General features: G+C 39.2%; 4 protein-coding genes, 1 long non-coding RNA gene and 1 pseudogene across 6 annotated transcripts; 3 read left to right on the top strand and 3 right to left on the bottom strand.

Annotated features, from left to right (window-relative positions):
* The first annotated feature begins 3,936 nt into the window (after positions 1 to 3,936).
* Positions 3,937 to 10,122, top strand: LOC137078341 (uncharacterized). The gene is made up of 5 exons (XM_067445536.1): positions 3,937 to 4,311; positions 5,541 to 5,873; positions 6,026 to 6,085; positions 7,488 to 7,580; positions 7,713 to 10,122. Exons 1-5 carry the CDS (start codon positions 4,263 to 4,265, stop codon positions 7,850 to 7,852), a joined length of 675 nt encoding a protein of 224 aa, XP_067301637.1. The 5' UTR covers positions 3,937 to 4,262; the 3' UTR covers positions 7,853 to 10,122.
* Positions 10,123 to 20,216: 10,094 nt separating this feature from the next.
* LOC137079201 (cytochrome P450 2C23-like) lies at positions 20,217 to 48,359 on the top strand (annotated as a pseudogene).
* LOC137079200 (uncharacterized) lies at positions 32,863 to 36,229 on the bottom strand. Of its 2 annotated transcripts, XR_010905427.1 has the most exons (4): positions 36,172 to 36,229; positions 35,036 to 35,071; positions 34,187 to 34,293; positions 32,863 to 33,014 (listed from the first exon to the last, which is right to left on the bottom strand). It is a non-coding gene; the product is annotated as an uncharacterized lncRNA (long non-coding RNA). The 2 variants fall into 2 exon arrangements; XR_010905426.1 differs by lacking the exon at positions 32,863 to 33,014 and having other exon boundaries at positions 33,605 to 34,293.
* A 6,744-nt stretch (positions 48,360 to 55,103) lies between the features above and the next one.
* Positions 55,104 to 75,303, top strand: LOC137078329 (cytochrome P450 2B4-like). The gene is made up of 9 exons (XM_067445521.1): positions 55,104 to 55,338; positions 55,478 to 55,637; positions 63,127 to 63,279; positions 63,561 to 63,721; positions 66,684 to 66,857; positions 69,546 to 69,687; positions 71,943 to 72,130; positions 72,202 to 72,343; positions 72,432 to 75,303. Exons 1-9 carry the CDS (start codon positions 55,144 to 55,146, stop codon positions 72,614 to 72,616), a joined length of 1,500 nt encoding a protein of 499 aa, XP_067301622.1. The 5' UTR covers positions 55,104 to 55,143; the 3' UTR covers positions 72,617 to 75,303.
* Positions 75,304 to 98,512: 23,209 nt separating this feature from the next.
* Positions 98,513 to 121,038, bottom strand: LOC137079141 (uncharacterized). Its single transcript, XM_067447105.1, has 5 exons — positions 121,024 to 121,038; positions 120,197 to 120,494; positions 104,154 to 104,501; positions 102,562 to 102,653; positions 98,513 to 98,627 (listed from the first exon to the last, which is right to left on the bottom strand). The coding sequence occupies exons 1-5, from the start codon at positions 121,036 to 121,038 to the stop codon at positions 98,562 to 98,564; spliced, it is 819 nt and encodes a 272-aa protein (XP_067303206.1). The 3' UTR covers positions 98,513 to 98,561.
* On the bottom strand, positions 108,505 to 110,430 carry LOC137079110 (E3 SUMO-protein ligase ZBED1-like). The gene is made up of 2 exons (XM_067447072.1): positions 109,905 to 110,430; positions 108,505 to 109,371 (listed from the first exon to the last, which is right to left on the bottom strand). The coding sequence occupies exons 1-2, from the start codon at positions 110,340 to 110,342 to the stop codon at positions 108,505 to 108,507; spliced, it is 1,305 nt and encodes a 434-aa protein (XP_067303173.1). The 5' UTR covers positions 110,343 to 110,430.
* Positions 121,039 to 124,403: the final 3,365 nt, after the last annotated feature.

Raw genomic sequence — 124,403 nt, 5'->3', positions numbered from 1 at the left:
AGTGAATATATTGGTAAAAGGATGCTGAGGTTAGAGCTGCCAAGCAGGAGGTCAAGAGGAAGACCAAAGAGGAGGTTTATGAATGTAGTGAAGAAAGACATGAAGGTAGTCGGTCTGAGAGAAGAGGATGCAGAGGATAGGAAAAGATGGAGGCAGATGATTCGCTGTGGCGACCCCTGAAGGGATCAGCCGAAAGAACATTGGTTATTATTTGCATGTCCACGACAGCACACATAGCCAAACGAAATTTGAATATCAAAGCACAAACTATCCTTACTACAGTAAACCAAAAGAATATACAACTTTGTATATATGCATGCGTGTATTAAGTTTTATTTAAGCCCTACACTGAAAAAATAAGTTGGATCAAAGTTTAAAAAATAAAATAAAATACTTGCTTGTTACAAGTAATAGGTTTATTTTTGCTCAGCTTATTTTAATTTTTTTTATTTACAAATTTGAGAAAAAGTAAATTAAAAGTATATACTTCCTTTTTTTAGTTTAAAAGAAGTATACCAATGGAACACTATATATATATATAGTGTTCCATTGGTATGCTGTATATGTTTTATTACCTTCACAGTGTAAAACTCCAGATCCCATCCACAGCAAGAGACAAAATAGCAGTTGCAGTGGTTGTGCTTTCCCTCTTGTATAGGTCTCTGCAGGTTACTAATAGGAGTTACTACATCAGTGGGCGTGGCCATAAACAGAGGGACGTTTTACACTCCGGTTCCTGAGTGTGTGTGTGTGTGTGTGTGTGTGTGTGTGTGTGTGTGTGTGTGTGTGTGTGTGTGTGTGTGCGTGCACGTGTGTGCGTGCGTGAGAGAGAGAGGAGTGTGTGGGGGCATGTTTTTGTGAAATATCAGGACACAAGTGTGTATAATGACATGAGTATGACAGGTATTGCAAGGAGAGGGTGAAATATGAGGATATTACCCATGTCCCCACAAAAGCCTTATAAATCATACAGGATGAGTTTGTTTTGAGAAAGTAAAAATGCAGAATGTTTCCTGTGATGGGTAGGTTTAGGGGCAGTGTAGGGGGATAGAAAATGCGCGTTGTACGGTATAAAAACCATTACACCTATAATATGTCCCCACATTTCACAAAAACAAACAAACGTGTGTTTGTGTGTGCCTGAGTGAGTGACTGTAGGTGCGCATTTCATATGTATTTGTTTGAGCGTTCAGTAGTATACATATGTGAGACTAACGTTATGTATGCATGTGTTTTATTTAAGCCCCAGCCTAGATGATGCCTCATACGTGCCTGTAGGTTATGTGTCATATTCTGTGGGTGTTCTCTCTAAAATACTCTCCACTCATCTCATTGATCTTGATTACTTAAATTATGTTTTGTCTGATCATCAGTGGTGGAATGTAACGAAGTACAAATACTTTGTTACTTTACTAAAGTACATTTTTCAAGTATCTGTACTTTACTTAAGTAGAATAAATAGTGCATACTTTTTACTTTTACTTCGTTACATTTTGCAGAAATTATTATACTTTCTACTCCACTACATTTCTTTGTAACGTTTCGTTACATTTTCGTTACATTTTCTGATCAGTTTCAGGGCTCGAGATTAAGGCTTGCCCGGATAATAATATATAATGTACGTTATAGGCTAACGTTAATGAATTGACGACGGTTGCGCTGTTGAGGCTCGCGCAGCCTCGAGGAGAAATGGAAACAAATCAGCCCCGCTCACACAAAGAAACTCAGTAACACTGCATTAAAAATTCAAAATGTTTAGTTTTTATATTTTATAACAGTTAAAAAAACATCACATTACACAACCAACGAGTGTTTTCCTGAATACCATCACGACAGAAAATGTGACACTGATTTCATTTGACAGTTCCATAAACAATTAATTAACATTAAGTCACTTACTGATTGCTTTATTGCTTTTGTTCTATTTCAGCAGCGAAAATATTTCCACATCCGAACCATAACGTATTGCACAGCAACAGTGCGTTACTGAATCAAAGATTCAATGCCCTATTCATAAACGACTGCCTCATTTATGAACGAATCAGCCGTTTGAACGAATCGACTCAATGACTCTCTCATAAGGATTCACCTGCCGCCATCTACTGGTGGTTTAGTTAACTTTCTTTAGTAAAAACTATCTCATAGCATTATTTAGTGCAGTTGTAATTTTTCAGTGTTAATTATTTAATTTGATTGGTAACAACCCTATTGAATCTTATTCTAATTTAATTTAATAATCAAATTTAAGAATATAAAGGGAAAGCTGAAGCAAAGCCTGTATTTAATAAGATTAGGGGAAAATGTCCTTTATAAAAGGTAAAAATATCATAAATATGAAGATTTAAATACATCAAAGCTGATGAGAATGTTGCTTCAGAAAAATGACATTTAACTTTGCAGTCAAGCAGAATTGTAAGTCAGAGTGTAAACTAGGCAACAGATGGTTATACACTTATATTAACCCAAAACTAACTAAATTAAAATGCCACCGCTCATACTGTTTTCTTCTTTTTAATTATTAGAATTAGACATTAAGAGAATACATTTTTATGCAAGTACTTTTACTTTTAATACTTAAAGTACATTTAAAATCAGGTACTTTTTACTATTTACTTAAGTAGGGTTGTCGTTGTAGTACTTCTACTTTTACTAAAGTAAATATATTTCTGGTTACTTGTACTTTTACTTAAGTACTGAGATTCAGCACTTCCTCCACCACTGATGATCATACAGATCACTTCTACGACAGTACCGATAACTTTATAAATCTTTTACATCATTACGCTGTAGTTATCTTCCAATGGAGCATGATATTTCCCAATGTTTTATATTAATATAGGTTTATTCTATGTATAACTGCCATCTGGTTTTGAAAAACCTGCTAACATTAGCCCAAACCACCAGCACGGTATCAATAGCTTAATTGCGTTCTTTTACTTCCTTCTTTTAGGTTAGATGTGTTTTGAAGCATGGCATCTGGTTTGAGCTTGTCCTAAGATGACCAGCACTTGACCAGCTCAAACCTTCTGCCATGCTTTAAAACATACCTTACCAGCATATGCCGTTTTTTTCAACAGGATATTGTAATGTTATGTGCTTTGAGACATGAGGTAGTTTAACGCTGACTCTCGTCTCGTGATGCTCGTGATGGTTTCATGTATTTGTTCTTGTTAATAACACCTGAAAAACGATCTCTCTAGCAGACATTGTGTTTCTTCATAGATGTTACAATGGATTTCAAGATTATCTGAATTAGCATGACCAAGGTTGCCTATAAAACATGGAATGAAATCTTAAAATTGCTTGAAACTGAGAAGCAAATCCAAGGGAAACAAAGACCGGGAAACGCTTTATTTTAAAGTGTCCTGGTTACCATTCCACCTGGTTACATGTTACCATAGTAATAACAGTAACAAATACATAATTACATGCAACTTACCCTCAACCAAACCCTAACTCTATTGTAAGTACATGCTGTTAATTAATTACTCAGTCCAAGTAACACTATTATAATGACACCTTAAAATAAAGTGTAACCAAATACTGCAATTAAATACAACTTTATTGAGCAAGAGAAAACGTCCAGCTACTAACATAACCTCAGTTTCCTGCCATTGTTTTGATGCATATGGGGGAAACAATTTGGTTTATCGATGCCAGAGGCATGGGAGAGCTGAGGTTTTGTGAGCTTCCCCTGAGTGCCCTCTGCACAATGGAAGGGACCAGAAAGGACCCATGTTGGGGTGCTTAACTAATGCATTACTTTTCAAAGTAACTTTCCCCAACACTGGAGATAACTGGCTATAACCAGTGTTAGTTTACCTGCATATGTAACATGTTTCAGTGGGTGGAGAAGATGATGGCATTGAAAGAGTTAAAGTGAAAGTAAAAGGTTTCCTTCATTTGTATTCTGCAGTCGCTGACCTGGAGGTTCAGATGAAAGTGGCAGACAGAGTACTCGTGTCGCACAGATGCATTAAGGGAATATTTACTCTCATTATGACGAGAAAATCACTTGGACCAAGAAATGGACATTTTAACAACCACAGACATCAGGACTAATTAATTGTTACTCTTAATTTCCATCTGTCATGGCAAGGGTCGCTTGATGACCATTTTCTGCAAAATCGTATGTTATATGATACTGGGACAGGCTTTTGGAAGTAAGGTTTCAGATGAACACCCATACCATCTCATGACTGAAGTTAATGCTGCTCAGTTGAGCTCCAGTTCCAGCTTTAAATATTTGATACTCCTTAAAAATGTCCATCAGTATTCGGGCTCTTGTCTTGGTTTTCATCAGTGTGCAGGGTACGTGACTTTTTTTTTTCATAATGATGTTCTAAATTGTTGACGTATTCTCTCATCTAGTAAGTTACTGGAACATAATGGTGTATGTTGTGAATAGTTTCCAATATACCAACATACATAGTCTCCACACAATTCTCACATTAAATGTTGAATAAAACTTAAGTTGTGGTTCATCTCATATGGGCACAAGCGAACAAATATCTGACTATGACACTGAGCTTAGCTGATATTAACAAAAAACTTAGGATGCCAGATTTATATTAATATTTCATGTGTCATGTGAATTTTAAAGAACACCATTTAAAAGAAACACTTTCTGGTGCAGGTGACTTCCAACCATCATTGTCTAAACTCTCAAAATTACCTACTTCCTTTTCTACTCTTCTTACCGCTTTCAGTCAAACCACAGACTCCACCTGCTAGTGCTGCAAGAAATATGTATTGTGATCTTCCTTTCTGGGAAAATCAGTGAGTCTACGAATATACTGTCATAAGTTCCGTTCCAAAATTCTGTTTATTCTAACCAAGAACTGCCCACTAGCCATCTGACGAGTAATGCAATCATTCACAGTTCTTTAAACTTGCTGTTTAGTGCCGGGGTTATACGAGATATGTATATTATGCATGAGTTACAAAATTATTATTTTTTTTTATATTTCTCACTCACAGCATTACACATTGTATAGTTTGTTCAATTTTTGTTTAAAATTTTCATTAGATCTTAAGCCTCTCTGATAAATATCTTATTGTATTTTACACTCTTAAACCAATGCACTGACGCAGTCACCAAAAGAACAACTTTCTCTGCATTTCTCATCTTCTCTAGCTCACTTTCTAGTTGTCAAATAAACCTGGCATTGTATATTATAAATGAGTTGCTTTTATTTTTGACTAACAGCATCTGCTAAACGCATACATGTAAATGAAAGTTAAACACAGTTATTGTTTTGATATTGCTTTATATTTGACATTCAAATTATCAAGACTTTTCTTGTATAGTAGCCTGGCCATTTGTTGGAAGTAACAGGGCTCATTCTAGGTCAGGGGTGTCCAACCCTGGTCCTGGAGGGCTACCACCCTGAATCAAACACACCTGAACCAGCTAATCATGGTGTTCAGGGCTGCTTGATAATTACAGACAGGTGTGTTGGAGCAGGTTTGGAACTGAAATCTGCAGGTTGGTAGCCCTCCTAGGCCTGTATATTTAACCTGTTTTTGTATTGTTTCAGTGGGTGGAGAGGTTGATGACGTTGAAACGAAGGAAGTTGTAGTGAAGGAAGGAGGTTTCCTCAATCTGGATCCAGGACTTCGGGATCTAAGTGGAGACGTTCAGATACTGTGGACGTTTGAAAGTGGCACTCAAAGCACGCGTGTGGCACAGATGTATCAAGGGAAAGTTTACACTCATTATGACAAGAGACTCACAGGCAGAGTGCAGCTAGACCGAGAAACAGGCATTTTAACCATCACAGCCATCAGGACGGATGAATCAGGACTGTATAAAGCAGTAATCATTGTCAATAAAAAGGTCACAGTGCAGAAATACAAAGTGGATGTCTATGGTAAGTTGCAGCTGCAGTCAGTATGGAAAAGTAACTACTAATATGTGACCAAAGCAATAAGATTCACGATAATTACTGACAGGATCTCAAATGGCCTCATGATATGTTTCTCTGTTAAACTGATGATGTACATATTTCCTCTCGTCCTAAAGCACCTGTCTCTGAACCGGCCACCAGGAGCAGCTCAGCAGTTACTGTGCACCGATCAACAGGTGCGTCTTTATATTGAACATACAAATATCATCTGAAATTGTCATCAGGAGTAGTTCAGGGCACCAAGAATGTGTTTTTTTTTAACATCCTGCACTGATGAATCACAATAATGCCAGGGACATTTAAATAAGTACAATTTAAAAAATGACTTCAATAAAGGTATTTTTCTGATTATTTCAACATTAAACATTTAATATTGTGATGTGTCTGGCTCTCAGTGGGAATAGAGAAATTATATCATGCATACTTGACATATTGCACCTGGTTAGGACTAGTGATGGGAAAACTAAGCTTTTCGAAGCTCTGAATCAATTGCTTCATAAAATGATTTACTGTTTCAAAACTGGCAGCACCTGATGGTCAAAATTGTGTTAATGCAACACAACTGACAAATGTTTAATGAATTAGTTTTTATTACATTTAATCTACAAATAATTAGCATAAAAAAATTAAATATTAAGACTCTGTCAAATGTGTTTTATTAGCCTAATTTGTAGTGATTGGTTTGTATGTTATTAGGCAGAGCTTGGTAAACTTGATCAATTAGGGGCAATTAAGTGTCAGTTTGTTTTTTAAGTATTCAATTAATTGATCAAATTATTAAAAAATAAAAATTACCTACATTATAAAACTAACCCGACACTCATTTATGGGTTCATCACATTCACACCATCTTTTGGCAAACTCTCAGAATTTTAAAGTGCTTCGAAACAAATGTGAAGTAATGAACCCTTGTTTGCTGAAATGGCATGACTCTGGAGTTTGATACAAGCACCGAATCACTAATTTGAAACAAAAGATCTGCTTTGAAGCTTCATGAAGCAGTGTTTCGAAAGCTCCCATCAAGGTTAGGACGAGGTGACTATGGCAAGCCGTTTTAACATTTAATCATTTAACATTTAAACTTAAAACATACTAGTACATATTTCCATGCTACTTGTACTTATTTTTAGATTCTAGTATCTATTCTATTAAGTACTAGTACTTATTCTTTAGTTAGGTCTACTAGTGCTTATTCTATACATACTAAAACATTTTTAGAAGATACTATAGTTATTCATTAAATACAACTTCTTATTTTTAGATACTGGTACTCATTCATTAGATTCTAGTAATTTTCAAGCCTGCTGGAGACACCCCAGCCCTGCACATTTGTCTCCCTTATCAGACACACACAGTTTAGTTCTTGCAGTCTCTACTAATGAGCTGATGAGTTGAATCAGAGCATATGCCTGAAAATACGGGACAGACTGTGTATGGTCTATGTTCCGTATGGCTTTTATACGTAATGCTTCATTGATGCCTTAAATATGGGACGATTGGCAACCCTAGTCAGACTGCAAACTGCCTTTACTTTTAAAACACTCAAATAAATGAACCTTACCAAGTATAACTGTCCAGCACCAGGTACACCACAAGGAACACCACAGGGAACAGAAGCGAGAAATAGCACCAGCCATCCACAAACAAGAGAGTTCGGCCCTAATAATCAAGGTACAATCAACGTTTTGCCTCTTTCTGCCACAATGATGTTTGTCTGGGTTTCCACAAAGACAAATCTACTTGTTTGGACTAAAATTATGAATATCATCACCCTGCCTGTATCCGTCTCTCTTGACTCTTCAGACTCTGTGGAGAGTTGCGGTGAGGGCGAGGCTCTGATCCGGCTGGTTCTGTCTGGTCTGCTGAGCATTGCCACTGTCGTGATTCTGGTTGAGCACATAAGATGCTGCAAAGCTCGAAGAGGAGCTCAATCATCTGTGTGATGATGATACAAATCTATGGGAAATCACATGGTCTTATTTTAAGCTATGCATATTCTTAGAGTCACTTCTACGAAGATCTTCTTTATGCACAAAATACATCATTATAATATTAATCATCATAATATTTCTGTTTCTTCCAGTCTGACATATATAAAATGCATACTGCAAGTACAAATAAAGAAAACATTGTTTATTATGCATTGAAAACAAACAAGTGGTGTAGAAATGGTTTCAGAAATTGTTGAATACCTCAGAAATACTGAATTAACATGACATTTTGAAGAAAAATTACAGCGCACGTCTCCCCACTCTCACCAGAGTACAAAAATACAAATGTTTAAAATGATGTGCCCGTTCATTTAATAAACAGTTATTTGACAAATGCACTAAAATATATTTTCACATTTATTAAATAATAAGCTTCAAAAAACAAAATGAATGCAATACAATACATTAAAATGCATTAAATATTTTAATGCTTTGGTAGAAAAAAATGGCTAATTTTGTATAAAGCAGCACCAATTTCAAGGCAGTCCTCTCTTGATATGAAATTGTAGAGTGTAAAAGTACTTGGTCATTTAAATATTTCATTGTTTTAAAAAAATACTTAAAATATTAATAAAAACATAATACTACAAAAATACAGGATAATGTGACTTTCAAAGGGTCATATCACAACAAATTATTAGAGATCCACTGTGTAATGGCTAACATTCAGGCACTCGGGCAGCTTTGTTGCTGACCAAAGCTTATGGTTGCTCAGCAACATTATTGCAACTTGGCACATGAAATCAACTGATATGTAGTGGCATATCCGCTATTTAACTTCAAATGTAGTTCAACCAACCAGAATTTAGACTCTGAACAACTTTACGGGAATATTTTGTTTGTACTTCAAATGATAATGTGGACATGATAATGTATGCATTCAAGATTAATATCATCTTTGGTTTAAATGAGTTGTTCCAACAAACAAAACAAAGAAAAAAAGGAAATGAAATGAAATGTCTTTCACTTGTAAAGTTTCAAACTCTGTAATTGAATTTCTAGAGAGAGAGAGAGAGAGAGAGAGAGAGAGAGAGAGAGAGAGAGAGAGAGAGAGAGAGAGAGAGAGAGAGAGGCTTTGTCATCAGTAAGGGTACGTTTTACATCAACACTTTCCCAAAAGTTTTCCCTTTGTTTTTGTTTTTGTTTTGTTTGTTTGTTTGTTTTTGTTTGTTTTAGCACAGATGTCCCATTATCCTAATGATCCCCATTCACACAGATCTGTAAAATCTTGAAAACGCATAATTTTCCTCTATACGTTTGGGCCTTCTGTCAACACTAAGACAGTGTTTTTATGAAGACGGAGCTTTTTGAAAATGCAGTTTTTGCATTGTAGTGTGGACTGTGAAAATGCGCTGTTGCCGTGCAGATGAGCGGCCAGAACGCATTAGAAGGTTTCTATTTTAGTTGAAAATGGTGTCGTGTAAGTGAATAACTAATGACTTTTTACAACAGAAATGAAAACTTACTTTAGCTGGACAATAACTTTATTCTAAAGCTGATGTAGAGTCAAAACAATCTCTCTTCCATTTGTTTCCTATCATCACTTTAAAGCTGCTTTAAAACAATCAATATTGTAAAAAGTGCTGTATAAATGTAGGTGACTTGATCTTTTTCCTGAAGAACCTACTGTGGTTTGATTATGGGAGGCACTTCAGGTTTGGGGAACTTCCATTCTAAAAGACTAAAATAAAGAATTTCAAACGATATGGTTGTGCTACAAATAATCCTTAACCTTCAGTTGGACTGAATGAGCTGTAAATTGTGCCTGCTATTTACTTTCATAGTGTTTAAGATCGCAATTGCTGTCCTGTGGCAAAACATGATGACAATTGTGTTTTAGACCATACAATTTTGAGTGTGACCTGGACTCAACAGGAAGTGGTGGGATATTTTGCTAATAAAAGCGTTTTTTTAAATGAAAATGCTATTTTCAAATGTATCCAAATGAATGTAAGGCAAGGCAAGTTTATTTATATAGCACATTTCATACACAATGGCAATTCAAAGTGCTTTACATAGAAATGATTTAAAATAGGGATTAAAAATGCATAAGAAAAAGAAAACAATGTAAAGAGAATTAAAAATAATAAAATGTTGAGACAAGATTTTGATCATAAGGCCCATATGGTTGTAACAAGTGCATGGATTTAAATGCGACTGAATTTAATTTGGATGATAGTGTGTAGAAACACTAACATGACAAACAAAAAAATTATCTATTTGAATACAGGTCCTTCTCAAAATAACAATTGTCCATCTTAAGATTGTGTGCCTTGATGAGACAGGATGTGGAACCTTTCACTTAAAGCTGAGTGTGAAGTTCTACATCCAGTGCAGTTTCTGTTCTCTGAAAACCGGAAACAGAGTTCTGTAAAACAATACCACAATTACCTAATGCAAACCTACATAATGTAACCTTGCTAAGAATAGATGTAAGTGCAGTTCGCCACAAAACAAACAACAGTCTGCCATCACCTGGATGATGGATGTAACTGCACACCATAAACAATTTGAGCACTACATGTGGAGCTTTTGAAGTTACATATTAAATTATTATACTGCACCAATAAGACAGGGTATTCTTGTGATAAGTGTGTGGTTTGTTTTTATTTAAATAAAATATATTTATAGTTGTCAAACTTTTTACTCCAGTGAATGCCTATTCAGGAATATTTTCCCTCATTTGTTTATTATTACAAAATTAAAATTAATTCATTAAATCTTTCATTAAAGTTCTTCTAAGTGTGATTGGTGAGTGGACTGATTTTGATTAAATTCTTTGTGCATAGATAAAGTGCCTCTATTATGATGTAATTTAGTTTTGGAGGTCTCCAACAACAGGTTTACATGCAACAAATAGTTTCATTTTCTCATAATATACATTGCACATCACCACAGTGTTCGGTGATTCTCAAACGACTCAACTGATGAATCAGTCTCTAAATCCCTCTGTGGCAAGGGGGGCGTGGTTCAGCGAGGTCTGCAGCGGGAGAGAGAGCCGCGGGACGAGCGGTAAGTGAGTGGGTTGGACGCAGACTGATAACACCTGTTTCTGATTCCAGTAATGGGTGTGGAGAGAGCTTAAAAGGCTGGCAGAATCGGAAGCATGGGAGAGAGAGACGGACTGCTGACGTTCCCCACAGAGACATTGAGCTTGCCGGAACCCGGAAGTGGAACGACCCGGAAGCGAAACCGTAACTGAGCAAAGGAAAAGTCACACGCTGAAGTGTGCACGTTGTTGATTTTGAGTGATTAAATAAAAGAGACGTCAGCAGTCCAAGCCGACCCCTTGTCCTCTTCCTTCCTTATCTACGAACTCTTTACACTGGTGCCGAAACCCGGGAAGGAAGCAGGACCAAGCCGCCGCCATGCAAACACCGTCCTCCACCCCACTTGTGGAGATCATCTCATCCCTCGCGGACCAACATCCGCAAGCAACATCAGGCCCTGCTGGACCTTAGGACGGATCAAGAACGAAGATTCGCAGCGATCGTCCAAGGCCAGCAGGAGGACCGCGAGAGGTTCCGGAGCTGGCTCGACCGGGAGGCTCGCGCTGAGGCCGCCGGGAAGACCGGCGCACCGGTTCACGTGCCAATGTACAAGATGGGGCCACAGGACGATCCCGAGGCCTTCCTGGATCTATTCCAATGAACGGCGGAGGCCTGCGGGTGGCCCCGTACACAGTGGCCGGTGCGCCTCATCCCCCTTCTATCTGGAGAAGCCCAGGCGGCCGCCCAACAACTACCGGTGGCGAACCTCCTGGTCTATGAAGATCTGAAGAGGGCCATTATCCAGCGGGTCGGCCGGTCGCCCGAACAACATCGTCAACGTTTCCGTTCCCCGGACTGGGGCGAGGCCGGCCGGCCCTTCGCAATGGCCCAGCAGCTCCGGGACTCCTGCCGCAAGTGGCTATTGGTCGGCGGAAGCGACGTGGACCATGTTATCGATCGGGTGGTGCTGGAGCAGTTCATCACTCGGCTCCCCAAGCGAACCGCCGAGTGGGTCCAGTGCCACCGGCCCACGTCGCTGGAGACGGCCATCAACCTGGCGGAGGACCACATGGTGGCGTGCCCTGGGGTCGGCGAACCCCCTCTAACATCTACGTCTCTCTCTCTCTCCCTGTCCCTCTCCCTAGGTCCCGCCCACCGGGCCCCCCTCGTATTCCCCCCCGAGGCCGGGGCGGGATGGGCCCGGGGCAGTTCGGGAATTCGAGGGCCCCGCCCAGGGGGGCGGGGCTGATAGGGGAGGGAGGGAATCATGCTTCCGGTTCCTCCCTCTCTCCACGCCCATTGTCCAACCCACTCCCCGCCACTGGGGCGGCAGGTAGGCCTGGGCTGGCCTGTTGGCGTTGCGGGGACCCGGATCATTTTGTGGACCGATGTCCCATGATGGACGTCGGGACAATGATCCGGGTTCCGGACGTCCCGCAGGCCACCCCCGATCAGGCAGGAGAGTACCAAATACCCGTGAGTATCAAGGGGGGTACATATCAGGCCTTGGTGGATTCAGGATGTAACCAAACCTCTATCCATCAAAGCCTGATGCAGCCGGGGGCATTGGATACAAGCCGCGTGGTTAAGGTGCGGTGTGTGCACGGGGATGTGGTGGAGTATCCGGTCGTCCCAATCACGATTCAGTTTAGGGGAGAAAAGCATAGCGTAAAGGTGGCGGTTAGTCCTCACCTCCGGCATCCGCTAATTTTGGGGACAAATTGGCCCGCCTTTTCGGCTTTATTGGGGTCGTTATGTGCGGATGCCGCTTGGGGGAAGAAGGCTCGGATGGGGCGGCGCGAGTACAGGTTGGGGAGACTGAACCGGGACCACTGGAGACGGCTCCAGAGGAACTGAGCGGGATCGAGAAACTGATTCTCTCGGACCGCGATGACTTTCCTCTGGAGCAGTCACAGGATGAGACCCTTAAGCACGCCTTCCAACAGGTTCGATCCATCGACGGCCAGTCTCTCCAGCCCGCCTTGCCCGTCACCTATCCCTATTTTGCCATAGTAAAAGACCGGTTGTATCGAGTGACCCAAGACACTCAGACAAAGGTAGATACAACCCAGTTATTAGTACCAAAGAGCCGCCGGGAAATGCTTTTCCAAGTGGCTCACTCTAACCCGATGGCGGGCCACCTGGGACAGGCGGCCACACTGAATCGCTTAATGACCCGATTTTTTTGGCCAGGCATTCATGACAACGTGCGCAGGTGGTGCGCGTCTTGTCCGGAATGTCAGTTGGTGAATCCACTGGCCTCCCCAAAAGCGCCGTTGCGCCCACTTCCATTAATGCAGGTCCCCTTCGAAAGAATTGCGATGGACCTCATCGGGCCATTAGAGCGATCCGCACGCGGCCATCGTTTTGCGCTAGTTATCGTGGACTACGCAACACGATATCCGGAAGCAGTTGCCCTCCGCAACATCTCAGCGAAGAGTGTTGCGGACGCACTGTTTCGACTAATCTCCCGGGTGGGGATTCCGAAAGAGATCCTCACTGATCAAGGCACGGCGTTTATGTCACGTACATTAAGCGAACTATACGGGTTATTGGGCATTAAGTCCATTCGAACAAGCGTCTATCACCCACAAACGGACGGCTTGGTCGAACGGTTTAATCGCACACTTAAATCCATGATCCGTAAGTTCGTACAGGAAGACGCCAAAAATTGGGATAAGTGGTTAGAACCCCTTTTATTCGCCGTGCGGGAGGTTCCGCAAGCCTCCACGGGGTTTTCCCCCTTCGAGCTTCTCTACGGACGCCAGCCTCGGGGGGTGCTGGATGTCCTACGAGAGACTTGGGAGGAGGGACCTTCTTTGGCGAAAAACGAAATTCAGTATGTGCTGGACTTGCGAACAAAACTCCACACACTGGGGCGGCTATCCAGAGAGAATTTGTTGCAAGCCCAGGACCGCCAGAGCCGGTCGTATAACAGGGGTACTAAACTACGCAAATTCACACCGGGAGAGAAAGTGCTTGTATTACTCCCTACGTCAAGCTCCAAGTTAATGTCAAAGTGGCAGGGGCCGTTTGAGGTCGCACGACAAATTGGGGATCTCGATTATGAGGTGAAAAATGGAATGAGGTGGAATCAGTGTTGTTGGCAACGGTGATCGGGGGAGAGGATGATCTCGGGCCAGAGGCGAGCATCAAAGCACAATCAGTCGCGCTGGCCCCTGGTGGAGATCACCTCTCACCGTACCAACTCGCTGATTTATCTAAATTACAGGCGGAGTTTGCCGACGTGTTCTCGCCCCTACCGGGACGTACTGACCTGATTCAGCACCATATCGAGATCGAGCCGGGCGTGGTAGTTCGTAGCCGGCCGTATAGATTACCTGAACACAAGCCGCGGGTTGACGAGTTGCTTGATCGGCTGGGCACGGCTCGATTTTATTCGACATTGGACTTAACGAAGGGCTATTGGCAGATCCCCTTGTCTCCATTGTCCAAAGAAAAAACAGCTTTCACCACGCCGTTTGGATTGCACCAATTTGTCACACTTCCATTCGGGTTGTTCGGGGCTCCCGCCACCTTTCAGCGACTCATGGACAGGATTTTGCGTCCCCATGCCGCATATGCTGCTGCTTATCTGGATGATATCGTGATTTACAGTCACGATTGGCAGCGGCATATGCAGCATGTCAGGGCGGTCCTGAGGTCGCTGAGAGGAGCGGGGCTCACGGCCAACCCGAAGAAGTGTGCAATTGGGCGGGTGGAAGTAAGGTATCTGGGCTTCCACTTGGGCCATGGACAGGTGCGTCCCCAAATTGACAAGACCGCAGCAATTGCGACCTGCCCGAGGCCCAAGACCAAAAAGGAGGTGAGGCAGTTCCTAGGGCTGGCGGGATATTATAGGCGGTTTATACCCAATTATTCTGACCTCACCAGCCCTCTGACTGGCCTCACTAGAAAGGGGCTACCAGATACGGTCCAGTGGACGGAGCAGTGCCAGCAGGCCTTCACCCAAGTTAAGGCTGCTCTGTGTGGCGGGCCGCTTTTACACTCCCCTGACTTCTCTCTCCCTTTTGTGTTGCAGACTGACGCGTCGGACAGAGGGTTGGGCGCAGTACTGACCCAGGAGGTGGAGGGGGGAGAGCGGCCGGTGCTGTACATTAGCCGCAAGCTCTCCAAGAGAGAGGCTAAGTACAGCACCATAGAAAAAGAATGCCTTGCCATCAGGTTGGCCGTTCTCACCCTCCGGTACTACCTCCTGGGGAGGGAGTTCACCCTTTGTTCGGACCACGCTCCTCTCCAATGGCTCCACCGCATGAAAGATACCAACGCGCGGATCACCCGTTGGTATCTAGCTTTACAGCCTTTTAAATTCAAGGTGGTCCACAGGCCGGGTGCTCAGATGGCTGTGGCCGACTTCCTCCAGAAATGGGGGGGGGGGGGGGGGGGCTTCAGGCCGGACGGCTCCCCGGCCTGAGTCGGGCGGTGGGGGTATGTGGCAAGGGGGGCGTGGTTCAGCGAGGTCTGCAGCGGGAGAGAGAGCCGCGGGACGAGCGGTAAGTGAGTGGGTTGGACGCAGATTGATAACACCTGTTTCTGATTCCAGTAATGGGTGTGGAGAGAGCTTAAAACGCTGGCAGAATCGGAAGCATGGGAGAGAGAGACGGACTGCTGACGTTCCCCACAGAGACATTGAGCTTGCCGGAACCCGGAAGTGGAACGTCCCGGAAGCGAAACCGAAACTGAGCAAAGGAAAAGTCACACGCTGAAGTGTGCACGTTGTTGATTTTGAGTGATTAAATAAAAGAGACGTCAGCAGTCCAAGCCGACCCCTTGTCCTCTTCCTTCCTTATCTACGAACTCTTTACACCCTCCTTTCCAAGAGCCTGCTCTGATTGGTCTACTGTGCTCTGATTGGTCAGACGGCCCAGTGTGTTGTGACTGGTCTATCGTGTACAGCGCATATTTCGGCAACAAGCGGCAATTACCATAACTGATCTCCAGCTCCGTCAGGAGTCTTCCTAAAGCTCAGTGTACAGTAACAGTACAGTGACATTGTGAAGACAGCAACGCTGGACACAAATGTGTTTAATGGCATGGCTTTGACAAAGGTATTAAAAGGAGAGGGTGAAATATAAGGATATTGGCCATGTCCCCACTTTTCAAAATTCTTGTAAATCATACAGGATTAGGGTTTTTTTTAGAAAGTGAAAATGCAGAATGTTTACATTTACATTTAATCATTTAACAGACGCTTTTATCCAAAGCAACTTACAAAAAAGGGGAGAGCAATAGAAGCAACTAAACAAACAAGGCCAACAACCTGTAAAAGCTGTAAGAAGTCTCAGTTAATTGAGCACAGTTCACAAACATTTTGTTATTTTTTTTATTTTGGACAAGCAAAACAAATTTAAATGGATAGTTAAGTGCTATTTTTTATTGGTCAGGTGCAATCGGAAAAGATGTGTCTTAAGATGTGTTTTAAAAATGCTGGCTAGAGAGGAGCAATTCAATTGACTGATAGACAACTACTCTGTAAGTGTTTGTAACTTTTCTCATTTGATTGTTTGTTAATGTGTTGTTGGATAAGTGTGTCTGTGTAGTGCTGAGGTGTGTATTATTAGTTTTGGTATATTCTCTCGGTGTGTGTGGGAGTTAGCATTTGTTGAGTTAGCATTTGTTTGGTCAGTGCCACGTTGGGAAGCGAGTTTGTTGGGGGCGTTCCCAGCTGCTTTCAATAACGATACTCAAGTGAGTATAAATAGCGTGATAGTCCGCGGCAGCGGAAGCGGCAGTGTGAAGCCCTCCTTGTGTGAAGACCGACGAGTGTAAAGACTTCAACTCTTCCCAGTGCAACTCCTCCCGAGCAAGGACCCCGGCAAGGCACTTGAGTATCATCTTCCTTTTCATTATTTGTGTTCGGCTCTAATTCCTATCTGGCCTTTTCACCATGTGCTTTCAAATCTCAACTATAACTACTAGCACTCGTAAATCACGCTCCGTACGCACGAGACGCCGTAATCCTAATAATTTGCGCTATATCCTAACATCCTCTGCTACTTTACTCTTTATTCCAATTGGTCTCTGGAATTGCCAGTCGGCTGTAAACAAAGCAGACTTTATTTCATCTATTGGGACTCATTCTCAGCTTAGCCTCATGGCCCTAACTGAGACCTGGATCAAACCAGAGGACACTGCCACTCCTGCAGCCCTCTCAAGCAATTATACTTTTTCACACACTCCTCGGCCTATTGGGAGGGGTGGGGGTACTGGTTTGCTTATCTCAAATGATTGGAAATTTGATCCATTACCGTCTCTACCGGCCAATTCATTTGAATCGCACTCAATCACTATTACTCACCCTGTTAAAATCCATGTGGTAGTGGTCTATCGTCCTCCAGGTCACCTCGGTAACTTTGTGGAGGAGTTGGATGTGTTACTTTCTAGCTTCCCTGAGGATGGCACTCCACTGATTCTGCTTGGCGACTTCAACATCCATCTTGATAAACACCTAGCTGCAGACTTCAACACTCTACTGACTTCATTTGACCTTAAGTTAGTATCTACTACGGCTACTCACAGATCAGGTAACCAATTAGACCTGGTCTACACACGCAACTGCTCCACAGACAACACTTTAGTTACTCCATTACACACCTCAGACCACTTTCTCATCACTCTTAACCTCATACTGACTCCTGATACAAAACGTACTCCTACACAGATTACCTTTCGGCGTAATCTACGCTCACTCTCTCCCTCTCGCCTATCCACTATGGTTTCATCTTCACTCCCTCAACCTGCTCAGTTCTCAGCACTGGACACTAACAGTGCTACCGACACTCTTTGCTCCACTCTAACATCCTCCTTAGACAGTTTTTGCCCCCTTTCATCCAGACCAGCCCGCCCCACCCCATCTGCCCCCTGGCTGTCTGAAGTTCTCCGTGAACATCGCTCTGGACTCAGGGCGGCAGAGAGGAAATGGCATAAATCTAAAAACAATACTGACCTTGCCTTTTATCAGTCTCTTCTCTCTTCTTTCTCTACAAATGTCTCCACTGCTAAAACAACATACTACCACAACAAAATCAACAATTGCTCTGACTCTCGCCAACTCTTTAAAACATTCTCCTCTCTCCTTTGTCCACCTCCTCCCCCTCCTTCCTCAACTCTTACAGCTGATGACTTTGCATCATTTTTCACCAACAAAACAGCTCTCATTAGCAAACAGTTCTCCTCATCACTAACTGACACGCACATCTCAACAACTAACACGAACACGCTTCCATCCTTCTCTCCACTCTCCGAGGCAGATATTTCTAAACTCATCCTTTCCAATCACCCTACTACCTGTCCACTTGATCCTATTCCCACTCACCTCCTTCAGGCTATTTCTTCTTCAATCACTCCTGCACTCACTCACATTGTCAACACTTCTCTTCACACGGGCACCTTTCCCACAGCATTTAAGCAGGCTCGGGTAACCCCACTGCTTAAGAAACCCTCTCTGAATCCAGCACTTTTAGAAAACTACCGACCGGTATCCCTTCTGCCTTTCATTGCAAAGACCCTTGAGCGAGTTGTGTTCAATCAACTCTCTATGTTTCTTGAACGGGACAACCTCCTAGACAACAACCAATCCGGCTTCAAAAGCGGCCATTCGACTGAGACTGCCTTGCTCTCGGTAACTGAGGCACTGAGACTGGCAAAAGCAGCTTCCAAATCCTCAGTGCTCATTCTGCTGGATCTGTCTGCTGCTCGTTTAAATGGGCGAACGAAATTATGTTTATTTATTACTATAAAATAATCAAAACGATATCGATGCCTGTTTATGATTTCATACAGCTATATATCTATAACTCTTGACAGTCTTCACATATCCAGGAGAGCTCAGTAAATTCGAGTAAAATCACAGGCTTTGCTTATCCCTTGCGAAAGCGCCACGCAAAACTCAGATGTGGGGGAGTCATTTCTAAATCACAGAATTCACTCCCTAGGTAATACTAACCCCTTGCAAATAGTGCTTTTTGTATACGTAAGAAAGTGTGGTGAGGTTCACAGATGAGTCATATATTTCAGAAGGACATCTTCTCATCTAGAGACATCACGTGTCTCTAATAATAATAAACAACTGCTGCCAGCACAATTAGATAAGAGTTACTGTGAGGGCTTCACTGGAGCAGAACATGAAAACTACATCCACACAGAGGACTGATATGAACTTTGCACATATAGAGTTATTAATGGTGCTATAAAGCCGAAAATAAATTGCACATGCTGAGTGTGTGTTGGTTAGTGGAGACAGTGTAGTGTGTTATTGAAAACTATTTGAATGTGAAGATCAAGGTCAATTGTACTTTACATTGTCTTCCGGGAAACATGTAAGTATATTCTGTTGCTTCTGAAGGGCAATACTAAATGAAAAAATACACATTTAAACAAGATAATTAGGGATTTTAACAAACAATTATCGACGATACCAACATTTTGTCATTAAAATAGATTGTGTTTTGATCATGTTTTAAAAAAAAGTAAAAGAGCATAAGTAAAAAAGCAAAGTAAAAAAACATAAATGAACGTATAGCCTACTAACTAGTTTATTGCTGCATTATCAAATCATTTTTAATGAACATTTAATGAACCACAGACTGGATCCATTTAACCTTCAGCAGGCCAACATAAATACAGAAGAAGACGCATATGAGGTTGGTTTAACAGTTTCCAGGTACAGAAATAAAGTAAAAAAAATTAAATAACACTGCATATTCTTCACTGTATAAATGAAATACATATATTATAATTACATTGAGATGTAGCTAAACACACTAAATAGACACTAGTGTATATCGCAATTTGATTTAAGTGTATTTATTAATCAAAAACTTTGACAAATTCCGTGACATTCCGTGCTTTTAAAAATTCAGTTTTTATGGCTGAATTGCAGAAATTAATTCTTATGACTGTCAAGAAGACTAGTGAGGAATATTACATTATAATCTTGGATTATGCAGCAGACATTACACAGCTCAGTGCCTTCATGCTTCACTGCGGCAATGCGGCATGGCATGGAGTCGATCAGTCTGTGGCTCTGCTGAGGCGTTATGAGAGCCCAGGCTGCTCTGATAGTGGCCTTCAGCTCTTCTGCATTGTTGGGTCTGTCATATCACATCTTTCTCTTCACAATACCCTATAGATTTTCTATGGGGTTAAGGCCAGACAAGTTTTCTGGCCAATTAAGAACAGTGAAACCATGGTCCTTAAACCAGGTACTGGTTGCTTTGGCACTGTGTGCAGGTTCAGTGTTGATTACATTAATCTCTGTTATTACAGAGCCATTTGTTCATGGTTCTCTCTCCCCATCTCAGATGCTAATTTCCCATCTCAGTTTGGGGGTGTGAGTCCGGGCTCTCGATCCTGGGAGCATGGCGGTGCTGCTTCGTATTCCCTGCCTCCATCCTTCATGCCCTACCGTCTGCCACCCTACCTGCAGCAGCCCAACAAACCCTTCATCTCACAAGGTAGCAGGTCTCGTTTGGATAAAACATTCAAACTTTACACAGGAAAAAGTATTTCAATGTCCAAAGTAACTTGGACATTTCAATTACTGTCAACATGAAACATGTTTGCTATATATATATATATATATATATATATATATATATATATATATATATATATATATATATATATATATATATATATATATATATATATATATATATATGTATGTATGTATGTATGTATGTGTGTATATATATATATATATATATATATATGTATGTATGTATGTATGTGTGTATATATATATATATATATATATATATATATATATATATATATATATATATATATATATATATATATATATATATACATACATACATACATACATACATACATACATACATACATACATACATACATATATATATTAAACAAAAATTATTAAACAAAATCTCAAAGTGCTACAGAATTAAAAAACAATCAACAACAATAAATAAATAAGTAAATTAATAAAATAAAATAAATAAAACTGAAAAATAAAATGAAGTAACAAGTCAATTAAAAGCTCCGCTAAAAAGGTGGGTTTTAAGACCACGCATAAAAGCATCTATAGTCTGTGGAGTCCGCAGGTGGTCAGGGAGAGCATTCCACAGATTGGGGGCTGCCGAGCAGAAGGCCCGATCCCCCATAGTACGGAGATTGGCTGTGGGAGTTTTAAGGCGATACAGCGAAACAGAGCGGAGGTTACGAGTGGCTGTTTGTGTGGTGAGGAGTTCCTTAAGATAGGAGGGAGCATCACCATGGATGCACTGGTGGGTAAGGAGAGAAATCTTGTACTCGATCCTGAACGACACAGGAAGCCAGTGGAGTGATTTTAGAATGGGGGTGATGTGGTCGTGTTTGCGCACCCTCATGAGGATCCTAGCAGCGCTGTTCTGAATACACTTATATATATATTTCTCAAAAAATTAGCATATTGTGATAAAGTATGTATGTATGTATGTATGTGTGTATATATATATATATATATATATATATGTATGTATGTATGTATGTGTGTATATATATATATATATATATATATATATATATATATATATATATATATATATATATATATATATATATATATATATATATACATACATACATACATACATACATACATACATACATACATACATATATATATTAAACAAAAATTATTAAACAAAATCTCAAAGTGCTACAGAATTAAAAAACAATCAACAACAATAAATAAATAAGTAAATTAATAAAATAAAATAAATAAAACTGAAAAATAAAATGAAGTAACAAGTCAATTAAAAGCTCCGCTAAAAAGGTGGGTTTTAAGACCACGCATAAAAGCATCTATAGTCTGTGGAGTCCGCAGGTGGTCAGGGAGAGCATTCCACAGATTGGGGGCTGCCGAGCAGAAGGCCCGATCCCCCATAGTACGGAGATTGGCTGTGGGAGTTTTAAGGCGATACAGCGAAACAGAGCGGAGGTTACGAGTGGCTGTTTGTGTGGTGAGGAGTTCCTTAAGATAGGAGGGAGCATCACCATGGATGCACTGGTGGGTAAGGAGAGAAATCTTGTACTCGATCCTGAACGACACAGGAAGCCAGTGGAGTGATTTTAGAATGGGGGTGATGTGGTCGTGTTTGCGCACCCTCATGAGGATCCTAGCAGCGCTGTTCTGAATACACTTATATATATATTTCTCAAAAAATTAGCATATTGTGATAAAGTTCATTATTTTCCATAATGTAATGATAAAAATTACATTTTCATATATTCAGGTCTTTTATTGTTTTAATACTGATGATTTTGGCATACAGCTCATGAAAACCCAAAATTCCTTTCTCAAAAAAATTAGCATATCTCATCTGACCAATAAAAGAAAAGTGTTTTTAATACAAAAAAAAAAAGTCAACCTTCAAATTATTATGTTCAGTTATGCACTCAATACTTGTTCGGAATCCTTTTGCAGAAATGACTGCTTCAATGCGGCGTGGCATGGAGGCGATCAGCCTGTGGCACTGCTGAGGTGTCATGGAGGCCCAGGATGCTTCGATAGCGGCCTTAAGCTCATCCAGAGTGTTGGGTCTTGCGTCTCTCAACTTTCTCTTCACAATATCCCACAGATTCTCTATGGGGTTCAGGTCAGGAGAGTTGGCAGGCCAATTGAGCACAGTAATACCATGGTCAGTAAACCATTTACCAGTGGTTTTGGCACTGTGAGCAGGTGAAAAACCAAATCTTCATCTCCATAAAGCTTTCCAGCAGATGGAAGCATGAAGTGCTCCAAAATCTCCTGATAGCTAGCTGCATTGACCCTGCCCTTGATAAAACACAGTGGACCAACACCAGCAGCTGACATGGCACCCCAGACCATCACTGACTGTGGGTACTTGACACTGGACTTCAGGCATTTTAGCATTTCCTTCTCCTCAGTCTTCCTCCAGACTCTGGCACCTTGATTTCCGAATGACATGCAAAATTTGCTTTCATCCGAAAAAAGTACTTTGGACCACTGAGCAACAGTCCAGTGCTGCTTCTCTGTAGCCCAAAAGTGTCTTGACCTGGGGACTGCGGCACCTGTAGCCCATTTCCTGCACACGTCTGTGCACGGTGGCTCTGGATGTTTCTACTCCAGACTCAGTCCACTGCTTCCGCAGGTCCCCCAAGGTCTGGAATCGGTCCTTCTCCACAATCTTCCTCAGGGTCCGGTCACCTCTTCTCGTTGTGCAGCGTTTTTTGCCACACTTTTTCCTTCCCACAGACTTCCCACTGAGGTGCCTTGATAAAGCACTCTGGGAACAGCCTATTCGTTCAGAAACTTCTTTCTGTGTCTTACCCTCTCGCTTGAGGGTGTCAATGATGGCCTTCTGGACAGCAGTCAGGTCGGCAGTCTTACCCATGATTGCGGTTTTGAGTAATGAACCAGGCTGGGAGTTTTTAAAAGCCTCAGGAATCTTTTGCAGGTGTTTAGAGTTCATTAGTTGATTCAGATGATTAGGTTAATAGCTCGTTTAGGGAACCTTTTCATGATATGCATATCATGCATATCATCTAATTTTTGAGATAGGAATTTTGGGTTTTCATGAACAGTATGCCAAAATAATCAGTATTAAAACAATAAAAGATAGATTGATATTCTGAGAGAGATATTTGAGTTTTTTGTCCATTTTTACTTTTTGTGATAATTGAATAAATTAACTTATAGGTAATAGTATACACTGTCGTATTTTGAGTTTTTCATCAATTTTGAATTTTTTTGATAATTGAATAAGTAAAATAAGTAAAAATGGATTACTTATTACTTGAATAAGTAATAAGTAAAAATGGACAAAAAACTCAAAATACGACAGTGTATACTATTACGTAAAAGTGAATTTATTCAATTATCACAAAAATTCAAAATTGACGAAAAACTCAAAATACGACAGTTTATACTATTACGTAAAAGTGAATTGAATAATATCTTTCACAGATTTCTGCTCGTTCTGAATAAGATACAGATAAAGTAGCACAATAAAGATTACATGTATATGAATGCATTAGTAATTGTGTGTGAAATAATTCTACCTGGCACGGCTGGCAGCGTCTCTCTAATAATAGTGAAGCTGTGAGTTTTAGTTATCAAGAAATATATGCTAGAACTTTTCAGTTTCTAAGCTATTTTATTGATAAATCCCAGTTCCCTATCTGGGAACTCGAGCTGCGTCGAAACGCTGTGAGAACGCCTCTGCGTGATTGCGTCGTGAAGCGCGTGTAGAACCAGTCCATTCAGGAGATCGAACGTCATTGATGTGGTGACGTCATCGACCGGAAACTATAAAGCATCCGCGAACACAAACAGAAACTGTGCGCTACTGAATGGTTTTGTGTGAGCCTCGCGATCTCCGCGTGATCAGGCTATGTGTGTGCATTGCAATGCAGTACGCAGTTTAGCTCGATGATTAACTTACGTGTACAATAAGCGTGCATTCTCCCAATCAATTCTGAGCATCCAGATGGTAATCAAACATGTCTTGTGGAGAGCTCTTGAAGTATGCATTTATCTGTCATTTTTAACTGTTCAAAACAGTGTCAGGGAATTGTTTATCCTGTTGCGCCCTCTATAGGCCAGCGACTAGTCGACGTCAAGCTTAAAGCATCATGACAGAGCATTAAGGTTGACTAGTCGATTAGTCGACTAGTTGGTGCAACCCCTATAAGATAAAGAGTAGGGGTGTAACCCCGGCATCCTGGCCAGATTTGCCCATTGGCCCCTGTCCATCGTGGCCTCCTAATAATCCCCCTATAATGATTGACGTAATCACTCTCCACCAATCAGCTGGTGTGTCGTGAGCGTTCTGGCGCAATATGGCTGCCATCGCATCATCCAGGTGGATGCTGCACATTGGTGGTGGCTGAGGAGATTCCCCTCTTCTATATGTAAAGCGCTTTGGGTGTCTAGAAAAACGCTATATAAATGTAATGAATTATTAAATTCAAAAACTTATATTTAAAACATTCATACAACATTATTTACCCAATAGCTGCATTAAACACTATGTGTTTGTATGCCTCTTATAATGGTAAAAATGCCCCTGGACATTAATTTAAAGGGACAAATATCGTCCTGTAATGAGAGCGTTCTTTTTGGAATGTGTGTTATTGATCAGAAAGTACTCCTAAATTTTTGACTGTGCTCCTAATTTTTTTTATTAGGAGCACAAGTTCTCCTCAAGAAAAATGTTAGCGTAGAGCCCTGATATATATATTAGGGGTGTAACGGTTCACAAAATTCACGGTTCGGTTCGGTACGGTTTGGTATGTTTTAGATACAGCAAAAAGAAAAAAAATTTTTTTTACATTGAACAATGATGGAGCTATACTTACCCATCTTCTATGTAGTTGCAGGAATAAGACATTAGCTCTTTACATTAGTGTGTGCGGCGTGTTGCGTTGCGTGTGCATTGCAGGAGCCCCACACCCTGTAGTGCTTTCACATATGCTGCGTTTGCAGTCCGCAACTGATCCGCTGTTGCATACCACAAACACAGCATTTATTCATTATTTTTTATTTTAAATCCAAAAGTTTTTACTGAACATGCCTCGTCAGAATTCCAATTCTCTTTGTTTAGCCTATTCTATCATAGAAGTCAGGTTACGTAGCCTACTACATTTAAACAACATTTTATTAAATTCATGTATTCATATTTATATACTTTAGATTTAGCTCACACAAGTGGCAAAACATTTAAACATAGGTTATAGCCTTAAATCACAAACATTTTAAATTAGAAACTTACAATAGTCTATTCAAAAACAGCCGACTCTCTTCTCATCTTTCGTTTTTACACCCTTTTAAAAGAAATCCTGCAGGTCAAAAAGAACTTGCTTTTCACCTCAAAGAAAGTATACGAGTGCTATCCATTATGGCACTTTTTTTTTTAACCTAAATGCCAGGAAAGGTGTTGTTTGGTTGCTTTACTTGAGAAAAAAAAGCCATGTGTTGACTTTGAAACAAGACTAGGCCTATAGTTTAGATTATTTGCATCTGTGGTAAAATTTGTAGATTTTCGCGTCAGTACATGTTTATTTTAATGCGAACAATGTTCTATCACTTTAACGCAGCAATGCAGCGCAGCAAAAAATAGACTCGGTACGAAAACGATCAGTGCACTGCTGCAGACGCAACGCTCCTGGAACGGACTGACGGACAACATCCGCGTGCAGTGTGAAAGCTGTCATCCGTTAACATCGGTACGGAAAAAGATTTGCACCGCACACGCACTGCAGACGGAGTATGTGTGAAACGGGCGTTAGGTCTCATATCCGCGGCTATAAATGGACCATTCGCCGCGGTGATGTCTTTTGCCATTTGAATAAGTTGGAAATGTCTGTCTAAATGTTGCGGGGATAGTTTGTGGGATAGTTTGTGGCTGTTTCTCCTTTTTATTGTCTTGTTGTCGGCGTAAATGAGTTGATTGACATGACAAGAATTATTCCCGCTGCTGTATAATCAGCAAATGCGACATACCGTTGTTTTTTAATCCATCACACTTGCCAACACCATCATAGCTTACAGAGAATCCAAAGTTCACCCAAACACCAGACCTGTTGGTTATTGGAGGATCTTCTATTTCTGGTTTGTTAAACGCAATAGCCATTTTGCCACGAGCATTCAGCGCGTAGCCTACTGAGTAAGCGAGCACCTGACTGAGCAGCCTAAAACATATTTGGTGGTTTTTTTTTCTTTCACTTCGGCGGTGTCTGGGGCATTGCCTGTTATGTCGTTTTGGTTATTGGGCTACCTTGTTGAACGCATATTATTATATTTCACACACTTTTTTATTTTCCAAATCTAATTAATTAGTCCAAGAACCGTTCGGTACATAATGCGTACCGCGTACCGAACCGAAAGCCTCGTACCGAACGATTCAATACGAATACGCGTATCGTTACACCCCCAATATATATATATATATATATATATATATATATATATATATATATATATATATATATATATATATATATATATATATATATATATATATTCCTGATATTTTCTAAAGTCACAAAGGCAATACCCTAACCCTATTGTGACATTAAGACATTGTTCCTCTAAAATTATAAAATAAAATAAAAGGGAACACATGTTGGTTTGATTTTTCTTGATTTTTTTTTTCCTGCTCTTTCCTTGGTTTGCTATAGGAAAGTTTTTGACTTTTGTTTAATTTTCTAAAGTCATAAAGGCTCTTTCTGTCTATATGTCTATCTCCATCTCTTTCTCTCTCTCTATGTATATATATATATATATATATATAAATATATATATAATACCATACCATACCACTGTGCAGGCTGGTGGTGGTGGTGTAATGGTGTGGGGGATGTTTTCTTGGCACACTTTAGGGCCCTTAGTGCCAATTAGGCATCGTTTAAATGCCACGGACTACCTGAGCATTGTGTCTGACCATGTCCATCCCTTTATGACCACCATGTACCCATCCTCTGATGTCTATTCCAGCAGGATAATGCACCATGTCACAAAGCTCGAATCATTTCAAATTTGTTTGAACATGACAATGAGTTGACTGTGCTAAAATGGCCCCCACAGTCACCAGATCTCAACCCAATAGAGCATCTTTGGGATGTGGTGGAACGGGAGCTTCGTGTCCTGGATGTGCATCCCACAAATCTCCATCAACTGCAAGATGCTATCCTATCAATATGGGCCAACATTTCTAAAGAATTCAGCTTTCAGCACCTTGTTGAATCAATGCCACATAGAATTAAGGCAGTTCTGAAGGTGAAAGGGGGTCAAACACAGTATTAGTATGGTGTTTCTAATAATAATTTAGCTGAGTGTATATATTTTTAGTAGTACCTTTTTTATTTTAATTGTTACAAAATGTATAAAATATGTATGATAATGCAACAATCTGAACTGTAAGCTTTACCTTTGCTTTAGTTGTGTTTAGCTGTCACCTATTCCCCCTTTTCCAGACCTCTTGCCTAATCTCAATAACAAAAACAAGATTAAGGTGTAGGCAGTTTCCACTGGTGTGTAGTAGAGAGCTTTGAGCTTGTCAGTCATTTACTAAACTTGCCCCACTTTGCAGTGAAAGAACATCTTCTCTTGGATCTAGCTAGTTTATAAAGGTAAAATTACTGTTTTGCAAAAATGTAATCTTTTTCATGTCTTGAATGTTTCGAAGCATGCAGCATTAGCAGTCAACACTAGTATAACTCTTACATAAGCATGAACTGGCATGTCAAGCTTACTCTCTTCCTGTCTCCTCCCCCTTTGGCTCTGTTTATAAAGCCCACAGTCGTCCACTGCTCTTCAAAGGAATCATGTGGGCGACTCTCATGAAGTTAGATCTGGCCTCTGCAGGCCTGGCTCTGTTTCTTGGCCTGATCATTCTGGTTCTGTTCGAGATCTTCAGGATTAATTCCTCCAGAGGTCGAACTCCTCCTGGTCCCAGACCTCTGCCCTTTGTGGGTACCATACCACATTTTTTTAAAGAACCCAATCGAGTTTCAGAGATCACTCTTTGCTTTCAGTTTATTGTATAGAGGCTTTTTTTGTGCAAATGTGTCTTATGTTCTCCTTGTGTTTAGTGAGATGATGTCTAAACCGCTTTAGTTTTGTTGAAGTGCTGTGAAATCTTCTCCGAGTAGATGCCTCAGTATGGAGAGATGAGCACTTTGTTTCTTGGGTGGAAGCCGACGATAATGCTCAATACAATCCAGGTCACAAAGGAAGCCCTGGTCCAAAATGGATCATCTTTTTCAGGAAGGCCACCTGTACCACTTAATAAACTGGATCAGTAATGGATATGGTCAGTTAAATTTATTAATTAGAAGATTAGAAGATTCCAACCACCGTGTCTTTGTGTGATGCAGAAAAGGTAAATGGATGGACTCTACATGCCTGGTTCCCACCTTGAAGCATGGAGGAGGAGGTGCGATCGTGTGTGGGTGCTTTTCTGGTGACACTGTTGGGGATTTATTAAAAATTGAAGGCATACTGAACCAGCATGGCTACCACAGCATCTTGCAGCGGCATGCTATTCCACCAGGTTTGCGTTTAGTTGGACCCCCATTTAATTTTCAACAGGACAATGACCTCAAACACACCACCAGGCTGTGTAAGGGCTATTTGACCAAGGAGAGTGATGGGGTGCTGCGCCAGATGACCTGGCCTCCAGTCACTGGACCTGATCCCAATCGAGATGGTTTGGGGAGAGCTGGACCGCAGAGTGAAGGCAAAAGAGCCAACAAGTGCTAAGCATCTCTGAGAACTTCTTCAAGACTGTTGGAAGACCATTTCAGGTGACTACTTCTTGAAGCTCATCAAGAGAATACCAAGAGTGTGCAAAGCAGTAATCAAAGCAAAAAGTTGGCTACTTTGAAGAACCTAGAATGACATTTGTGACCAGTCACGGAAAGTAGGGACACAAGTTGGTTCTGCGGCATTTTGAGTTATTCACAGATTTTGAAAGTGTAGTCTCCAAGCTTTCCAACGATGTGTAACACATGGAAATCTGATAATATTTGAAGAAGTTGTTGCCATCTGAATGTAGGCCTTTAGAAAAGTTTAAACGGGTGAAAACAGCCTCTAAAGTTTTGCAGTTCTCACCTGTTCTCACCTGCTGGGAGTGACAATAGGGCTCATTTACATCTCATTTAGATAAGCCATACCCCCTGTAAAGCTGCATGGTTGCTAGTATTGACAGACGCAACGGGAAAAATCGGACCGCATACTACTAATAATAAAGATGATAACATTACCATCTAAAAGCCCATTATAGTAATGGGGTTTTTTGGCAAGTGATACGATGCTAACGATTACAATTAAAACGACAGTTAAGAACAATAGGTAGGTATGGGAAAGTCTAAACATGAGATAATGTGTGTTTTCTTAGAATGAACACAAAACAACCAACGTTGGTGTTTATGGAAACACACCCCATAAGAAACAGAAAAAGTATTATGGCAAATCTTGTTGCCTCCAATGAAATCGAAGTCGTTCGGGCACACTTTCTGTTTGCCGGGGTCTACTTAGTGGATGTACTGTGCGTCTGTTTGAAGGGGATAACGACAGAGAATGTGTAAAGTCAGTAACCGTGGCTGTAGTGTAGGGGTAAGGCGCATGTCATTAAGTTTTGACGCAACTCGATCAGAGGTTCGAATCCACCTTTTGCCACACTCTCTAACTGAGAAACACTTATTAATAAACACGTTCGATGCTTTATTTCCACTTTTCTAATATTTTCTCAATTCTTTTTGAAAATAAATGCCTTTCCGATTTGATATGTGATGGGAAAAGCCCAGCCAACATTTGTACGTGGGGCCCATATGGGTATGAAATGGGCTGAAAAATGGGCCCCATATAGGATTGTCCGCGGGTTCCATAATGGCCCCATGTCAACTGCCCACATAGATTTTATGTTGGATTGCACTCGCCTCTAGGTGGGACCCAAATGGGCAACATGCACAAGACCCATCTTGGTCCCAGCTTTAACCCTGACAACATTTGTATGTGGGGCCCACGTGGGTTTGAAATGGGCTGAAAAATGGGCTCTGTATGGGATTGTCCACGGGTTCCATAATGGCCCCATGTCAACTGCCCACATAGATTTTATGTTGGATTGCACTCGCCTCCAGGTGGGACCCAAATGGGCAACATGCACAAGACCCATCTTGGTCCCAGCTTTAACCCTGACAACATTTGTATGTGGGGCCCAAGTGGGTTTGAAATGGGCTGAAAAATGGGCTCTGTATGGGATTGTCCACGGGTTCCATAATGGCCCCATGTCAACTGCCCACATAGATTTTATGTTGGATTGCACTCGCCTCTAGGTGGGACCCAAATGGGCAACATGCACAAGACCCATCTTGGTCCCAGCTTTAACCCTGACAACATTTGTATGTGGGGCCCACGTGGGTTTGAAATGGGCTGAAAAATGGGCTCTGTATGGGATTGTCCACGGGTTCCATAATGGCCCCATGTCAACTGCCCACATAGATTTCATGTTGGATTGCACTCGCCTCTAGGTGGGACCCAAATGGGCAACATGCACAAGACCCATCTTGGTCCCAGCTTTAACCCTGACAACATTTGTATGTGGGGCCCACGTGGGTTTGAAATGGGCTGAAAAATGGGCTCTGTATGGGATTGTCCACGGGTTCCATAATGGCCCCATGTCAACTGCCCACATAGATTTTATGTTGGATTGCACTCGCCTCCAGGTGGGACCCAAATGGGCAACATGCACAAGACCCATCTTGGTCCCAGCTTTAACCCTGACAACATTTGTATGTGGGGCCCAAGTGGGTTTGAAATGGGCTGAAAAATGGGCTCTGTATGGGATTGTCCACGGGTTCCATAATGGCCCCATGTCAACTGCCCACATAGATTTCATATAGGATAGCTCTTGTGAACAGATGGGCCCCAAGTGGGCAACATGTACAAGGTCATCTCTGTCCAGTTTTAAATTATTTGTGAGTACTACAAGGTTACTATATGGGCTGAAATATAGGCTTTAAGTAGGTTTGTCCACGGGTTCCATATTGGCCCTGGCAATTTACTCACATAGGTTTTATGCAGGATTTCACATTGTTTTAGGTGGGGCCCAACTAGAGGTCTAGTAATCTGGATTACATCTAAATGAGTAGCAATACCACACAAAAGAGCATTCATTTTAAAGCATTAGAGCACAGTTGGATTGTAATCTGTTATACCAGAATAAAGGGCTTTGAACAATTTAAAATAAGATAAATGCCTTCCTTATTAAGTCATTTATAGGCAATAGAAGCTTGTTTCTACGGAATAAAAAATAAAAAGGTAATTACAACTTGTTGTCTCACAATTCACAATCACAAAAGAAAAATGTTGAATTGTGAGATTGTGAGAGAAAGTCCCAAATGCCTTTTATTTTTGTATTCCATAGCAAGACAATCTTCCATATTAGAATGAAAAATCTGAAAATAACAAATAGCAAATCTGAATAAGAAAACCACACATAAAATTGCAAACAATTACCATGGCAGAAAGCAGTAGAGAACACAGTGAGAATTAAATAGTTTCAAATTCAAATTTTATTGAACAAAATCATTAAATTTCTTCGTCACAAATAATACAAAAGCTACAAGTTGTACAAGCTTTTTAAAACAAGCAACGTTTAACACTTTTCGTACACCTAAATTTGTAGCCTTGTTTTGGAGCATTCTTGACGCCCTCTGTCCTCCTCGGGCTCTTGCTCCCGTAAACCATTTTGAGTGCCCTCTCAGCTTCTTGCTGGTTGATTTTGGATGTCAGGGGGTTGTTCTTAAAGGGATACTTCACCGCTTTTTCATATTAAACTTTGTTTTTCCCTTAACTAAAACGAGTTGATACATACCTCTCTCGTCTCAGTGTGTGCTCTTAATCTCTCTGACGCACGGTGATGATCTGATAGCATTTAGCTTAGCCCACTAAGCCCAATTCATTCCCTATGGTACCAAACAGAGATCAAGTTAGTACCAAACACCTCCATCTTTTCCCCTATTTAAATACAGTTACACGAATAGTTGAATGATCAAGTATTGTGACAAAATAAAACGATGTAATTCTCTAATCTGATTAAAAAGGAGAACTATAATGCATGGCGGATTAGCACTTCTGAGAGTACTTCGGCTCGGCGCAGTAAAAAGTCCCGGCCAAAACATCTTCCCTCACATCTCCCTATTGACAGAAATGAGCGAGTGAGGGGGAGGTGTAAGGGAAGATGTTTCGGCCGGGACTTTTTACTGCGCCGAGCCGAAGTACTCTCAGAAGTGCTATTCCGCCATACATTATAGTTATCCTTTTTAATCCGATTAGAAACACGCCACGTTTTATTTTGTCACCATACTTGATCGTTCAACTACTCGTGTAACTGTATTTAAATAGGGGAAACGTGGAGGTGTTTGGCACTTCTAACTTGATCTCTGTTTGGTACCATAGTGAATGAACTGGGCTTAGGGAGCTAAGCTAAATGCTATCAGATCATCACCGCGCGTCAGAGAGATTAAGTGCACACACTGAGACGAGAGAGGTGTGTATCAACTCGTTTAAGTTAAGGGAATAACATAGTTTAATATGAAAAGGCAGTGAAGTATCCCTTTAAGAGCCTCTGCAAAAACAAATACATTTTTAAGATACGTTTAACATGAAGAAATTGACAGAATCTATTAGGTTACTGTTGTACAGTAGATTTAGCTCTATGTAATAATACGTCTCTAATATTAATAATTATGCCTAGATTTTTGCTTATTTTTCACTTGATCTATTTTTTATAAACAATGTTTACTTTTAAACAGCATACAGCCTTTAAATGTTAATGTATTATTTACTTATAATGATAATCATCATAAATAATAAACTCACTGAATGTAATTAAATAAATAAAAAATTGTTTAATAAAATAAAAACATTTAGCTGTGGTACCAAAATTGGCAGAGTACCATAAAACGTTTTATGGTATTGGTACCGACTACTGGAATTTTGGTACCGTGACATCCCTACAGGCTAATTATTATTATAAATAATTTGACAATTTGACTACAGATCAGTATCAAAATTTAATCTGTATGAATCTATTGGTAGGGATGGACATTTTTCCAAAATATTGTATTTGAATATTTGGGCTCATAAAAATCGAATATTCAAATATAATTAAATGTATTATTTACTATTAATTAATTATTTACTATTTAAATGACTATTTTAAGAAAATGCATAATTTTTTTATTCATCAAGTTGTCAGCATTTCTGAACAAACGTATAATTAGTTAATATACACAACAAGCTTACGTTATATCAAGGTTTTCATTCAGTTCAAAACATTAAACAATATGTGTAAACAAAGCATAAAGGCAGCGCCCGCTGACAGACATGAGACACAATAACGGTGTGAAGTTTTTTAACGCCACTTTGTGTTTTCTGTTCTTAAACCCTTGACAAAACTTAAAGGAAGCATTTGTCTCAAGATCATTTTGCTATTATATACGTTATCTCACTCTCACTCTGTGAACATCTGCGATTACCTGCACTCATGAATGCAGTGATGGCTGTCTTTCCTAATTTGACTGATAATTTCTCATTGTGGTTGTGATAATATGATAACTCAGTTTTATTAATGTGTTTTATCGAAATTTAGTCTTTGTAACATTTTGTAAGATTTTCAATTTTCATCTAATTAATTCCTCATCGTGAGACAGACAATGACATTATGTGATTAAATACACTCAACTTATTAAAGGGATAGTTCACTTTGAAATTCATTTTTGATATGTTTTAGCTTACCTCATGGGCATCTGAGATGTAGGAGTCCCCAGTAGTTTCAATTTTGATCATTTTAGGTCAAACCGTTCTACTCTGTGCCTCACATAATGCAGGTCTATGGTCACCACCTCAAAGAGCATACACAGAGAAGTCCAAATTAAAGAATTCCCCATCGGAAGTACACACTGATGGCCTAAGACACGAAACGAGCGGTTTGTGTGAGAAAACCAACTGTATTTATATCGTTTTTACCTCTTGTACACCACAGGAAACACGCACGCGCGCCCTCGGATCAGTCGGACGTAGTGGTGTAGAGGTAAAAACGATATAAATACTGATGCCTATCATCGTAACAACTAATCACTGCAGACCTAAACTCCAGCAGATAAAGTGTAAAAACGATTGGCAGCGCTGGCAGACTGATCCAAACGCCATGAGAAAAAAAACTATTGTAAATATTATATACATTTAGAAATTCTTAATATTATATTTAGAAAATGAAATGGGGACAATAGTCTGGAAACACAATATTTTTCATATTATTTTTAATATCAAATTCCATACTTTTCCAAACCCTGTAGAAACCCTGTTACTTTCTCTGGACAAACGGTGTATCATTAGAAAGATTAAAGACTCCAGCTTTGATATTTAAGTACTGTTTGCAAGGCTTGAAATAGGCCCAGAAATTTAATCTGTGTGACCACAAAATATATTTGGGAGCACTTCTGTGAACACTTTGAGATATGTTTTCATTTCTCTACAAAACGTTCGTTAATTACTAAACGGTATGTGACCGTTGTGAGCTGATCCACCGTTCTACCAATTAGCAAAACTCTCTATATGGTAAAATAATAAATTAAAATTGCTTACATGGTATATTGAAGAACACTCACCACTATTCAGGATCTGAAAAAAAAAATCCAGATAAGTATGTGCATATAATAGTGCTCATAGTAGAAAAGAACTCTTGCCACCTTCAGTGTGGTAAAATATGCAATACGCATTTATGCCCCTCAAAAAACTCAAAACAATTCTGCATGAGGTGAATTTTTAATCTTTAATTAATTTACTTAAATTAGGATTATACACAAGCATTTGTCCCATTTTTAACTGTAAATTAACTCTTTTTAATTTCATATGACAAGATTATTATGTAGCCTATGATCATAAAGTATTAAACATTATTTATAATTTTACACATGACTTATTCAAAGCCGTAACCAGGTCAAACAGAACAGTGAACAGAATTCTAGGTCTAATTATTGTTGGGAAATAATCTATTTGGGAATATTTGCAAACAATATTTGGACCATTTGCATCAAATATATTAACTTATTAGTCCCGAGATTCTTAGCATGAGTGATTAAATACGAAGATCGGCTTTAAACATATGAATTATCTGGTGGTAGAATTTTAGTAAGCCATCTTAAAGGTTCCATCTTTTAATCCACTCTCATATAGTTTTTGTTCTTCTTCTTTAAAATTTGAAAGATTACATCAAAGATTTTCATCAATGATTGTATAATAAGAACTTGGACACGTTGCATTTTGTGTCTAAAAATATAATAGGTTTGAGGCTCTGATAATGTAAAGAATAATATATAATACTAATATTTGTCCACCGCGACTTTTTTTTGAACTGCAGTTTGCCTTCATGTATAGCATTACTTACACATGAGCAAAAAGGGTAACGTTAACGTTAAAAACAAAAGAAGAAGCGCGGGTTTACGAGGCGTTATTGACAGATAGCTTTGGAAACAAAGACATTAAAATGCATGAGCTCGTAATCACGAATTTAACGTTAGTGTTTTGTTTTTTTAAAATCAAATTTCCGATAGCACGTGAAGGCAGTAGACGTTAGGCATTGGTGTGTAAAAAAGGGGATTGATGCGGGACTCATTTGACATGGCTATGATCCCGTATTTTATCCGTTATGGAATGATATACAGTCCATTAAAAAAACTTTTACATCATCGAAGCATATAATCAAAATATAAGTTACTCACCGTCCACAGATCAGGCAGCTCGCTGCGGCGCACTCTTCTCTAGAAAAAGACCGCCAAGTGGTTGCAAAATGGCGCAATAGCTTACGTATGACTATTTGATTTTTTTTTATTAATTTATTTTTTAAATAATGCTTTTATCAAACATCATATTTATAGTATTTTAGAAGGTTGTACATTATAAATTTTTATTGAATGCTACAGAACAAATTAATTTACCTTTTTCACAGACGTGATGACGCTTTTCTATACAGTCTATCTATGGTTTTAACGTTTTGTATATATATATATATATATATATATATATATATATATATATATATATGAAACACACACAAAACTTACATTTACAATGCAGATTATTATTAATAATACATTATCTACTTTATATTATTACCTCTGTATCATAAAAACAAAACAAAACAAAAACCTTAATGCTGTTATGAGGGTGTTTCTAATACAGCGACTGTGGAAGGAAGTATATTCTCATTATCAGTCTCTCTCAAATTGTCCCCCTCTTTTTTAAGCTCTTTTTCCTCCTTTGTGAAAACACTATTATGGAGTTGTTCTTCTGCTTCTGCTATATATATATAGTTTAATAAACTAGTTTATTAAATAGTTTAATAAGTTTAAAGTTTAAAATAGGTTTAAAGTTTGAAATAGTTTGATTAGGCCAGATAGATAGATAGATAGATAGATAGATAGATAGATAGATAGATAGATAGATAGATAGATAGATAGATAGATAGATAGATAGATAGATAGATAGATAGATAGATAGATAGATAGATAGATAGATAGATAGATAGATAGATAGATAGATAGATAGATAGATAGATAGATAGATAGATAGATAGATTCTATCTGCGCTATGTAGTTGGAACCCCTAAAAAGTTCACTGCTAAAAAGGCTTTTCTTACTTAGTATTTTTGTCTTGTTTCTAGTCCAAACATCTAAAAATTCTTAAAACAAGAAGTATTTACTACAAGCAAAAGTAATTGTCTTATTTTGGGGGAAAATAACTCAAAATTAAGAGAGTTTTTGCTAAGATAAAAGAAAAAACTTTTTTTCTTTGAAAAGAAATGCATTTTTTGCAGTGTTTTATATAAGTTCCAAAAGGGTTCTTTCTGGTCATTATAGAACCCTTTTAGCATAAAAGGGTCTTTGGAGTATACTCAACTATACTATAACCTTAAGGGTTCCAAATACGTAGTGCTGATAGAACCTTTTCTTCTAAGACATTGGGACTGATTGTGTTTGCCCATATCTGACCCTTATGGTTTGCTCAAACTGGCCCCATTTGTATTACCCCAACTAGAACCCATATAGAGGTTACCTATGTGGGTACTACGTTGGGTCTATGTAGGCAGCCTATATGGGACTGATTGTGTTTGCCCATATCTGACCCATATGGTTTGCCCAAACTGGTCCCATTTGTATTTCCCCAACTAGAACCCATATAGAGGTTACCTATGTGGGTTCTATGTTGGGTCTATGTAGGCAGCCTATATGGGACTGATTGTGTTTGCCCATGTCTGACCCATATGGTTTGCTCAAACTGGCCCCATTTATATTTCCCCAATTATAACCCATATAGAGGTTACCTATGCAGGTACTATGTTGGGTCTATGTAGGCAGCCTATATGGGACTGATTGTGTTTGCCCATATCTGACCCATATGGTTTGCTCAAACTGGCCCCATTTGCATTACCCCAACTATAACCCATATAGAGGTTACCTATGTGGGTTCTACGTTGGTTCTATGTAGGCAGCCTATATGGGACTGATTGTGTTTGCCCATGTCTGACCCATATGGTTTGCTCAAACTGGCCCCATTTGCATTACCCCAACTATAACCCATATAGAGGTTACCTATGTGGGTACTACCTTGGGTCTATGTAGGCAGCCTATATGGGACTGATTGTATTTGCCCATGTCTGACCCATAGGGTTTGCTCAAACTGGCCCCATTTGTATTACCCCAACTAGAACCCATATAGAGGTTACCTATGTGGGTACTACCTTGGGTCTATGTAGGCAGCCTACATGGGACTGATTGTGTTTGGCCATGTCTGACCCATATGGTTTGCTCAAACCGGCCCCATTTGTATTTCCCCAATTAGAACCCATATAGAGGTTACCTATGCAGGTACTACATTGGGTCTATGTAGGCAGCCTATATGGGACTGATTGTGTTTGCCCATATCTGACCCATATGGTTTGCTCAAACTGGCCCCATTTGTATTTCCCCAATTAGAACCCATATATAGAGGTTACCTATGCAGGTACTACGTTGGGTCTATGTAGGCAGCCTATATGGGACTGATTGTGTTTGCCCATGTCTGACCCATATGGTTTGCTCAAACTGGCCCCATTTGTATTTCCCCAACTAGAACCCATATAGAGGTTACCTATGTGGGTACTACGTTGGTTCTATGTAGGCAGCCTATATGGGACTGATTGTGTTTGCCCATGTCTGACCCATATGGTTTGCTCAAACTGGCCCCATTTATATTTCCCCAATTATAACCCATATAGAGGTTACCTATGCAGGTACTATGTTGGGTCTATGTAGGCAGCCTATATGGGACTGATTGTGTTTGCCCATGTCTGACCCATATGGTTTGCTCAAACTGGCCCCATTTGTATTACCCCAACTATAACCCATATAGAGGTTACCTATGTGGGTACTACCTTGGGTCTATGTAGGCAGCCTATATGGGACTGATTGTGTTTGCCCATGTCTGACCCATAGGGTTTGCTCAAACTGGCCCCATTTGTATTTCCCCAATTAGAACCCATATAGAGGTTACTTATGTGGGTTCTACGTTGGGTCTATGTAGGCAGCCTATATGGGACTGATTGCGTTTGCCCATGTCTGACCCATATGGTTTGCTCAAACTGGCCCCATTTGTATTACCCCAACTAGAACCCATATAGAGGTTACCTATGTGGGTTCTACGTTGGTTCTATGTAGGCAGACTATATGGGACTGATTGTGTTTGCCCATGTCTGACCCATATGGTTTGCTCAAACTGGCCCCATTTGTATTTCCCCAACTAGAACCCATATAGAGGTTACCTATGTGGGTACTACGTTGGTTCTATGTAGGCAGCCTATATGGGACTGATTGTGTTTGCCCATGTCTGACCCATATGGTTTGCTCAAACTGGCCCCATTTATATTTCCCCAATTATAACCCATATAGAGGTTACCTATGCAGGTACTATGTTGGGTCTATGTAGGCAGCCTATATGGGACTGATTGTGTTTGCCCATGTCTGACCCATATGGTTTGCTCAAACTGGCCCCATTTGTATTACCCCAACTATAACCCATATAGAGGTTACTTATGTGGGTACTACCTTGGGTCTATGTAGGCAGCCTATATGGGACTGATTGTGTTTGCCCATATCTGACCCATAGGGTTTGCCCAAACTGGCCCCATTTGTATTTCCCCAATTAGAACCCATATAGAGGTTACCTATGCAGGTGCTACGTTGGGCCCATGTAGGCAGCCTATATGGGACTGATTGTGTTTGCCCATATCTGACCTATTTGGTAAACCCATATGGGGCCCATTTGTATTTCCCCAATTAGAACCCATATAGAGGTTACCTATGCAGGTGCTACGTTGGGCCCATGTAGGCAGCCTATATGGGACTGATTGTGTTTGCCCATATCTGACCTATTTGTTAAACCCATATGGGGCCCATTTGTGTTGCCCATTTTGAGCCTGTGCGCTCATTTCCCATTAGTGACCCGGCTAGGACCCATATAGGTAGCCCACCTGTTTTCTCCCATATGGGACCGACTTAGCTGACCCAAGTTGGCCCCAGAAAGGATGCCCGTTTTGGGACCATGCCCACTTGGTTCCCATGTAGCCCAAGCATAACCCATGTGGGGCCCACATATGCATGTTGGCTGGGAAGGGAGTAGAGAGAGTGTGGCAAAAGGCAGATTCGAACCTCTGATCGAGTTGCATCAAAACTTGATGACATGCGCCTTACCACTACACTATAGCCACGGTTAAAGATTTGACCCATTTGATTAGGGTATTATCCAGTCTTATTATGGCGTTTTCATCGTCGCTTAGATCATCTCTACAGCCGGCCAGAGCACTGCATAAATAATTAGCCACGCGTCCCTTGGAGGGCGGGGCAATAACAAAAGCCAGTATGAAAATACACACAGACAAAACAAGGCGATTTCAACCTCAAAATAGACGCTTTTAAATGTACCATTAATGCCATCTCAAATACGGAGAGGCTTCTTTGTGATTTCAACTAAAAGATTCTACAAAAAAACGAAAATCACATAATTTGAAAAAAAAAAACGCTTCTTTTTCATTTGCTCGAAAGTAGAGCTGCCGACTTGTGTCCCTGGTTTCCGTGACGGGTCACATTTTCAGTTGTTTCACACTTTTTTGTTATGTATATAATTCCACATGTGTTAATTCATAGTTGTGATGCCTTCAGTGTGAATCGACAATTTTCATAGTCATGAAAATGAAAACTCTTTGAATAAGAAGGTGTGTTCAAACATTTGGTCTGTACTGTATGTCTTGTCATGGTAACTCCTTCACCACTAACAGAGCGAACTGGAAAATCAAACTTTTACCAAACCCCATGGTGAGGAGAGCCACCCCTTACGCAACAAAAATATATTTCTCAATATATTAGTTGACAATATATTTCTCAATATATTAGTTGACAATATATTTCATGTGTCTCCATATATTGTGAAATTTACATGGTAATATATCATATGATATATTATATAATAATATATTATATATGCAAGTCATATATTGCAATATATGGGACAATACTGCAATTATTGCCGTTTTCATATATTGACTAAATACATATCATTATACTATTCAATATATTGCTATGTATATTGAAATATATCCTACAATATATGAAATTATATATTGGAAGAGTCATTGTATATGTAAATATATATGTAAAAATATATGAGATAATATACCTCAATGTACTGGATAATATAATCAGATTTATATGGGAACATATGTCTTAAATATATTGATTTATATTACATAGTATATAATTATCATATATATTGTATACATGGTAAATATGAAATAATCTAATGTACACTGTCTGTCATATATTTTAAAATATAACAGATTAAAATATAATATAGAAATTAGGGCCGCGACTCGATTAAAAAAATTAATCTAATTAATTAGAGGCTTTGTAATTAATTAATCGCATTTTAATTGCATATAAATATTTGACCTGAGAACAATGAGAAGTAATTTTTCACATGTATTTTTAGTATACCATTGAATAATGACTGAATACATAAGCTTAATCAACAAAATATTGTTTATTTATTTCAGTCCAGCAGACCAGTGCATGTTTGCCAGTTTAGCAAAAGCATTTTTGTGATATCTGAGGCTCGATGTGCTGCGGTGATACGCGAATTCCTTGTTGTACAGCTTGCACACAACCATGCTCTTGACGACGCTTCCATTCTTTCGTTTTTTAAAACAAAATTTCCCATCCACGGGGCCAAGCAAAGCGGTCTCATCAGCTTGTTCCATAGCTTCGTTCATGTTCACATGGTTCGTTGTTGTCGTGACTCCGGAGCGCTAGTTGGTGTTCCAGTATAATTGGTCCGTCGAAACTCATTCATTGAAAAACGTTCCGCGGTGCAAAAATAAGTGTGGTAAAATTTTTTTTTTTTTTTTTGCGTAATTAATTAACGCGTTAAAGTCCCGGCCCTAATAGAAATATTTTCTAAATATAGAAAATATATTGAATGTCATGCACCATCATATTTTCTAAATATAGAAAATATATTGAATGTCATGCACCATCTGATTTGGGCTATTGTTAATCAACCTCTGTAAACATATGCAGGAGCTTGCTTAACTCACAAAAAATACTTTGTTTCAATAAACATACATGAAATAATTCAGTTTTGTTTGTATATCAATGTATTTTAATATATGAATCAATATATAGCAATAGGCTGTCCATCCATATATTGCTATATATTTTTAAATATATGAGGAAGTTTCTGATACATTGAAATATATTTTCTAATGTATTGCAATATAAATTCTAGTATATTGCAATATATTTTTGTTTCGTAAGGGACAACATCATGGCCATTAACAAAACTCAGCAAAGAATGTTCATGCTCTGGCTTTAACTTCTTGCAGAAGCATTGCCACAACAGAACAAATGGCTTAACTTTTTTTTTTCTCTGCTACCATTACTGAACCGTGGATTGTAAAAAAAAAAAAAAAAAATATGGCATAGTGTCCGTGACATCACCCATAGGATTCTGAAGAGCAGTTTTGAAGCGCAGAGACGATCTGCGTCACACCCGGATAACAGAAAATGGGCAAAGAGGCGGGACGTGGGCGGAGCTGAGGTGATGCGATGACTAACAGACATCGCTGTTAGTCTATCAGCGTCTGTTAGTATTATAAATGGCTATCCACCGGTCAGTCAAAGTGGCCATGCCCTTAATTATGCTTAACTTTAAGGCTTTATATAATGTAAAGAATTAGTTATTTATAAAAAAAAATCACCCACTCACAATTGTCTTAAAGGGCAAAATTAACTGTATACACCAAAACCACTTTTTTGTAGCATGCTGTAAACATGTTTTTCACTGTAACGCTGGGAATTTTAATATGGAGCTCAATAAGATTCTGTTCCTTCTGGAGCCTGTCCCTAGTGGCAAGTCGATGAATTGTAGTTTAAGTCACTTCCGTATTGCTTCAACAAAAACTGGGGGATGATGCTGCTTGACCACGAATCAAAATAGGCATGACATCAGCGCCACCGTTCTCAGTCACTCCCTTTGTTCGCTGATTGGACCGGTTAAAATTTGGCCGGTGAAAACCAAAGGATATATCTCACACCCAGAAAATGTGCAGAAGACAACACGTTTTACTCTTATTTTTCACTCCCTATTATTGTGGTTGTAGTAATGAAATTTAAAAATCTAGACCCTGAATATAAGATGACTCCAGTCTAAGTTTTCTGACTGTCTCTGTTCAACTTTGTCCAAAGGTCTGTTCTCTTTCCATCAGGTATAATAATAGTCACGTTTGGTCACACCTGGAGGCAGCAGAGACGGTTTGCTCTGCACACACTCGGGAATTTTGGCCTGGGAAAGAAATCTTTGGAGGAACGGGTGACAGAGGAAAGCTGTTACCTACTTTCTGAAATGCTCAAATCAGAAGGTGAGGATTTTAGTCTGTAAATATGTTTTCAGTGTTTAGAGGTGCTGTACTCTGTCATGCCCTAACTTGTCTTTGTTTAGTCAAACTTCTAAACAAACTTTAAACATGCTACTTTACATAAGTATGTAGACGTGAGTACATATTCTACAATGATTACACAATGAGTCCCATTCGGTTAGCTTCAAATGCCATTAATCCAATGCCTATTAATGAACTCCTTTCCATGGTTTTCCTTGTTGAAGGCAAGCCTTTGCAATACAACATGCAATACACAATGCTGTTTCCAACATTATATGTTCAATCATCTTGGGGGATCGGTTCGACTATGATGACAAGGACTTTGGATACCTTTTGGAAATACTGAAGGAGAACATCAATAATATAGGGTCACTTGTTGGGCAGGTATGAACAAGTGTTAAAAAAGTTTTCAGCTAAACGCTGTCCTAGTATCCAACTGGATCTCGCTCTACTGTCTGCATTCCCATAAGTTGTCGACACAATGCATTGTTACTCTTTGGCAAAAAGTTAACAAACCTCACCAGCGTTCACTCGTGCAGCATCAAAACCTCAGCCTTCTAAATGTTTGTGTTCCTGTTGCTTTTTTGCTGTAAATTGCTGTCATTTTCATCACTAACCTACAATGTCTCCCAGTGTGTGTATTTGCTTGTTAAAGTCATCAACAAACAATCAGATAAGGCTGTATGCCACAAAGTAAACTACTTGTCCAATCCTGATCTGGAGGATCAACTTTCTACAGAGTTTAGCTCAAACACTTCTTAAACTCACCTAAAAAAGCTAATAAACAGCTGCATCAAATATTGTTTACTGTATAGTAGGTGAAAAAAACAGTATGTCTTATTTACAGTATTCATAGAACAGTAGGCAAAAAGTACCTGGATGAACTTCTGAAGTGTGCATCCAATGGACACTGTACTATCCCAAGAGGTTTTTTTTAAAGAGGTTATGAATTGAGAAATCAACTTTTCCTTGAGCTTTTGATATATTAAAGATCATGGTTATATAAGAATATCCTCTACGTTTCAGAGCTGAAAACATCTTTGTGAGTCAAAGAAAAGCTTTTAATGACAGCTGGCTCAGCAAACGAGAGATCTGTGAATGAGCTTCCCCGTGATGTCAGAGTACAGTAAAACAGAAAAACACCTAATTCTTTAGCCCCGCCCACCGATTTGCACATGGCATATAATAGATAAATAACATAGGCCTACGTGACGCTAAACCAGGTTGAACTACTAAGCAATAAACGGGCCGTTGAAGATTACAAAATATTGTGCAGTTCGTAGTTGTGGAAGAACAGTTCGCTGCATAAGCTTCCTTCAAATTTCAATATAGAAATACGGTTAAACTTTATTTTTAATGTTCCAGCTCACGTGGGTGAAACATTGAGCATTTTTTCGATTAATTTTACAGGGGATTCTTTTGTTAACAAGACAGGTTGTGACTGGTTTGCAGACAGAATTAGATTAAAAAAACATGCTGTGCCCTCTATATTGGATCTGACAAGAATGGTGCAACACACAAAAAGGTTTTATATGTGATATTGCATTATTACAGCTCGTCTGATATCTATTGATTATGTGTATGTGTCTAGCTAAACAAAATTAGCGATGACTTACCATGGCGTCACAGGCTGGAGTATCCAGTATTGGGTGGTTCATTGTCCTGCGATTCGGGATCAGACTCTGGGTCGAACATATATGGACGAATCTTTCCAGTTGTCATTTTTCCACATTGAAAGCTGTGGGAGAAATGTACAGTGTGCTGCGGAGCTTACAGAGACTTCCACCATCAGCTATGTTTTCTGTTCACCATCAGCTGTTTCTGTTCAGTTTTCTGTGTTGGTTGATTGTTTGTAGTATTGTACATTTTTACTTGCTATTGTTTTTTTGTTTGTTTTTTTACCTTTGTTGCACTTTGCGATTCTTCGGAATGAAAAGTGTGGTATAAATAAAATCTATTACTATTATTACTATTATTATTATTATTATACAGCGATAATGGGATTAGCTATATTTCGCTCACAAACGTGTGATATGGCAGACGAGATATGCACGTTTTAAAAGACAAACTATGATCAAATATAAACAACATAATCAAAAAACAAACGTAATCTTTGATGCACGCACACATGATAAGTTATTGCTGCATAGCGGATGAACGGGCATTATCTTCGCGTTCATCTCACACTAGTAATAATAATGCCGATGAAAACTGAAACTAATCTGCGTCAGCGTCTGGGTCCTTTCCTCTTCTGGGTCCTAACAATAGGCGAGTGACTGCCGCCTGACTAAATAATAACAGCAAATGAACTATTGCTCATCTAAAATAACTGCATGTATATGACTGTAAAGGACTGGACCTCAGTTTAGTACAGTTGGGCTTTGCGAGCCCTGGCCCATACATGTCTGAGTCCGGCTTGCTAAAGGTATGTTCTGTTAGACACACATAACGATCTATAACAATGCAATACTATTACATATATAAAATAAAAAAAACATGTTTTACTCACATAAGTGTGTTGCACCATTCCTCCAATATAGAAGAATAGCTGTGGCAAGGGGGGCGTGGTTCAGCGAGGTCTGCAGCGGGAGAGAGAGCCTCGGGACCAGCGGTAAGTGAGTGGGTTGGACGCAGATTAATAACACCTGTATCTTGTTCCAGTGATGGGCGTGGGGAGAGTATAAAACGCCTGTGGAACCGGAAGCCTGGAAGGAAGAGGACATGGGGGTCGGCTAGACGGTTGATGCTTCTATTTATTTTCGTATCTCAAAACTCAGTACCACACTCAGGCGTGTGTGTTCAGTCAAACTCATAAACAATAATCGTTTCCGGTTCACAGCACTTAGGGGTCTTATGTGTTGCATCAACCGTCCGTCTCTCTCTCTTCCAGGCTTCCGGTTCCACGGGCGTTTTATCCTCTCCCCACGCCCATCACTGGAACAAGATACAGGTGTTATTAATCTGCGTCCAATCCACTCACTTACCGCTCGTCCCGAGGCTCTCTCTCCCGCTGCAGACCTCGCTGAACCACGCCCCCCTTGCCACAATAGCATTGTGAGATTTGTTTACATACGATCCTGCAGTTAAATTAAGTGAACACTATCTTTCCCACTTCAGCTGGAACTTCATTAAAAATAAAATTCAACCACACATTCCTAATATTAGGATCCGAAGGAAGCTTATGCAGTGACTGTGTTCTTCCCATAGACTGTAGGTTCTTCCACAACCAGGAAAAGCGCAATATCTTGCTATATACTTCAGCATGTTTATTGCTGCTGGCTAGCGTGATCCGATGAGTCGGTGGGGAGGGTTAGTGAATTACACACGCTTATTATTCTGTACAGGCGGTGTTTCGTCAGTCGATGACGACAAGATGCAAACAAGATCCTTTTCTGGGCCTGTTGTCTATAAAAGCATTTCTTTGGATAACAAGGATGTTTTCATATGTTAACCTCTAGTAAAAACCATGCAAACGCCAAAGTTGACCTCAGACAACATTTGAAAATTAAAAAAACAGTTTATGACTCCTTCCATGCTCATGAGTTTCTCAAAATAAGTACCTACTCTGTGAGTATGTGATTTAGGATGCAGGTGTTTTGGAGCGGGTTAAAATGAAAATTCTGCTGTTGGTGCTGCGTAGTTATCTGTAGCCTTTTTCTTTTCCAGGTGTTTAACTTACTTCCCATCATTAAATATTTCCCAGTGCCCCAATCTATCAGAATGGCGAAAAGGTGAAGAATTTCTTCAGGAAAGCAATCAAAGCACACCAAGAAACTCTTAATCGAGACAGTCCATGGGACTACATTGATGCCTACCTCCTAGAGATTGAGAAAGTGAGATCATGGCCAACCCTTCTAGAAACTGTTTAATCCATTCTTTGGTAGTTATTATTTGGAAAGGTGGCAGCGATTGTGCCAATTAAAACATGTTCTTAAATTAACATGTTTTGTTACGAGCTACCCCTAAAATGTGTAGTTACTTCAAACCTCCAATTTAATTTCTAACTCTTATAGGAAATTTGTTCTAGGACCAACAATATCCTACAAGGTGAAATCACGGTAGGTTACTAGATAACCAAACATGCATGGAATAATTAAAATACTTTCTGTTTTCCTTGGAGCAGCAAAAGTAAAATGGACTCCACGTTTTATGAGGATAACATGATTGTCAGCTGCTGATTTGTTCGCGGCTGGAACCGACACCACATCGACCACCATCAGATGGGGGCTCATCTACTTACCCAGATACCCAGATGTACAAGGTACTTAGGCTTAAACGGTTCGTTTGCTTGATGTCAAACCTTGTTGCGTTAGCAAGACAACCATGCAATGTTTCTTGTATTCGCAAAAAATATGCTTTTTACCATTTGTAAGAGCTGGTTTTTGCCACAATGAGTTCTGCCCTTTAATATTGTCTTTTTATTTTGTATCAGAATCAGAAAGAGCTTTATTGAGACATTTTACCAATCACACTCAGACCTTTAAAAAGACACCAGACATGAAAGGGATAAAACAATAGATTCACACGAAGCATCATCTGTAGTATATCTGCATTCTGTGACTTGAATCAGGGAGGAAGTAGAGAGGGGGAGAAGGTTTTGGGCAGGGCGGTGTCCTACAGTCTCTCTGTGAGATCTTCTCTCCAGATTAGTGAGTTTTATTGTTTTATTGCAAGGCATTGGATCTCAGCTTTTGTCTTAGCAATAAAAACACTCCTTACATGAGTTTCCTACATCTCACTAGCTGATGCCGGTCTGTCAGGAGATCAGGCATGATGGTATTAAAGGCTGAACTGAAGTCTGTCGAGATGTTGATGCATGTCCCATGTTGACTGCATCATCCTCAGACCTGTTTGTTCTGTAGGCAAATTGAAGAGGATCCACCAAGGGTCCAGTGATATCTTTAAGGTGGAGCAACACCAGTCTTTCAAACGACTTCATGACCATAGACGTGCGAGTGACAGGTCCTTTAGTCCAGTGATTTGAATAATAAATAATAATAATAATTCATTACATTTATATAGCGCTTTTCTCTGCACTCAAAGCGCTTTACATAGAAGGGGGAATCTCCTCAACCACCACCAATGTGCAGCATCCACTTGGATGATGCGACGGCAGCCATATTGTGCCAGACGCCCACCACACACCAGCTGATTGGTGGAGAGGAGACAGAGTGATGAAGCCAATCAGGATATGGGGATAATTAGGAGGCCATGATGGACAGAAGCCAGTGGGCAAATTTGGCCAGGATGCCGGGGTTACACCCCTACTCTTTGTCGAAGGACATCCTTTTATTTTTAACGACCACAGAGAGTCGGGACCTCGGTTTAACATCTCATCTGAAAGACGGTGCTCTTTGTCAGTATAGTGTCCCCATCACTATACTGGGGCGTTAGGACCCACAGAGACCACAGGGTGAGCACCCCCTGCTGGCCTCACTAACACCTCTACCAGCAGCTCCTGGTTTTCCCATTTGGTCTCCCATCCAGGTACTGACCAGGCTCAGCCCTGCTTAACTTCAGTGGGAAACCAGTCTTGGGCTACAGGGTGATATGGCTGCTGGCTATTTGAAGCAGCAGGTAACTTCACACTGCAGGTAAGTCCAATGATGGACTTTTTTATGGATATTTTTATATAGCGCTTTCAACAGACCCTATAGCCATTCAAAGCGCTTTACATTTTGCCTCGCATTCACCCATTCATACACTGACGGCGATGTCAGCCATTTAAGACACCATCCAGCTCGTCGGGAGCAGCTGGGGTTAGGTGTCTTGCTCATGGACACCTCAACACTTGGTCAGCCTGGGGATTGAACCACCAACCTTCCGGTTTGTAGACAATCTATATGAACCACTACTGTCCCCAATGATCTGCGTGAAGACTGGGGCCAGTTGGACAGCCCAGGCTTTCAAACAAGAAAAGTTTTTTTGAAGACTCTGCTCACGTCCTCCACACTGACCTTAAGCTCAGGTTGGATGGCAGGAGGAGTGAGGAGAAGGGGTGCTGGAGGTAATGGTGAGGGTGTGAAGGGCAGATTAGAGTGGGTGTGTGGTGTGAGACTGGGCTTTCCAAACCTGCAGTAGAATGCATTCAGATCCTCAACCAGTTGTTGATTCTCTACGGATCAGGGGGATGGTGACTTGTAGTTGGTGATGATCCTCAGGCCTGTCCAGACAGATGCCGGGTCGTTGCCTGATAACTGGTTTTGAAAAAAACTCTTGAAACTCTTTCCTCCCTTTCTCCTTGGGTGAGTCACCTCAACGACGACAACAACAACATCAGTAGACCAAGAGCGAACCCAACTAGATTTGAAACTGTGTTTTATATCCAATTATCAGGTCCGAGGGTATGTCCCGGTGAGACTCTAGCTAAGATGGAGCTCTTCCAAGAGCTGACACTTGGTGTTAATATTTTTAGAGAAGGAATTATATTCTGGTTTAATAGTTATGTTTTTGAAAAAAAGATGCTGTACTATTTGCTGTGAAGTTCCTCTTTATGTATGTAATACTGTTCGTAGATGGGAAGGAAGGAGGCGGGAACCGGCGAACATTCAACATTTATTAATTCAAAATAAATAAACAAAACGAAAGTAAAACCGCGGGCAGCCCCTCACGGACGACTGCCCGCAAACACACAAAATAACAGGTAAAACAAAACTAAACATAAACTCCAGGCCTGGTCCTCTCTCATCTTCTGCAGCCCTTTTCTCCTCCTTTTATGCTCCCGTCACATGGCCGCGAGACGAGACCGGTGTGCCACGCAGCTGGCACTCGTCATGATTAATCACCGGCCCGCTCTCGCGGTCCCTCGCCCCGCTGCCTGTCACACCACAATGTAATATTACAAAAAAATGACGACAGTGCTGTAATACCACTGTAAAGTTTTGTTTTTCTCATGATGAAATCTCTCATGTGACAGCTTATATCGTTACAGACAAGCCTGTACAGGTCTAAAAAAAAAAAGCTCTAACCATTTATTTCTCATTTGTCTTTTGTTGGCATTCCTGTCATGTAGCACATATATATTCTGTTATAAGTTTATTTGTTTCTTTGTTATCCCTAGACTTCTGTTTATTCTGACTTTTGTTATTTGTTGTGTTATTATTTCAATTTAATAAACTAATTTTCATTCACTAGACTTTGTTGTCGACCCATCCGTGATGTTTGGAGGAGAAAGAAGGCTGAGTTGAACCATGCCTGGTTCGAATCCGCCTTTTGTTGAACTCGGTGTACTTTTCTCATCATAATTCAGATCAGAAAGGTGTTTATTTTCAAGAAAAATAAAGAACATATTTGAAAAGTGGAAATAAAGTGTCTAACATTGTACCCGCTACTTTGTATGTGGACAGATTGTAGCTACAGTTTTTGGTTTATGTAGACCTATAATGAAAATTACAGGCCTCTCTCGTCTTTTTAAGTGGGAGAACTTGCACAATTGTTAGCTAACTACTAAATACTTTTTTGCCCCACTGTATAGCCTACTAGCTAGTTTGCTGCATTATCAAATAATTTCTAATAAACAAAGACTGGATCCATTTAACATTCAGCATGCCAACATAAATGCATAAATACAGAACAAGGGGCAAATGAGGTTGTTTTAACGGTTTCCAGGTACAGAAATAGTAAATGTTAAATAAAACTGCATATTCTTTATTGTATAAATAAAATACACACCTTCACGCAGTTCATCAATAAACCAGCGGTTTGTAAGATCTGCCTTTTTCATGCTACAGCCGATGGTTGTAAATTGATCAAAAATCAGCGGCAAACACATCAGTGCATCTCTAAAAATAATTTTAAAAAATCTTCATTCTGTTCAAAAGTCACCCCCCAACAAAACCTCTGCCCGCCCACCCCCAGCAACCACCCCTGACCTCGGCCTCCTGGCCCATCCACAGCCCTCACATCCAGGGCTCCGGCCACCCGTCCTCCCCGGGTCTGAAGTTTGCCGTCCAAGGTCGAGGTGGAAGCGGAGACGGGCAGTTCTCACAGTATGTGTCGGCAGTACAAATAGAAAAATGCTAATTTTTAAAATAACAGAATGAATGATGCAAACTTTATATGAGACAAATTCTGTTGTAAAAAGACAAATGTCATTACACAGCTCAAGTCAGCTCAATAACACTGTAAAGATCATCAGTTAAGAAAAGAGTTCACGCTATTAGAAGCTTTAAGCTGACAATATGATTATCCAATAATCAAAATAAATAGCACACAATATTGGGTAAATAATCTATTTTTAATGCAATTGCTATAATTTATAGCTATAATAATTGTAAGCACTTTTCAGTATCTGCTTTGATTTAAAATAAAAATACTCAGCATAGGTAATGCTAGTTTATTTTTATATCACATTTCATACACAATGGTAATTTAAAGTGGTTTACATAAAAAAAAACATTTAAAATAATCATGTGCATAGTTATTTCATAGTGTAGTCTGAGAATTTTAAATATACAATGTGATTAAATAATTTTAGTAATGCCTTAAATCCTTGTAGGCAGCTGGCTAGGTTTTGCAATAAAACTGCTGTCTGTGTGTTCATTTTCCCCCATTTTTTTCCTCTGAAAGTTGTATGAAATTTAAGAGACATGACCCTATTTACTTTATTAGCATGTCTGTGGTATAATTTTACACAGTGAGTGCAAATTATTCTGAAGAAATAAATTATTTCTTTTTTCTAATCTGTCATCAAAATGTCATGTCATGGTGAAATGTAATATTTCATCCTCACAATCAAAAGGACAAAAACGCCTATTTTTTGGACCCTTTTGACATTGTCATGTGAATAATCATATATTTTATTCAGAATACATAGATGACATATCTAATGTATAAAACAAGAAAATGTATAATTTTAAGGGGAAAATAAGTTAATTTTTACGGAGCCCCGCACATGACATGCAGTAAAAAACTAGTAGGCTAAATCGTGCGCACAATTTACTATTTTGTACCCTTGATTTATAAATTGTGCGCACGTATTACTGTTTCATTCCCTTGATTTATAAATCTTGTGCACGTTTAACTAATTCGTTCCCCCGATTTGCTAAATCGTGTGCACATTTTTAAAAATGTGTTCCCTCGATTAGCTAAATCATGTGCACGATTTATAAATTGAGGGAACGAAATAGTAAAACGCGCGCAAAATTTATAAATCGAGGGAACTAAATAGTAAATCGTTTGCACAGTTTACCTTTTTTTTCTTGCATGTCATGTGCGGGGCTCCGTAGATTTTAAATTTCATGGCATCAACACATTTCAAAAAAGTTGGGACAAGGCCATGTTTACCACTGTGTGGCATCCCCTCTTTCTATAACAGTCTGCAAACGTCTGGGGAAGAGGAGACAAGTTGCTCAAGTTTAGGAATAGGAATGTTGTCCCATTCTTGTCGAATACAGGCGTCCAGTTGCTCAACTGTCTTAGTTCTTCTTTGTCGCATCTTCCTCTTTATGATGCGCCAAATGTTTTCTATGGGCACCCTGGAGTCCTGGAGGATCGTGGCAGGGAAGTCTCCAGGGTGGATTAGGGGCCGTAGGCGGCCATCGGGGGTCAGGAGCCCTACACACTTGTGTCCCACCCACAGGTACATGAGCCTGTCTCTTTATCTATTTATTTTCTGTTATGTGATAGAAAGTCTAAGGCCTTCTCAGGCCATACAGTAAACCTATCCAATCTGCTGCCTGTTATTTGTCAAACTAAGATTACTGTGGGCGAAAAATAATACTGTTAAGTTAGCAATTTTAAACATCCGTTCACTTAAGAACAAATAATTTCTAGCCAGCGACTTAATAAACACAAAACAACCTAGATTTTTTGCTTCTAAATGAAACATGGCTAGAAAAAAACTGCAGTGCAACAGTCCTCAATGAAACAGCCTCTCCTAACTTCTACTTCTATGAGTGTCTGCAGAGCGGTTTGGAGAGGTGGGGGTGTTGCTGCTATTTTTAAAGATGACTATCAATGTAAGCAAGTAAAAGGTGCTCCACACATCCTGCTGATCATTATTTACAGGCATCAGAAATAATCTCCAGCCTTTATTGAGGACTTAACAGAAATGTGATCAACTATTTCCTCAGAGTATGAATGTTTTGCTATTTCTGGAGATTTTAACATTCACATAGACAGTGCTGAATCCAGTACAACAGAAGAGCTAATGACTATTCTTAACACTTTTGATTTGACACAGCATGTACATGTACCCACACACAATATATACATATATATATACAATAACATACTCTTGTGTAATTGACGCACCATCCTAAATAAACCTTTCTCTTGCTTGATACCCTGAAATTTTATGTAATATGATTTCTAATATGATTTCTGACCTGTAAGGTTGCCAGAATAATAATCATACACGGTGTGTTAATAGGCCAGAGGAGAACTGGCACCCCGACCGAGTCTGGTTTCTCCCAAGGTTTATTTTTCTCCATCCTGCCCTGATGGAGTTTTGGTTCCTTGCCACTGTCGTCTTTGGTTTGACTTGCTCCGTTGGGGACACTAAAATTATGATTAAAGTTATTCAACTAAATATACAAATACAATTTATGAATTAGCTTTTATTTAATTCTATAAACTTTAATACTGATCTGCCAACATTGTCACTATATGATAAATTAAAATAAGCTGATAACATCACTGTTTTCTCCAGAACGACTGTATAGCCAAATCTAATTTTGTTGCAATATTATCCTGTTTGACACTGTGAAGCTGCTTTGACACAATTGCGATTGTAAAAGCGCTATATAAATAAAGTTGAATGATTGATTGACAATCATCGACATACTATAGATTTACTTATCAGTAAGGGTCTAAACATTTCATCGATTGTTATTAAGGGTGTGGCACTGTCTGATCATTTCTGTATTTTCTTTGATATGTCAATTTCTCCTGCCATTGAAGCTAGATCTGTCTCTGTCAAAAAGAGATGCTTAAATGAGGACACTAATGTTTATGAAGCCTATATCTCTAACACCAAGCATATCTGCAGACTTTTTGAGGGACCCAAAAAAAAAATTATTTTATGTGTAAAAAAAGGATTTTAAATGTATTCACTTTATTTTTATTAGCCGTATTCCTATTTTGCTTGCATAAGGACAAAGGCTTTAGATAGGAAAATCCAACATAACAACCCAATAAGACAATTATGTAGTGCCAAAATCTTCCCTATAGCAAACCAAGAAAACAGACAAAAAGAGTAGAAAAAATAAAGAAAAAGCAAACCAACATGCTGCGGTTGCATTTTATTTTCTATATATTGTTAGTAGTATCTTTTTTATTTTAATTGTTGCAAAATGTATAAATATGCATGGCAATGCAAAAATCTGAACTGTAAACTCATGCTTTAACTTTGCTTTAGTTTTGCTGTCTTCTACCCCCCTTTCCCAGACCTCTTGCCTAATCTCAATAACAAAGACAAAATTAGAGTGTAGGCAGTTTTCATGTGTGTAGTTGAGCTTGTCAGTCATTTACTAAACTTGCCCCACTTTGCAGTGAAAGAACATCTTCTCTTGGATCTAGCTAGTTTATAAAGGTAAAATTACTGTTTTGCAGAAATGTAATCTTTTTCATGTCTTGAATGTTTCGAAGCATGCAGCATTAGCAGTCAACACTAGTATAACTCTTACATAAGTATGAACTGGCGTGTCAAGCTTACTCTCTTCCTGTCTCCTCCCTCTTTGGCTCTGTTTATAAAGCCCACAGTCGTCCACTGCTCTTCAAAGGAATCATGTGGGCGACTCTCATGAAGTTAGATCTGGCCTCTGCAGGCCTGGCTCTGTTTCTGGGCCTGATCATTCTGGTTCTGTTCGAGATCTTTAGGATTAATTCCTCCAGAGGTCGAACTCCTCCTGGTCCCAGACCTCTGCCGTTTGTGGGATCCTTACCACAGTTTTTGAAGAACCCATTGGAGTTTGTGAGATCAGTGAGTCTTTGCTCTCTGTTTATTGTATAGAGGATTTCTTTTTTTGTGCAAATGTGTCTTATGTTCTCCTTGTGTTTAGTGCGATGATGTCTAAACCACTTTAGTTGTGTTGAAGTGCTGTGAAATCTTCTCCGAGTAGATGCCTCAGTATGGAGAGATGAGCACTTTGTATCTTGGGAGGAAGCCTACGATAATGCTCAATACAATCCAGGTCACAAAGGAAGCCCTGGTCCAAAATGGATCATCTTTTTCAGGAAGGCCACCTATACCACTTCTAAACTGGATCACTAGTGGATATGGTCAGTAAAACGTATTAATTTAAAGATGTTGGTGCTGTAATGTACTAATACATCCGAGTTTTGATTAAATCGAAAAAGGGTATTGTATTGTTCCGAATATAAGACAACCCTGATTAGAAGATGTGTCCGTGACATCACCCATAGGATTCTGAAGAGCAGTTTTGAAGCATACAGACGAGCTGCGTCATACCCGGATAACATTTACATTTACATTTATGCATTTTGCAGACGCTTTTATCCAAAGCGACTTACATTGCATTCATTTTTGTCAATTCTTGCTTTCCCTGGGAATCGAACCCATGACTTTGGCGTTGCTAGCACCATGCTCTACTCATTGAGCTACAGGAAAGACAGAAAATGGTCAAAGCGGTGGGATGTGGGCGGAGCTGAGGTGATGCGATGACTAACAGACAGCAGATATATGGCTATCCACCTGTCACTCAAAGTGGCCACGCCCTTAATTAATGCAGAACTTTAAGGCTTTATATAATGTACACAAATGAGTTATAAAAAAAACACCCACTCACAATTGTCATGAAGGTTAAAATTAGCCGCACAGACCAAAACCGAAATTTGTACCAAGCTGTAAGCATGTTTTTTTTCTGCTATAAAGTTGGGAATTTTAACATGGGGCTCAATGAGATTCTGCCCCCTTTTGGAGCATGTCTAGTGGCCGGTCGATTAATTGCAGTTTAAGTCACTTCCGTATTGGCTTATACTAACAGAAACTGGGGGAGGTTGCCACTTGAACACAAATCAAACTAGAGTACGACATCAGGGTCATCATTCTCAGCCATTCCCTCTTTCCGCTGATTAGACCGGTTAAAGGGTTATTTCACACAAAAATGAAATTTATGTCATTAATGACTCACCTTAATGTCGTTCCACACCTGTAAGACCGCCGCTCATCTTCGGAACACAGTTTAAGATATTTTATATTTAGTCCGAGAGCTTTTCTGTTTCATCAATGCAAGCGTATGCACACTATACTGTCCCTGTCCAGAAAGTATGGAGCTAGAAATATGACAAAATTATCTGAATTTGAATGGTATAAATCTGAATTTTTGACAAGTGTAATCTAACAAAATTGAATATTTATGTTGCATTTTACATAGTTCTGAATTTGAATTTTTAAATGTTGAATATAGAACATTTGAAATTGAACACATCTGTTTGAACACAAATGAAAACAAAATGTTTTTATGTCGAAATTGTATAGACATGTATTTTCAAACAGCAGATATTTTGTTCTTAATTAATAGACTGCAAAAATTGTTAGAAAAGATTCAAGATTTCAGATGAAGAAGAAATTCAGAACATCAAATTCAATCCGCAGATATGATGTTATTGAACTCTGAAGCCAGGACAAATAATAATTATTTTTTTAATGATCTGACATTCGTTCTCGGCCACGTCAAACCGCGACTGGCTGCATGTTCAATGCTTACGTTAAAATTGTTGCTGACCAAACATTTTACTGTTCCAATCTTTTTTTGTGGATAGTAAAATGTTGCATACAGGACAATTGAGCTGTTCTGTGTCCATGCCCATGAGCTTTGTCATGAAGGCAGTTACATACAGTTCTGTCAGACAAACTGTCACGTTTGTTATCTTTTGATTAATATTTTCTAATTTAGTAATAGTCCTATTACACTCAAAAAAATGACTTTGTGGCACTGTTCCTTTTACCCAAATATTTTTTGTTAAAATAACACATATATATTTATTTTGCCACCAAAACACTATTGTATTGCGTTAAATTAACTTAACCTGCATCACTTTACACTATACTTAATTATCAATCGTTAAAGTAATGTAAACGGTTTCATTTCGCAATTCAAAAAAAAAAAAAAAAAACCCGGATGTGACGATTTCCAACGTATTGGATGAACTTGAAGACGACGCGCAGCACGAAGGTGGCAAGGTAAGAAAATATAAAGTTTATCTAAAGGCAAAGTCTTTTATTTCTGTTAATATTTCGTTAAGTCTGTTCTGGGATGTCTGTTGTTTAACTATCAAGTATTGTGGGAAATAATGTGCCATTTTTGGGAGTTCATTCATGCGATTGAAAGGTGAGTTTAATGTGCATGTGATTCTCTGTAACGTATATTAACGTTAGTGTATAACACTTATATATGTAACGTTATGTATGGACGTGGAAAAAATGTTTGGGCAACATACTAAAATTCTTAAATAGTTTTCAGTTAACCTAGTTTTAAGTTAATGAAACGAGCAGTTAAGTTATCAGGCATTCAAAAACGCTTGAAGTGAAAAACATTTAAAGTGGCTTAATGTACTAAGACTGTAATACTATAAAAATCAAACTCCGGGAAAACATACAAATAAAGCATAGAAATATGAATGCAACGCGTTTAGTTACAGGCATTTTCACGTGGCATGCATGCTGCCTTCACGTGCTATCGTAAATGTATTATGTTACGTTAATTCCCATTTCTGATGTCGTGGTTATTAGCTATTTACGTTGAAATAAGCGACTTCGAAGGACGTGTGTGTGAAGTTTATAACTATGAAGTTAGTGTACACCTTATTAATAAACCGTACTACATGCAGATAAGCAGATTAAGCCTGCTAGTGAATGCATTGCAACACATTCAGTTTACTTAACATTAACGTTACACATCATGTTAAGAGTTCATTTTCTGGTTAATCTGTTTATCTGCACACAGCCTGTGGTTTATTAATAAGAATTTGATCTTGTAATATTACCCTCTCAGTATTATTAGCCACCTTAAGCATTTATGGGAGGAAAATGCTTAGAAATTACACATTATATATATATATATATATATATATATATATATATATATATATATATATATATATATATATATATATATATATATATATATATATATATATATATATATATATATATATATATAAAATGTGTAATTTCTAAGCATTTTCCTCCCATAAATATGTATTATATATCATATATATATATGAATGAATGACAGTATGTTTTTCATCATGGCTTTTCCAGTTCATCCGTACCTATGGTGAAATAAAGAAATGTCACTACTTCATTGATAGAGAGCTACGTTTTTTGGCTAAGGTAAGTGAAGCACTCTATTGCTTTTTAAGATTTTTAAAAAGTAGTAATATTTTTGCTGACTTTTGTTACAATCTATGGTTTGGCTCAATGATAGTATTTAGCCTAAATTTTATGAATTCTGCTACAGTACGTATTGCACTGATATAGTATTAGCTGTGAGCAGACTGTATCAATTAGTGCATTAGAAAAATTGTTAATTACAGATCAATTATTTTGCACTCCTTACATAAATTAGGAAATTAATTTCACTACAACCAAGTTTTATCAAACTGTGGTCAAATATTACTTTAATCTGTCTAATGAGTGCGTTTTAACGAGCAGTGAATGTTGATTAACCATCTGGGGTCATACTTGACAACGATACTTGACAGTAAATGGGTTAATATATATATATATATATATATATATATATATATATATATATATATATATATATATATATATATATATATATATGGGTGTGTGTGTGTGTTTGTGTGTGTGTGTGTGTGTGTGTGTGTAAAATTTGGTGCAAAATGCAGTTTCATCAGTTTTCCTAAATTAGATCGTTCGAATGTTTTACACAATTACATGTGGTAGAGAGCTGAATGTAAAGGCTATATTTTGTTAATGTTCTTATTTGTATCTTTAGACTGATGACATTGAAGTGAAGAGACAATGCATAATTGAATCTCTCGGTGTCTACCTGAATGAAGACCCTAGCAGTCTGATATGGGAGTATATTGTGAGTATATGTGCTTTTAAAATGTTTTCTGCATTTTTCAGGATGCTAAATGCTTTGTTAAAGTTAATACACAAGAATTTAAGAGTATTGTATTCTTTTTAAATGTCCCCTCTAGGATGCAGACATTGCCAGCACTGAGGAGGCGATCCAGAAGACAGTGATGGGAATTTATGTAATAAGACTTGAAGGTGCAATACATAGAAGACAGCCCAGCAGATGTGGGAGTGGTGTTAGAGGGTCAACATTTCTTCAGGATCTTAGCAGTGTCCCATATGCAACAGCCATGACTGATATATGGACTGAACTTGAGCTACCCTCCTGAACTCAGGTACACATTCAATGTACTGCAAAAGTTAGTTCTGGAGCTGGATGTCAACAAGTTATCCAATAAAGTGCAACACTGAAGACCAAGCTGTTAAACACTGAAGACCAAGCTCTTCTCTGATATGTTTGCGTAAGGACTTCCTGGAATGCCAAAATGTTAATGTAACTGTCTAAATTTTGTAAAAATCATTAAAAGGGTTAGTTCACCCAAAAATGAAAATAATGTAATTTAATTACTTACCCTTATGATGTTCCAGACCCGTAAGACCTCTGTTCATCATTGAACACAAATGAAGATATTTTTGTTGAAATCCAATGGCTCAGAAAGGCTTCCACTGGAAGCAATGACATTTCCTCTCTCAAAACCCATAAAAGTTACTAAAGACGTCAGCGATTTTAAAACCCCGCGATCCGAACCGCTGAATCGATCCGCTAATTCATAACACTCCGAAGCTTCAGGAAGAAATGTTTTCGGCCGTCACGTAGTTATTTAGGGTTTTTTTTTGCGCACAAAAACTCTTCTCGTTGCTTCATAAAATTATTGTAGAGCCACTGTAGTGATATGGGCGTTGTAAAGACATATTTAGTGCCTTTTATGGGTCTTGAGAGAGGAAATGACATTGTGGCCAATGGAGGCCTTTCTGAGCCATCGGATTTCAACACTAATATTTTCATTTGTGTCTGAAGAGGAACAAAGTTCTTAGAGGTCTGGAACGGCATCAGGGTGAGTAATAAATTACATTATTTTCATATTTGGGTGAACTAACCCTTTAATTTAATTGTATTTATCCTTTACCAAGTTTTATAGAGGTTATTATTTTTATTTTTTAACTTTCAGTGACTTTGCTGAAGAATTACTCTACTCTTAACAGTATGACGTTGTAAAAGTCATTTAGCTAATGTTAATGCATTTCCACAGGTGTCTTGAATGTACTTGCAACCCTGTAACAAATACAGTTTGATTCTTTGTTACGCATCTTGACTTTTTTATGACTCTAGAAGACAAACACACACAAACAAAATGCTGATTTGAATGGCATAACTTTAAATAGAAAACATTGAGTTAAAGTAACAAAAACTAATTGGATGGAACCACTGTCCATAATTTAAATGAGTTATTTGAGACAAATCTCCTTGTGTTGGTTGAATGAAACATATTTAGCCAGTTTTAAATGAACTAAAGCAAGTTCACTGAACTTAAAAGGTTTAAGTTACATGGAAGCAATACCATTGATTTGGTTGGACAGTACAATTTCACTTAGATTCTCTCTCATTCAATTGTGTTGTCACAACACAAGGAGCTTGCATAGATTCAAAAAAATCTATTAATGTTAATAAAACATAATTAGCTTGTGTGGAACCACTGTCCATAATTATATTAAGTAAGTTTAAAGAGAATTTTTTTTGAGTGTATTGTGAAGTGGAACTGAACATTGGTCTGTGCTTTAGCCTGCTCTTTGCTGTTCAGTGCAGCCTCACCACACAGATTTTATTTCGCACAATTAAATAAAACAGGCCGGGTGCTGATTAATATTTCATATGGGATACACATTTTTTTCTGTAAAACGCGTTAAGTTGCACAGAAGATAGCCCGATCTAGGACCTGTCTTGTACAGTTGGCTAGGCAACGTGGGGGAGAGGACGCTGGCGTCGTCTGTTCGCCGCTTCTCCGCCCACAAATCATGTTACTGTACTATTAGATTTAGATTTTATTTTATTTCCTTATGTTTGTGACTAGTCTAACAGTCAGAGCTACAATTGGGGCTGTTGCTGATTGCTGGCAGCCACTGAGAGGACGTTGTTCCTCGTTTCGCCGTTTTCCACCGCTTCTAATGTTTACGTTTGAATTGCTGCGGTTGGTTGGTTCTGGTTTGGTGGACATTTGATGTTTCTCGCCGCGACTGCTCACTGGTGGTCTCCCTTGGGCTTAAGCTGCATGGTGGCTGAAGTTTGCACCGGGCTAGCGTCATCTGGGCCATCGTAATCGGCGTCCGGCATGATGTTGGGATGTTCCGCTTCTCGGCTGCGCCGCTGTTCCGTCCTGCATTGCGGCCGTGGAGCGGCTTGGACTTCTGCGCCGACCCCGGTGTGTCCACAGAAGTCCCCGGAAAAATGTTCTGCCTCCTGCATGGTGCTGCGGCGATCCCCATCGTTTGAATCGTCACGAAGACCCATCATCTGGTCTTCAGCTGTCCTGCCTCGGCAATATCATCAGGACACACTGCCGCTGGGAGAAATTTAAAACATTGAGTGGACCACAGTGTGCTGCGGAGCTAACAGAGACTTCCACCATCAGCTGTTTTCTGTTCACCATCAGCTCTGTTTCTGTTCACCATCAGCTCTGTTTCTGTTCTGTTTTCTGTGTTGGTTGATTGTTTGTAGTATTCTATATTTTTACTTTTTATTCATTTTTTGTGTTATCCCCCCCCCCCCCTTTGTTGCACTTTGAGATTCTTCGGAATGAAAAGTGCATTATAAATAAAATCTATTATTATTATTATTATTACAGTTTAAGAAGCGGTAGCCTACTGCTATAAGACTATTATTTTGTTGAACAGACCTGGGCTGAATCCGAGATCGCCCCCTATACTCTCAAATAGGGCATTATTTGAGGGGACAGCCATTGTCCGAAACCATAGTGGACATGTTCGAGTGATTTATACCATTCAAATTAAGATCATTTTGTCATATTTCTAGTTCCATAGTATGAAAGGTAATAAAAACATCATCAAAGTAGTCCATATGTGTATTCAAATGGTTTTGAATCAATGCGCTGATTCATAACCGTTTGAATCTTTATTTGGGGATTGAAAACAAACCCAGAAGAGAAAACAATGCTGAATAAAGTCGTAGTTTTTGTTATTTTTGGACTAAAATGTATTTCCGATGCTTCAAGAGATTCTAATTAACCCACTGATGTCACATATGGACTACTTTGATGATATTCTTATTCCCTTTCTGGACATGGACAATATAGTGTGCATACACTTGCATACGCTCTCGGACTAAATATAAAATATCTTAAACTGTGTTCTGAAGATGAACGGAGGTCTTACGGGTGTGGAACGACATAAATTGCATTTTTGGGTGAACTAACCCTTTAAAATTTGGCCGGTAAAAACCAGAGAATATATATCAAACCCAGAAAATGTGCAGAAGGCAACACGTTTTACTCTTATTTGTCGGTCCCTATTATTGTGGGTGTATTATTGAAATTGAAAAGTCTAGACCCTGAATATAAGATGATCCCATTTTTTCATCATGTCTTATTCGGAACTATACGGTAATGGCAAGATTGTTGATAGTCTAAGTTGTCTGACTGTCTTTGTTCAACTTTGTCCAAAGGTCTGTTCTCTTTCCATCAGGTATAATAATAGTCACGTTTGGTCACACCTGGAGGCAGCAGAGACGGTTTGCTCTGCACACGCTAAGAAATTTTGGCCTGGGAAAGAAATCTTTGGAGGAACGGGTGACAGAGGAAAGCAGTTACCTACTTTCTGAAATGCTCAAATCAGAAGGTGAGGATTTTAGTCTGTAAATATGTTTTCAGTGTTTAGAGGTGCTGTACTCTGTCATGCTCCAACTTGTCTTTGTTTAGTCAAACTTCTAAACAAACTTTAAACATGCTACTTTACGTAAGTATGTAGACGGAGGGCATAGTCCCATTGTGCTTTAGTATTTTGGTTAACTTCAAATGCCAATAATCCAGATTGTTTTGTCAGCAAGCTAGCTATAATTTCAATTTTTGATTTTCTTTAAAGTATTAATGAACTCCCTTCCATGGTTTTCTTTGTTGAAGGCAAGCCTTCCGACCCACAACATGCAATACACAATGCTGTTTCCAACATTATATGTTCCATCGTCCTGGGGGATCGGTTCGACTATGACAATGAGGACTTTGGATACCTTTTGGAAATCGTGAAGGAGAGCGTCAATAGTGCAGGGTCACTTGTTGGGCAGGTATGAACAAGTGTTAAAACAGTTTTCAGCTAAACACTGTCCTAGTATCCAACTGGATCTCACTCTACTGTATGCATTCCCATAAGTTGTTGAGGTGGGCCAGAGCGCGGTTCGGCTGGGCTCGAGCTCGGTTGGCATGCAGAGTGAGCGCTAACCGCACCAGAGCACGGAACAGCTGTGCGCTATAGTCATCATTACGACAGCAAACACCAAATTAGTACTACTTGGATAAACTTTTCGATTAAATCAAGTATATTTAGGTTTATAACGGTCCTGGTTATCACCTTATTGATTAACATAATTTGTAGTTTGCGAGCTGTAAATTCCTCCATCAAAGTCAGCTGGCTCCTTCTAATACGTGCAGTGCAGTCAAGTGAAAATCGCTGTCCGGCATAAATGATAAATCTTTTGGACAGTCTTTTAGTGAAAATGTTTTTATTCCGGTCTTCTTCAAAACAAAAAGTTGCATCGTGCATGACGCAACCGTACTCCGGCCACGATACGTTAAGTGCAAGCATAAGTGCAGGCCAGCGGAGGAGTAGGGAGGGGGGACAATCGCTCTTGGGCACGGTACAAGGCAACCTAGTGTGAGTACACCATTAATGTGCAGCATAAAGGCCCATTTGCACTGCTGTTCTTATTGCAACCCCACAGTTTGGTTTATTTCAAGACTTTAATGTCAGATGTGTTTGATTAAAAGCAGATGTGTATTGTCTATCTATCTTCACAGTAGTACCACAATTACATACATAGGCCGACATAATTATTGTATTTAATTGAAAAGGTTATTCATTTTTGTCACTCATTCATTCATTTCTGAAGTCATTGATAGAGTACAATTTATTTTGTGACAAACTAATCCAAATATTTAATGAATGGCATTAAAATGTTTTTTTTCCCAATAATTATCAGTAGAATTTTCAGAAAAACAATATTTTTGAAAGAGCTTCCCTGTGATGTCAGAGTGCAGTAAAATGCCACCTCAACACAAAAACACCTAATTTATTAGCCCTGCCCACCGATTCGCACATGGCATATAATAGATAAATAACATAGGCCTACGTAATGCTAAACTGGATCAAACTACCAAGCAATAAACAGGCCGTTGAAGATTACAAAATATTGTGCAGTGCGTGGTTGTGGAAGAACAGTTCGCTGCATAAGCTTCCTTCAAATTTCAATATTAGGTAGGGCTGGACTGGGGCTAAAATTCGGCTCTGGCATACCCGGAACATGCGGCCCATGAGTTCCCCGTGAATGTTTTTGCTGGGGTTGGGGCCTCCCACATTTTTGGGTTGAACAATCTTATTTTTCACATGTTAACACATCATTTAAGAAAGACACTGAGAAAAGACACATCTATCTTTCATGAGGCTATTACATTTCATTAACTCTATTAAAAAAAGTTAATAAAACTTTTAAAGAGGGAAAAAAAAGCTTCCTTAATTGGGATCCAGACTTTAAAACTGTTTTATAGACTATAGTTTAACTGTAGGCCAGTTTCATTTAAATGTAAGATCATGGTAGTCACAGGGTAAAAAACATAGACTGTACAAACCTTGCTCCTCATTATATGGCTATATGATTTTTAAAACTACATAAAACATATATAATAAACTAAAGCTAAAAATGTTCACCTGTAGAAAATACGAAAACAGCCTCTATAAAAGTGATTTATATTCTGCAAGATTTAAGTAATATAGCAACATTTTTAATAAATGTTTCTTCCAAAACACCATATTTCTTCGCTGTTAGCTGCAAGGTAAATTGTGGTTGTGCTAAAGTGAAACGTTTGTGTGTATTGCCATTTTCCACTTTACCTCGTCATGAATAGGCAACATGCTTGCGGCTGTTTTCAGCTGATTCAACACAGAACCTGTAATGTTTCCATATCACACGATTGTATAAAATTCGGAGTCAAAGTGCCATATAGAGCAGCTGTTAAACGCAGCGTACGTTCGTCAGCGGCTGCGCTGTGTGGATATTCGCCTTTTGCAGTTCCATGCGCTCAAATAGCCTACTAATAAATAAATAAATAGAAAAAAGCGCCTAATACGGAGGGGAGGTCTCTCTCGCGTCGGCTTGTCAATTCAGAAGACAAACCAATGGGCCGCTGTCGCTGCATGTTGTCAGTGGTACAAATTTTTTTTTTTTTTAAACACTACCGGCCCCAAAGTGCGTCGCCCCACCAGGCAAATGCCCGGTATGCCAGATTACCAGTCCAGCCCTGATATTAGGAATATGGTTGAACTTTATTTTTAATGAAGTTCCAACTCACGTTGGTAAAACATTGACCATTTTTTAGATTAATTTCACCACGGATTCTTTTGTAAACAAGACAGGTCGTGACTGGATTCGCAAACAGAATTAGATAAAAAAAACATGCGGTGCCTTCTATATTGGATCTGATAGGATTCACAGCAATGATGCAACCTTAACCCTAACTGTGGAACAAAACCACTGTGCAAAACAATTTGTGAGTTGTGAGTTTTTTGTGTGATAGAATTGTATTGTTACAAATCGTCTGATATCCACTAATTATGTGTACGTGTCTAACTAAATATAATTAGCGATGACTTACCATGGTGTCACAGGCTGGAGTATCATTTGTTTTTGAGGTGTTGTTGGTTCATTGTCCTGTGATTCGGAATCAGACTCTGGGTCAAACATATATTAGCGAATCATTCCTGTTGCCATTTTTCAACAATGAAAGTTTTCAAAAAAATTCCCCACATGTACTGTCAGGGAAGTCGGAACTTATTATAATATGCAAAACTGTTTACTTCCATTTACTTCCAAGTCTTGAATGCCAGTTTATGACCCCTTCAATGCTCATGATTTACTCAAAATAAGTACCTACTCTGTGAGTATGTGATTTAGGATGCAGGTGTTTTGGAGCAGGTTAAAAAGAAAATTCTGCTGTTGATGCTGCATAGTTATCTGTAGCCTTTTTCTTTTCCAGGTGTTTAACTTATTTCCCATCATCAAACATTTCCCAGGGCCCCACCAGAAAATCTATCAGAATGGCGAAAAGGTGAAGAATTTCTTCAGGAAAGCAATCAAAGCACACCGAGAAACTCTGGATCCAGACAGTCCACGGGACTACATTGATGCCTACCTCCTGGAGATTGAGAAAGTGAGATCACGACCAACCGTTCTAGAAACGGTTTAATACGCTCTTTGATGGTAGTTACTATTTGGAAAGGTGGCAGCGATTTGGCCAAATAAAACATGTTCTTGAAAGAACATTGTCTTGGGTTACTTGCGTAACCTATGTTCTCTGAATAGGGAACAAGACGCTGCGTAGCAATTACGCAATGGGAATGCCCCCTGGGTGTGCTGATTGTCTGAAGCCCTTATAGAATCACGGGAATGCAATTCATTGGCTGATGGCATGGGCCATTCAGAAAACATAGGTCACGCGGGTAATCTGAGATGTTCTCTTTCATAAGTTAACTCAACACTGTGTAGCAATGACGCAATGGGAAAGATATACCACACGCCAAGCTAAGTGCTGCAATATCTGGCAAAAAAGCACCAGAAAAACCTGAATGTCTGGATTAAGCGGACAGGACATTCAAACCCGGAGCCATGTCAAGATCCAAGCTATAAAACCTGACAACAGTGTGCGGAGAGGACCAACCTTCCGCCACACAAATGTCTTCCAGAAGAGTCCCTCTAAAAAGTGCTTGAGAGGAAGCCACACCTCTGGTAGAGTGTGCCCGAATTGCAAGAGGTGAAGGTAGCCCATGCACCTCATAAGCCAAAGAAATATCCCCTGTAACCCAACAGGTAATTCTGTTTTCGATGCGGCAAGCCCACAGCGACCAACACAGAAACACCAAAAGTAAGTTCGATTTCCTCCAACCTCCAGAACGATCCACATGTAGCTTCAAAACCCAAACAGGGCAGACCAAATGAAACTTTTCATCCTCCAAAGAGGCCAAAGGAGGAGGGTGGAAAGAGTGGAGGTTGGTGGTGACTTGAGAGAGAAATAAAGTGGACAACCTTGGGCAAATACCCATTAGGTAACCTTAACCCGACCAGGAGCAAAATACAAACAAGCCTCACTAACGAAGAGCGCTTGTAAGTCCCCCACTCGCTTCAGAGAAGTTAGAGCCAACATAAGAGCCACCTTGAGATTCAGGATCCAATCCAGTGCTTATTTAATCTAATTAAATAATTCATTCATTAGATTAATCCCTCTAAAATGACTGATAGGTCCTAGGAGGGGATACAGGGGGAAAGTACTGGTCTCAGGCGCCTCACCCTTCTCATAAAGGATGAAACCAACCTATGCCTTCCCAAAGGTACCTCATCCAACTACCTGTGAGCAGCAATAACAGCGACATGCACCCTAAGCATAATTGCTGCCGCCCCAGCCGCAAACTTCTCCTGCAGGAATTCCAGCACTGAGCCCTTTAGGCAGTTAACTGGATCCAAAGCATGGGCTTTGCAACATGACTTGAAAACCCCCACTTGGACTAATAGAGCTTCCTTATGGAGGGAGCTCTTGCATTAGCAATGGTCTAATGAACATCTGCAGATGGTCATTACTCAAAACTGATGGCCTCTGATGGGCCACACCCACAGCTTCCAAATTTCGGGACGAGGATGCCAAATTCTGCCCTGAAGCTGAGACGGCAGGTCCTCTCTGACTGGAATATCCCAGGGAAGGCAGTCCAGAAGGAGAACCAACTATGAGAAGCATGGGGAATCTGAGATAGCCAGAATGGTGCTACAAGCAGGAGACTGACTCCGCTCTCTCTCACTCTGTACATAACCTTCAGAATCGGCTTGATGGACAGAAATGCCTAGAGTTTCAACCTCGGCCAGGGATGAGTGAAGGCATCTGGTCTCCTGGGACATGGAGTGCCCTCAGAGACAGGAATTTGCCCTGGGCCCACAGGAGGAAACAACATGCAAGCATGTCCAGGGTGAGCATACATGAGCCCCCATGGCGATTCACATGAGACACCACAGCCATGTTGTCCATTCTGACAATGACGAGATGTCCCCTGAGAAAAGGGAGAAAGTGGCGAAGGGCTAAAAAGACAGCGCTCAACTCTAGGCGGTTTATGTGCCAAGCTAGAACTTCCTCCGTCCAGATTCCACATGCTGGCCTGCTCTCAAACACCGCACGCCAGCCGGTCAGAGAGGTGTCCGTCGTAATCATCTGGCGACAGGAAACCGCCCCCCATGTTGACCCCTCTTTGAAGAAAAAACAGGATCTCGCCACACTAGCTCTCAATAGGTAAAGGGCCGATCCTGTCGGTCAGGCCCTCAAGAGCTTCATCCACCAAAGCAAGGGTCTCATGTGAAGCAGTCCCAGAGGAAGCAACTGCAGCTATAAGATCTAGAAGCCTGCGACAGGTCCCCACAGAGACATAATGGTCAAGCCTGAAGTGGGCCAAGCATGCGACTAGACTGGAAATCCAGACAGGAGCCAGACGGGCTTGCATCAAAACGGAATCCAGATAGACCCCTATTAAGTTGGTCTGTTGGGACGGTATGAGCACATTCTTGTCTCTCGTTTACTCTCAAGCCGAGGGACTGAACGTGGCGAAGCAAAATATCTCTGTGATAAGCCTAAAGCTCCCTGGACTGGGCGTCATTGCAATGTAGCGTTGAGTGAACATATAAAAAAAGAGAACTTTTTTAACGAACTACCCCTAAAATGTGAAGGTACTTCAAACCCCCAATTCCATTTCTTACTCATAAATTTGTTCTAGGACCATATCCTACAAGGTGAAATCACGGTAGGCTGCTAGATAACCAAACATGCATGAATCAATTGAAATGCTTTCTGTTTTCCTTGGAGCAGCAAAAGTCCAACGAGGACTCCACATTTCATGAGGATAACATGATTCAGTCAACTGCTGATTTGTTCATGGCTGGAACCGACACCACATCGACCACCATCAGATGGGGGCTTATCTACTTGGCACAATACCCAAATGTACAAGGTACTTAGGCTTAAACAGTTTGTTCACCCAAAAGTTAAAGTTCTGTCATTTACTCACTGTATGAGTTTTGAACACAAAGGTATTTTGAAGAATGTTGGTTGATAAATTTCATATTTTTTTCTACTATGGAAGTCAATGGCTACATCGACTGTTTAATCACCAACATTCTTCAAAATACCATCTATTCTGTTCAACAAAAGAAAGAAACTCATACAGGTTTGGAACAACTTGATGACAGAATTTTCATTTTTGGGTGAACTAAAACTTAAATTATGCATGCTTTCTATTTCACTTTGGATCTGCCTAGTTCATAAATTTAGATATAAAGGTGATACACATAGTTTGCATGCATTTTAAGGGTTTGTTTACCTAAAAGTGAGAATTCTGTCATCTATCAAAGTCAGTTGCTTTTGTTTGAGTAACAGACACAATTTTTGTCATCATTCAGTGAAAACCCTCCCTCCACAGCTCTCGAATCTCATTTGTAATTTTACATATTCAAAAATATAGCATGTCACGATTGGTTTTGAGATGCACAAAAACCAGTACCATTTGGTATTGATGTCAAACCTCGTTGCATATGCAAGACAATCTTGCAATGATGTTTCTTGCATTTGCAAAAATATGTATTTTACCAGTTGCAAGAGCAGTTCTTTCGCAGTTCTGCCCTTTAATATTGTGTTTTTATTTTGTTTTAGAATCCGAATCAGAAAGACCTTTATTGCCAAGTGTGCTTTCAAAAGGGGGAGACATTTAACCAATCACGCTGAGACCTTTAAAAAAGACACCAGACATGCAAGAGATAAACAATAGATTTACAAGATGCATCATCTGTAGTATATCTGCATTCTGTGACATGAATCAGGGAAGAGGGGAGGAGGTAGAGAGGGGGAGATGGTTTTGGGCAGGGCAGTGTCCTACAGTCTCTCTGTGGGATCTTCTCTCCAGATTAGTGAGTTTTATTGTTTTATTGCAGGGCGTTGGACCTCAGCTTTTGTCTTAGCAGTAAAACCACTTAAAAACATGAGATTCCCATGTCTCACTAGCTGCTGCCGGTCTGTCAGGTAGCTGGTGATCCATTGACAGATTGAGGATGGAATGGAGAGCATGGTCAGTTTAGCTGTGAGGAGATCAGGCATGATGGTATTAAAGGCAGAACTGAAGTTCAAATAAGATCCTTGCATAAGTCTGTCGAGATGTTGATGCATGTCCCATGTTGACTGCATCATCCTAGGAACTGTTTGCTCTGTAGGCAAATTGAAGAGGATCCACCAAGGGTCCAGTGATATCCTTAAGGTGGACCAACACCAGTTTGAGAGTGACAGGCCATTTAGTCCAGTGATTTTGGGTTTATGTGGGATAGGAACGTTAGTGGAGCGTTTGAAGAAGCAAGGAACTTCACACTGCTCCAATGATCTGTTGAAGATCTGCGTGAAGACTGGGGCCAGTTGGTCAGCGCAGGCTTTCAAACAAGCCGATGAGATGCCATCTGGGCCTGAAGCTTTCTTGGTCTTCTGTTTTTTGAAGGCTCTGTTCACATCCTCCACACTGACCTTAAGCTCAGGTTGGATGGCAGGAGGGGTGAGGAGAAGGAGTGCAGGAGGTGATGGTGAGGGTGTGAAGGGCAGATTAGAGTGGGTGTGTGGTGTGAGACTGGGCTTTCCAAACCTGCAGTAGAATGCATTCAGATCCTCAACCAGTTGTTTATTCTCTACAGATCGGGGGGATGGTGACTTGTAGTTGGTGATGATCCTCAGGCCTGTCCAGACAGATGACGGATTGTTGGCTGAAAACTGTTTTTTCAACTTTTCAGTGAAGCTTATTTTAGCAACTCTGATCTCCTTTGTCAGTCTGTTTCTGGCCTGGTTATACAAGATTTTATCCCTAGAGAATCCTCTTTGGCATGATGAAGCTGTTTGAGTTTCCCAGTAAACCATGGTTTATCATTAGTGAATAAGAAGAAGGATTAAGGATAAGAATGTTTTAAAGTTCTAGCGTGCAAGTTTTGCCCTTTTAGTAGCCAAATGGATATGCTGAATTGGAAAAATATTGCATAACTTGTAAATGCAACTAGGTTGATATAGATTTTCATTGTAGCACACAGGTAGGCTAGTCCCATTCCAAAAACACCATTGTTTGAGTTGGTGTAAGGTTTTAAAAGTGCCATATGTTTCAGGTGGTCAACCTTCCAGTGGCTTGGTTGTTGTATTTTAACACTGAGAAACGTACACACATGAACTTTAATTTCGTTACAGAACGATGTCATGAGGAGATTGTTCGGGTGCTGGGTTATGACCGTTTTCCCAGCATGGATGACCGTGACAAACTACCATACACGAACGCCACTGTTCATGAGTTTCAGCGATTTGGTAACATTGTACCCACTAACTTGATGCATGAAACAACTCAGGCCACAAAACTACGAGGATACGACATTCCCAAGGTAATGAATGAAGCCTGATTTGTTGTTTTTCCTGATTGAAATTGTTTGTCTAACAAAGTTTGTTTTTCTAGGGCACACAGATACTGACTAACTTAACAGCCATTTTAAGTGATAAGGAGCACTGGAAGTATCCAGACACTTTTAACCCAGATAATTTCTTAGATGATAATGGACAATTCTTAAAACCAGAGTCTTTCCTCCCTTTCTCCTTGGGTGAGTCACCTCAACGACAACAACAACATCAGTAGACCAAGAGCGAACCCAACTTGATTTGAAACTGTGTTTTATCTCCATTTTTCAGGTCCGAGGACATGTCCCGGTGAGACTCTGGCTAAGATGGAGCTCTTCGTCTTCATCACTTGTCTCCTGCAGCGCATTCGTTTCTCCTGGCCCCCTGGTGTGCCGTGGCCAGACATGAATGGGATTTTCGGTTTGGTCCGCTCTCCTGATTCATACGACATCATATGCCAGAGCAGAGCTTCCTAAGGATTGACCATCAGTAACCGTTGCGACATTAAAGTGCCCCTATTATGCGATTTTTAAAAGCTAATGAGTTGGTTTTGGAGGTCTCCTACAACAGGTTTAAATGGATTAAATGTCAAAAAGCGCTTTAAATTTTCTCATAATATACTTTGCCACAGTGTTCAATGATTCTCAAATGACTCGATGGATGAATCCGTCTCTCTAAATCCTTCTCTCTAAGGCCCCGTCCACACGGAGATGCGATCAGCTGTATACATTTAAATTTTGTCAGATCCAGCGTTTTGGAAGCATGAATCCGATATTTTCTGAAACTAGGTCCCAGGGTGGATGTATCTGAAAACAACAATCTTACGTTCTTGTGTATACAGTAAGGATGTTAACAGATGACCGTTTGACCGTATCAACGTTAACCGATCAAAGTTGTCGGTTGTTGGTTAAAAAAAAAAAAAGATCTCTAAATTAGGCTATTATAGACAGTGGACTAAACGCTACTACAGTTTGCCATCTCATTCCAAAATCTGTTTGTGTGAAGTGAACAAATCCCTCACACTCAATTTTTCATAACTCGCCTGTTTGTACTTAATAAACCAATAAACCCATTTGGCGTGATGTCACAGCTCAATGTCAAGCGCTCAATGTCAATCGCTCACAAGGTTTGCAAAAAGTAAACAGACTAAAACACTCGAGGTTAGAGCCAGGGCAGACGACAGTATGAAGCGTGCAAAGAAAAGTAGTGTGGGACCATTTCACCAAAAAGAATGACACAGATGTTAGTTGCAACTTGTGATACAGTGCTTAAATACAGAAGCACATCTTCTTTCTCTTTATTATTGTTAGCACTACCTCAAACTAAAGCGGCGTCTCTTCGGAGCTATCATTTTCTTAAATGAGACGCGGCAATGTTTCAAATGAGCTTCTAACGCTAGACAAATTCCTTTATTTTCAACGCGATCAGCTTGTACCCAAACCATTTTGAAACTAAGGAGCCATTTGTCCTCCAATTACAAACAAGCTCCTCGGCGCCGCGTTTGCGCGACTCATGTTTCGCGCTGTAGGGGATTTTAAAAAAAGTGACGTGAGTGGAAGGGAGGCGGCAGCGCAGGGACAGTGTATGTGTGTAAGCGGGAGGCAGAGCGGCAGAGAGATACGACAGAGTTGCGTAATTGCAGGCGCAGCTCGCGGCTGTTATTTCAAATAGCGCAGCATATTTTAAACTAATCGGTTAACCGGTTTCAACCGGCTAATGAGGCTCGGTGGTCGGTCAAGAAAATGTTTAGTTTTCGCCATCCCTAGTATACAGCCAATCCGTATATTTTGCGAAATGGTGATGTCATCACACTACGTCCAGCACGGTGAAAGAGTTAAGGGATACAACTAAGGGCACTGGGTATGCGCACATCAATGTTGCTTCATTTAATTACCGTTTTTGCATTATTGTAAAGGTAGGTTTAGTGTTGGGGTTGGTGTAGGCGTTAATAAAACACATCTGTTAAGTAGCAAATGTATTTAATGTTATTTTATCGTGAGATTTTGCCTCACCTCTTACCACTGCTATCTAGCCACAACTCTTCTTCATTGTCTTTAGTGTATTTCTGTGGCAGAATTACAGTGCCACACACTGGCCTGGCATACATACTACATCGTTTTGAGTTGTTTTCATTGCTCTTGTGTGGACGCAGATATTTCTTAAAACGAGGAGAAAAAAAGATTGAATTGGGAAAACTCTGGCGGAAAGACGGGTTTGGCGCCCATCTAGTTGATGCATATCATACACTTACAGAAGAACTTACACACACTCTCGAAAAAAAGCACAGTCACTTGATTGAGAGATTTATTTGTGAATTGTGATGGAATAATTACTTTATAGTTGTATTGGAGGTTTACACACATTGTGCCGTTAATCTTTGTCATGCATCGGTGTGAGTGATGACGGATATTATGGGAGTGGCTTGATGCAGCTCAAGAGATGCAGATCATTTGATCTTGACTGTTAAGAGACTTTAATTAATAGTCACATAACAAATCTGATTCAAATTGAATCAAAAATGAAATTACAACATTAAAATAAAAATGTAAAGTGTGTACAAATATTATAAAATCGTGAATATAAATAATTGGGAATCATGTTCATCATTTAATTTATCTAACTTTTATGTTGGTTTTGTCGTTTGTCTGTTTCCTTATAAAGGTCCAGAAATTCGTTTTTTCTTCTTCTTTTTTCTTTTACAAGTTTTTTGCCAGGTGGCTTTTTTAATTATAGGATGTCATTACGTTGCCTTGACGCCAGCCAACCGCTGTATTGCTGATCTTGGTTTCGAGTATCGATGCAGCAGTGATCTCAGATATCTTAATCCAGATATTTTAATCCAATCCGCAAATTCGTTTGAACAACCAAATTAGCCAGAGATCAGTTATCAGGATTAAAAGATCTGGGATCTGTCAAATCATCTCGGATGTATTAAGCGAGGTACGAAGAACGGGCCCCTGAGCTCAATGAATCCAAAACAAGGGTATTCAGGCTTAACGGCCAAACGGACATGAGAGCAAGTCAAAATCAAATAAGAACATTCTGCAGAAAGGTAAAGGCCCTGACTAATACTTAAGCACAAAAACAAATTTTGTCTTGTTTCTACTCTAAATATCTAACAATTCTTAAAGGGATACTTCACCGTTTTTTCATATTAAACTATGTTATTCCCTTAACTAAGATGAGTTGATACATACCTCTGTCGTCTGAGTGTGTGCACTTAATCTCTCTGACGCGGGGTGACATTCTGATAGCATTTAGCTTAGCACACTAATCACAGTTCATTCCTATGGAACCAAACAGAGATCAAGTTAGAAGCAACCAATCAACTCCACGTTTCCCCTATTTAAATACAGTTACACGAATAGTTGGACGATCAAGTATGGTGACACAAAATAAAACGTGGCGCTTTTTTAACCGAGTTAAAAAGGAGAACTATAATGTATGGCGGAATAGCACTTCTGAGAGTACTTCAACTCGGCGCAGTAAAACGTCCCGGCCGAAACATCCTCCCTCACATCTCCCCCTCCCTCTCTTATTTCCGTAAATAGAACCAACGTGATCTGCACGCCTGCATCAGTAGTAGTTTGAGCAGAGTTGACGAAGTACCAGTTTGTAGGAAGATAGTTTGAACAATCATGGGTATAATGTGCGTCGTAAAGGGTTGTGAGAACAAGGCGAAGGTATTTAGTGCCGTCATGTTTCACCGATTTCGGCGGAAAGCTTGGTTAGCTGCTTTGAACATGATGCAACAACATCGCTGGAGATTCTGAAGAAATGGCGTGTTTGCTCCGAGCATGTCACACAGGCGGACTATACCTCCACAGGATTACGCCTAAAGGATTCTGCCACACCGACAATAATCAAAGCAAGAACACAACAAAGTGGATCATCACCTAACACTGTAAGTGTCCGTTTGCATGGTATTTGGTTGTCCTGAAGTGCAGGTGGCAGTAACCTTAGCTTATCAAACTTTTGTGGTGTTTAACCTAGTAAACACAAGTAACTTTGCTGCGAAATCAGTGCGCTTGTGAGACAGGCAATACAGAGTTTTTGACTGTTTGATGTACTTGAGAAGTGAGCTCAGAAATAAAAATGAAGTATAAGCCTAAGCCCGTAGTGTAACGTTATAACTTAGTGTCACCAAATCAACAGGGACTGTGTCAGCTTTCCAAGTGATCTTAAGTAAAAGACAAAAGCCAATATTAGTATACTTTAACATAGCAACGTTTAATATTACAGATGGAACATTCACTAGAACATCATAAAAACAAACAAACAGATTTTATGAGATGAACCTCTCAATATAGAAACCTGCAACCGCAGTGAGAAAATAAACATAAAAACTCCCCTTACACTATAAGCTTTAATGTCAATATGGTAATATGTGAAATGCTCAGAGCAAACACGCCATTTCTTCAGAATCTCCAGCGATGTTGTTGCATCATGTTCAAAGCAGCTAACCAAGCTTTCCGCCGAAATCGGTGAAACATGACGGCACTAAATACCTTCGCCTTGTTCTCACAACCTTTTACGACGCACATTATACCCATGATTGTTCAAACTATCTTCCTACAAACTGGTACTTCGTCAACTCTGCTCAAACTACTACTGATGCAGGCGTGCAGATCACGTTGGTTCTATTTACGGAAATAAGAGAGGGAGGGGGAGATGTGAGGGAGGATGTTTCGGCCGGGACGTTTTACTGCGCCGAGTTGAAGTACTCTCAGAAGTGCTATTCCGCCATACATTATAGTTCTCCTTTTTAACTCGGTTAAAAAAGCGCCACGTATTATTTTGTGTCACCATACTTGATCGTCCAACTATTCGTGTAACTGTATTTAAATAGGGGAAACGTGGAGTTGATTGGTTGCTTCTAACTTGATCTCTGTTTGGTTCCATAGGAATGAACTGTGATTAGTGTGCTAAGCTAAATGCTATCAGAATGTCACCCCGCGTCAGAGAGATTAAGTGCACGCACTCAGACGACAGAGGTATGTATCAACTCATCTTAGTTAAGGGAATAACATAGTTTAATATGAAAAAACGGTGAAGTATCCCTTTAAATCAATTTAAAATGACATATTTTTCCTTGTTTTCTTAAAAATACAATCAAAATGAAGTTGAGTTTTTGCTTAAAACAGGCAAAATGATCTGCCAATGGGGTGAGAAAAATAATCTTATTTCTGATTGAAATCTTGTTTCTTGTTTCCGTCCCAAACAGAAATAAGACAATTTTTCTCACCCCATTGGCAGATCATTTTGCTTGTTTTAAGCAAGAACTCACTTCATTTTGATTGTATTTTTAAGATAACAAGGAAACATATCTTATGTCATTTTACTTATCTTGTAAATGCATCTTTACTGTAAACCCTAATGTTGTCTTTACTTAAACAAATCAAGTAATCTTGACTAAATATTACTAGTTTAGTTCAGAAACTCAAAAATATAAGTTAGTATAACTTATTAACCTACAAAATACATAAACTTAAGTTGAATGAACTCAAAATCATAAGTAATTAAAATAGCTCACTCTGGTCTCTGGTTTGATGTGATTGGCCATGCAAGGAGTTCTGTCTGGCAAGAACTAATTCACTGATTGGAGGACATTTACAAAAGACGGTCCTTTTTTGTGGCTGTTGATTCAAATTAAGATTTTTCTTCGACTTTCATTGTGTGCAATCTTAAATTATGTCTTAAAAATTCATAAGTTACTAAACCTAAAAATAATATGTGAACTAACTTATAATTAACCAGATTGACTTTATTTCTGTTTTAATGAAAATAATAGTTTTGTTGGAAGTCACCATGATGGAGATAAGTGTTTGCTTTAGTTGGGCTTTTGACCCTTGACTATGTGATATTAGTGTGTCTCTAGCTACTTTGTGTTTGTGAAACACATTTGTTGTGGAGCACAAAGTCCAGAGAAAATATCATCAAGTGACGCTGTTTATTCATTGATGATGATAATGAAATCATCATGTATTGGCAAAATCCCTGATCTCATTGCAGAGTCTAATGCTCTGGTTGTCGAAGCGGTTATTAATAGTTTATTAATAATTATTAATAATAACCATGAGAGCCTTCACTGTTTTGGGAATTTTATAAAAATAAAAATTGTGCATGAAATGTTTAAATCTACAGCATTAGTTAGACACACACAGAGGCATCAAGAATCCACGTATGAATCTCTACAATGGTGACAATCAAAAAACAAAACAAAACAAATCCGATAAACAGATCAACTCTGAACATAAAACAAGCTACAAAAACATCAGAACAAAACAGCCAAAGTAAAAGCAAATAGTAAGAATCAAAGAAAATTTGTCCAATTCAGATTTATTAAATAAAATTAATTAATAAATTAATAAAATAAATTTATTGCCACAATGCATGATGGGACCTGTTGGGGAAGTTTTGATTGGTTGTACCCAGCATGGTGTACTGAACTTCTATGCCCAGTTTGGTGAACTTAACAATATAAGTACAGTGAACATGAGCACCAAGTTAAGTGAACTTAAATATACAAGTTTTGGGAGACTTCATTACTCAATTGAATTGAGGGAACGAGCCTACTCAAATCAATTGAGTTAAATCAACTTATTAGGGTTTTCAGTGTTGATTTAAGAATTTTTAGATATTTGGACTGGAAACAAGAAAAAAATACTAAATAAGAAGAGCATTTTTTGCAGTATAGCCTCCCTGCAAGGTTGTATTACACACAGAATACATACAGCACAAACATCATAAGAGACCAAATCAATAAAATAAAAAAAAATTAACACAAAACCCCCCACCCCAAATTCCTCCGCCACTGCAGAATATATATAACCAAAATTGCAAGCACACATTAGCCTGACAAGCCAGACCCACATCAAGATGTTTGGTTTGGAAACTCACCATTGACAGCTCAATCCGAGGGGCGGATAAACGGTTGTCTTTCAAACTCCCTCTGCACGCGATAGGATAGCGCTACAACCAACCAGAGCAATGAAGGTCAAGGGGAGCTTGTTGACAGATTAAACATTCGCTGTATCCGGTCGGCTAAACTCCGAACACATCTTCCCTTTATAAGAATGACTTCAGTGCTGTTCTTTGTTCTTTTCTCAGAGAAAAGCTTAACTCCAAGTCTTCCAGAGTCGCGGTCAAAGCTGATTCGAAAGACCGCCGTTCGCCAGTTTCTGTGTTTACTAGAAGCACACAAACGCAACTCGGCCGTCTTTATTATGGCCCCGCCCACCGACTCTATACACAATGTGATTGGCCCGGCAAGAGTTAGGCGATTACAGCTCAGAAGGGTATTGAGAGTTGCTAGACGACACTCGAGGGCAGATTAGATTTGCTGCCGCTAGGGTGCGTCTAGATTGCTAGGCTAAGCGTACTAACTAAAATAATTAAACACATATTGGTCTCTCAGCAGGCCACATTATGGAGGACATGCATCCATTCATTCATCTGTTCAGTTGATGTTTACGGATTTGTCCTGCATTTATTGCAGTGTTTAGACATGCAGTGTGTGTTACAGACCTTTGAATGTGTATTCATCCTTTTGTTGTATAATATGCTTTGATTCTGTGCTTTCCATCTTATAGTCACTTTGTGACTTCAGTTTCAAAAGGAGCTGATGGTTTACCTGCTTTTTTATTCTTATTCAATAAAGAAACATAATGTTACACTTTGTGTTTTTATATTTATATGGAATGTGTATTTTATATGCCAGAGTATTAGGGCCACACTAAGGAAAAAGAAAAAAGTCATACATTTATGAGGCTGATTCTTTCTGTGGAAAATATGCATACTCTTTTTATAGTCCTGATACTTACACTGTAAAAAAATTCAGGTCTCCAATTGAAAATTTTCTAGTGACTGATCACATCTACATTTTTAATTTGGCCAAATTGAATTTCTGTGAATTGATGCAATTTAATTCACAGAAATTAAATTTGGCCAATTTAGTCACTAGAAAATGTTCAATTGGAGACCTGAATGTTTTTTACAGTGTCAATGTCAACGTGATGCTGATGTGCCAAAGGATTAAGTATGTCCTCGTTTGTGAAACCATACTGAAGAACAATTCCACAAAATGCCTCACAGCTGTCATTTTAACAACTGTCCTCCTCTAAAACAACAGGTTACAATATTATGACTTCATTCTCGAAGTCTGTGAATTTTCTTTTTTTCCCTCTGTGGCCCTAATATTCTATAATTGTTATCTATAGTCTTATAGTCTATGGGAACCTGGAAATTATCTAATAATAGCAGCATCATCTGAAAGTCATCATTTATCCAAAATGATTGAAATTAATGATCACAAACTTTTTAATAATGACAGTGGGTCTAGTTATATGTGATGATAATGTACAGTGGGCAGTGGAATAACTATTGGTTTCCGTTTGTGGTGACTGCTGACTGACATCAGCAGTCAGATCCTGGAATTTAGCCTGGTCTGGAGCAGACTAGCTCCACAGAATAAACCTCCACATAACATCCTACTGCCAACCTATGCAGCTTTAGTGCAACCGGATGCAGATAAATTGAGCCAGGATCACCAAGATATCCCGGCTTAATCCCTTATCCTAGTTTTGTGCAATAGGCCCCTGGTTTTGTTAATATTATGGATCCCTTTTTTTTTCTTTTTTTTTTTTGCCAAATAGATTTTGGACAGTTTTTGAATAACTACAAAAATATCCATGTCTGTCTGCTTGACTTTTATTGATCACTGAGATAGCATTGATTGGAATGAAGTTCAAAATTAAATAAAATAAATAAAAAGTAACTTAGATGTAGTAAACTACTTTTTTCAAGTTGCTGTAGCTTAGCATGCTACATTTCCCAGGGGGTAGCTTCAGTTTAGTGAAGCTTAATTTAATGTAGAGTAACTGGAAGCTTAGTTTATTACATTTTCCAAGTAGCTTGCCCAACACTGACAGTAAAAGAACAGTGTTGATCTTAATGTTTTAGTCGTTGAAATGATGATCGCGCTCCTTTGCGAACAGAACACACATGCACTCGTTCATTTCTATTTCTAATTCAAATGATACACAGGGCAAGATTAGAATGTCACGAGACATACGAGTGCCAATGGCATTTTACAATCAAAGCTGACGTAATGACGCAATTGGCCAATGCTGTCAAAGCTGACGTGACGTTTCCTCCGGCGGCAATATTTGAAATGTATTATTAATCTTTGGCGGATGGACTCGACGTTACTGATCGCTTTTGGGGATTTTCTTCGCAAAAAATCAATCGTTTGGCCTCGGAACAATTGGAGTATTTGTACTTTCTGAATAAATTGTGACCGCGGTCGTATCTGCCTGTTATATCCTGTTTTTTATAATACACAAGTTTAGGGAAGGGATTGAGTTACGGTTCAAAATGTGTCTGAATATGTGTGTGTGTGTGTGTGTGTGTGTGTGTGTGTGTGTGTGTGTGTGTGTGTGTGTGTGTGTGTGTGTGTGTGTGTGTGTGTGTGTGTGTGTCCACAAGGTAAATGGATTTATAAACATACTAAATAGTTTTTTTGAAAATGTAAAAATTCTGAATATTTCTTGTGATGGTTTAGTGGCTGTGTGTGTGTGTGTGTGTGTGTGTGTGTGTGTGTGTGTGTGTGTGTGTGTGTGTGTGTGTGTGTGTGTGTGTGTGTGTGTGTGTGTGTGTGTGTGTGTGTGTGTGTGAATCTTAGAGAGAACGCATTGTCTAGATGATGCAAGATGCTAGTACAGTAACAATAGGAAACTTGGAGTACCATACCAAACTAAATAGTGTGTCTAATGACAACGGGTAATATTATTTTGTATTACAAAATATTACCGTAGATACGTTCCTTAAAGATCATTCACTCGATCCTTCTAGCAAACATCACCTTTTCCACCATATACATATACATTTGACAAGGTTATTCATTTAGTAAAAATATAAGGATGTAATTAAACACAGACCGACTGAATGACACTTTAAGCAGAACACCTCAAATGGAGATTGATAAAATGCAGCTTACTTGTTTTGTAAAATTGGTGTTTTCAGATCATCTGTGCACTAGACAGAGCTTGCGTGCATATGGTTGCCAGATTGCACATGTTTAGGTAAAACACCGGATGTGTTCTTTTCACTGAAAAGCTCTGTTTGGGGGATTTAAATGACTGAAATCTGGCAACCGCCAAACACAAGCACTTTCTGGTGCACGGATGATCTGAAAACAAGTAAGCTGCATTTTATCAATCTCCATTTGAGATGTTCTGCTCAAAGTGTAATTTAGTCGATCTGTGTTCTGTCAGGACGGTCAGGACAGGCTTCACTGAACTCCTGTGAGCTGTGAGCTGCTGAAATAAGCCAATCAGAGCAGAGCTCAACATTAATATTCATGACACTTCCAAATAAGGCAAAAACAGAGCATTACATCCTAGGGACAATTTATAGGGTTGTAAATGGACCTGTAAAACTGTATCTGGACAATTTTTTCCCCCTTAAATAAGCCAAATACCCTCTATGTAGATATCAGAGAACAATTTAACATATTGTTTCAAATCATTCTAGAGCACCTTTAAAATGTAAATTGTAAATGTAATAAATAAATGTAAATTATTATTTTTTTATTGTCTTCAACAAATTAATAATATGCTCACACTTTCAGCCTGTTTAAAAGTAAGTTTTATTTTGTTCAAGTTTATGCATTTACCCAAGGCAGAATGAATCAACTTGAGAAATTAGTTATCTTGACTTTGAACTAATAATTTAATAATTATAAAAACCTTTGAAATATATATTCGAAAGTTCTTTATTTTTATTTTTATACCAGGCATTGAAAATACATTGTGTGTTTATTTTACCAGGCTATTCGTTTTTGGAAAAAAACCTAAAATAAATATTTAAGTGTTCATGACAGCATTGTTTTATATAGCTTGAAGGCCTCCGAGCAACAGCAGATGCAAAAAAATAAAAAATAAATAACAGCAGGAGCAACAATAATCAATAGATAGTTTTAGGACAGAATTAAAGGTGCACTATGCAACTTTCCGTCCACTGGAGGGCGCCTATTCAAAACAAAGGTGTAGTTTGATGACGCCAAGTTTGAGCGCAGTATCTTAGGACATGTGGGCTGCGTCCAAAACCTGGAAAATGCTGCTTTCGGAGGACACATTTGAAGGCAGGAAGGCATCAAGCTGCGTCCCAATCTAATGTTTCACTTCCTGTCTCCTGAGATCCTTTCATCTGATCGATTTTTGAAGGCAGCATACATGTGTCCTTTTACTGCCTTTGATATCCCACAATCCTGTGCTTTCCATTCAGTGACAGTTGAGCTGGGGAAAAAAGATGGCGTCCAGAAGTTGCGTTTGCTGGTCAGTTTGTGTGTAAATGTACGATTTTTACCAACATATTACACTTCTGATGTCATTTCTAGCAAGAAATCACTAGTGTAGTAATTAAATATGTGTTTAGTTCTCACCAAAGCTCTCTCTATTTTGCTGTAGATCATTAAGGTGTTACAGTGCCTTAGAAGTCTGTCCGAAATTAGTTTCATGACATGAGATGCCTTCATGCACAAAATGCTGCCTTACAAGTTATTGGGTGTGTTTACATGCACGTTCTTAAGCGGATTATGCCCAATAAGCCGACAATGAACATGGTCATGTAAACGTGGTAACCCGTTTTCTTTTACCGGAGTAATGTCATAAACGGCGCAAGAATAAACCGGTCGGAACAGGTAGTTTTTTGCCTCTTACCTCGATTTTGCGCTGCATGTAAACACATTAACCTGCTTTTTGTCGGCGTATTGAAGTGCGCATATGTGACAGTGTAACGACCAAAACCTATTTTTTTGCATGCATCACATTATTGTGCAGTGGCCCCTTTAAGAGACTGATCACTTGACTTATAACGCGCACAACGCTGGTGACGTAGAAGAGCAGTATCTTCAGAGTGACAAGAGCCACGGTAGATGATACATCTTGCTCTGAATTCTTGTAATGTTTGATTTGTTGATTTTTATTTGTGACGCTATATAAGAGCGAGTACCTCATGTATGAGGCGGCGCGTGTCTGTACCTGCCAATAAACGTGTGAAATAGACTCTTTTTCGCATTCACACTTTATTTTTCATGATTCAACGAGTTATCTGGGTCAAAGCATTACAATTGGCGCCCGAACAACTGAAGCTGGGTCCGTCATCTACGTGGAATCTTCCCTGTATGAAACTCCGGGAGCTGAAGGAGAATCGTAAGAGTGTAAAATCTGCGTTGACACCTCAGGACTAGCAAGACTAGCTTGCTAACGCTGGGTGACACGTGAGTGAGGACCGCATGTTTTGCTGCGAGAGCGGATAAGTCTTGATGTGACTAGATCAGTGGATTCATTTGAAACCTTTTTGACTTCGTGCTTCATCTGAGATTTTTTTTTCTTCCCCATATTGATTAACATGATGGCAGCGTTTTTTTAAAGCAATAGTGTGATTCTGAAAGGAGGATTGCTATTTTTGCTTATGTCTCTGTTTATTTTTCAAAGGAGTGACCCATTTGCTAATTTTTCCTGACTTTTTTTTTTCTAAGCCCAGTGCGACATTTTGTTCATTAACTAAGGCATTTCAACTGAGAATTTCTCCCTCTTTGTGTGCGCCTGCGCCCTAGACTTTTTTTATTCACTCAAGTGGACATCAAGGCCTATTTGTGATTGAATTTTTTTGTGTATGTGGGCTTTTGAACTGTATTTTTGACAATTTTGAGAAACCACACGCCTGTTTGAACGGGTTTTCTTTTTCTTTTTCACTGTGAACTGAACTGGCTTATATTAGACTGAACAGTGTTTTCTAAAGTTTGGACTAATTTTTATGGTCGAGTGACTTCAGGAACATTCTATTTGTTTAAAACAACGTATTGTCATGTTCAGGGTGAATTGAAGAAAATAACAGCTCAAGTAGATAGAAAGTAAAAAGGTGTGGTTCTAATACCATTGCAAATTAAGAGTTTTGGGGTTGTGGATGTGAGATTATTGAATTTTGTTACTGAATTCAATTGATGGTGTGTACATTTTAATAACAGTTTCTACATTTTGTACATACAAGTTACATTTTGAATTTATCACAGTTATACTGCTGGTTATGTGAATGCACATTTACTGTGATGGCTTCTCACCCAGACTTTGAGACTGACTTTGCCTACTCATTATTAGATTCTGCCCTCAGACAGAGGCAGAGGTTGCCACAGCATGCTACTGTGACTCTGGAGACTCAAGTGGAACTTCCACAAGCTGAAGTATCAGTGCTGCAACAATGCCTCAGTGACTCTCTCAAGTTGCAGCAGAGCATATTAAAACGCTTTGGACCTCCGGATGTCAACGTCCCTGTGGCACCACATGAACAGTTAGCTCCCATGGCCAGCTCTACTCCACACAGCCCCGTTCCAACAGGCCAGGTACCATTACGAGGTCCACTGATAATGTCTCCTTTAGGAACTTTGCATCCTCACCACAAGCCAGTCCTTCTGATGTGAGTAATACAAGCAGAATTCTTGCATCTGTTCTGTACCAGACAAGGCTTGAGCCACCTGTGTTTGCAGGGGATGGACATGTAAGCCCTGAAGATTGGCTCCAGGCGGTCAATGTTTACAGAACCTCCCTTGACTTAACCGATGCTCAGATTCTTCTCGAGCTGCCAAGGTTTCTGGCGAAAGAGCCAAAGAAATAGTTCACTGTCCTTGGCACACATGTTGTTACATGGGCCCAGTTCTGTGATTTCTTCCGGAAAGTCTTTCTTCCTTCGAACAGCCAGGAACAAATAATGAGAGGTATCTTGGACCGTATACAAAGCGCTGAAGAGCCCCTTCCCACCTTTGTAGCCCACAAGCTTAGTGAGTTCAAAAAGCTAACCCCCCCCCCCCCCCCCCCCTCCAGAGCAAGAACAAATTGACCTTATTTGTAAACATGCTCTTGAAAAGTACAGAGTTGCACTCTATGGAACCTCTGTTTGTTCATTCATGGACCTTCTTCTAAGAGCTCATGAGCTCCATGTGGTTCTGGAACCAAATAACTGTTTCCCACCCTCAGTTCAGAGTAAAGCCAAACTCGTCAAAGAGACCTACTGTTACAAATGCACACGGCCTGGTTTCACTTCTCGTACATGTCCAGATAGCAACTCACTTTCTAGAATAAGTTCACAACAAAGTGAGTCCCTTGTGACACATTTAACTCCTCCACTTGAAGCAAAAGGTACAAATGTACCAGAAAGCAGTAATGCAGGGGAAGGAAGTCCATTTGCCAGGCAGAAGGGAAACTTCAAGGGAGGGAGGATGATTCACAGAGGCAATCCTCCCTCCAGACGATGAATTTGCCTCAACTGACTAATGCAGCTGTTCCAGAACAACCTGTACTTTGTCATGTGGAAGACCCCACATCACCCTCGTTCTGGAACACACCATTTAGAGTCAAGATTAACCTTCATGGCCAGGTGTTGGATGCTACACTTGACACGGGTGCATCACTGCAGTGCAAGCAGACGTTGTTCAAAATCAAGCCAAGTTGAAGGTTAACGTTAAACCATGGACTGCTCCCCCTATTCAACTAGCGTATGGCGGGGCATGCCAACCCATAGGGCTCACATGGTTGGCTTTTGGCTTTATGGGACAGCGTTTCTATCACCGTTTTGCCATTGTCCCACGCCTACCTTCAACCTTGGTCTTGGGGATGGACTTCATGTTGCGCGCTTCCATTACCATCCACATACCATCCAGAACCGTTGTCATAGGTGACAATCCTTTGTTAATGGAGGAGATGGAGGGCACTGAAGTGCAAGAGTCAGAAGACAGTTTGTTGTTCATGGAAGTTCCATCAGCAGCACTTCGAGGGAAAGTCGAGGAAGCATGTCTGAGTAATGATGAGAAGGAGAAGTTAACAGAGTTACTTGAAAGCTTTCCTGACCTCTTTGATGGGCACCTGGGCCATACTACTCTGGCGGAGCACTCCATTGAAACAGGGAATGCCAAACCAGTCCACCTTCCAACTTACCGAACCCCCCCAGCTAAAAAGCAATTGATTGAAGACCAAATAGGAAAAATGTTAAATGAAGGTGTCATTGAACCGGCTACTGGTCCCTGGGCTGCCCCTGTCGTGATTGTTCAGAAACCCTGTGGTGAACCACGATTTTGTGTGGACTATCGTGGGCTAAACCAACTCACTGTAAAAGACTCTTATTCATTACCGAGAGTCGATGAGTCCCTTGACTTCCTTTCCCGGGGAAAATTCTTGACTACAATCGACCTTGCTCGGCGATATTGCCAAGTCTCTATGGCAGAGGACTCCAGACCGAAAACTGCTTTTGTTTCGCACTGTGGGCTGTTTCAGTTCCGTGTACTTCCATTTGGCCTGTGCAATGCCCCAGCGACCTTTCAAAGACTTATGAACAGTGTCTTGGCTGGTCTGATCTATAGGTCCTGTGCGGTCTACCTGGACGATATTGTTGTGGCTTCGCCCACTTTCAAGCAACATCTCGAAGACCTTAAGGAAGTCCTTTTAAGGCTCAAGTCCGCTGGGTTGACTATTAAGTTGGCCAAATGCCAGTTTTGTCGCAGGGAGCTCACCTTTTTGGGGTACCGTGTCTGTCCAAGTGGCATCCTGTCGGAACAAGACAAACTGAAGGCTGTTACGGACTTTAAAACCCCTGCCAATGTGAAGCAAGTGAGGCAGTTTCTGGGCCTAACAGGCTACTACCGCCGATTTATACAGGACTCTGCCCGCCATGCCGAACCACTCTTTGCGCTCACCAAAAATGATGTTCCTTTTGTCTGGGACAGTGCCTGCCAGGAGGCCATGGACCTTCTAAAAGAAAAACTAACTTCAACGCCTGTGCTGAATTTCCCTGACTTTACTCTCCCCTTCTTTATTCATCAATCAACTCAATCAACTTTATTTATATAGCGCTTTTACAATCACGATTGTGTCAAAGCAGCTTCACAGTGTCAAACAGGATAATATTGCGACAAAATTAGATTTGGCTGTACAGTCGTACTGGAGAAAACAGTGATGTTATCAGCTTATTTTAATTTATCATATAGCGACAATGTTGGCAGATCAGTATTATAGTTTATAGAATTAAATAAGACCTAATTCATATATTTTATTTGTATAATAAGTTGAATAACTTTAATCATATTTTTAGTGTCCCCAATTGCTCATTCATGCTGATGCCTGTGACTTGGGGCTTGGAGCTGCGTTGATGCAGAGAGATCAGCATGGCAGAGATGTAGCTGTGGCGTATGCTAGTCGGACCCTGCATAAATCGGAAAAGCCCTATTCCACACCTGAGAAAGAGTGACTGGCCGTCATCTGGGCCCTTGAGCATTTTAGGCCTTATGTCGAAGGTCTACATGTCACAATCTTCACTGACCACAGTGGGCTTAAGTGGTTAATGTCACGTCCCAATCCCACTGGCCGACTTGCTCGGTGGTCCCTTCGCCTTCAGGACTTCGATTTTGACATTGTCCACAAGCCTGGGTCTCGAAATAAAGTGCCTGATGCACTATCACGAAATCCCCTGCCAGATGACAAGCCTCCAATGGACCTCCTTCCTGACTATGCAGTGATCTGTGGTCTTGAACTCCGTACACTATCTTCCGTGACTCTTACAGATCGAGCTAATGTAAGACAATTACAGCTTGATGATACAGTCACAGGTGAACTCCTTCGGGAAATGGAGGATGCGCTCCAACAGGACAGTGGCATTGATGATTACTCTCAATATTCCATCCAAGATGGCCTCTTGTACTTCAGTGATCCCAAATCTGCTTGCGGCATCCATCCCTTGAAATGTTTAAAGCTGTATGCTCCTACGTCCCTCAGAGGTGCCTTGCTGAGTTATTACCACGATCACCCAACTGCGGGTCACCTGGGGATAACTAAGACATTAGCCCGTCTGAAACATAGGTTTTTCTGGCCTAAAATTTCATCTGAGGTGAAGAAGTATGTAACCTCTTGCACTGTTTGCCAAATGACCAAACCAAGTCAGAGGAAACCTGCTGGTCTAATGATCCCAATTCGGCCCCAGAAACCTTGGGAGTATGTGGGTGTTGATTTTGTTGGCCCTTTGCCACGTACTGCCTGTGGTAATGTCTACATCTTGGTACATCTTGTAGAGAAGCTACAGCTCAAGTGGCAGCAAACAAACTACTGAGTGAAGTGTTTTCACGTCACGGGGCCCCCACTTACCTCATTTTAGACAGGGGTTCCCCTTTTGTGAGTGACCTCTTCAAACAGGTGCTTGTTGCCCTGGGAACAGAACATCGGCTCACAACTGCATATCACCCGCAGACGAATGCCACAGAGAGGGTGAACCGGACTCTGAAGACAGCAATTAGGGCATACGTGAATGGTAAACACAGCACCTGGGACCGATATATCCCACAAATCTGCTTTGCACTGAGAACAGCACCACATGAGAGCACTCCGTCCATGATGTTGTATGGTAGGGAGTTAGACACTCCTTTGGACCTGATCACTCAGCCTGTCTGGGATGGAATGGAGGAACTGGAAGTTCCCTACTCTGAGCGCTTAAGACAGTCACTGCAAGAAGCACATGATCACGCAAGAACAGCCCTGGAAACTAGTCATGACAGACGGAAGCTGCATTATGACAAGAAACGGCGCTCTGTTTCTTATGCTATTGGTGACCTTGTGAGGGTGAAATCCCACCCAAAATCAGATGCTCTGGCCAATTTTACTGCTAAACTAGCACCCCTGTACTCTGGCCCATACTGTGTCGCTCGAGTTTTGTCTGATGTTAACAATGGACTTGTGAAGCTGGACACGGGAGAGGATGATGGAGTCTTTCATGTGGTGAATATGCAGCCTTTCCACACTTGGAACTCGTGCGGCGGCCATATGGAAAATGTGCTTGAGAAAGGGACTGAAACACCCCATGAAGCTTTGGAGTACAGTCAGTTGGGGCAACCGATGAGTGGGGATCAACTTCAAGACCCATGCTGTTCTCCACCTAATGAGGCTGCTGTTGCATGGGACAATCTCTCTGATAATGATCATGACATGACTAGGGGTGACACAAGTTCTTCCACTCACCTTACTGACTCTGACGCTAACGAAACTACACATACACAACTTCCTGACTTTGACACTGACCTACAGGGTAATCACTACAATCTCAGACCTAGATTGGCCCCTAGAATCACCTCAGGGTGGTCAGACAAGAAATGGACAAACGAATATCATACTGACAGATTGGACCTAAAGTAAAAGGTGTTTAATGTTTTTGAATTTCTTATGCGTTAAAACTGTTCTTTTCTTGCATAAGAATGGGAACGTTGAAAGTGTGTTTTTGGTTCTTGTGTTTTCATACGTTATGTTGGAAAAAAAGAGGAAAATTTTGCACGTATGGTTGGTTACACAAGCATTTATTTTCTATGTGATGTGTCTTTGAGGAGTATACTGTGTAATGTATATCTTGTACTGACATGTATGCAGTTATGGCCTTGTGTATGTGAAACATTATATAGGTCAATGACTTTTTGAGTTTCCATGTATGGGACTAGATTCAAATGTTGTCCTTATGTTGTGTACGGCTGGGGACAGCCTTTTTCTTTCTTGTGGGGAATCTGTAACGACCAAAACCTATTTTTTTGCATGCATCACATTATTGTGCAGTGGCCCCTTTAAGAGACTGATCACTTGACTTATAACGCGCACAACGCTGGTGACGTAGAAGAGCGGTATCTTCAGAGTGACAAGAGCTGCGGTAGATGATACATCTTGCTCTGAATTCTTGTAATGTTTGATTTGTTGATTTTTATTTGTGACGCTATATAAGAGCGAGTACCTCATGTATGAGGCGGCGCGTGTCTGTACCTGCCAATAAACGTGTGAAATAGACTCTTTTTTGCATTCACACTTTATTTTTCATGATTCAACGAGTTATCTGGGTCAAAGCGTTACAACAGGTGACAAAAATGCAACTTTAGAGCAGATTTAAACGCAGACAGAGCGAGCTAGCGTTTTGCATGAAATAGGGACATCATAACGCAGACTAAGACCCAGAAAATTGTAAAGGTGTGTTATTCTCATCACATGCAGCAGAAGTAGAAGAGGTTCAGTCAAAACGCTTCATAACTGCATTAGAGTTAATATGAGCCGTAAATCTCCCTCTGACACAGTGCACGCTTTATTGAACATCACAACTGACGTAACATTTGAAAAACTCAGAGTCACATATACGGACATTATTATTTTTGACGGCACTAAGGAAATAACCCGGTTTATAAATATGTAAACGCGGTTTACTTGCATTGTCCGTTTACTGGTTTGCATGTAAACGGGGAAAACTGGTTATTTCAATAAACTGATTTTTTGGAGTTATCAGCTTACTGGTGTGCATTTAAACGCACCCATTGTCTGATAAGGCAACGAGCAAGCCCAGGTTTTCGGACTCAGCACAGGTCTTTACCTCACGGCCAGTGGGAAATAGGACTCGGGCAGAAATCATGTTCATGCAGTTATTAACGTTACTGTAGTGTGAAGCAGAGTGTAGCTGGTTCAAAAAATATATAAAATGTAATGAGTTTCATCAAAACTGAATTTTTTTGTGCTTATATATTTGTTAAAATATGTTCTGGGTCATAATGGTTCAGTGTACATAAATAATTCTGGGAACCATTCATGCAGAAATTGTCTTGTATAGGGCACATATCGGTGACGCACGATACCTTTTGCGATGTGCGAACAGCGCCATCTTTAGACGCACTTTTGTTGCAGACTGGGTCAAATGTGCTCTCTCTCGCTCTTCTAACGAGCGTGCTGGTAAGGACATTTTAAAGTGTGTTAAATTATATCATAAATTTATTTCATGAGATAAAGAATGTTTAAATGTAGGGTAAGGCTGTGATGTTATCAAATTGAATGCAGCAAATTGCATTTTAAATGTTTTACAGAGAAATGTTTTTGCTTACTAGCTTTTCTGTGCTGTACGAGTAGTGTGAAGGGGAGAGACGCAAATATTCCAAAAATTGATTGTCGTCTATGTATTTCTGCAGGTATGTCCAATTGTTTGTCATATGTTGAGAAATGTTTGAAATGAGTTTAATATCAAGTCTGAGTTACATACAAAAAAGAGAGTGCAGGTCTGGTTGCAAAAGTGATGTCATTTATATCAAATGTTTTTTTTCATTTGTTTGAAATATTTAACTTTTGAAATTATCATTTAATTAATTTACTGATACGAACAAGCAGTGAGGAAATAATCTTTTCACTTTTATATTATTTCATTTGCCATAATGGTGAACTCTTTAATGGCTTACTATATTTTGTGGTTTTAATTCATTTATAATATTATTTTATGTTTTGCAACTTTATTTTGAGTAAATTAAGATCTTTAGACGCACATTTGATGCAGACTGGGTCAAATGTGCTCTCTCTCTCGCTCTTCTAATGAGCGTGCTGCTTTTCCATGCTGTAGCAGCAGAGTGAAGGGGAGAGACTAACCCTTTAAACCAATCTACTGATGCAGTCACCAAAAAAAAACAAAAAAAAAAACAACATTCTCTGTATTTCTCACCTTCTCTAGCTCACTTTCAAGTTGTCAAATAAACCTGGAATTGTATATTAAAAATTAGTTGCTTTTATTTTTGACTAACAGCATCTGCTAAACGCATACATGTAAATTAAAGTTAACACATAATGGTTATTGGTTTTATATTCTTTTATATATGGTATTCAAATGATCACGACTTTTCTTATATAGTTACATGAACATTTGTTGGAAGTAACAGGGCTCATAGGTCAGGGGTGTCTAACCCTCTTCCTGGAGGGCTACCACCCTGCAGATTTTAGCTCCAACCTGAATCAAACACACCTTAACCAGCTAATCATGCCCTGCGTCTCAATCAGCACCCTAGTTCACTAGTCAGGGCACTGATCAGGACATAAGTCAATGGGCTGATTCCCTTATCAGTGCCCTGACTAATGAACTAGGGAGCTGATTGAGACGCACCCATGGTGTTCAGGGCTGCTTGATAATTACAGACAGGTGTGTTGGAGCAGGTTTGGAACTGAAATCTGCAGGACGGTAGCCCTCCAGGATCAGGGTCGGACACCCATGTTCTAGGTTATTCACCTAGATCTGTATATTTAAATGTTATAATAACAATATTTCATATTGTTTCAGTGGGTGGAGAGGTTGATGACGTTGAAACAGTTGTAGTGAAGGAAGGAGGTTTCCTCAATCTGGATCCAGGACTTCGGGATCTAAATGGAGACGTTCAGATACTGTGGACGTTTGAAAGTGGCAGTCAAAGCACGCGTGTGGCACAGATGTATCAAGGGAAAGTTTACACTCATTATGACAAGAGACTCACAGACAGAGTGCAGCTAGACCGAGAAACAGGCATTTTAACCATCACAGCCATCAGGACGGATGAATCAGGACTGTATAAAGCAATAATCATTGTCAATAAAAAGGTCACAGTGCAGAAATACAAAGTGGATGTCTATGGTAAGTTGCAGCTGCAGTCAGTATGGAAAAGTAATTAATAATATGTGACCAAAGCAGTAAGATTCATGATAATTACTGACAGGATGTCAAATGGCCTCATGATATGTTTCTGTTAAACTGATGATGTACATGTTTCCTCTCGTCCTAAAGCACCTGTCTCTGAACCGGCCACCAGGAGCAGCTCAGCAGTTACTGTGCACCGATCAACAGGTGCGTCTTTATATTGAACATACAAATATCATCTGAAATTGGCATCAGGAGTAGTACAGGGCACCAAGAATGTGTTTATTTTTAACATCCTGCACTGATGAATCACAATAATGCCAGGGACATTTAAATAAGTACAATTTAAAAAATGACTTCAATAAAGGTATTTTTCTGATTATTTCAAAATTAAACATTTAATATTGTGATGTGTCTGGCTCTCAGTGGGAAAAGAGAAATTATATCACGCATACTTGACAGATTGCACCTGGCTAGGACTAGTGATGGGAAAACGAAGCTTTTCGAAGCTCTGAATCAATTGCTTCATAAAATGATTTACTGTTTCAAAACTGGCAGCACCTGGTGGTCAAAATTGTGTTAATGCAACACAACTAACAAATGTTTTATAAATTAGTTTTTATTACATTTAATCTACAAGTAATTAGCATAAAAACTTTAAATATTAAGACTCTGTCAAATGTGTTTTATTAGCCTAATTTGTAGTGATCTGTTTGTATGTTATTAGGCAGAGTGGCAAACTAGGTCAATTAGGGGCAATTCATTGTCAGTTTCTGTTTTTAAGTATTAAAATTAATAAAACATATAAATTGCCTATATTATAAAACTAACCCGACACTCATTTATGGGTTCACCAGATTCACACCATCTTTTGGCAAACTCTCAGAATTTTAAAGTGCTTCGAAACAAATGTGAAGTAATGAATCCTTGTTTGCTGAAATGGCCTGACTCTGGAGTTTGATACAAGCTCCGAAACACTAATTTGAAACAAAAGATCTGCTTCGAAGCTTCATGAAGCAGTGTTTCGAAAGCTCCCATCAAGGTTAGGACGAGGTGACTATGGCAAGCCGGTTTAACATTTAATCATTTAACATTTAAACTTAAAACATACTAGTACATTTTTCCATGCAACTTGTACTTATTTTTAGCTTCTAGTATCAATTCCATTAAGTACTAGTAACTTATTCTTTACATACTAAAACATTTTTAGAAGATACTGTAGTTATTCATTAAATACCAGTTCTTATTTTTTAGATACTGGTACTCATTCATTAGATACTAGTACCCAGACCAGTGATTTTCAAGTCTGCTGGAGACACCCCAGCCCTGCACATGTATGTCTCCCTTATCAGACACACACAGTTTAGTTCTTGCAGTCTCTACTAATGAGCTGATGAGTTGACTCCGAGTGTATGCCTGAAAATACGAGACAGACTGTGTTCCGTATGGCTTTTATACGTAATGCTTCATTGATGCCTTAAATATGGGATGATTGGCAACCCTAGTCAGACTGCAAACTGCCTTTTTACTTTTAAAACACTCAAATAAATGAACCCAGGATTGCTAACTCTCACGCATTGGGAGTGACACACACGCTTTCGGGCTCCTTGTCACGCTCTCACGCTGCCCAACTTCATCTCACGCCAAATTGCCAAACCTGCTTTTGATATTAAACAAAGCTAGGCCTATAGATTTTATTATTATTAAGTTTTAATGCAAAATTCAAACAATAAATAGCATTTTGGCGCTAAAATTAAAGCCAGAGCCGTTGAAAAGTGGAGTTGCAACATACTCTCATCTCCCGGCGGCGCGCGCAGTCACGTGGAACATGGAGCGCTCAATACTTCTAGCGCCGTGTCAATGCATTTGAATGGCTTAAGCGGACACAACAGTTTCACTTTACAGATGTTTGCAGCAAGTTTTATTAAACACTACAGCTTGTGCATTGATTATTAAGTCAGCCATATTTACAGGATCGTTTTATTATGAAGAGTGATAGAGATGCAACATTGTTAACATTAATTTTATTCTTGTATTTAGCTCTCAGGTAGGCCTTTTCCTTACTTATTGGTCACATTAATACTCATTGATTGTCAAATGTGACCATACACCGTAACTATTTTTTTAATTAAATAAATGTTCTATATTTTAGTTCAATAATATTTATTGAATATTTTGAAGAGTTTTGGTACTAAATACTATTTGTGCAAAATTTATTGTCAATTAATGACAACTTAAAGTATATTTCTTCTAATATTTGTATTATATTTATATTACAATTTGTGTAGTAATTAAGGTTAAAATAGAGATTTCCAATTCAGAGGTAAATTAGAGTCATTTTGTGGCTAAAAAATAATAATGTTAATTTGTAATGCCATTAACCAGAGGTGCCTTATGGCTCTTTGATATATATACATGTATCTAATCTAGTTGCTCAAAAACAGTCTTGCATTTTAATAAATATTTAGGTATGATCAAACACTAGATTTATTTAAATGTGAAATTTTTAAATGTTAATAACTTAAGCATCATATTAGGACTTCCGAATAGTTTTAATAAATAATGATATAAGCACACACAAGTGAATATTAATGAATTCAAGCACATATAATTTGACCCAAGAAACGTCGAAATTAGTGCTAAAATAGTGCTAAGACAAAAAAATTACTTATTATGTAAAGTAAGCTATATACTACATATGAATTGATACTAAATTAAAATCGAAATAGACCCAAAAAAATTCTCACTCCAACCTGAACTTAAAAGTTGGCAACCCTGAATAAACCTCACCAAGTATAACTGTCCAGTACCAGGTACACCACAGGGAACAGAAGCGAGAAATAGCACCACCCATCCACAAACAAGAGAGTTGATGTGCCTGTTCATTTAATAAACAGTTATTTGACAAATGCACTCAAATATATTTTCACATTTATTAAAAAATAAGCTTAAAAAAAACTAAATTAATAATAGCAATACAATACATTAAAATGCATGAAATATTTTAATGCTTTGGTAGAAAAAATATGGCAAATTTTGTATAAAGCAGCACCAATTTCAAGGCAGTCCTCTCTTGATATGAAATTGTAGAGTGTAACAGTACTTAGTCATATTTAAATATTTCATTGTTTTAAATAAAATACTTTAAATATTAATAAAAACATAATACTACAAAGATACAGAATAATGTGACTTTCAAAGGGGCATATGACAACATATTATTAGAGATCCACTGTGTAATGGCTAACATTCAGGCACTCGGGCAGCTTTGTTGAAAAAAAGAAAATGAAATGAAATGTCTTTCACTTGTAAAGTTTCAAACTCTGAAATTGAATTTCTAGAGAGAGCGAGAGAGAGGCTTTGTCATCAGTAAGGGCACGTTATACATCAAAACTGTAGTACAAATGGAAAAGTTTTCCCTTTTTTTGAGCACAGACGTCACATTATTCTAATGATCCCTGTTCACACAAATCTGCAAAATCTTGAAAACACATAATTTTCCTCTATACGTTTGGGCCTTCTGTCAACACTATGACTGTTTTTATGAAGACGGAGCTTTTTGAAAATGCAGTTTTTGTATTGTAGTGTGGCATGTGAAAACAGGTATTCAAAATGATGATATTATAGTCGTGATGTATATTGTACCCATAATATCTAGGCATCTACGCTAACAATAGTCGCTCTGTTTATCCCAGGGTTTATAGTAGTACGCCGGATCCAGATCAGACAGAGGACCTGCACTTAGACACGACTAGACTCTCCTCTGTGAAGGCTTCCTGGACTTCTCTTTCCCTCTGTACAGGTGAAAATGGTGCCAAAATTATCGGAAATGACTAAAAACGCTGTAATATGCAATAAAGACCATTCATTTGGCAGTCATTTTGTAAAGAAGAACTACACGCCAGGCTGCACATATACATATTCAGGCATTTAAGTTTACACAAATATGATAACGGTATCTTTTCAAAACAATTTCAAACCTGTCTCAGGGTTTGTGTTCTCTAGCCGCCGGGCAGATGAGCGGCCGGAACGCATTAGAAGGTTTCTATTTTAGTTGAAAATGGTGTCGTGTAAGCGAATAACTAATGACTTTTTACAACGGAAATGAAAACTTACATTACCTGGACAATAAATTTATTCTAAAGCTGATGTAGAGTCAAAACAATCTCTCTTCCATTTGTTTCCTATCATCACTGTAAAGCTGCTTTTAAACAATCAATATTGTAAAAAGTGCTGTATAAATTTAGGTGACTTGATCTTTTTCCTGAAGAACCTACTGTGGTTTGATTATGGGAGGCACTTCAGGTTTGGGGAACTTCCATTCGAAAAGACTAAAAGAATTCAAACGATATGGTTGTGCTACAAATAATCCTTAACATTCAGTTGGCCTGAATGAGCTGTAAATTGTGCCTGCTATTTACTTTCATAGTGTTTAAGATCACAATTGCTGTCCTGTGGCAAAACATGATGACAATTGTGTTTTAGACCATACAATTTTGAGTGCGACCTGGACTCAACAGGAAGTGGTGGGATATTTTGCTAATAAAACGATTGTGCCAAAAGAATAGTGTGAGAACTATTATGTATCGTCTTGTTTATGAGGATTTATGCATGCGCAGTAAACGTTTGGAAAACCCTTGAAAACGCTGTGGACCTGAAGCGTTTTTTAAAATGAAAATGCTATTTTCAAATGTATCCAAATGAATGTAGACAAGATTTTGGTCATAAGGCCCATATGGTTGTAACAAGTGCATGGATTTAAATGTGACTGAATTTAAATTGGATGATAGTGTGTAGAAACACTAACATGACAAACATAAAATAACAATTATCTATTTGCTACGTCTACAACCTACTGATTAGATAAAAGTTCATCTTTCATTCCATTACTCCATTTCCTGTCCATCTTGTGGTCCAGGCCCAGATTGTGTGCCTTGATGAGACTTAAAGCTGATTGTGAAGTTCTACATCCGGTGCAGTTTCTGTTTTCTGAAAACCGGAACCAGAGTTCTGTAAAACAAAACCACAATTACATCATGCAAATACATAATTAATAATAATACATATGTAACCTTGCTAACAATAAATGCAGTTCGCCACAAAACAAACAACAGTCTGCCATCACCTGGATGATGGATGTAACTGCACACCGTAAACAATTTGAGCACTGCATGTGGAGCTTTTGAAGTTACATATTAAATTATTATACTGCACCAATAAGACAGGGTACTCTTGTGATAAGAATATGTGTGGTTTGTTTTTATTTAAATAAAATATATTTATAGTTGTCAAACTTTTTACTCCAGTGAATGCCTATTCAGGAATATTTTCCCTCATTTGTTTATTAACAAAATTTTAATTAATTTTTCATTAAAGTTCTTCTAAGTGTGATTGGTGAGTGGACTGATTTTGATTTAATTCTTTGTGCATCGATAAAGTGCCTCTATTATGATGTTTTAAAGTTTCATAATTTAGTTTTGGAGGTCTCCAACAACAGGTTTACATGCATCAAATAGTTTAATTTTCTCATAATATACATTGCACATCACCACAGTGTTCAGTGATTCTCAAACGACTCAACTGATGAATCAGTCTCTCTAAATCCCTCCTTTCCAAGAGCCTGCTCTGATTGGTCTACTCTGCTCTGATTGGTCAAACGGCTCAGTGTGTTGTGACTGGTCTACCGTGTACAGCGCATATTTCAGCAACAATCGGCAATTACCATAACTGAACTCCAGCTCCGTCAGGAGTCTTCCTAAAGCTCAGTTATTGTACACACTGTGTACAGTAACAGTACAGTGACATTGGCCCTCATTTATCAATCTTGCGTAGAAACGGGCGTATATGTTGGCTTAAGATTGTGCTTACACTCCTCTCACCGCCTGATTTATGAAACTGTACGCACCTCTGCAATCCAGGTGTACGCAATACCTGCCCTTGATAAATGCCACGGCTGAAAACGATCGTCATTAGAATAACACGCCCCTATATATTCAAGTCTCCGCCAACCCCACGCCCTCATTTTATGCCATGGACACACGGAAGACGGCAAAGAAGCGAAACTTCTCCGACGTGGAGATTGGGCGCGTCTCAATCATCTCCCTAGTCCACTAGTCAGGGCAGTGATTAGGACATAAGTCAATGGGCTGACTCCCTGATCAGTGCCCTGACTACTAAACTATTGAGATGATTGAGCCGCGCCCATCAAGACCATCACCAGGGAAGTGGAAAAAAGCGAAATTGTTTTATTTGGGAGTTTAAAGAGTGGGATTAAAGACACCCACAAAAACAAAATATGGACCCAAATTATGCGTAGCTACTGTTAGTTTTGGGGTTGAGAAGTGCACTCCAGCAGTTTAAATAACTGTTTGGATTAGAAATTACCATCACAATGCATTATTTTACGGAATGTGTTTTGAAACAATTAGCATTTAATTTCGTATCACGGCACATGTAGGCTATTGGGGTGTACAATAGTGATGATGATGTGATGTGGAGTACTATTCATTCACATTAATAATTGCATGACAATTTGTAAGATTCTTCTTCTTCTTATTATTATTTTTATTATTAATGACGCTTATTGTTATTTAGAAAAAGAATGTCGTTATTATTTATTTTATTATTTAAAAGAAGAATGTCATTTTTATTATTTTAAAAATTGAATTTGAAAAAAGTCTGAATTATTTTCAGTCCCAGTCCGTGCGCAGCTGCCGGGCCTAACCCTGAAACGTCAGGTAAAGCGCAGGCTCGCAACTGGAGGAATACATGCCTACAAATCAAATGCTTGGTATCACACAAATTAAACATTGAAGTCCATGTTGCACAAAAATAAACACCGAAGTTTATAATTACTATGCTGTTGTTGTTGTTGTTGTTGTTGTTTTTTTACAGTGGGTCATGATATAGCTTATATTTGTCAGTGCGTTTTGTGGTGTTAGGAATTTTTTCATTTTCACACTAACTCAAACGTGCATACACCACCTCCTGAGCTGGCGTAGGATTTGAGCGTGCCGTACGCCAACGTCCATATTGATAAATCTCAGTCACCGTGGGTTTGGGTGTACGCAAGGTGTACGCTGGAAATTTGGTGTACGCACTTCTGATAAATGAGGGCCATTGTGAAGACAGTAACGATGGACACAAATGTGTATAATGGCATGGATTTGACAAAGGTATTACAAGGAGAGGGTGAAATATGAGGATATTGGCCATGTCCCCACTTTTTTAAAAATGCTTATAAATCATACACTCTAAAAAATGTTAGGTTGTTTTAATCCTGCTGTTGGGTTAAATATTTACTTAAGACAACTCACTCTCTGGGTTAAAACAACCCAATTGCTGGGTTAGTCCATATTTATATAGTACAGGATGAGTTTTTTTTAGAAAGTAAAAATGCAGAATGTTTCCTGTGATGGGTAGGTATAGGGACAGGGGCAGTGTAGGGGGACAGAAAATACAGTTTGTACGGTATAAAAACCATTACGCCTATGGAATGTCCCCACATTTCCAAAAAACAAATGTGCGTGTGTGTGTAATTCTCTCAGTCGACTCTTACTTTTGAGACACAATGGCCCTTATTTATCAATCTTGCGTAAAAACGGGCGTATATGTTGGCGTAAGATTATGCTTACACTCCTCTCACCGCCTGATTTATGAAGCTGTGCGCACCTCTGCAATCCAGGTGTACGCAATACCTGCCCTTGATAAATGCCGCAGCTGAAAACGATCGTCATTAGAATAACACGCCCCTATATATTCAAGTCTCCGCCTCCCCCACGCTATGGACACACGGAAGACGGCAAAGAAGCGAAACTTCTCCGACGTGGAGATCGGGCGCGTCTCAATCATCTCCCTAGTCCACTAGTCAGGGCACTGATTAGGACATAAGTCAATGGGTTGACTCCCTGATCAGTGCCCTGAGATGATTGAGCCGCGTCCATCAAGACCATCACCAGGGAAGTGGAAAAAAGCGAAATTGTTTTATTTGGGAGTTTTTACGAGTAGCCCAAATTACACGTAGCTACTGTTAGTGTGGGGGTTGAGAAGTGCACTCCAGCAGTTTAAAGCTGTTTGGATGAGAAATTACCTATCACAATGCATTGTTTTACAGAACGTGTTTTGAAACAATTAGCATTTAATTTGTTATCACGGCACTAGGGTGTACGATAGATGATGTGATGTGGAGTACCATTCATTCACATTAATAATTGCATGACAATTTGTAAGATTCTTTTTATTATGTTTTTTTATTATTAATGACGCTTATTGTTATTTAGAAGAAGGATGCCGTTATTATTTTTTAAATTATTATTATTATTTAAAAGAAGAAGAATGTAATTATTATTTTGTCAGTCTGAATTATTCAGTCCCAGTCTGTGCGCAGCTGCCGGGCCTAACTCTGAAATGTCAAGTAAAGCGCAGGCTCGCAACTGGAGGAATACATGCCTCTGCTTTGGTAGCCTATAGTAACACAAATTAAACATTGAAGTCTACGTTGCACAAAAATAAACACTGAAGTTTATAATTACAGTGGGTCATAATATAGTATATCTTGTCATATCTTGTTGTTTTGTGGTGTTAGGAATAGTTTTTCTGCGCATTTTCACACTAACTCAAACGTGCATACACCACCTCCTGAGCTGGCGTAGGATTTGAGCGGGCCGTACGCCAACGTCCATATTGATAAATCTCAAAGTCCCCGTGGGTTTGGGTGTACGCAAGGTGTACGCTGGAAATTTGGTGTACGCACTTCTGATAAATAAGGGCCAATAACTTTATAAACGGTTCAGTTTAAGATTTAAAACTTTGCGGGATGTTTTCATTTACTTAGAACTATGTTACACACTACATGAAAGGTCATTTTTTTTAGAAATCCATAATTGGGACACTTTAAATTTAAATTCTTAAGTACATGTCCCAATATTAATATTATGAGACTTACCTTGTAGGTGAAAACAATGACCACGATGAGGACAAATACAGCGACTGCAATAACGGGGATTAACCAAATCAAGAATGACTGTTCTGGAACCTCTGGGGGGAAAATACACAACTTTAAGTTCACACCTGGGATATACCTCAGTCAGCTCATATCAGAATAAATCACAGCCCAATGGAGCAGAATCAGACTCATATTCTGACTATCTGACTAGAATTGAGTATGACAACGTCATCTTAGTCACGCAGAATTTTTGCTTGCATTGAGGACAGTGACCTTTAATTTAATTATCATCACCCAATGTAGAAATCAAGGACACAATTCGAAAAGTCAAGTGCTGGTATAGCCCCGTTTCCACCAAAATTACCCGGAACAATTTGTACCAGGAACTTTTTTACAGGAACTTTTCTCCCCCCCAGACCTGCAGCTGTCTGCGTTTCGACCGCGATAAAGTTCCGAGAAGATTAGGCAAATTAGTCCGGTGATGTAGGACTGCGCGCGACTGCTCCTCCAAATCAGTGAAGGACATGTAATCATTTGTGTGTGTAACGTTACCGATTGAAAGATTTAGTGAACTGTTTACATGAGACGTTATCTAAACCGATCTGGTGTTTACATGTGATGACTTTCAATCGCAATCATTTTGTCACATGCAGTTTTTCTGCCGCACCAAAAATGTCAACGCTGTTTTCTCCAGCAGCTGGAGTGTGTTGACTGTAGCCATAGCAACTCTTAACGGCCACCAGGACTAATACAGTATTATTTATAGCTATTTGTTGTAAAGTGTAATAATCATCTCAGAAAAAAAAAATCTTCTGTCAGGCGCAGTTAAAGTAAAAACTGCCTGGGGCAATATACGCTGTGTCATTACTCCAACATTATATTCATAACTTATGAAATAAAAAGTTTACCCCTCAGAAAAATGTACTTTCCTCTCTTGTCAACATGAGCGCGGCGCGCGCCGTCACGTCATGTAAGGACACACACTTAAAAGTAATCGGTCAGGTCGTTTACATGGTGAAAAAAAATTAATAACGAGTATGGAAGAGATTCAAGCTGTGCTGCTTTTGCTGGTTATGTATAGGTTTACTAAAGAGGTAATTAACAACGACAGAAAAGAGCACTAATATGCAGATTCAGCAGCATGCAGCTGCAGCATATTCAGAAAGCTTGTAAAGCTAGATTTAAAATGACAATGTATATTATTATCAGCTATTACGGACATTGCACGTGAGATGGCTGAGACGACCGCGCGCCACCAGACAGAGAGCAAAGACTGATATTTACTGAACGCAGAACGAACCTCGCAAAAGACTTTTAAAAATGCCGGTTGAACTGCGTGAGCTCAACCAATCAGCATGTTCAGCGCCCAAGTCCCGCCCTCGAAAGTTCCTGAACTTTGAAAAAGTACTACCTCGCGAGCAGGGCCGTTTGGAGGGGGAAATATTTACCCGGAACTTCAATTTTACCCTGGTTCCTGCGGTCTAAACACACGAAGTACCACCCAAAGTTCCTAGTTCCTGGGTAAAGTTCCTGTGGTGGAAACGGGGCTTATGACTCAAATCAGTGGTTGAAATCAAATCTAACATACTGACCTTCAACATGAAGAATCAAGGTCATGACATTCTTATATCCATTGAGGAGAACTCCGTATTGGCCAGAGTTACTGATGTTCACATTAGGAATGATGAGACACAAATCCCCCGAGTTTACTTGAAACCGGCTCACCAACGTTGGGTGGTTGTGGCATGTCCCATTATCGCAGAAATATTCAGCGCATAATTTTCCTTCATGGTATGTCATCACCTGATCGTGTATATCCAGTGTGGAAACGTTTAAAACTGGTTCAGTCACTGTCGCTCCCCGCAGAACAGTCTTTACAGTGATGGGGCCATTAGATCTTGTACAGATGGCCAGCCTAGCCAGCAGAAATAACAGTGCAGCTGAAAAGGTATAGAAAAGATATTACTTTAAACAACATAAGCATTAAATTCATTCTTATTTACTACTCGTGTGTTCTTTTTAAGCTTCTTTATTCTTAACCCTTTCTAATATTTTATCAATTTTATTTAATTCAACTTTTCATTCTTTATTTTCTGTATTGTATTGTATTTTTATTTTTTTATTTTTTTGCAAAATAATGAACATTTAAAGTGGCGAACAGCCATCTTGCTGTTTGTTAGCAACCACATTTTTCAAGACGCGTTACAGCTTAAAAAAAAAAAACACGAGTGGGGTAATACTGATAAATGTAATGTTGTAGAATAAAACGGGAAACTGTCTTGAGCTTGTGTTTTTTAGCTAAAAATCAAGCCTGCAGCACTCCTGTAAATAACTGAAGCCTCCGCGCCTCGATCGCCCACAGGTGGACGGTCCCAGTATAGCCGTCCCTCCGTGGAGTCTAATGAACGCGACAACAAACTAAACAATCAAATTACACTTTATTTAATTTTTCCCCCAAAGTTAGTTTCTGTCATTTTAGGCATTTTAAATTACGATGGTTTCATTTCAAGTGTTCATTTATTAAATAAGTTTAGTTTTAGTTATTTGATGCTATAAAATATGTAATATTTGCATAGTAAGCAGAACTGCATAGTAGGCCCAATCTTCATTCAATCATCCTACAGCCAATGGGTGATGGCAATGTTGGTTTTAGACAGGGCTCTAACCTGAAAACTGCCTTGCTTGGTAGTATCTGTCAGGGGTATAACCCCAGTCGCTATAGTCAAGCCTCCCCACCATGACAAGGTAGCAACAACAGGGGAAGATTTTGCACTTTGCACAATATTGTTCACAACCTGTGTCTTGCAAGTACTCCGTCATCTTTACCATAAGGTCTTGAATATTAATATTTTCATCATCGTATCCTTCTAAAAAAGTTTGCCACTTTTAGGAATGTTGTTGTTCTCTTAATCTTCAGGTTTCAGTCTTACAGTCTGCTTCTGGGTTTGTTGCCAGGGTTAGCAGATAATTCATTCTCAGATATTTTGAAAGTTAGTGTTGCATATGTTATGGCATTAACTGTCAGAAGAGAAGGTACGATGTACCTTTAAGGTACTAAAATGCACTCTTAAAGTACTGATATGTACCATTTAGGGGTGTACCATTAAGGGGTACCTTTTCACTTTTGTACCTTAGGGTACTACGGAAGAGAATTTGGGCCAAGCAAAAAAAAAAAAAACATCTCGAGATTAAAGTCATTATAATGCGAGATTAAACTCGTTATATTTCCAGAAAAAAGTCGAAATAAAATCTTGAGAATAAACTCATTCAATATTGAGAATAAAGTCGTTGTATTGCGAGAGAACTCGTTATATTTCGAGAAAAAAAGTCGAATAAAAAATCTTGAGAATAACGCATTCGATCAGTGTTCATTGCATAGCATACTGATAGAGGACATGGCAGAGTTGGATCACTTAGTCAAGCTATGTTTCAGACTTTCAGTAACAAAGAAATACTATCAACTTTAGCTAATTATGACAAAATTATATTAATGTCCTCTATCAGTATGCTATGCAATGAACACTGATCGAATGCGTTATTCTCAAGATTTTATTTCGACTTTTTTTCTCGAAATACAGCAAGTTTTTTCTCGAAACACAACGACTTTATTCTCAATATTTAATGAGTTTATTCTCAAGATTTTATTTAGACTTTTTCTCGAAACAGAACGACTTCATTCTTGATATTTAATGAGTTTATTCTCGAGATTGTATCTCGACTTTTTTCTCTCGAAATGTAAGGAGTTTAATCTCGCATTATAATGACTTTAATCTCTCGATGCTTTTTTTTTTTTTTTTTTTTTTTTTTTTTTTTTGCTTGGCCCTAATCCTCTTCCGTAGGGTACCGCCCCAGTGACAGAACTGTACCTTTTTTTTTCTAAAAGTGTACATTGCATCGTCTGCATGACGGTCAGATGATATTCTCCCAAAAACTGTATCAGACCATTCATCATTCCTTAAGTGGCAAACCTGCACAACTGTTTGCTGGAAGTCTCCAGTTCTTATTCGGTAGATATCAATTTTCTCTCTTCTTTTTTTCTTATCTATTTTTTAACGTCAGTTCATTTCAGTAGACTAGGCGATGCTACTTCAAGATGAAAAGTAGTTTTGGCCTTGACCAAAATGTGTCTACAGTAAAATGTCTAGTTAGAAAGTAGGAAAGAGTTGGTAACTTAAAATGTTCCGATTAGGTTTCTAGCCTAGATAATGCTGTTGTTAGCTTCTCATAACACTGCAAAGCTACTTTACACATGGTGGAAGTCTGATGTGGCCCGCCTGGTCTGAAGTAATTGCTAACTACAAAAAGAGAAGCAGTTTTGGTGTCTGGCAAAATTATTTTAAAGAGCTGGAATGTCTGGAAAGTTGGGTTTTCATCTGTCTTCTGTGGGAGAGCAAATCATTTAGTTGGTAAGAATGACTTCTGCCTGTAATCTTACCAACAATACCAATCTTTTGTAAATCTACCAGGCCAAAATTTTATCTCACGACTTTAATTCTGCGCGTGTAGAATTCTGCAGAAAACTCTGCAGATTGTAGTGTCCGTTACTTGAGAAGCACACACAATTGCATGCATGATTGCAAGGGGTAGGCTGCGCTTTTTGATGTGAAATGTGCTTTTTTTTTAGTTCGTGATATTTTTAAATGTCTAAAATAAAATTAACCAAAGAGAAGTTAAGGAAAGGTCACTTGTCGACAAAAAGTTATTATTTATAGCTATTAAAAAGTTAATTGATTTACTTCGGTAGGTATTTAATTATTTTGCTCTATTGTTGAATGATATGAAATTGATTTTTTGATGATTTGTCTACAATACAATTGATGAAGCAATATTTTCCCTAAGAGAGATCAAGCTTTGTTTTAAAGAACGGGTTGTTGTGTTTGGATTTGTATTGTAAACCTTAAACAATTTGCAATTCTTTCAGTTCCAATATTCTTAGATCTTTTTAACACATTTAAAACCATTTCGCAGATTAAAAAAAAAAAAAAAAAATCAGTGCAGAAATCACACACAGAAAAACACTGATTCCGTGTGGCCCTACTAATGACTAAGATAGCTATTCTGACTTCTAATTCTGATGTTATCTGTGGAGGAATGTCATTCGATAAGGCTTGTTTGCAAATAAAACATTTTTTTGAAAGCACCTAGAGGCAAGATTGTGCAATCAATACCTAAGGTCAATATAAGTATTTTGTGGCAAGTGACTTCAAATGTATTGTGTTTATGCATAGGTTAACTTACTGAATGGACATGAATGTCTTCGATATTTAGCGCGTTTTTACTTGTGAATTTATGGCTTCTTGGACATAAATCAAGTAGGCATAGTGTTGAGCTCTATGTTGGCATATTCGATTAGTATAATGTAGGCTTGGGCGGTATCCATATTTTGATACCGTTAAACCTCCTCCCTATTTTACCTCGGTATACGGTATTACCGTAAATAATTAAAAAATTATGACGTAAGGCTCAGTCAGCCACCAAACTGTTGGCTTGTGCCTAAACCGTTCAGAAACTAAATACCAAACACTAATACTGAAACAATAACAAAATAACACACACTTTGCTCAACAATATTAACAACTTTTATTAGCAACAAATAGCAGTTTATAAAAAAGTGAAAATACAACAGTCAAACAGAATTAAATTAACATAAACATCCAGAACAGTTTTTGCAGACGCGCACACAAATCAATTAAATAAATTACACCGCTCTAACAACTTTAAATAACAAAGAGCAGCTTATAAAAATGTGCAAATAAACCCACAACAGTCAACCAGATTTGAATTAACATAAACATCCATATTATAAAAATAATTACAAAGCAATAGGCCTAAATAAAAACTTCTTCCTAGTTACTTTTTAACGAAAACAAAATAAAAATACCTGAATCAATTTTTAAATAAAAATAAACTGCTAATAGAAACGAATGGCAAGTGGCATCAAATCTAGTCAAGATTTTTCGCTAGAAAAACCAGCATATTTACTTTGTCTGGCTTTAACAGGGCACGTTGTGGACCGACAACTTTACCTGCGGTGCTGAAAACCCGCTCCGATGGTGTGCTTGTGGCACAGACGCACAGGTACTTTCGTGCCACTCGCGACATTTTGGGAAAGCGCCCGGCAGCATTTTTCCACCAGAGAAGTGGGTCCTCGTCTCCTTGAGTAACTGGCTCCAAACAGTAGGCTGTTATTTCAGCTCCGACTCGGTCCTCTGCGGTGCCGATGCCGACGGGACCTGCCATTGCATCGGCTTTTTTTTGCAGCATACTTCCCAGAGTCATCTTTTTTCGTGAGGGTTCGGGTTGCGCCTCTCCCTCTTCCACTCTGATGGCCACTGGACTTGCTGTCTCGAAGCTCACGATCTCAGCCTGTAATTCAGCCTTGGTCTCAGCCAATGCGTTGTCATCCGTCTCATATCCTCCACGGTAACGAGGGTCGAGGAAAGTGCATTTTCGCATTAGTTTGCGCGATGAATCGGATTCGTACTTGGCCTCCAGCTTTGTTAAAATTCCAGTTTTTATTGACTTTGTTAGCTGGAGGTCATTTTCTGACGCAGCCAACACATTGTCCCTGCAGAGCTGTAGTATGGGGAGGATACAGGAACTGGTCACATAATTTTCTCCTGACAAAATATCAGTAAAGTCACCGACTGGTTTCAGTGCTTCGTGAACAGCTTTCAAGACGTCCATGTCCTGCCAGGTCAGGGACAAGCTGCTCCTTCTGTCATCAGACAGGACGTGTCTGATCGCTTGGGCCTGCTCGAGGATGCGCTCCACCATTGCCAGTTTGGAGCCCCAGCGAGTTGCGCAGTCCTGCCGATGGATGGATAAATTAATTAATTAATGAATGATGAATAAACGATTCAATGAATAAATAGGCCTAAATAAACCAATTAATTAATAAAGAGGCATACATAAACGAATGAATGAATATGCCTAAATAAACGAAATTCGTTTATTTAGGCCTATTTATTCATTAGTTCGTTTAACGAATGAATGAATGTATTGGCCTAAAATGAATGAATGAATGGGCCTAAATAAACGAACGAATGAATAAATAGACCTAAATAAACGAATGAATGAATAAATAGACCTAAATAAACGAATGAATGAATAAATAGGCCTAAATAAACGAATGAATGCATAAATAAGTAAGCCCATTAATGTATATTATTCCAATTGGTCAATTTTTTTAAACTTTTGAATTTTAAACAAGTACCTTATGCGCATCAATCCTGCATTTATTTGATAAAAAATAAAAATGTCTATTTTAATATAGGCTACTTTTAAATATAATTTATTTAGGCTATGTGATGCAAATATATACATATATATTTTATGCTTACCGTTATGAGACTGTGGTTTGGGAGTCCCAAGTCCACTTGCTTCTTGTGGAGTTCATGCTTACGTTGCCAGCTGTGTGAAAAGGCCCCGACAATATTACGGCATAGTCCGAGAGCGCGCTCGGTTTTTTGCCTCTGGTCATGCAATGCATTTGTGACAGCCAAGTTTAGATTGTGACCGAAGCAGTTAAGCCACGGCCAATGCAGGGACCTGATTGCGGCATGAATGTTGGCAGCGTTGTCAGTGGTTATGGCAGAAAGTTTTTTTTCGTCTAGTTGCCATTCCTGAAGTGCAGCTCTGAGCGCAGCAGCAAGATTGTCCGCCGTATGACTCTCGGGAAAATACGTAGTTTGGAGGCATTTGGATTCAAGTTTCCAGTCAGGTGTAATAGTGTGGACTGTCAGGGACATATATGGTGTCATGTTAACTGACGACCACATGTCAGTTGTTAAGGAATAACTGTCTGCCGCTGTTAGCAGCACTTGAATATTGTCTCTAACCTTACTATATAAATGTGGGACGGCTGTTTGTGAGAAATGTTTCCGTCCAGGCAGAGGTGGTAAAAGTACTCAAAAGTTATACTCGAGTGAAAGTATATATACCTAAATAAAAAATGACTCCAGTAAAAGTAGAAAGTCCTCCATTCAAACATCACTTGAGTAAAAGTACAAAAGTATCAGATTTAAAACGTACTCAAGTACCGAAAGTAAAAAGTAAATATTCAAATTAACTGTAAATGTCAATAAGCAGATAAAATCTTTTGGGACTGATATGCAATGCTTTAATTGAACAAATGATAAGATTAGATACTGCAATTAAGAATTTGTTAGATTTGCAATTAATAGGAGACAATGAAGCACCTTAAGGCAGTATAGGCGTTAAACTTAAAATAGACATGTTCCATAACATTAGCTCCATAAAACAGATGTAGAGCAAGATACTATTAACTAATTCAAAATTAATTCAAAAGCCATAACCACAATGACATATTACGTAACAATTAGTTAATAGTCATGTGCCTCAACAAGTAAAGTCATACTATAATTTTGCCAATTGTTATGATTAATGATTAATTAAACACAACTGAGAGTCGGAATGCATGGCTTTGAATACATGAATTTACATTATTAGTTCATGTAATATGTTATTAGGGAATTAATTATGTCATATTTAACTAATAGCAATTCATATATTACTTAATCTATTAATCATAGAGAATGTTCATTAGTTGCTGATGCAGTAATCTTTAATAAATGGTTTAGTTCTTCATTAGTAATACATTAACTCATGATTATCTGTGCATTAGGCATGAATTATAATAGTGCACCTGTATTGTAAAATGTTACCGATGTTTTCATAGTAAATTGTGTGCCGCAAAATAAAAAAGTTGGGGAAACACTGAGCTAACGTTAGTGTGGCAAACCTGACTTGTCAGCTTTTCCAAGTCTATACCCGACTGGATCATCCATGAATGACCAGACCGGTTTGGAAATCAAGTGTAATAAATACTTAATACTTGGAGCGGGCATGGGGAAATGTATTGGAGTAAAAAGTAAACTTTGCCTTTAATATTGTAGTGGAGTAAGAGTAAAAGTAGATGCAAATAAAATATACTCAAGTAAAGTACAGATCCCCGAAAAAAATACTTAAGTAAAGTATCAAAGTATTTTTACTTGAGTACTTACCACCCCTGCGTCCAGGCAGGTCGTACTGGGCATCTAGGACCTTTACCATATCCTTAAAGGACTTTTTTTCCACTGTGTGGAAAGAGACCATTTCCTTCGCCAAGTATTTTGTCACTGCATCAGTACAGGTTTTCCAACGGACGCTGTCCCTTTTGTACTTTGTTGTTTTCCCGAAGGCCCCCATTATCGTCGGCTGCGTACTGGCAGTCGACCTAGATGTTGTTGGTCCTGCATCGTGAGGCGGTAAAACTGTTGCACTGAGTGAACTCGGGTCCATTCTCGCAGCAGTGAGTGGATGGTGGATTCTTATATGCGACCTTAGGTTCGAGGTATTTCCATCTCTCGCGGTCACCTTTTTGTGGCACAATTTGCAAATTGCCTCGTCCGTATTTACCGCCTCTCCCTTCTCGTTCGGTCGAAACCCGAAATACTGCCAAACTGCTGAAGTTGTATTCTTTTTCGCGACCAGATCACTCGGTGTGCTACTCGCCATCTTTCCCGCGCTCTCTGTCACTTTCGCGCCTCCACGCTGTCACGTGATGACAAGCACGCATTTTTATGACGGTATAACGGTATTGAAACTGATACCGTTGCTATTTTTAGATCCCGCGGTATACCATATTACCGTATTACCGCCCAAGCCTAGTATAATGCTCATTTGCAAATCCATTTTTTTTTTTTAAAGAAACGTCTTATACAAAATGTTTTACTTCTCATGTACACTGTAAAACATTATTTAGAAAAAAAGTTACCTGGTTGCCTTAATTTTGAGTTCATTGAAATTAAAATTTTGAGTTAATACAATTAAATTTTTTTGAGATTCGACAACCTTTATTAAAATATTATTTAAAAAAATTGTAAGCATGTTGGGTAATTGTGTGCCAAACATGCCAAATAGTGCTATTTTCATGATTTATCAATTTTTTTTATGTGGTTCAGATACAAAAATATTTTGGGTTTCTATTTATTAAACAAATTTCCTTCATTGTATCAACTCAGATTTTTAATTTCAATAAACTCAGAATTTTAAGGCAACCAGGTTACTTACTTTTTTAAGTTAAACCAACAAAAACCAACACATTTTTTTTTTTTACAGTGTAGACTTTTATTGTGTAAACTGTAAAGTTTTACTTCGGTAGAAGCAAAGGAAAAAATTAAGCCTATGCGAGTACATTTTGGGTAGCCTTTATTGGATAAGTGCATAGCTCATTTTCATATTCAAATTATTTTTTAAAGAAACTTCTAATGCAACAATATATATATTTTTCATTGATACTTTCATTATGTATAAAGTCTTATTTTAATAGTAGTAAGGGGGGGGGGGCAGCCTCATTGGGGTGTATTGTTGTCTGGCCTTACTGGCACACATCTGGGATCGATGAGAATTTGCTCAACTAGGATTTCTTGAATTTTATTTATGTTCTTATGGACACCTTAAAGAAATGATCTGATTTTTTTTTTTTTTTTTTTTTTTTTTACAATTTATCCTATTTTGGCTACAAAATTAGTTACTTTGCCTGGACTATAAAGACAAATCGATTTTGAGCAACATATATTCGATGGTCTAATGCTTGTTATGGGACTCGAACTCGGATCTGAACGCATGCAAGTCTGACGCTCTAACAATGAGGCTAGAGGCTGCATCCTTTAACGAGCGCCACTAGCCTGTCTTGACAGCGGGGGAGTTTACCTGTGCATCTCCTTTACATTATTATTAGATATTTCAAAAATTGCCGCTATCACAAGAATCTGGCTGCGGGAGTTATTATTGCCACAAATGCCGAGTAGAAAAACTGTTATTTTATTTAAATCATTGAATTCTGCAGCCATACGCATGGCGAGCTTTAACAGTGTGTAATGTTTTGTAGCCGTAGTTTTTAACTTTGCCGAGTTTTTTTTCTTTTCTTTTTTTTTTTACTAACTTACATTTTAGCAGTTATCGTGCTAAATGACTTGCCTCGTTATCTCTTCTAGTCATTCACGTGAGAACATTTTTTTTCATAGATTTCGTTAAATATGCAAATGAAAACGGTTCTGATCTGAAATATAACGTTACCTTGTATCATCCTAGTGGCCCAAAATGCGTTTCCCAAAATTGATATTGCTCAAGAAGAAGCTGCCATTCATGTAGCCTCGCTCATAAACACTGTCCAACCCTTACTGGATTCGCTGCATAAGGTGCCTGTTTTTTAGTCTACCTAGGATCATGAGACTATAGGTGTGTTCGACATCGGCTGCGGCTGGATGCATGCGATCGGCGAGAGTAGCCGAGTGCAGGCGGGGAGGAGCTGCAAACGGAGACGTGAAGTCGGACACTTTCTGCTTCTCGTGGTGACGCTTGCACTGCGTTTGCAAACTTTATCACAGCTGAAGTTAAATAAATGCAGCATTTCTCAAATACACAGATGTTTCAAATGATATTTTCATCCAATACTTTATATACTGCTTAATAAAGCATCTATTTGGGCAAGATTAAAGTTCAACATATAAACCTACACTATCAATGAAGTGTTGTCAACGGTTTTTATCAGTTTTAGTTTGATAAACATGACAACGTCGCGACTACATGAAAAGAGGTTTTACTGTTATAAATAAATGATTTGTGAGCATTAGTGTAACATAAGGTTTTAGAATAAACACGAAACACACGTGTTCACTGTCATGCAGTGAATCCGGCCAATCGTTGATCAGCTGTGTCGTCATCAGAGCTCGAGCAGCCTCCTGCAGCCACCCTTGAGAATCTGCACCGGCTGCATCAGCCGCCTGCTCTCGAATCGCTCTCGCGGTACTTTGTTGACATACGTCACAGTCACGTGCCGTCGGGGCTGTCTCAAGTCGGACAAAATTTCTAACCGGCATGCACTGCTTCAAGTCTGCTGCCGATCGGTCTGCGCATCGCTAGGGGAAGTCGAACAAGCCTTATGAGTCACCGGTCACCCCACGTAAGATGATGAAACTTGACAGCTCAAAAGTGCAAGTAGAGGGAGGGGGGGAGTAAACAAGATGGCAGCCTGAGCGGACGTATTTTGAGAGCTTGCACCAAGATCGTATGATATAAGTTGCTTATAAGCAGTGTAATGTATAGTTACTCTGGTACTTTGACTTGTAACAGCTTGTTGTATCTTTGGTAACTACTTTTTGCTTCACCATGGTTCGTAAACGACGGCTCTCGGCATGTTCTGAAAAAAGTAATGCTACCGCTAGCACAAGCACAATCTCAGTGGCTAGCAGCGGGCATAATTATGTTGTCAGTATGAGCGAAGAGGATTCATTTAGTCTGGCTGAAGAGGAGTTCCCAGCTTTGCCTGTTACTCCAAGCAAGCCACCAGCTGCTAAGAAAAAGGCTATGATATCGCGAGTGCTGATATTTCTTCCTAGCTGGCAGACATAACGCAACTGATCAATGCCGCTCTGACGCAATAGAGCGAAAAATCTCCGACTTGAAGGAAAAAGTTAATGCTGTGTCGTCTGATTTAAAGACCGGTGTTGCAGTCGATTCTGTTCCCTTCGGAATGTCTGTTTCCCTTTACGCAAACATACTGCAAGTCACTCGTAGTTGCCGAGTTACCATGCGTACCGTCAGAAATAACGTGAGCACGAAGCACAACTGGATGTACGGGAAGCCGAAAGGTTTTTTTTTTTTTTTTTTTTTAGAAGCGAGGGTTTCCAGCTGCCAGTTTAACCCTGCTTATTTCTTGTCAGTTTTAAAATGTATTATCGATTTCAATGTATTGTTTACTAAGGCTTTGGTTAGATGTTCACAGGTGTTTGTCACATTTTATATTTTGAAAGTAAAGACATACTGCTTGTTTTCAGACACCGATTTTCAGGTGTAACGGTTTACCAAAAGTGAAAAATAAACACAAACTCCAAAAACAATTGCTTCATAATAGTCATTTAATGCAAGAAGCACATTTGTATTCATCTTCTGTAGATGGATTGCCCACACACTTCATGTGGAACCAGCGCCCACAGTAGTCACAGGAAATCTGTAAAAAAAGAAAAATTTGTTATTATTATTTAGTGTATGCAACACCAACTAAAAATGCAGCCATAGTTACCCATTGGATATCTCCATCTGCATCTTTTGCGTCATCCTCCGAATCATCATCTGTGTCTTTTGCCTCATCATCATCTTTGGCATCTTCAAAGATTTCTGCCTCCCCACAAAAGTGGCACAGATCACTTAGGTCATCTATAAGGTACAGTACAACACTAATGAAAGTGATGCACATCAAAAAGAATAGGTCAATAACAGTCAAGAGCTTATAAAGCCATACCAGATTGGCGGAGCAAAAATAAAGCAATCTCCATTCTGTATTGGGTTACATCTTGTGGCCTGTTGGAGAAGTCAACTGCAGTGTTTTGCAGAATGTGTTCTGCAAACTAAGGAAGTAACCACAAAAATAAAACCACTGCAAGGTATCATACCATTTTAATGAACATTATTTACTGCTATTGAAAAAAAAAAAAAAACCTTTAAAGCGAAAACGCCACATGACGTAACATCCCTCTGAAGTGGGTGAGGCAGGCTTTCACACACCCATTGTGAAGCTGAAATGCCATTTTCTGTCATCAGGGCTCTACAAACAAGAGTTTTCTCAAGAATACATAATTTCACAATAACACTACATCTGACTGTGGTGCAAAAATACCTTGTTGTCTCCAAACACCTTTTCTTCTTGATGTTGGACTCTCCCATTGAGTCAAGCAGAATGGATTTTTTTTTAGATGGGTATACAGCCTAAATAAAATGCAAAAAATATCCAGACAACACGATACGACAACAGGAATATTGGAGAATATCAACTGGAAAACTATTCACTACCACAAATACTTACAACTAGGAACCAGTGGTGGCCCTTGTTCACAATGCCCACTATTAGCTCATAGTTTGCTGGGTCCACCTGAAAGAAAATGTGATGCATATACCTTGCTCACTAAAGCCTATGTACCAATAAACAAATGAATTTTCACAGTCCCAAACAAAGATGGATATTAACACCAATAATAAAATGCAAAATAACAACATTAAAATTTACAGGACACCTTGAGCCGTCGATACTTTTTCTTCCACATGTCGGTCATGGCAAAGGTGTCCATATGGAAGGCTTTTCCCGGTGAGGTCAAATTGTGGTCCCTCACCTTCAGTGACAGATATGCATTTATAACCTTGACAAACATAGCAAAATTAAACATTAATACAAAATATTAATGTGCAGATGAAAGGCTTAGCTGTTAAAAATCAATTAAATGTGTACCTCACTCTCCAACTCCTTCCCAGGGCCAATCTGAAAGTCTTTATAAAATAATTTATATGGTCCCACTCTGGACAGCAGTACATAGCTGTTGTTTCCAGCCCAGGCACTTTTGATATCTACAGAGGATAACCAAAAAGAGCATTGCACCTACCACCATACAAATATATTAGAATTCAGACTAATATGGAGCTTTTATAAGATCTGACTTTACATCACTTACAGCTATGCACAGTGTCTGTTTTGTCAGCTGGTACAACTGAAGTGGTGTGGGACACAGGTGAGGAATGTGGCATTTCCAGTGTTGATTTTTTTAACAAGTCCAGTGGAGACAGGGGAGAGGAAATGGTAGATTGTGTGGATGTAGGTGATTGTGGGGGCTGGTTTTCTTGTGACTTAGTGATGGTGAGGTCTACAGGTGGGAGTGAATGGCATGGTCCAGTTTCTTTGTGCGATCTTTTATGTTGTGATTCTTGGGTAATTCTGTGGGGTATCCGGGGGGTGTCTTCTTTAAATGGTTTGAGGTGATCGGTGTTGATTTTCGGGAATATCTTCCCTTTTTCATCCCTTAAATCAGCACTTTTTTCTTCAACATGCGTTATTTCATAAGGTCCCAACCAGCTGCGCTCAAGCTTGCCCCCTTTCCTTTGCTGGGACCTTATGTTTTTTCTTAGGACCTTCTGGCCTAAGGAGAATGGTACCTGATTTACCACCTTCTGTGTCCTGTCCTGTTTTTTTGTTACATTTTTTTTGACAATGTTGTCCATTTTCTCCTTTAGAGAAATGGCCTTGGATATTGTGTCCTCTGCAATGACAGATTCCACTGTGCTGTTGATCTTTTCAGAAACAATATTGAAGATTGAAATAATTTCATTAACTTTTAATTGATACTATAATGATAGTTATATGGAACATGTAAATTATAACATACCTCATAAGTCTCAGGAACCTCACAGGGATATCTCGCCTCCATGCCAAACATTAAGAAAAACGGTGAGTACCTAGTTGTTAGCTGCGTCTTGGTTCTAAGACCAAACATTACCGCATCTAGGTACTCATCCCATTTTTCAGGCCTTGTATCCACTAGTTTACATAAGGCTCTAGAGTCAGAACCAAAATAAGTTGAAAGTTATGAGTAACCAGTTGCAAAGACAACTATTTCCTTGAATTTTGCACACCCACAAAGCAACCTGTTAATGAAGATTTACCTCTGAATGGTTCCATTTAATTTTTCCACAAGCCCATTTGTTTGTGGATGGTATGGGGCACAGAGGCTTCTCTCCACACTGAGGAATGTGCATAGTTCTTCATTGATCTGTTTGCAAAACATACATTAAAAATTAATTTAAATAGATTAGAATCATAAATGTGCGCAAATCATAATCCAACAAATCTTATGAACATGACATTTCTCATGCATACTTAATTTGGTTCATTCAACAAACTACAAACCTGGTTCACAAACTCAGTGCCTTGGTCTGTAAGTATCCTCTTTGGTGCCCCAAACCTATAGAAAAAGTTAACTATGCAGCGTGACACAACTGCTGCCGATTTGTTGGGGATGGCATAGGCCTCGGACCATTTTGTATAATAGTCAACAAGGACACAAATGTATTCATTGCCCTGGTTGGTCCTGTTGACTTTTCCCACCAAATCCATGCCCAGCAGTTCCAGAGGTTTATCCACCTTAAAAATAATATAGCCCAATGAATACATTTCAATTTGGTGACCCCAAGAATTACCCATCTCAAACTCCATATACATGTGGACAAGTTTACATACACATATTGGGATGTACTTGGGCTCCTGCTTGATGGTCAGTCTGCTGAACTGGCACTGGGCACACTGCAAAACCTAATGTTCAGAAATAGGCAAGAAATTAATTCCAAAACAATCCATTTGTATGTCAAACAGCAAAGTTAAAAGGGAACAATTTAGTATTTACCCATTTATCAATGTCCACCCCCATTCCAGGCCAGTAAAACCTTGCTGAAATGGCAAGCTTTGTCTTCTCCATTCCACAGTGTGCTCCGTAGGGGCTGGCGTGGAATTCTGAGAATATTTGGTTGGCCTCTTTTTGTCCAACGACCACTTTTCGTCGTACATTTTTGGAGGAAATGTGGAAAAGTTGGCCATCTAATGAAATAGCTTTATTGTTAGTAAAATCTAAACAGGTAACCTGCAAGGAGGTTTTGAAGGCCCAATGGAAGGAGGCAAAATTAAACAACATATTTTTTAAATGTTTTAGTTGCTAGCAAGTCCATTATACATATAGTTCATTGACAAGTATTTACTTTTTGATTGTACCAAGTCTTGGTGTATCACTACTTCACTCCTGTCAGTGGAGCTATGTGTAGAGGAATTATCATTTATTTTGAGTATTTAGAATTTTGCTTACCATCAACTTGAAAATTGTAGCAACGTCTCCGGATAACATATTTATGCTCTTTTTTTATGCCAAACGGATATGTGCCTTGAGTTTTATAATTAAAGATCTCCTCATACATTTTTGGATCCATTGTTGGAGTTCGCCAGCAAGAATAGAAATTCAGGTGACAATGTTGTGTGGTCATCTCCCCAATTTATAACACCATTTATTTACCTTTTTGATTGATTAATTGATTTAATTAGTGCCCTCTGAAGCTGTATGGTAATTATGATAAGAATGTTATGTTGCACCCTTGCATCTTGCATGTGACAAATATTAAAGGTAATAATAGCCATATATGGTTTTATTCAAATGTATTTATTTATTTCATTTTAGACAGGGAACATAACACTGAAATTAAATGAGCAAAAAGTTATCAAAAGATGTGTTTTTACATTGTTTTACCTCATCAAAATAGGTTAAACTCATTTCAGGTCAATTTAATGTAATTTCCATTGAAAAAAAACGTAAACATCTGAATATGTGTTTCCCTTATGACAATAATATGAGGCATTGAGTTTTGAAGTCAGCATGGACAAATTAGACTAATTCGTATAGGTAGAATTCAACTGCATACATTCAGACATAATAGGCCTACAAGAACAAGTGCAAAATTAAATTCACAGAATAAATGGAGTGTGTGTGAGAGAATCATTTTATTATGCTGCAGTGCGTGTGACATTTGGAAGTAGCGCCAACACTTTTGGCCTTTTTCGCTTTCCGTACACCCAGCTGTGCTTAGCTGCTTCTGCATCCGCTATCAACAGACATGCTTCGTTGAGGGGGAACAGGAATTCCGGAAGGGAACGGAATCGACTGCTTCACCGGTCACAGCAAAGGTGGTGTGCTTGGAGCGGTGCATGGATCAAATTGAACAGCCGTTTAACAAAATGGAAAGAAGAATGGATGATCTTGAAACATACATGGGGCGGCGCAGTCTGGGGATCGTGGGCATTCCAGAGGCAGCTGGTGAAGGTATCCGCCTGGAGGTCGCCGGGATTTGTCGGGCTGTTCTTCGTAGCGGGGCCGGGGGTGGGAGGCTTCCGGATGCCGTTGATGTTGTTCAGCGTCTCGGGAGTGAGCGGCGGTGGTGTGCCTGGAGCGACCGTGCTGCGGTTTTCCGCGCGCTTCTGCGGAGATGCAATTTGGAAGGCTGCTAGGGATTCTTCTTATCTGCGGGACAGCGGTTTGCAGTTTAGGGAGGATTTCTCCGGGGGACACCTAGAGGGGAGGATGAGGTTGTGGCCGGGGGTTCGGAGGGCTCGAGCGGACGTCAGTAAAGTTGGTTTTATATTCGCACATTCAAACTTCCGCGTTCAATAACTTCATGAATCTTTATTAAAAAAGGCAAACTTCGGTTATTTATCATTATTGATTATTATGAGAACATGCTACAACACATGTTTCTGTAGAACTCGACGTCTTTCAAAAGCAGATAAACACGCTTACCTCTATGGAGAGTTGGGTTTTTTAGGGACCATCTACAAATTGCGTATCTTCTTCGGGTTGTAACGGCAGCTTGCATCCTTGATCTTGCAATACTGCCATCTTCTGGTTCTACGTATTTCCCATATACTTCAATCATCATATTAGTGTCATTAATCCCGTTTTAGTCAGAAAGCAAATTAAATATTTTATTCCTTGTTCACTCCTACTGCAGTCTATTATAACAGTTACTCCTGTTTTTTGATGTATTGAATAGATAGACATAATATCATTAAAAAAAAACTCAAATTAGCTACATGTTTACCTCATCTCTTTCCATGTAACACTGTTTGGTCAGAAATACTGTTTATTTATTCTTTCATACATTTTTACTTGGTTGTAGAAGGATGTTTTGTTTTTATAATGTTATAAAAATTATATTTTGAATAAATATTTTCTAATAAATCTATTTATTTTACTAGATAATTTGTTTTACATAAATAGCCATTTTATTTTTTGTCTATAAGTATTACTTGACTTGGATACAATACCTCCAGCAATGCAATTTTTTTTTTTTTTTTTCCTACAATTTACATGTGACTGTATGTTTTGTGACATTTTGCCTGATTTTTAATAAGTGCCTCTTGAGATGTTTTATATAATGTAATTTATATTATCACTGGCTCTTCATGCATTTAGTTTGGCATTTTCTGTTCTTTTTTTGCTCCATTTATGTTGTTGTTAAAATTTGTTTATATTCCTATACTTGAAATACTCAAAAAAATATTTAAAAAAAAAAAACCTAAAGAATGACCTGCATGGTTTATACAAATAAATAGATTTGCTGTTGTTATAAATATTAAAGATTGTTCAGTGGGGAAATATATATATATACACAGTCCCTGACAAAAGTCTTGTCGCTTGTCTATTTTCTAGAAATACCTGATATTAACCTGACTTTTAATTAATTCATTGGTGTTAGAAATGGCTCATATGAAAAGCTAAAACCCTCCCAAATGATGTTTAATGCACTGAAATAAATAATTTTCACAGAAAAAATATTTACCATTTAATCAAGACAGAAAGGTCAAATTTTGGCAAGACAAAAGTTGTCGCCTATACAGAAATTGAACAAATTTACTGCAAATACAAAAATATGTCAGCAAATTAAGTTGTGGTGCTGTGAGATCCAAATTTAATATCTTGTATGACTTCCATGAGCTTGAAGGACTGCATCCATGCGGTTTGGCAAGGATTCATACAATTTATTGATGAAGTCATCAGGAATAGCTAAGAAAGCAGTCTTGCATGCCTCCCAGAGTTCATCAATATTCTTTGGTTTCGTCTTCCATGCGTCCTCTTTCATCCTACCCCACATATGCTCAATGATGTTCATGTCTGGTGACTGGGCTGGCCGATCCTGGAGCATCTTGATCTTCTTCGCCTGAGGAACTTTGATGTGGAGATGGAAGTATGCGATGGAGCACCGTCCTGCTGCAGAATTTGGCCTCTTTTATGGTTGGGAATATAAGAGGTAGCTAAGATTTCTTGGTATTTTAGACTATTGATGTTGCCTTCCACCCTGCAGATCTCTCGCACACCCCCATACTGGATGTCAGGGGCGTAGCACCAAATTTTGGGCCCTGGGTAGTGGGTACAAACCATCTTGCTGGGCCCCCGTACCATGTATGTGTATGTATAGAAAATGGACTTTCCTGCCTTGGGCCCTGGTTACTCAGTACCCTTTATCCCCCCAGTCCGACGCCCCTGCTGGATGTAACCCCAGACCATGATTTTTCCGCCACCAAACTTCACTGTTTTCTGGGTGAATCTTGGATCCATTCTGGCTCCAGTAGGTCTCCTGCAATATTTGCGGCGACTGTGGTGTAATTCAACAGAAGATTCATCTGAAAAATCCACCTTCTGCCACTTTTCCAGCGTCTATCCTTTTAGCAGGCTGTGGGCCTTGGCAAATGCCACACGGTTTTTCAATTGTCTTTTGTTTAGTGCTGGCTTCTGGGCACTGATTCGACCATGGAGGCCATTTCGAGACAGAATCCGACAAACTGTTCTGGTTGACACAGGGACTTCAGGTGACCAGGTCTTGTGGAGCTCTGCTGCAGTGGAAAATGGGCTGGCCTTGGATTTTTGAGCCAACAAACGGTCCTCTCGAGCAGTTGTCTTGTGGGGTCTGCCTGACCTGGGCTTGTCAAAAACGTCTCCAGTCTCTTCAAATCTTTTTTTATCCTCTGTACTTGACGCTGAGACACATTGAAGGTGTCTGCCACATCAGCAGTGGATCTGGTCTTCAGCCTCTTGATAATCAAAACTTTAGTCTCAGGGTGAATCTTAGGCATGTTTGCAGAGGTCTAGTTGCAGTTGATGTGAAGGTCTAGCGTACTGGGGTTCTTTTTATACACACTTGAGACCTAATTGATCCATTATTAGTCACAGGTGAAGCTCATATGACAAGGTGACAACACTTATGTCTTTGCAAAAATTGACTCAATGGGCTTTACCAAGCTATGAATATTAGAATACTTTTTGAAAGTTTAGTTTTTCACTGAAACATTATCACAAAAGCTGGTGGGATTAAAACGAACCATTTCTTGTAAAACAAATCTTGATTAGAAATATATTTCAGCGGCACTTTAGGTCAATTTGTACACAAGCGACAAGACTTTTGTCAGGGACTGTGTGTATATATATATATAATTTTTTTTTTTTTTTTTTCATGTCACTTATTTCTCCTCTTTAGTAGAACATTACGTAAGGATTTGTTAAAATATGTTATGTGGTTTTAATTTTTATTCTGTTGAAAAGAAAGAAAGTGATTTGGAAGAATGTTTGTAACTACGCTTGTCTTGGGCCCCATAGACTGCCATAGTTGGGAAAACATGATGGTGATAGTCATGATGAAACATGATAGTCAATGAGGAACGAGATCTGCTTGCTTAGAAACATAAGTAATATACAGTGGGTACGGAAAGTATTCAGACCCCCCCTTACATATTTCACTCTTTGTTATATTTCAGTAATTTGCTAAAATCATTTACAGTTTTTTTTATTTACAGGCTTTCCTAATAAAGTCCAATCAAACACAACTGGACTCAAATGAAAGTGTAGAACATCTCAAAGATGATCAGAAGAAATGGACAGTACCTGAGTTACAGTTTTTTACATTTGCTATGACAATACATTTAACAAATTTCCTAAAATCTTAACTCAGTTAGCAAAACATCTGTCTGTGTGGGCTATACAAATAACACATTTCTTGTTGCTTTGACACAAAATGCATATAGTTAACAAAAATGTATAATGCTTAAACTTTTTTTGCACACAAGCTCAACCAAGACCACACCAATGGATTTTTACTGCCAAATGTAGCAGTGCTTTAACACTGATTGTCAGAACAGATAACAGCATGTTCTAAACCTAACCTTACAGGCTAAAGTCAAGATAGACAGCTGTCCATATTGTGAATTGAAACAAATATATCCCCTGCATTTTATTATTTCATACTGTGAAACAGCTGATTGAAGGTTTGCAAATATATAATTTTATGAATCAGATTTTCTGATTTTCATCTAGAAATTTTTTCAGGTGTTGATGTTCTTTCATTCATATGACCATATACAGTTAACACAGGCATCTTTGGGCTGATCTTGTGTAAAAAAGGAACAATTTAAAGCAACACAAAGAAAG

This window comes from Pseudorasbora parva, chromosome 6 (assembly GCF_024679245.1).
Source record: "Pseudorasbora parva isolate DD20220531a chromosome 6, ASM2467924v1, whole genome shotgun sequence".
Lineage (NCBI taxonomy): Eukaryota > Metazoa > Chordata > Actinopteri > Cypriniformes > Gobionidae > Pseudorasbora > Pseudorasbora parva.
This window is presented reverse-complemented; position numbering and strand designations above follow the sequence as displayed.

What these genes read in the sequence shown, in the direction of transcription:
- LOC137079110 (XM_067447072.1), bottom strand. Translation starts at nt 110,342, where the DNA reads ATGTGGTCGTCAGTTAACATGACACCATATATGTCCCTGACAGTCCAC. An exon ending in CAAACCACAGTCTCATAACG is followed by an intron (nt 109,372 to 109,904) that starts GTAAGCATAAAA and finishes ATCCATCGGCAG; the next exon opens with GACTGCGCAACTCGCTGGGG.
- LOC137078341 (XM_067445536.1), top strand. Translation starts at nt 4,263, where the DNA reads ATGTCCATCAGTATTCGGGCTCTTGTCTTGGTTTTCATCAGTGTGCAG. An exon ending in ATACAAAGTGGATGTCTATG is followed by an intron (nt 5,874 to 6,025) that starts GTAAGTTGCAGC and finishes CTCGTCCTAAAG; the next exon opens with CACCTGTCTCTGAACCGGCC. An exon ending in GTTCGGCCCTAATAATCAAG is followed by an intron (nt 7,581 to 7,712) that starts GTACAATCAACG and finishes TTGACTCTTCAG; the next exon opens with ACTCTGTGGAGAGTTGCGGT.
- LOC137078329 (XM_067445521.1), top strand. Translation starts at nt 55,144, where the DNA reads ATGTGGGCGACTCTCATGAAGTTAGATCTGGCCTCTGCAGGCCTGGCT. An exon ending in CTGGATCACTAGTGGATATG is followed by an intron (nt 55,638 to 63,126) that starts GTCAGTAAAACG and finishes TCTTTCCATCAG; the next exon opens with GTATAATAATAGTCACGTTT. An exon ending in GAGGATACGACATTCCCAAG is followed by an intron (nt 72,131 to 72,201) that starts GTAATGAATGAA and finishes TTGTTTTTCTAG; the next exon opens with GGCACACAGATACTGACTAA.
- LOC137079141 (XM_067447105.1), bottom strand. An exon ending in CCCAGACTGCGCCGCCCCAT is followed by an intron (nt 104,502 to 120,196) that starts GTATGTTTCAAG and finishes ATACCTTTTCAG; the next exon opens with CTGCACTGTTATTTCTGCTG. An exon ending in CTTGATTCTTCATGTTGAAG is followed by an intron (nt 102,654 to 104,153) that starts GTCAGTATGTTA and finishes TTTTCCCCCCAG; the next exon opens with AGGTTCCAGAACAGTCATTC.